General features: G+C 38.2%; 1 protein-coding gene across 1 annotated transcript; it reads right to left on the reverse strand.

Moving 5' to 3' along the window:
- Nucleotides 1-45,870: 45,870 nt before the first annotated feature.
- RNF144A (ring finger protein 144A) lies at nucleotides 45,871-112,284 on the reverse strand. The gene is made up of 7 exons (XM_036751809.1): nucleotides 112,141-112,284; nucleotides 84,277-84,381; nucleotides 84,037-84,097; nucleotides 77,783-77,990; nucleotides 72,809-72,956; nucleotides 60,786-60,875; nucleotides 45,871-52,305 (listed from the first exon to the last, which is right to left on the reverse strand). The coding sequence occupies exons 1-7, from the start codon at nucleotides 112,273-112,275 to the stop codon at nucleotides 52,174-52,176; spliced, it is 879 nt and encodes a 292-aa protein (XP_036607704.1). The 5' UTR covers nucleotides 112,276-112,284; the 3' UTR covers nucleotides 45,871-52,173.
- Nucleotides 112,285-144,179: the final 31,895 nt, after the last annotated feature.

Below are 144,179 nucleotides of genomic sequence, written 5' to 3' on the forward strand. Positions count from 1 at the left end.
TTATATATCTACCAATTTTAAGTGCTGTCAAAAGTCTCTCTCAAGAATCTTAATTATCCTCCCCATCTCACAAGTTTGCTGGGCGTTTCAATCCCATGAAACTCCTTCATCTCACATGAAGAAAGAATAAATAGTAAAAAGACAAAAGAAATGGAGGTGTCATGCATTCAGACACATTGTGGCCAAATGGGAAACAGGGACCCTTCCCCTTCCATTCCCCAACAGCTTACAGCAATCTTCTTTACTAGAAAGTCACCAGGGAAAAGAGATAGAGATTGTCTATTCAAACTTTATGTATGCATATTCAGTTCTGGCTCAAACTCTACCTAGTCGCCAGTCCTCCCAGATCTTTGGATATCATCACATGTACTAACCCTGACTCATTTTGGACAAAACTGACTTCCAAAATCCCATATGTTGGATTGGCAACAGATTATAAACATTATATATGCTCCTGCAATGAAAGACTGGTGTATGCCCAGGATGTATCAACATTCACTCTTGGTTTGTGCTCCCGCTCTCTCCAGCTTTGAAGTATACAGAGGATATTGGATTTCTATCTTCTCGTTGGTGTACTAAAAGACAAACCTGGATCAGTCTGTGGCAGTATTTGCATCATTACAAGCCAAGGACAGACTGAACTCATGACTCCATGCAGAGTCCAGCAAACAAATTACACAATGCAAGGGGACCTTCTTGAGTACCCCATGAATGGGAGAAAACTTCTAACGACCAAGGACTATGAGTTATACTTTGGCTACATTTGCTCCCTAAACATGAGCCAGATTACCCTGGACTATGTATGTTCTTATGGGTGAGCAGCTCTCACAGACTATGGGCGTAATGTTTCTATCAACTCCTCTTATAGTAATCTTAGTAAGTATTCCTTAAAATTACTTAAGACTGGTTGACTAAAATGGTTCTCAACTGATAATCCTAGGGGGAAGCACACCAGTGGAATCTCGAGTCAACAGTACCCCCTAGAAGCCTGACATGGAGATATAGGCAGCCCAGCTCTTGGAAGCTAGCTAGACAATGAGAGTGGGGGTTAGTATAAAGATACCTCGAAACTTATCAGGGTTGTGACAACATTGACAACACTTAAGCCTTTTTTGTCATAAATAATTTAGGCAGGATATTTAATACCAACTAGTCACCTGCCCATGGGAGTCTCAGCAAAAATGGCTTAGCTTTTTGCCTCATTACTTTTGATAGAAAATTAGTTTGGTTCTGGTAAGTAGAAGTGAGTGGAACGGGCAGTTCCCAGAGAGCTACTAGTTTAGTCTAGAGATAATTTTGTTGTTGTTCAGACATTTCAGTTGCGTCCAAGTTTCCATGACTCCATTTTGAGTTTTCTTGGTGAAGATACTGGAGTGGTTTACTACTTCCTTCTCCAGATCATTTTACAGATAAGGAAAATGAAGCAAACAGGCTTACGTGACTTGCCCAGGGTCACACAGCTAGTGTCTGAGGCCAGATTTGAAATCAGGTCTTCCTGACTCCAAGCTCAGCGCTCTATTCATTGTGCCACCTAGCTGCCCCAGTTATGTGCTAGACACTGTGCTAAGTGCCTTGCAATTATTATCTCATTTAATCCTTTCAAAAAATCTGAGAGGTGAGCATCATCATTATCATCCCTGTTTTACAAATGAGGTATTTTAAGTGACTTGGCCAGAGTCCCATACCTAATAAGTTGTCTGAGTCTGGATTTGAATTCAGGTCTTCTTGACTCCAGACCCAGCACTCTATCCACTGTGCTACCTAAGAATTTCAATTGAGCTTTAGGGGTTTAAAAGAGATCCAAGTATCATAGAAGAAGAATGGAGTCATTTCAACATCCCTGGGATCTCAGTTTTCTTTTCTGTAAAATTCTAGTATTTTAATAGATATTCTCTGAATTTTCTTCCAGCTTTGATATTACTATAGTAAAAAAACCCTAGATTTCTGCTTCTATCGCTGCCCTACTATGTGACATAAGGAGAAAACAATGTTTAACCAATCTGTACCTCACTTTCTGTTGAAAGAACACACTACTGACCATCCCCTTCTCACACAGGAAGATTATAACTGTCAGCAAGTTAACATGAGCTGCATTTGTTAAGTCCTAAGCCCCTCATGAAGTTGCTGAATAAACACAATACAGTATTATTATGAACAATGTTCTTGTCATATAATATACCCACCACAATTTACAAAGCTCCCATAATTTATGTTGCTATGGAAACACGACTGATTGTATTGACTTCCACTAGGTAAGCCTCAGTATAGACTCTCCTATTAACATCTACAGACTAGCAACTATTCTATATCCATACCCAAAGGAAGGTACCCTCCAATCCAACAGCATACACAGAAGGTACATTAACAGGGTATGGTACTCTCCTGGGCTTCCTCCCTCTGGAAGTCACATTCACACTGGTGTATTGAGTCCCCAGGCGAATTATAGCTCACTAGCCCTCTTGGTAAACTTTAATAGTCTACCAACAGACGTGATTGGTTCAAAGAAAAAAAAAAGTTTACTAACTTGACGTGGCAAAAACAAAAGCCAAAAAAAAAACCTGTCTCATAAAGCTGAAGCTCTCCAACAGATACACAGATTCTATGGGAAGGGTTGGCCCAAAATTAGTGTACAGCGATACTGAGGCACTCATTCAGGGAACATAAGTGGCCAAAGCAACTCATGCTTCTGTTATTAGAGATAGTTGGTCTTCTTTCGGAGTCCTCACACTTTTGCCTCTTGGATGTGGCAACTCTGCTGGAAAGGTCACTCCGCAGGTCTCCTGGGGTCTTTCCCCTCCACAGTTTAATGGTCAACTGGCGGAGCTGGTTCTTTCTTAATTCCAGAATAGTCAGCTCTCTTCTCTTTTTCCAGTCTGGTCTGGCTCTGGAAAGCTGCTTCCCTACTTGAATGCTGTCTCCCTCTGCATCTGTTTCCTACATTAGGAAACTGAGGCCACAGAAAGAAAAGGACTTGTCCATGAAGTCTTACAGATAATCAGTGATAAATCTAGGACTGGATCCCTATCTTCGGAGTCCAAGTCCACTGTTATTTCCACTACACCATAATTCTTTACAAATATCAATTCAAATATCCAAGCAGTTGGTTCTCCTCAATATTTTTAAAGTTTAATTTTTACAGGCAAAGGCAGCTTAGTTTTCATCCTGTTGTCAACAGTTATCTTGACTGAACTTTTCAAGGTTTCTTTTTTCCCATCTTTTCATAAAAGTGTGAAAATAGTGACATAATCATGGCTTCAACCAAACCTGGCATATGGACCGTGAGGTCCAAGTACTCTATTCATTCAGTTCCTGCTGCTTCTCTAATAACAGGACTCTTTCAGTATTAAAAGATGGAAAACTTGTTACTATGAGACATCTGGAAAAATAAAAATCTCAAGACCCTCATTCAGCTGAGAGGGAGTCAAATGTGTGTTTGTATAGAAGAGATTACATGACATTCCTAGGTCAGGGAAGGAATTGGAGGCCACTTTGCAGGGGAAATTGAGTTTCAATTTATTGAGCACTTTGTGGGTTTGGCAGAGGGCAGAATAATTCAAGACTGTCTTCTGTTTTAGTGGAATAAAAAACCCAGGTTTCTGAAGAATCTACTTGGATCAGAAATTGTGAGTGCTGGGATAGCTCTTGGAGGTGAATGTCTTTGGAACCATTACTAGACTTCTAACAGGAGAGCATGGAAGCAGAAAGATATTTTAGGACATCAGATTGGGACACTTGAGGATGGGTTTGAATGGGGTTCTTTCTGCCACTAACTTACAATGTGAGACTAGGCAGAACATATAAGTTTTGGGCCTCATCTTCCTCTTGTTTTACACTAGATGACCTCTAGATTTCCTCCAGCTCTAACTCTAAACTTCTTTGTTGTGTAAAATGAAGTGGACTAGATGATCTCTAAGGTCTTTCCCAAATCAAAAATTCTATGAGTGAAATGAAAAAGTTTTATGGTAAAACGAATTTGCTAACTTAGCAAGAGAGTTATAACATCACTTTGGAGTGAAAACGAGGCTTTTCTTCCTTTTTCCTCATCAAATAGTTGATGAAATCACAGAAAGTAAGCAGTAGATAATAGATAGTCATTTCTTATAATACAATAGTATGCCATTACAATCATATACCACAACTTGTTCAGCTATTCCCCAATTGATGGGCATCACCTCAATTTTCAATTCTTTGCCACAAGAAAGAGAGCTGCTCTAAAGATGTACCTGTGGGTCCTTTTTCATTTTTGTGATCCTTTTGGGATACAGACCTAGTAGTGGTATTGTTGGATCAAAGGGTATGCATAGTTTTATAGCCCTCTGGGTATAGTTCCAAATAGCTCTTCAGAATGGTTGGATCAGTTGACAACTCCACCACCAATGCATTAGTGTTCTAATTTTCCCACATCTTCTCCAATATTTATCATTTTCATTTTTCATCATATTAGTCAATCAGGTGGTAAGTGGTACCTCAGAGTTGTTTTAATTTTCATTTATCTAATCAATAGTGATTTAGAGAATTTTCATATAACTATAGATAGTTTTAATTTCTTCATCTGAAAACTGCCTGTTCATATCCTTTGACCATTTATCAATTGGGGAATGACTTGTATTCTTATAAATTTGACTTATAAATTTGACATTTTAGAAATGAAACGTTTATCAGAAACACTGTATTGCCTACTCCCTGCTAGTTGTAGGATTATGCAGGGTTGATAGAATTTAAGCCATTTGAGGGTATGGTCGATTTAAATTTTTTCTTTGTACTCTCAGTATCTAGAACAGTCCTTGTCCTGTTAGAACTTAAGAAATGTTTATTCATTTGGTTGACTGATTAATTGATTGGAGTTAGTGCTAATTTCTTAAATACTAGCATAAGCATGGACTATTCTTCTCATACTCCTAGAGCTCCCAAAGAGAACATTAGAAGTCAATCAGACAATTTAGTAGATAATAATAATACTTAATATTATTAAGTGTCAGGTACAGTGCTAAACATTGTAGATACAAACATAAGCAACATAGTTCTTACTCTCAAGAAGCTTACATCTTAAGGTGGGAAGACAATATAAAATAGAGATGAAAGCGGTTGGGGCAATTGTAACTTGGAAGGGAATCAACAGTCAAAATAATAGGGCTATGGGGTGAAGATTTCTCCAGGGTAGCATGGCATTCACCAAGGAGAAAGAAAAGAAGTGTAAGGGGCAGCTAGGCAGTACAGTGAATAGAGCACCAGGCCTGGAGTCAGGAGGACCTGAGTTCAAATCCAGTTTCAGGCACTCAATGCTTTCTACCTGTTTGACCTTGGGCAAGTCACTTAACCTGGATTGCCTCACTGCTCCCCTCCAAAAAAAAGAAAGATTGTGAGTCTAGGAATGAAATGAGGTAAAGCACAGTTTGCTTCCTTCCCCAAGTCATGGCTCTGAGGAGGGCCATGGCCAATCAGAATAATAGGGCCACAGGTTGGAATTTTTCCATCTCGGAAGGCCAGCTGATGTAGTTATATCATCCATGACTTACATTTTGGTTGTGCTTAAATTTCTGTTTCTTAGGAGTTAACTTCTCAGCTCCTTCAGTTCCCAAACACACATACGGAGCTATACGTTTTCCCTAGCCTTTGCTTTCCCGTGGTGTTCCTTGCACAAGACCCAGGAGATTTCACGAGGCACAGCCAGTATTTTTTTTAAAAGTCAAGACTTCCTTTAAGGTATAAAATAGCTTTCCTCTGAGGGGCCCTACAGAACAAGTATTAAAGAAAGATGCTACTTATCGCCATGGAGTTTTGATTAGTGAGGCACAAAGCATTCCCCAGATCGCAGAACAGCTGTAAAAATAAGGGTGGGATTTTCAGTGCTTGTGAAATTGGACTGAAGGATTTTACCTGATCCTATGTATCACCAGGACATCTTCAAGCATTCATAAGCTGGTCCATCAGAGAAGATAACTGATACCAGAAGCAGGATCCTGGAACTAAACTCATAAGTCAGAGTGGTGGCAGAGAGAGTGTGACACAGGAAAAAACAGGAAGAAGGAGGTATCCTCATCCTGGATCAAAAGATTGATGTGAAGTAACACAAGGATCATGGAGCAGACTTGATTCCTGTGTATAAGGAGAAGGTGAAGAAGCTACAGATCTACTGTGAAAAACTAGTCGGTAGAGTATGGAGGGTTTTCCATGAACAGAAATAGTGAATAGAAGAGGAACTGAAGAGAGTCACAGAGAGAAAAACACGAAGCAGAAAATATGAGTTTTCATAACACTGCTTTTTCTTGGTCCATCTCATACCTATCCCACCATGCTAAGTCTCTTTCATGGAATCATCATCCCTATCACACCTAATAACTGTGGACACTCACTAGGTCCTCTCTTTTCTTCCTTTACACTCCCCCCCCCATTAGATCCCATATGTTCAACTCTCATAGAATATAAAAACTGGTAGGGTTTAATAAGCTGGAAAGGCCTCAAAATATGATCTGCTTGACAACACACATCAAATATCTAAGTGTAGCATTAGTGGGTGTGGCATCGATGCCTCCACACCTCTCTCCTTCTAGACTCTCATTTTCTGGATTGGCTTTCTCACCTGATCTTCACTCACAGTGGTAATTGGAGTGGGGAGGTCTCAGAGAGACTACAAATAAAATTTAAATGCAAGATGTGATAGAAAAAAACAACTGCTCTAGAAAATTGTTCAAGGAGGGGTAATTTAAGAATGAGATCACCAAGTAAAACCATAGAGAGAAGAGGGCTCAGGACATAAGTTGACCACATAGTACAGCATGAAATCCTCATAAATAAATGCAGAAAAGCAGAATTATCAATGACAATGTAATGTCATATCATATATACATTTATACTCAATGAAAGACTAGTGAAGACAATACTGAGTCAATTCGGGACTAAATAATTTAATTATAAATTGTTGAATCAAAGAACAAATCAAAGAAATATCATTTCATCAAAGATCATGATACAACATGATAAAATTCAGGGAATAAAACCAACAAAGTTCTTGGGGAAAATTTATATTTCTAAACATGTTCACCAAAGATCTAAACATGTTCATCATCAAAGATCAAATCAGTGAATTGGGTATGCAAATTTAAAACAAAAAATGGCCAAAGTATTTTAAAAATCAAGCCAAAAGAGTAATTGTGAAAATTAAAAAAAATAACTGGAATCAGAAAAATGAACTAATGATAAAAAGGAGCTTTTGGGGAAGGGGAACAACAGAATACATAAACCACTGGCTAAGCTGGTTTTTAAAGAAAAAAAGAAAACCAAACTACCAGTATCAAAAATGGAAATAAAACTGTTAATTTAAATACAATGCATGAATAAAACAGAATAAGAAATAGACAAATTAAATAATTCTATCTAAGAAAAAGACATTTCAAAAGGTGCAAATAAGGTCCAAAAGTGAAACAAGGGAGAGCTGAGACCAGATTGAATTAAAAAGTGTCTCTCAAACATCTAAGGAGCAATTTATTACAGTATTACAAAGCGTATTTGCAAAAATATGAAAAGAATGAATTCTACCAAATTCTATGACATGAATATGGTCTTGATACCTAAACAAGGGGAAGTCAAAACAAAGAAAACCATAGGCAAATATCCCTAATGAATATCAATGCAAAAGTTTTAAATAAGATATTAGTAAAGAGACTACAGAGAAAAATATTACATACTATGACTGGCTTGGTTTTATACCAGAAATGCTAGATTAGTTCATTGCTAAGTAAACTTCAAACATAATCCATAATAATGTCACCTTTGCCTCAGTCTAATCATGTTTTCTCATATTTTATCACTTTAGGTCTCTATCCACTAAATGGTAGATAGAATGATTTTAGCATTTAATCTCTATAAGACTCCTTATCAGGTGATTAGGTATCTGACCTATACATCCCATGTTTCTTCCCCAGGGGGACACGGGTTCTTCCTCAAAAAAGTTCTAACCTCAATCTGTGGTTCTGTTGTATTACACATTATATGCTATGGAATGAAGAGGCCTATTAGCAGTGGTAACCACTTTTGGCATTTTGAGCTGCTTTTTCTAAGTGAATTCTCATAATTTGCCTCCACATCTTCCCTCATTAATTAACATCATTTTGACTCTATGCAACATTCCCTTGTCTTCTGTGAAAGACTTTGTAATGATGTTCCAGTTTCCATTTGAAACCATTATTTCACTGGGAATTTTAGAAGGGTTTTCACTCTCAGGTATATTATAAAAAAGTACAGTTTTATTTTTCTTTTCATCATGTTTAATGATGACTACACATTTCTCAAATTATCAAAACCATCTTATATATTAACTCTGATATCTTTATATGCTGTCACATGGTATTTTTAAAAGAATAGTCTCCTGTGTGGCTCTATCTTCATTGTTAATCACCAATGCTTTAGCGATACGGTACCTATGTTATTCCTATCAGCCTCTATATTTAGTAATAGGTTCAGGGACCTATAACATAAATATTCAAAGAATATAAATTATATAAAAATGAAACACCAGAAAACACACTATTTTGAAAATAAAACCACTTTTTTTCTTCTACAGTGGATCCCTGTGAAACTAGAGTATCCAATGAAATCCTAGATGGTGAATCCCTCTGGTTGATCCCTGACAAATGCAGCAGTCACCTCTATTAATCCTGCACCAGCCCCAATAGCATAGCATGGGTAGTGGGATGTAGCATTAGTTTTCTTCTCCCCAATTTTTCTCCATTCTCCCCCTTTCATGTGTTTCACTTACTAAAACTACATTCATGTTACTAGTTCAGAGTTTTCCTAGCTAAGTCCAAAGAGGCTAATTACCAGTACAGAGAATGGATTCATGGACCACAAAGGAATGAAAGGGTTCAAAGACCCTTGAGATGTCACATGACTTTATATCATAAAAACTTTCTTCAACAAGAATTTGAAGACATTTTTCAGGGTAAGAACAAAATGATGCATAAATAATGTCCATTTTTTGTATTTTCCCCAACTAAATGTAAAAACAATTTTCAACAGTCATTTAAAAAATTGAGTTCCAAATTCTCTCCCTCCTTCCTCATCCCCCTCATTGAGAAGGTTATCAATTTGATATATGTTATACATGTGGTCATTTAAAACTTATTCCCATATGAGTCACATTATAAAAGAAAACATAGACCAAAATAAAAAAAACCCAAGAAAAATAAAATAAAAAACAAAACAAAACAAAAAACTATTCTTCAGTCTGTATTCAAACTCCAGAATGTCCACATCTTAACAGATAGGAAATGACTGATACACAAGCAGGAGTCACTTCAGAATCAGCTACCTCTTTGCAGTCATATTAGACCAAAGGTCAGAATCAACATCATATTAGAAGAAAGGAGAGATAGAATGGGGTGGATTATCTCACATAAAGGTGGCAAGAGGAAGCAGTTCTGTAGGAGGAGGGGAGAAGGCAGGTGAGGGGGAAATGAGTGAACCTTACTCTCATCAGATTTGGCCTGAGGAGGGAATACCATACATACCCAATTGGGTATCTTACCCTACAGGAAAGAAGAGGGAAGAAGATAAAAAAAGGGGGGGGATGATGGAGGGGAGGGCAGATGAGGGTGGAGGTAATCAAAAACAAACACTATCGAAAGGGGACAGGGTCAAGGGAGAAAATTCAATAAATGGGGATGGGTCAGGAAGGAGCAAAATATAGTTAGTCTTTCAGAACATGAGTATTGTGGAAGGGTTATACATAATGATACACATGTGGCCTATGTTGAATTGCTTGACTTCTTAGGGAGGGTGGGTGGGAAGGGAAGAGGGGAGAGAATTTGGAACTCAAAGTTTTAAAAACAGATGTTCAAAAACAAAAAAAAAAAAAGTTTTCGCATGCAACTAGAAAATAAGATACACAGGCAATGGGGTGTAGAAATTTATCTTGCCCTACAAGAAAGGAAGGGAAAGGGGGAGGGGAAGGGAGTGGGGTGACAGAGGGGAAGGCTGACTGGGGAACAGGAAAACCATACTATACGCCATCTTGGAGTGGGGGGGAGGGTAGAAACGGGGAGAAAATTTGTAATTCAAACTCTTGCGAAAATCAATGCCGAAAACTAAATATGTTAAACAAATAAATTTAAATTTAAATCAAAAAAAATATTAGAAGAAAGGATAGGGGTAAGACATTGCATAAAATTAAAACAGCTTCAATTCAAACTAAACAAAGTATGACTGAAGAACAGTAAAGCCATTGATTCTGATCATCAATCCATAGAGATTAATAAATATAAAGTAATCTTCCATCTTTAAATCCTATAAGTCTATCATACTGTGACATTCTAAGCAATCCTGGCATGTTACATTTGTATTATGATTATAAATTTTCATATCTACAAATAACTTTTGAGATCATTTCCTTCAGAGCTTTCTTGCAGTTCTTTGTCCAAGTCAAATTGCAATCTGATTAGTATGTTTCAGGGCAAGGAAAGAATTAGTAGTAGCATATATTTAAGTACTTAAATACTTAAAAGCACTTAAATACTTAAGTGCTATAAACATCAAATAAATAGGTAATTTGAGGTTAGTACTACAGGTCTAGCCCAGCCATCTCAATTGACAAAGGAGGAAGACAGGACTCAGAGTAGGGACGACTAGCCCACTGTTACAATAGTCAATCACTGTTATAGCATGGAAAGTGTATTTGCTAAGAATGCAAAATTGATTCATTTGGGTACAACATTGTTACTCCCGCTTTTGCCATGGTGGCATGGCAGTCAGAAATATGTATCAAGTCTAAGGAGTGAGGCACTCCTCGTCGGCTGGCCTTTTGTACTTAGGAAACCCCCAAGTTATGTCGGTGGCCAAAGCTTTAGACCAAATAAGGCCTAAGAATAGTTTCATTACCTATTAGGAAAAAAAATTAGCCCTGCCTGAATGTGGGGGAAGTGTTGATCTCACAACATAGACTTGCTCTTGGTGGTAGAGTCCTAAAGTCTTATATAGGAAATTCTACCACTTAAATGGCCTTAGTTGTCCAGTTATTGGACAACCCTGACCTCAGGAACTGAATAAGTTTGGCACAGGCAGCACCAAAGGAGGAAAGTAAATACAAAAACATAGCAAAGAGACAACAAGCAACTAATGGTCCTATGAAAAAATGATCAAAAATGAAGGAGAGAAAAATCAGAAATCCCTGACTTGTCCCCCCAACACCTTGTGAAGGACCAATTCCTAGATACTAACAATCTAGTCCATATGGTGGGTCATTCCAAATCTTTTCAGATCATGATGGGCCACCCAGTGTCCGGTGGTGATCATAATCAAGAGCAGTACCAGAAACATCAAGGCCGCAGTACAGATGATGACATTTCTATAAGAGTCACTGATCCTAGTCATGTTTCAAGATTATCATTACCTCCCTGTGTGCGGTCCATCTCATTTTTAGGGTCAATATAGAAACTCACTGGTCAGGACTTTCCTCTCTACCTGGGAGACCCACGGCTACGAGCAGAGTGAAAAAAGAATATCAGATTCTTGAACATTTAGAGGCTCCCTTTGGCTGAGGGACTACCCCTTTCTTTTAATGGGAATAAGTCATTATCCGGAGATGGCTTTACCCTGTCATTATCAGGCAAGGTATCTTCCCTCAAATGAGGCAGCTAGGTGACTCAGCGGACAGAGTCCCGGGCCTAGTACTGCTGCCCTGTGCCAAGCCTATGTTATTTGTTGCTAGTTCCTCCATTGCTAAGCTAAGTCTAACTGGTCCACTTAATTTATAAGTTCAGGATTGGCCATGTGACATAGCTGAGAAAACTACAAAGGTTTCTATATAATCAAGCCAAGGTTTGGATTTCTCCTCCTATGATGCTTTTTAATGCAGAAGAATATTGGAATTAATACCCAAATTACTTAAAATGCAAAATTGTTCTCATTATCTTGCTAATCAATTATCCTGAGATGTCACTCCACCCCCTACCCAGATGAGAATTGGGATAATCTCTTCTTTCACACATTATCTCTCCTTTCTCACTCTCTGTTACTGGTGATACAGTCTATTGGAAGTAACCAATAAAGCAGACATACAGAAAAACAGTATTTAAACTTTTTAATGGCCGATAGTGGTTACCCCTAAAGTCACTTTGGTGCTCTGAGAAAGCAGTTGCTGACAAGAATCCCTCTCACCCATCATCAGCTTACTGACAATTTCTCCTAAACACTAGATTTATAGAGCAACAAGTCAGTTCTCTTTAGAAAGCATCAACTCAGGTTCTCTCAGAAAAACATTTTACTAAATTCTCATCAGAAATGTCAATTAACTGTTTTTCTCTACAACATAAGATGTGTCTAAAATTCAGTTCTCAACAGGAATTAAAGATAGTTAAAGTCACTCAGTATTCCTCAGGAATTTTCCTCACAATGTATTCACAGAATGTCTTCATAGACAGTTAGCTGTCATTCTTTCACAGACTCCTTCCAAATATCATTGTCAATCTTCTCAGCAATGATAGTTCTGTTTACCTTATTTCATTGCTACACACAGACTCTCTCAGTCATGTTAACTCTTGGTATCCAAAATTCTCTTCCTCACATACAGTAACTTTTTGCTACCCCACACACAGCAATCCCAAGGATGAGACAGGCCTCCCCCCATACAGAAATTACTTTCAAGTGTGTGGGTGTGTTGTAAGGTATGAGCAATAGCTTGCAGGTGCTCAAGTAACATACCAGACCTTACCCTTTTCTGTGTACTACAGACTTTTTTTCTTTTTTTGTTCTTTTTTAACTTTTTTTTTCCCTTTCACTAGGTTGAAAAACAATCTAGTAGATATGATGTGAAACTACCTCAGATATCACTTAAAATGCCAAAATGTATCTCATCATCTAATTATTTAGCTCCAAATCCCTATTCCAATAACACTGGTAAATCAGAGTTAACTCTGAAGTCTGGAAAAGCAGGGGAAGAAATTGTTAACTACAATTTTCTCATTAATGATCACCACTAATAACTCCTCACAAAAAACTGAAATTAGAATGTTTTAATTCAGTTCTCTTCTCATGTAATTAAAACTCAGAATGATGTTTTATTTGATCCTTCTCATAAATGCCAGCTGACCATCTCTTCTCACAGTATAAGTTAATTGAGTTCACCTGAGAATTATAGCTAACATCACACTTCCACTCAGGAATTCTCAGAATATCTTTTTGACAGGATGTCTTCTCCACTGAATAAGATAGTGCCGCTCAGTTCTTATCAGAAGTGAAAAACAGTTAAATTCATTCAATTTTTGTCAGAATGTCAGTTAAAACTCTGTTTCCATTCGGTTCTCCAGAATGACAGCTTTTACACTCTGTTCTCTTGAAGTTCCTCATTCAGACTCTTTCTCTCAGGACACTTAACTTCATTCCTGAGGAGATTTGGACAGCTATGTTAGTTCTCCCTCCACACCTCACACAGACTCCTCCAATGCCAGATAACTATCAACATTAAGACACTCTCTGTTTTCTTAAAAGTAAAGTCTGTATCAGTGAATACATATGAACTGGGGTTATTTTATGATATATTGTTTATTTTTTTAAAACAAGAAGTTTATTTAAACAACAAAATATTCGACTTGAAGTGAAAACTATCTAGGATCAATTTCTTTATTGTAATTTATCCCTACTGAGAGACAGAGATTGCCCTACATGTAACAGCTACATACAAAAAAGTTGTAAAATCGTCCTTGGTTTTACAATGTATATTGTTTATTTTTCTGATCAGTTAAAGTGCTCCTCCTCAATATCTGATCTCACACGCACATACTCACACACACACACATACATGCACACACACACACATACACACATATTCTTTGAATATTTACATTATAGGCCCCTGACCCCTGAATACAAAGGCTGATAGGAATAAAATAGTACTATATCCCTAAAGCATTGGTGATTAGCAATGAAAATAGAGCCACACGAGGGACTATTCTTTAAAATATACCTTGTGACAGCATATAAAGTTATCAAAGATAATATACACGATTTAATATACAATTCCACTGTGTAAGTGGAAAGAGCTCAATTTCAGACCCAGTTCTTGTTGGACTGTGAGCCTTCTGTTTGAGGACCACCACTGAAAGGTAGGTCACCTGACAGTGAGTTATTTAAATGGAGAAATTCATGACAGTAATCTATTGGAGCATGAAGGGGTGGCAATCTGCGTCAATAGAGGACCAACATGGATGAAATCACAGATCTTTAAGTTATTGATTAATGTACATTTTTCCATGATATTTGAAAATTATTCCTTTCCAGAATGCCAAATGTCTTATTTTTATATACACTCACTACTGCCAATAACAAACAGCTGTTTGGATATATCCATATCAGTCTCCAAATGTGCCCCCTTGGAAGTCCCTCATATACTGGCATTTTAGTTGTAAGAAATATTTGATAAATGTGTTGTTATTTTGAACAAGCCACTATGTACTGATTCTTACTAGGACTAGGAATGTAAATAAAGGTAGATTTGCTCAGTAATTATAGACTTGTATACAAATTTAAATACCAGGAAGTGGGCATGTTGAGCCTGGAGAAAAGAAGACTTGGGGAGACATGATAACTGTTTTCAAGTATTAGAAGGGCTATCACATGGAGCAGGTATTAACCTTGTCCCATTTAGACCTAAAGGGCAGAACAGGAAGCAATGGCTATAGGTTGCAAAAAATATGAGTTTAAGCGTAATGTCAAGAAAAACTTCCTAACAATTAAAACTTTCCAAAAGTCAAATTGCTTGTCCTGAGGGGTTGTGGGCTCCCCTTTCTTGGACGTCTTTGATCAGAATCTGGATATGGGTATATTACAACGGGGATATCTTTTGTTTATGGGTTGGACTAGATGGATGTTAAGGTACCTTCTACCAACTCTCAAATTCTGTGATTTGGTGGTATTGTATTTAATAAGAAATTTTACTGCTGCTATGAAAGATCACTGAGGGCCATCAAAAGCAACTGATTGACCTCAATCTGCCAATCTCTAAAAGAAGAAATACTAGAAATAATGTTGGGTTGTTTAAAATTAGCAGTATGAGATGATTAGGCAGTGGATTAGGCAGTGTTCAGTGGATTTGTACCCTTGCTGTTTCAAGAGGGACAGACCACACGATAGTTAAAGTCACCTTGTATGAGGGTACTTAAGATATTTCATTTTCATTTTTCATTTACAACCTTGCCAAGGGACCATGGCCAGAGCAGTGGACTTAGAAGATCAGGGGACAGAAAAGCATGCTGCAGAAGCAGTGGAGACTAATAATAGAAAAAGCACTAGACTAAGAGATCCTTGGCAAATCCCTTCTATTCTCAGGACCTTATCCTTTTCTTCAAGATTAAGAGAGAGATCCACAAAAGCAAAGTGACTTGCCCAAGGACATACAGTTAGTAATTAAAGGAATAGTTTAGAGTTAGAGAGATAAAATTTCAAACTCATCTCTTTTGTAGAAGGAGCAATATTCTAACCACTTCCTCCCTCCAGGTTAGGCTGATTTGTTTTCTTTTGTTTTGTTTTCCTCAAAAGATACCATTTCTTGAAATGTGGTTGCCTCAGGAGATTAAGGGATCACACTACTGATATCACTTCTTCACCATGTGAGTACAAAACAGATACAAGGACCTGGAATGCTTAGCTCTCAGATGCTTAGCTGGTGAATCTAGATGGGAGCTTCACTCAGCTGAATTAACTCATGATGTCCTCAATATGTACTTGGTAACTATCCTTCTCCTATTATGGCTGCTAAATGGAACAATGAATAGATTTCTAGGCTTGGAGTTAGGAAGATCTGAGTTCAAAGCTGGATTCAAACATTTACTAGTTGTATGACTTTAATCAAGTCACTTAACCCTGTTTGCCTCACTTCCCTCATCTGTAAAATAAGCTAGAGAAAGAAAGCAAAGCAAGCCAATATTTTTGCCAAGAAAACCCCAAATGGGGTCACAAAGGGTTTGGCATATTATGCCTAAGTGCTTTTGTTAACTGTTAAGCGACCTACAAGTGTTTCATTTTGTTCCAATATCCAAGGGGATGGAAAACACCCAAAACACCTTTCAAACAAAAGATAGTCAATGGAACAAAATTTATAATGAGTAAATGTGGTTTTTTTAATTGTTCTTTAATTAAAAGTCTTGGTCACCGAAATGTGAAAACACTATAGAAGATTTTTTATAAATTCTCTGAATTGTAATAGACAAAGGAAGAGGTACTTTTTCCTCTCATAAGGAGGTCCATGAGGACTGATCTTGATAGTATATGCATCAACCATATTTGTGAGGGGAAAAGAAAGCTTTCAAGAAAAACAAGCCCTAGGACTACATTAAGTCAAAAAGCAAGCATTGAATATCTGCTAATAATATCAACCAATAATTACTGGCTCTTTAGTACTTTTAGCTGCAGAATATTCCTGCCAATGGAAGCCTTCTCCTCCAAGAAGTTACTGCAAAAAGTACCTCCTGCCAAACAACAAGCTCCCTACCTTTCAAACCCATCAGGTTACAAACAGGACTGGAATCTTCCATTCATCAGAATCACTGTTTGGTCACCTAGACTAGGGGAGAGTAAGATAAATGAAGCAGCCAGGAAATTTATGAGGCTCCTCAGTATTCCAGGGCTTGATGAGATCAGCACAATGTCATCCTCAAAAACGAACATTTATAGAGATTCACTTTTTGACTTGGATTCTGTCCTCAAACTCTTCTGTGATAGTGGTGAATACTTTTGGCCTTCATATACCTTGCTGTTTTAAACTTTGCTTTATATTAATGATCAGAGGTTCATTGAAAATGGTTATCTCTGTTATATGTCCTGAGGAATTTTGTATAATTTTGGCATGCCTACAGGAGATATACTATTGAAAGAGAATCATTAGGGTGGAATTTTGCCCTACTGAGGCATTTATTTTTATATTGAACAGGAAAAAATACAATGTAATCCTCTATATCTTTAAGTCCATTTTGTGATGTAAAAATGTGACCTATTGTGAAATATTACTTGTGAAAGTCTACCTGTTACCTTCTAATGCCCTCATCAAAGAGTCCTTCTATGAATATATATGATATATATATATATAGAGAGAGAGAGATCATCTTAATAAAATTTTCATATTGATGGGAAAGTAGATATATGGATTCATAGTTATTGATATCTTTAAGTTGCCCTTGTTGGTAATTAAATTCAATATTTTCCCCATGCCTTCAGATACTTTAAAAACTGATCCCTCATTGGACTCAAAACTATGTTGCTCCTAGTAGAGATTTCTTTTGTGTACACTGTCTAAATCAGTTACTCTTCCCATCCTTGTTTTCTTCAATAAAATTTCCACTTTCCATAGAGTAATTCCATATTATTCCATAACACCTGGCATTATGATGTTAGAGTTGAAATATGGTGATCTGAACCATCCTCGATGGTGAAAGAACTTTATTATAACAGTTTTTGAAGATTTTTCCCATATTTCTTTTCTACTTATTGTCCTCTTTCTAGCATCATCTACAAATGCCATTGGGTCAACTATTTAGCTGGGTCCTTTGCCAGACTTTCTTTAAAACGACCCTTTTCTGCTACTGTTTTATGGGGGTGACATCGCTCATAAACTTCCACTACATAAATCCAAGTTACCTTTGGCCACCGTATCTCTCTAGTAAGTCAAGTGTTGTTGATTAAGGTGGTTTTTCAGATCTTTTAGTCTCATTATGGAAACTGATCTACATTGATTAAACTTCTTGTTATCATAAACTTCTTATTGACTTATTGAAATCGCCGTTGATGCGCTTTCCTCTGTTTTCCTTTTTTAGTATCAATACCTTGTTTACATAGGTAAGGAAAGCATGTTGGACTTGGAGACAGAATGCCCTGGAATCAATTCCTATCTATAGCAGTGAGACTGTGGGGAAGTCACTGTCTTACTTTCCTCATCTGTAAAATGGCTATAACAATATGATCCATTTCCAAGGGTTGTTGAGAGAATCAAATGGGATATTTGTAAAGTACTTTACAAACCTTAAATTATTATATATACTCCAGCTATTGTTATCATTGAGTGTATGCTAGATCTTTTCCTCATTTTTGCCATTCTAGATTTGAATTCTTTTTTTATCTTTAACAAGATGTCATTCTGACTGCACAGACTATCAATTCAGGAATGACATGCACGTTAATAAAATCATTTTCAGCTATTCATTTCCTGAAGTTATATAGTACGCACTGTGTCCAATTCCTTCTGATTCTTTTCTCAAAGCATGTATTCATGATAGATAAGCATAGAGCTTCTGTGTAGCCTACATGACCTTGACCTCTCTCATTCTTTACTCCTGCTCCATATTTCCCAACATATTTTTGCCCCCCTCTTATTCCTACATTTGCATGGAATTCACTGATTATCAAAGAATGCTGATTTAATTTGGAAGAGCTTATGAAATTGTTCATAGATTTACTCTATGCTTCTATTCTCTGAAACAAATTTTGGTGTCTGATCTACAGTTGTTTTCAAGGATGTCCTTTGCCAATGTTTATAATGAACACTGTCATACAAAATGACCAAATGTCATGCTTTACAGTCATAAATCTTGAAACACCAAAATTTCTCCAAGGAATAAAGGTTTTAATTACTCAACACCCCCCCACCCCACAAAATTACCAAATTCACCTATGAAATAGTGTTTCTTGTAATTTTGAAATGCGTAGTAATATGAACTTTATCAGCTTCTTTGTTTGCCTCTTCGAGGAGACCCTGTGAACCAGTCTCCATTTAGTTCTAATTGTATTCTATCTTTTTTACTTCAAAGTGAAGACATCAAGATCGATGTAATTCTACTATTCCAGTACTTTGTCCATTTATTGATCAGTGAACAAGGATCTCACATATAGAGTACCAATATCAGAGTTAAACACTTACAGATGGTCTAAGAGCTATGTGATTATTAGCAACCTCAGATCACTTTTCCACCATTCTACTCCTGTTGCTACATGGCCAGTCTATTAGTAATGAAATTCTTTTTACTTAGCTAGGCTTTTCTTCAAAAATAGTCATAGTTTGTATGTTGAGACTATATTCAACTATACTATAATAATAATAATAGCTAACATTTATATAGTGCCTACTATGTGCCAAGCACTGGACTAAGTGCTTTGCAAATATTATTTCATTTGATCTTCTCAAGAGGCTATAATGGTAATTAGGGTGCAACTTTTTTGTTGTCTTCTTTTTTGGAATGCTAAAGCAGTCAAGTACCTTTGATGAGCCTTGCCTTTCAAATGTAACGGCAAGCAAAGCGGACCTTTTGTTGTCTTTATTTTGGAGTGCTTCTCAGCACTAAGCAATCTTTGATTAAATTGGGAGTCTCTGATGACCTGCCACCAAAGGAAAGTCTAATTCATATGGGTTTGAGTCTCATGGTTGTGATGCCCTCTGATCCTGAAGAAGTGTATGTATATACTCAGAGGTTAGCATTTTGCCTTTGGGAGCACACTCATTGGAAGAGTGTTGGTGACAAAACTCTGAGTAGCTGAATTAGTACCCCCCTGGCTTTGAAGACCCAGATGTTAGACAGATAGCTAGAAGCCTGTCTACTGATTTGTGTTATTTGCTCTGTTTATATAATTTCTGTTTGTATTTGCTCTGAAGTTCAGGGTGCTGCCTTTTCCCCCTGAACTAAGTGAATGATACATGTATGTTCATAAACCCTTTAAGTTGCTTTCCTTAGAAAAGCAGATCAAAGAACGTGTGCTAGCAGCCCTCCTGTGTGCTCTTGTTCGTTTTGTGTTGGTATTTTGCCTCCATAGCAGCTGCTAGCAACACTGTTGTTACAGAGGCCTGGGAGGTATGTGCCATAATTTTTCCCATTTTATAGTTGAGAAAACTTAGGCAGAGAGTGGTTAAGTGACTTGCCTAGGGTCACACAGTTATTAAGTATCTGGGGTAAATTTAAACTCATGTTTTCTGACTCCAAGCTGTGAACTTGACTGTCCCCATAATAAAATAGAACCTGATAGATTTTGGGGTATAATACTATGACCTTTGAGAACCCAGAGTTACTTCCATGACTTTGTAATAAAATGTTATGGGTGTATTCTGTGGATGAAACTCCTCAAAAGTCTCAGGCAATCATGCCCCTTTTTATGGAGTGTATCAAGGTAAACACAGCACGATTCTATATCACAGAATAAGTTCACCAAAAATCATAGGCTAAGGATGATTTGAAAATTTAGAACTAGAAAGTAGTGAGGGCAGAGCCAAGATGATGGAGTAAAAGCAGGGACTCGCCTGAGCTCTCCCCCAAACTGCTCCAAATACTTGTAAAAATGACTCTAAACAAATTCTAGAGCAGCAGAACCCACAAAAAGACAACGTGAAATAGATTTCCAGCCCAAGAGAACCTGGAAGGTCAACGGGAAAGGTCTGTTGCATCAGGCTGATAGAGGAGCACAGTCCAGTGCAGGCCACACCAGCATAAAAAACCTAGCAAACTCAGAGCAGTCCTCAGGGGACTGAATCACTGGCAGCTGTGGCAGTTTCCAGACTTCTTAACCCACAAACACCAAAGACAACATAGAAGGTCAGTAGGAAAGGGCTGTCAGACCTGGGTGAGAAAGGACAGCCCAGCCTTGGCCCCAACAAACCAGGAGCACGCCTGTGGAGGGACTGAATCAGCAGCAGTGACAGCAGCAGCAGGGGTGGCAGCAGCAGCTGCTTCTGGAGTTCCCATTCCACAGACAATAAGGCGATCAAACAACTGGTCAGCAAGAGATTAAAGGGGTCTCTTTGCTGGCACTGAGGCAGGACTCTGCTGCTTTGCCCATAGTTAGATCTGGTTCACAGTTCTGGGTGTCAGTACAAGAGTGAGGAGCACTAGCATAGCAGAGCTTGAAGGAGCAGTGGAGAGGGAGTCCTCCTCACAGTTACAGGGCAGAAAAGAGTGCATGTGGTCACTTACAGACCAGAGCACAGGCCAGGAAAGAAGTAAACAGTTTTCCTTAGATCCTACCACCTGGAAAGAAGTGAAAACTTAAGTTTAAGTGAAAACTCTAGAAGTATCTCTGAAAACAGTTGCACAACACCCCTGAGGCTTAGGACAGTACTACCTCCACACTGGAAGGAGAGCCCTATCTTAATAAAGAGTTTAAAAGTCAAGTAATTGGCTGGGAAAATGAACACACAATGGAAAAAAAAAAACTCAGACTATAGAAATTTACTTTGGTGACAAGGAAGACCAAAACATATATTCAGAAGAAGACAACAAAGTCAAAGATCCTACATCAAAAGCCTCCAAGAAAAATATGAATTGGTTTCAGGCCATGAAAGAGCTCAAAAAGGATTTGGAAAATCAAGTAAGAGTAATAGAAGGAAAATTGGGATGAGAAATGAGAGTGATGCAAGAAAATCATGAAAAATGAATCAACAGCTTGGTAAAGGAGACATCCAAAATACTGAAGAAAGCAACACCTCAAAAAATAGACTAGACCAAATGGCAAAAGAAGTTCAAAAAGCCAATGAGGAGAAGAATGCCTTAAAAAGCAGAATTGTCCAAATGGAAAAGGAGGTCCAAAAGTTCATTTTAAGGAAATAATTCCTTAAAAATTAGAATGGAAAAAGTGGAAGCTAATAACTCTATGAGAAATCAAGAAACACAAGATTTAGCAGCTTCTATGTTAAGGGATTGGAGGGCATGGAATATGATACTCCAGAGCTCAGAGGAGCTAGGACTAAAACCAAGAATCACCTACCCAGAAAAACTGAGTGTAATCCATGAAGGGAAAAAATTTGATATTCAATGACAGAGGGAATTTAATGCATTCTTGAGAAAAGACCAGAGCTAAATAAAAAAAAATAGTTTCAAATATAAGACTCAAGAGAAGCATGAAAAGGTAAACAGGAAAGAGAGATCATAAGGAACTTTTTGCAGTTGAACTGTTTACATTCCTACATGGAAAGATGATTTTTGAAACTCATGATAACTTTCTCATCATTAGGTAGTAGAGGGAATATTATATATAGACAGAGGGCATAGGGTAAGTTGAATATGAACGGATGGTATCTACAAAATAAAATTAAGGGGTGAGAGAGGAATGTACTTGGAGAAGGAGACAGAGGTCGAATGGGGTAAATTATCTCACATAAAAGAGGCAAGATGAAGCTTTTACAGTGGAGGGGAAGAGGGGGGAGATGAGAAAGAGTGAACCTTACTCTCGTTGGAATTGGCTAAAGGAGGGAATAACATGAATACTCAATTGGTTATGGAAATCTATCTTACCCTACAGGAAAGTAGAAGGAAAGGGGATGGGGGGTGATAGAAGGGAGGGGAGACTGAGAGAAGGGGTAATCAGAGGCAAACACTTTTGAGGATCAACAGGGTGAAAGGAGAGAATAGAATAAATGGGGGTGGAATAGGATGGAGGGAAATATAATTAGTCTTTCACAATATGACTATAATGGAAGTGTTTTGCATGACTGCACATGTATAACCTATACAGAATTGCTTGTCTTCTCAATGAGGGTGAGTGAGGAGGGAGGAAGGGAGAAATTTGGAACTCAAAATTTTAGCAATGAATGTTAAAAATTATTTTTACATGTAACTGGGAACAAAGATACACAGGCAAAGGGGTATAGAAATCTATCTTATCCCACAGGAAAATAGAAGAGGAAGGGGATAAGAGAAGAGGAGGGGTTATAGAAGGGAGGTCAGATTGAGGGAAGGGGTAATCAGAAGAAAAACACTTTTGAGGAGGGACAGGGTGAAAGGAGAGAGAGAATAGAATAAATGAGAATAGGGGAAATAGGATGGAGGGGAATACAGTCAGCAATAGTAACTGTGAAAAAAATTGAAGTAAGTTTCTCTGGTAAAGGCCTCAGTTCTCTAACATATAGAGAACTGTGTCAAATTTATAAAAATAAGAGCCATTTCCCAATTGATAAATGATCAAAAGATATAATCAGTTTTCAGATGAAAGTAATTAAAGCTATCTATATCCATAAGAAAAAATATTCTAACTCATTATTAATTGGAGAAACAATTCTGAGGTACTACCTCATACCCATTAGATTAGATAATAAGACATAAAAGGTAAATGACAAATGTCAGAGGGGATGTGGAAGAAATGAAACTGTAATGAACTGTTGTTGGAATTGTGAATTGATTAAACCATTCTATAGAATAATTTGGAACTATGCCCAAGGAGCTGCGGAACCATGCATACCCTTTGATATAGCAATACCATTGCTAGGTCTATATCCCAAAAGAGATATAAAACAAAAAGGGAAAGGACTTATATGTACAAAAATATTTATGGCAGCTCTTTTCTGGTGGTAAAGAATTAGAAATTGAGAGGATGCACATCAATTGGGGAATGGCTGAATAGGTTATGGTATGTAGTTATGATGGAATACTGTTGTACTATAAGAAATGATGAACAGGAGACTTTCAGGAAAACCTAGACAGATTTACATGGGTTGATGAAAAGTGAAATGTACTGGGTACAAAGTAATAGCAATATTGTAAAATGATCAGTTGTGAATGACAGCTGTTCTCAGTAGTACAACAATCCATAACTACTCTGAAAGAGTTAGGATGAAAAATGCTATCCATCCCCAGAGAAAGAACTGATGGTGTCTGAATACAGATTGAAGCAACTTTTTTTTTGTTGTTGTTGTTTTTATTTACTTTCTTTATTTTTCTTGAGTTTTTGGTCCATGTTTTCTTTCATGACATGACTATTATGGATATGTTTTGCATGAAAAAAGAATTAGAAAATACCATTGAAATTACTTGGTTTTTATTTACTTTTATATATGAGGAAAACTGGGGTATCAGAGAGAGAAAGCAAGTAGTCCAAAAAGCAAGCAAGGTGGTGTAATGAATAGAATAATAGGCATAGAATCAGGAAGAGCTGAGCTCAAATCAAATTTTAGACACTGACCAGCTGTGTAACCCAGGATAAGTCACTTAACCTCTGTCTGGCTCTGTTCCCTCAACTGTAAAAGGTGAATGATAATAGCACTTACCTCCCAGGACTATCATGAGGATCAAATAAGATAATATTTGTAAAACTCTTAGCCAGGGCCTGGCATATAGGTGTTTAACAAACACTTGTTTCCCTTTACAACCCCTCCACAAACATGCCATTTTATTTTTGTTTATATGGTCTTCTGTAGTCCATTATTAATGTAAGTTAGAGCAGAGGGATGACTGAACATAAATTACAAAATCATGAATGATGTAACAGTTATTTCTTGGGTATCATCCCTGGGTATTCTCTAATAACATCATTTATCATCATAAGTCATTCTCAAGAAAAGAAATATTGGCTTGCTTTACTTGGGATCAAAGATATAAAGCCAGAAGGGACCATAGAGGCCAAGTAGTCCAACTCCTATGTTTTACATAAACAAGACCTCTGTAATAGGAAATTAAGTGACTTTTTTCCAGGTCACACAGGTGGTAATCATCGGAGATAGGATTTGGACCTAGGTCCAATGATTTCAGAGCCAGTACTCTCCTCACTGTACCGATGCTATGAAGACCTTGATGCATCCCCTACCTAACTAGAGTCGATCCATTCCTAAAAGGTACAGGTGCAGTCCCATCTCATCCAAGAAGCCTTCTCAAGATAATCCAAGTTCACTTCTCAACAGCAATGACACTTCTAGGTTGTACCGAGAGATTAGCCCTTAATTACATGTTGCCATGAATCGTCCTCTATTTCATATGAATAATTCTTATATCTCTAGCTAGACCATAAATTCCTTTATATCAGAGACTGGCTTCAATTCCATCGAGTCCTTCATGACTTCAAGCACAATGCCAAGCACACAGAAATCTTTAAATAAATACTGGTCGATTGAGCTTTAGGAAGTCACTGCCCTGAGAGAAAAGGTAATTAGCAGACTGGACTTGATAATCTCTCAGACCAATTCTAGCTGTTCTCCTCTGCTTTTATGAGTCAAAGACATGGTGCCCAAGGGGAGAGAGCTAGGAGGGAAGAGGAAGTGAATGAAAGGTTGGCCCTTCCCCTTCCCCCAAGTTCCTTCCCCTAGTAGAGGCACTTAACTACTAGAAATCATTTCAGTCCTTGTGAGTTGGGCACTTTTAACTATCAGTTCTCAAACCAGAGAATGAACTGAGATGTAAGTATGAGGCTCAGCTACTAGCTGACATATTACTAAAAGAGCAGTTGCCAACAATCTGTGAATGCTGACAGCGTGTGGATTTTGCCCAAAATGTGCTCTATAGTTCCCTTCTTTGTAATAAAACACCATCTTGTCCTCTAGAAATGTGGACCCACAGATACCCGAGATAAGCAGTTCTTACAGAAAACCACCCCAGTAAAGGTTATTATTTGAGTCCATTTTAAAATAAAAATGCTATGAAAAGCATTTGTTGAGCAGTGAGATGTTGGAAACCAATACATCTTTCGCCTCTGAAAATGATGAATTGCTCGCTAAATAATAAAGATCAGCCAGGAATAATAGAAGCAGGCTACCATAGACCCCTTATAAATATTCACAAAGCAGTCATGTGGGGATCTTAAACTGTTCATCAGCGTTTTCTTTATATTGGAAATCAGACACTAAATTAGAGGTATAAAACTTTACAGGAAAATATTTACATAGAATGATACTGGTGTTGGCTGCCACAGGGATGGAGGGGGAGCCATTATATGGATTTGTGGCCAGAACATTTGGTTTTAATCTGGGATCTTCAACAAGCAAAAGTCCAAAAGGCAATGAATCCCATAGATCTAGACCAATAAGCACATAAACACAGAATTAGGTGGCTGGGTATGAGATTCAGAGAATGTCAGCATTGGAAAAGGACCTCAGAGGTCAATTTGTCCAGTCTACACTTGAATCAGAATCCCCTACAAAATATTATTTGTGAGTTGCTATCCAAATACTGCTTAATGACCTTCAGTGAGAGGTCATTAATTTGAATGATAAATGCAGAGTTCTGCACTTGAATTCCAAAAAAATCAACCTTACAAACACATATAGGCATGGCTTCCTAGGGAAGTCCATTCTACAGTCAGACAGTTTTAAGTATTGAGGATTCTTTTCTTAAATTGAGAGTAAGCCTACCTCTCTTCACCTTCTACTCATTGCTTCTGGTTTGGGCGTTTGTGGCCAAACAGAAAAAGCCTAGGTTCTTTTATACTTCAAATACTTTGCTTACTATCATGCCCTCCAACTAAGTCTACTGTTCTCAATCCAGGCTAACCATAACCTTTGCCTTAAATCGATTTTTCAAGTGTCTGATAGCCATGTTATTCAATCGATCAACAAATATCTACATCCCTACTTGTAAGAAATTGACAAGCGCCTACGCCTACTATGTTGTCAGGCAGAGTGCTAGGTACTGCAAAAGAAAAAAAATAAATGCTTTTGAGGAGTTTATATTTTATCAGGGCATGAAGTTATCTGATTATAAATCTATATCCCTATCTGAATACACACATATCCACGTTTTGTGGAAATCTATTTGTACACAGAAAACACATAAAGGATAAATAAAACATCGTCTTAATGGTGGGGAAGTGCTATGAGAATCCAAGGAAAAAGAAATCACTTTTGGTGGGAGCAGTCAGGAAGATCTTCTTGGATGGGATAGCATTTGAATTGGATTTTTAAGGACAAATAAGATCTTATATATGCACGCACAAGTATAGATGCATAGTTTCATGTATATAATTATATAGATAGATACATATATATGTACATACATGTAGGTATGTCAACATTTCTCAAGCTATCTTGTGACAAAAATGAAATATGTCAGCCAGATGATAGCATAATTAGGTGGATTTGTATACATACACATCTACATCTATATACATATGTATTGGCAACCAAAAATGGGCTCCTTAGCACTTAGTCAACAAGTGCCCTTGACTAGTTTGGCTTTTTCCCCTGAACTGAATGCTGTTTGTATGTTGGACTGGAGTAAGCTTGTCGGCCCCTTCACCTTGCTTCCCTTGCTTAAGCTGATGGAAAGAACCTGTGCTTTCCCGGTCAACCCCTTCACCTTGCTTAAGCAGATTGAAAGAACCTGTGCTTTCCCCGGCGTACCTTACCCCCCCCCCCCCCCCCCCCCCCCCCCCCCCCCCCCCCCCCCCCCGCAGAAGCTGGATGGTTAAAAGCAGCTCCCGTTGGAGCCAGAGGCTGCTACAGTCACAGCCACAGCTGAAGCAGGAGCTGCCAGTAGCAGAGCTGACCTACGGGAGGAAGCTGAACAAAGACTTCAGGCCAGTGGGTAATCTTTTTACCATAGAGGGGGAAGCATGATTTTGCTTTATGCAATCATGCTTCTCTGTAGCCTCCTGGTTACTCTTTCAAGGCGTACTTATTGGGCCTGGAAGCTTTTGATCAATATATCAAAATGGGGTTGCTGGTTCATGGGTTGGTTACTGTGGAGCCTAAATATATGTTTTGATTCTTCTGCCTTCTACTTTGAGAGTTTCTTATATCCGGCGGTTCCGAACCTTTCAGACATGTTTATGATCCTCTTTGAGATTATAAACTCTGCCCTCCTAGTACAACATACATATATATATATATATAACATATATAATATATGTGTGTGTTTATACATATATGTGTGTGAATAACTATGGTTTGTGGCTGGGGTCACAGATGTAGCATTTTAGACAAAGAAAATATAGTTTTCACTGGATACTCTCCAGATTGTTAAGGTCTATCCTAAAATATGTATTCTAGAAGTGAGCATGGTCCATCATTCTGAATACCATAAATCTCAATGAAACCTTATTTTCCATTTCTCATTTCTCATTAACATTTTTGGTTATCATGTGACACTACTACTCATATTAAGTAGTCACTGCACCAAACCCCCCAAGATCTTTCCCCATAGGAACTATGACCTAGCCATGCTTATTCCATTATGCATTTACAAGGCTGCTTTTGGGTGGGTGGAGGGAGGAGAATTCAAGTGTAGCACTTCACATTTACCACTCAGATATTATGTTATTAGATTCAATTCACCATTGTAACCTGTAAAGATCTTTTTGGAAGTGAATCTGCCATTTATCACATATGCTATGCCTCCTAGCTTTGTGATGTCTACACATTTAACAGGCATACTCTCTATGTCTTTATCCTCTCTCTCCTTTACGCCTTTATCCTTGTGGTCAAAGAGATTCTTGAGGCACTTCATTTTCTCTCTTAGTTGACACTGGCACATTAACGAGGCCTCTTTTGTATCTGATCATTCAATAAGTTTTGAATCCACCTAATTATTCTATCATCTGGCCCACATACTTTCTTTTTGCACAAGGATAACATGAAAGACTTTGATACATTTTGGTGAAATCTAAATATACCTTGGCTACATTTCCCTGATCTTACCATTCTATTTGACTTTTCACAGAGAAAATGAAGTTTGTCTGAATACCTTATTTTTGATGAAGCCATGCCTACTCTTTTCAACAACTGCTTCCCTTTCTAAATGATCACAGATCATCTCTTTAATAATACAGCTGAGAAATTTTTTCCCAGGAATTTAAACCAAGTTCTTTGGCCTTTAGTTTACAGACTGCATTTTTCCCTTTGTGTAAATCAAGATGTTTCCCTTCTTCTGTCCTGAAACACCTCTTCCACTGATGGGAGTTCAAAGCAAAATGATCCGGTTCACTTTATTCTGACAGCCACATCAATCTGAGCTTACAATTCACCATAGACTTTAGATTTTTTCCAATATCTACTTATGCAGTTGATCTTTTCACACCCAAATATGGGAGCTTTGCCTTTATTGCAATTAAATTTCATGCTGTTAGATTCAGATCATCATTTTGGCCTACTGAGATCCTTTTGGGATAACAATCTGTCCCAGGTTTGTGACTTTTACATATATAAGTATTTATCTGTGTATTCATCTAAATAATTATATGTACATGTATATGTATGTATATCTTGTTCCTTTCTTGCTTTTAAGTTATTTTTAAAATTATTTTTAAATATGTTAGTTCTTTTCTCCAAACTCCAGGAAAACTTTTTTAGGACAGTGAGCTGTACACCGGTCTTGGCCATGTGAACAACAGGTTCTCTCTCTCTCTAGATTCCTGGGCCACCACAAGTTGTTGTTCACCATGACCTCATAGCAATGAACATTCCAAGATAAGGGTGGGAGATTTACTGTTCTTTCAGGTGCTCAGTGGAATGAAACCTCTCTCCTCACTCCCCCACTAAACGGCCTCAGGAGCAGATGAATGTTTTACAAAAAGCAAGTTAATACTCAGACATTTGAAAAGATGCGTGGTTTCGTCTCTGTGGAACTCCACTAATGAAAGTCAGGACCCCTATGAAGAGAGTCTTCATGTGCTACTATCACCAAAAAATTGCATCCCTTGGTGGTCATCTCTCCAATAATAACCCCACCTTGAACACAATTGGGCTCATTCTTAAACAACAGACTGCCTGTCTGACTCTCACCATTTTCCTTGCCTGGTAGGATCTTCTAGAGTTTGTATTCTATTGGCATAGATTTAAAGAACGCAGGACTCCCTCCACAACACAATGAGGTATCAGAGGAAGACTTTAGTGGAGGAAGAAGGTTTTCAATAGGGTTAATACTTTCAAAATAGAGTAAGTATAAAGAGAGTATGGGTCAGTGCTACATTTAGGCTGGTATTTTTTAGAGGGTGTTCCCTTATGACAGAAACAATTCAGTGCCCTTTTGAATGTAACATATGCTTTTGGCTGTGGTCAATGTAGGAATTTGCTTTGTTGGACTATGTATATCCATTATGAAAGTTTTCTCTTTCTTTTTTTGTAATTTTTCAATTTGGGGATAGGCAATGGGAGAGAGAAGGATGATACTTGCTTGTAAAAATAAATAATCTATTTTTAAAAAATCACACCTGGGAAGAAACAAAAGAACCACATAGCCAGTGTCAGAGACTCTTGTCTTTCTGTTAACTATAGGAGGAAGATCTTCAGTGTCGTACAGTGGCAAATATTTTGATTTTGGTGCTGGGTTTGATTCCTGTCTCTGCCTCTTACCATCTTAGGCAAATCGCTTAACCCCTCTGGGTCTCAGTTTCTGTATCTGTAAAGAGAGAGTTGGACTAAATGCTTTCCAATATTTCTTCTAGCTCTAATTCTATGATTGTTTTGTTATTGTGTTAGCAACATCCCTCTTTGCTATTGAGTAGGACTAGTTCTCATGATTTAATTCCTTTTCCACTTCGATTTTAATAATAATATTATGACGCAGACTCTAAAGTTGCACAAATCTAGAGTGAATACTGAAATTGAATAGAATCTGCCCCCTACCACTTTGACCTCAGTGCAGAGGTCAAAGAACTGAAAAAAATGGGCCATGTATCTCATGCATCTTCAAAAATATAAAACAAAACAGTGTGCTGAGACAGAACAAGAGCAGTTACAGAAGTTGGAGGGGGGAGGACATAAATCCTTTTTGAATTAAGCCAAATTGAATACTGAACCGGAAAATCTATTGGGCTTGGGATAAAAAGCCCTGTATTCAAATCCTGCTCTTCTACTTATGTCTTGGGTGACCCTGAGCAAGGCATTTATCTTTCTCAAACCCACTGTAAAATGGGGATAATATTATTTTTCCTACCTGTGAAAATATTATATTTGTATAGTGAGGAATCCCTATATACACTATACATAATCACAATTGTATGGTGAGGAAAGTCTTTAATCCTTCAAATCCTATGGGAATGTGAATAATAATTGTCATCATTCAGTTCATGAGAATATTATTTACATAAAATTTGGGTGCATTCTCATATTATAGTCTGCTACCTTCAAGAAGAATTTTTGGAGGTGGAGTTCAGCATCCTCGGTGTTCTTACAATATATAACAATGAGTACATCTATAATCATCTCTCAACTTATTAGACATTTTAGATAAATGTGCAGGTTGTGTGTTCCCATTTTTACATCTTGGGCCTATTTTGGAGTCCCTATAAGCATAAGTTTCTTTTTATGTCCTGAAATAAGTTTATCTATGGTCTTTTGGTTGGTTCATTTCCCTTGGGGAAATCTCATTCATTAGTAATTTGTGCTATATGCATGTCCATTAATAAATCATGCTATAAGCATGTCTTTGATTTAAGGATTTGGGTTAATTATACCAAGAATAAGTTGTATTTTCTTGGAGACTGTCAAAATGCCTTCTGCTTTCTAACAAAGTGTCTGTACTGATAGGCCATGATAGGTTAGGGACCCTAGGGCCTATCTGATGTAGTGGGGCAAATAACTACTATCTCCACTGCTATTTTAATTTCCCCTAGTCTACATCCATCACTAGACAGGTGGCTGCCAATAAAGTTCCACTGAATGATTCCCTTTCCCACTCCTGGCAAGGCACATATAAGATGGCAACTTTCATAAGACAGCCACCACTTGGCCCTTGCAAAATATAGACTGCTAGGGTCAATCTGGAAATTAAACCTGGAGCCAGAAAGTATTTTTTAAATGAAGATTCAGAGTTAGGAAATTTGGGTTCTAGTTTTGACTCTGACATTAATCGATTATGGGACCTTGTCTAATCTCATAGCTTCTGTCATTCTCATTTTAGACATCCTACAGTAAGTGGGTTGGTCTATTCTATATGACCTCTAAAGTCCCTTTGAGTACTGACATTTTATGTTCTAACATCGCTGTCCCTTCCGGCTCTGACATATGCTCTATATTCCTTTTCAGCACTTAAAATTATTTTATTTTATCATTTTACTAAACCATAGTAAGGACTTTGGACTTATTATGCTTGATATCATTTAGTCCCTGGACCAGGCTAGAGAGTAAAACACGCAGGAATGGATATCATAGAGGGTGTCCAATGGTAAGTGAAATATATTTCCATTTGGCTAAGAATAGGGATTCATGTTTGTCATCCCTGTAATATATGTCCCCCTATATATTTATCATGGTAGCCTTTTCAAGACCACACCAGAAACCCACCCTTGCTTCAGTTTACTTGAGCAAACTGCCTTCTGGGTTTCCCCACAATGTGGATTTATTTGCAGGTGCATTTGCTTGTATTTTGCAAAGCTGAGGCTTGCTTTGTCATAACTTTCTCTCTTTTCTGTCCTTTTTCATTGTCTGCTTCCCCTAATTGGTGTTTGTAATAACTCCCAATTTAGTATCATCTGCAAGTTTCATTAACATACTGATTGCTCCTTTGTCATTAATAAAAACATTAAATTATTATTTAACATTCATTGTGCACTAACAATGTATTAGGAGCTGCGCAGAATAGAAATAGATTCAGTCCAGAGAACAATCTTCTTTTCTTCCCATTAAAAACTTCTCAAGTTGCTGTATTGTAGTAAGTGTTATGTCTCCAATTCATAACCTTGTGGACAGAGGTTGAGTGAGTTCCTGGACTTCTGATATATGCAGTCTGGCAAGCAAAATTTTCAGGTCCTCTTTTTTCATGGAAGGAAGGAGAAGGTATTTGTTTAAATTAGAGAAGTAGCATTCATTTTAAGTGAACACTTACAAAGTGCCTCTTACTATACAGTATGGTACAATGTTAGGGGCTGGGAATACAAGAATAAAATTAGCAAAAGCCCTTGTCCTCAGAAAGCTTAGAATCAATCTATCAGGGAAATATGGCCTATACACAAAAAAAAACTTTAGTACAGATTAAATACAGATTTATACAAATTTAGTACAGATCTGTCCTAGGAAACCAAATTGTTGAAGAATTTATACTGTTCTGTCAGTCAATAGTCAATAAGTATTAAGTGCTTACTATGAGTCAGGCACTGTGCTAGACCTTTTTGCACTTATGTGGGCAGCCTATTTAGTTTACCTATAACTTGGTGAGAAACTGCAAATGGACAATTAGCTGGGTCCAAAATTGATCAAGAGGAGAAGAGAGGATTTAATGACATTTGAAAAACTGCAGTGTTTTCAGTGACCTTAAGCTGCTCCTTACCACAAAAGCCCATGGGACATATTCATCAGGCCAGTGGAAATGTGGAACTGGAGCTCAAGGGAGAGACTCAGACGGAAAATATAGATCTCAGCAATTTTTAATAGAAGTGATGATGGAAGTAATTAGAGTGGATAAAAACTTGAAGGAAGAAGGAAAAGGGCATGAGCAACTTATGGGATGACTGCCTTGAGTGGATAAAAAGTTAAAGATATGCCAACAACAAAAGAAGGAGAAAAGGAGGGCAGTCATAGAAATCAAAATATTAGGGAATATCAAGGAGAAGACAAGACCCACAAGGTTGCATTCAAGGGGAACCTCACATTCCTCTTAGTAATTTGTGTATCGCCTATTCTGGAACTATACTCTGTTGTGTCAATAATTTCTTATTTATCTCTTAGCTCTGCCTCTCCCTATGGAGTGTCACCAACTCCTTGAAAAGAGGTGGGTAGATTTGTAGATCTGTCAAAATTAGCTCTGAGCCCCCATACGTTGGCTAACTCTATATCTTTTGAATTTGCTATATTCCACAGAGGACTACTCATGTAGCTGTGGCATATGGTGTCAGTTGTACATAGAAGCAGATAAGCAGACTTCAATGAGGCATGTAGCATTTGTTCTTTGCATATAATGAAAAAGCAAATAAACAGTGTATTATAACCATAGAACAATGCACAAGATTAAATAAAATGTCCACCAAGCAGCAATCAGGTCATCTCCTAGGTCTGTATGGACTCATGAATTCTAAGATAAACAGTTTGAGCGTGTTTGGTTCCCCACTAATGAGTACTTTTGCAGAGGACTATAAACTCAACTTCCATAGGATGTTCAATTCACTAGATGGAAAGTTAGAAATTTTGCGTTTGGAGTTTTAGTTCACGCTAGACCAGGAAACTTGGAATACAGAGTAAACAGGAACTCAGAGAGGTTAATGTTTCTTCCTCCTTCTCAACTATCTAATCACAGAAAAGGACCCTTGCCTGCTCTAAGCCACCAAAAGCCAATTGAGGAGCAGAATAAGTGGCCCAGCAGCCATTCTCAGAAAGGAACAGAGGTGCCAATGGCCCCTGGCTTTCTCTCTGGGTGAATGCTATGGGTCCTCTCTGGCACAGCTCCATTTCCCTCCTCACTTCCTGTCACAATCTCTAGCAAAATCCCCAAAGCTCCAAGAAGCAAGGTGGGGCAGTGGCAGATGGAAAGAAAAAAAAAGACATGATAAAGGAGTATGAAATTCTGCAGAGTGGCAAAGAATGAGCCCTGATAAAATGCCACTGAAGTTTTCAAATATGGAAGTTGCTAATGAGAGAGAGAGAGAGAAAGAGGGAGAGAGAGAGAGAGAGAGAAGAGAGGAGAGAGAGAGAGAGAGAGAGAGAAGAGAGAGAGAAAGAAGGAGAGAGAGAGAGAGAGAGAGAGAGAGAGAGAGGAGAGAGAGCAGTCTCACTAGAGGGGTGAGGATGAAAGTCAGATTATAACATACAGGAATGAGTAAAGAAGTAATCACCAAGGTTTCAATAAATGTGTACGTATTTCAGAGGTGCCTGTGGACAATGAAAGACCTTTCTAAAATGTTTTTTATAAACATATATTTTTAATACCAGAATAGTCCCTCCTTGATATCTAAGGATTTGTAAATCAATGTCAAAGCACTTTATGTTACAGTGACAGTACAGAAGCTTAGCTGTATAGTAATATAAAAAAGGCGCAATTCTCAAACCTAACCCAGTGTGCATAGGAAGGAGGGGTAATTCCTGCTACAGTGCTCTGCAGCACTGGCTATGCTTTCTCTCATAGTCCCTGACACACTGATCCACGAGGGGAAGGCCGAATACCCTTTACCCCACATTCTAGACTGACATTTAACCTTTCTTACTTAGCAAACTTTCCTTCTTTGATGAGCACTCAACCAAAATGTTTTTACCTGGTCAAAAATATGGTAAATGTAGTGCACCAATGCCCAGACCATTCTCCCACTTTTCTCAAGGGGTTCAACATTTGGCTCATCATCTTTCTCTCCTCCCCAAATGCTGTCTCTGCCCTAGAGGCTGCATTATACTCAGACAGGCTCACTCAAATTCCCTAATCTCCCAATTCCTCAGCCTCCTTATATCCTATGACCAGCCCTTCACTCCACCTGAGCGGGATGGTGATACCCTAGACCTTGCCATTCATTGCCCACAAGTGCTCTATTTCTCTAATTAAAATGTTTAACATTTCTCTATCTGATTACAACCTCCTATCACTCTACTCCCTAGGCCTTACTCCTCTTAAACCTGTGTTTCACCCTCATCAAGACCCCAACCCACCTACCCCTTAGTACTGTCTCAGGCTATTACTTCTGTTCTGATTTCATTTTTTTTTTCCTCTGCTATCTCAACCCCATAGGTACCTATTTCAACTCCGCCCTATGCTCTGTTCTTTCCCCATCTTGTCATATCACTGTTCTTGCCAACCCTCAGCCCTAAATAATTCCCACCCATCCACATCCTCATCTCCTACTTACTAGTCAGTCACTGAATTCCCCTGGAACATGTCTCACAATTGTGCTGCCTGGATATGATGCAAATTTATGTTATCGTTGGTCAGTGGTTTCTTTTTTTTTAATTGCATCCATCTTTTTGTGATCCCATTTGGGGTTTTCTTGATAAAGATACTGGAGAGGTTTGCCATTTCTTTCTCCAACTCATTTTACCAATGAGGAAAGTGAGGCAAATGGGGTTAAGTGACTCACCCAGGGTCACAAAGCTAGTAAATGTCTGAGGTCAGATTTGAACTCAAGAAGATGAGTCTTTCTACCTCCATGTCTAGCACTTTGCCCAGTGTGCCACCTAACTGCCTGTGCCACCTAACTACCCAAAATTTATGCTATCCAACTTCAATTGGGCCTCTACTGCAGAAGGCAGTCTTTTTTATTTATTCTTAAATGATTCTCCATCTCAGTTCCCACAGGAGCTATTCCAAACTTTCTTTTCCTTTCTCAAACCTTCCACAACTCTCTCTCACACTCCCCCGCCCAAGTCCTTCATCTAAAGACCTTGACCTATTACTTTATCAAAAAAATGCCATCAACATAAGTTCCTTCTTTTCCCATTATCTCCATCTCTTTATCCCTTATCATGTTTCCTCTTCCAAAACAGCACTATTTATTCATAGTTAAAATAGTGAGATCCAAACTTCCTCCCCTCCTCTTCAACCATTGCTTTAAATCCCAGAGTCTCCCCGCCCCCAACCATTTTTTTTTAAATCGGCCCTCCATAAGTTTGTTTTGGTTGACCAGTGTTTCTTCAATTTTATCTTCTCTTAAATCACTCCTCAACTTCTGTCTTCCTACCCCAGCTTATTTCCCTATTTACTTTCTTTTATCTTTCTACAATAGCCTCTCCCAAACCCCAGACTTTTTTTTCTTAACTCAGACAGAATGAGGGTCATATGACTATCCTCCTCTTATGTCCCAACTCCATGATTGTATAATTTCCTGTGGTGGCAACAAATATGACTAACAGTCAATAGTCCATCCTCTTTCATGTGAAGTGTATGATTTTCCTTTCCTTTCATTTTTTTCTTTTCTTTCTTTATTCTTCTATGTTTTTTCTTTTTTCTTTTCCTTTCCCTCCTTTTCTTTTCTCTTTTTTTTTCCTTTTCTCTTCTCTTCTTTTCCTTAAAAAATGAACACCTATGACTTGATTATGTTTTATTCTTCATTACCTTAGAAATGTTGTGTTTCCGAAGGGATAATTGTCTCTTCTCCTTTCAGGATAAAAAAAAAAAAAACATTTAACCTTTTCAAGTTGCTCAAATTTGATTACTTTTAAAAATTTCTCATCTTCTGAATTTGCCAGATTTTGCCCCGTACATGCTGTTTTGTTGCTCTCTTTTGTAGTGTTTCTAATTCTGTGGGTTTTATTCATTTTTTTAGAATCCCTATTTCTCCCAATACCTTGTAAAAAATGTGGCTCCTAAAGAGCACACTTCAATGACTATTTGAGCTATTGTAGCAGCAGTTGGAGCATGGAGGTCAAGCATTTAAAGGATTATTTAAACCCACAATGAAACAGGATCAATCCCAGCAAAGGTCAAAGGTGGTACGATTAAAAATAAAATAATATAAAATATAAAAAGAATACCAAGAATCAACCAATAATTGCTGTGAAATAGCCTATTTAAATTTAAGAAATGAAGCAGATACCTTCATTCATACCTGGCAGCTGATGGGATAATTATTGATTCTTCTATAGTAGGGAGTAGTCTTTTTAAAATTACCAACATGAAGAAGAACACGAAAAAACTGAGGACCATTGATTCTTTTTATGGAGACAGGCATGATCAAAAACTTACAGAGTATTATCAAGTCTTCACCTGTGTAATTTGATTTCCTTAAAGGTTCACTTAATATCCAATTTGACCAAAGTGTGGTCTCATGATAAAAATTGAAGAATAACTGTCAAACTCTTATGAATACAATGCTAGAGAGTATAACAAGTGAATATAGCAAAAAAGGAAATACTGGATATTAAAAATAAATTAGATATAAAAGTGCAAGTTTTATTGTACAAGTTGCATCATTTTACTTTCTCCTAGATATTTTTTACATCACCATAGAGTCCTTTTTTTGTTTGATTTTCCCTTTAGGATGATATTCTTTTTGGGATAAGTTACCTTTAGATGAAGATCTTTCCCTTTTGCCTTTTTTGTATATCGTATTCCAATCTTTCATCTCCATTGTACTGAAAACTTGGATTCTACCCCTTGTCTCCCAGTTCTGATAGATGAGCTTTCACCTAGTCTTGATGAGGAATGGGAATCCCTTCCATTTCCCAACCCTCCCTTCATGCTGGCCCTATTCTCTGACTATCTCCAATACAATGGAATTTGCATTCCATCTCTAGTCACACAACTTTGATAAATGAATTTTTGTCTTGTTTTGTTGGGGCCCAAGCCTCCATAATATTTCCTGGCTTCCTTTTAACTTATGCCACTGTGCAGTGGTGATTATGGCCAAACAGCAATATTCCTTGACCAGGTGAGTGTCAAGCAAGGTGCTCATGGTTTCTAAGGACTTATAGGTGTTTAGCCGGGTGACCAAAAAGAATTGTTTCAATTGGACAGGTTCTAGGGAAGCTCTGATTTTGTTATCAATATGCTAGCTTTCTTTCCTAGTTTTCTTTCATCTGCAAACTCATTAAGTATACTACATATTCCTCTATCCAAATCATTGATTTAAAAAAATGCAGAACCAAGGTCAGATCCTTGGTGTACCCTACTAGAGGTCTCTTTCCAAGGAAAGCTTATCTAATTGAATGGATGGGGTATGTTCTACCTAGAGAATAGAAGACAATCTCATAATAGCTGTTTTCAAGTATTTGAAGAGCTGTAGAAGAGGGAGTAGGTGTTTTCAGCTTGTCCTCTGAGAGCTGGACTAGGAGCAAGGGTAAAAATTGACACTAGTACAATTTTGACCTGATGAAAGGAAACACTTACTAACAAAGCTATCCAAAAAATAGAATAAGTGCCTAGAAGATATGAGGCCTTGCCTTCCTGGAGGTTTTCAGGACAAAGTTAGAAGACCATTTTCCAATGATCTTTTAAAGAAAAGTTTCTTGGTCATATGTGGGTAATATTAGTGGGTCTCTGAAATCCTTTACCATTGGGAGATACAAAAGTTCTACATTAAGCCCTGAGGGAAAAGTATTATGTTTTGTTTATCTCTATCAATTTTACCCCCACTATTGTAAGTTGTTTGCTTTAATATTCTGTTCTTTTTCCTAATTATTTTTGCATTGGGACAGACCCTTTCAAGTACCAAAGCAGACAAAAACCTATAGGAATTCTGCAAAACTTATATTCCTCACTGAGTATATATGAGTCTAAATTCTAGTTTCAAAGAGATAAATTCATTTGATTTTGGAAGTGCTTAATAGACATGGCTGAGACTCTGTGTTCAAAGCACTAGACAAGGCAATCAGGAAAAAGTCAATTGATGGTACTTCCCCAGGTCTCAAGAAAACTCTACAGAATTGAAATCATGGAGAATTGTAACCAAAGGCACCCTCGCTTGATTTTCTGGGGCATAATAATTTAACCAAAGGGAGAGTATAAAGGTTAATTAATCTGGTCCATCCTCTGATCAGTTTTTGTGAAGTTAAGCATGAGTCTTTGAGTGAGGATAGAAGCTCCCTAAAGAGAATGTTGGCATGTCCAGTGTCATCTAGAGGACAAAATCAAGTACTGATTGAGCTTCTGGGACTAAGTCTTTCTTTGCCCAAGATACATGGATGGATGGCACTTAGGAGGAAGATTCTTATTGGAGAAGACACTCACTCCTCTTGATATTTTAGAGAAGCAAGCTGATAGGCCAACTCATTCTTTTTTGTGTCCTTTATGCTTTTTACTTGGTCTTCTGGAGTGGGGCTGTCTTTTGTGACCTGAATCTAGGTGGGAGAGAACTTTTACAAGCAAGTCCTTCTTCCCCGTCAGGAACGGGCAATCGCCACCTTGAGCCAGAAGCACATATTCCTGGGCCAAGGTTTATACATTAATTAAATTAAAAAAAAAATATTCACTGTGTGTATTGTACTCAAGACACTGCATTAGGCACTAGAGATATAAAGATACAAAGTGTTACAGTACTTGGCTTCAGAGTTGCAATATAACAAGGAGGAGAGTGATAATGCAAACAGCTATGATAAGTAAGACTTGATGGTATAAAGGAGAGTTTCTGAAAAAGTGGTTTAGTATGAGTTGAAAAAAAGGCCGCTTTCACCAGAGAGATTAAAGGAGGCATCCTGAAGGAGGTAGAATCAGAAGCAGGCCTTGAAAGAAAATTATTTATTTAGGTGATGAGAAGGGTCTGCTCACCAGGTATGATGCCCAGCTTATACATACACAAAGATAAGATTAAATAGCTATTCTTCCAGAGTCATCTCAACCTCCTTCTGTAGTGATTGTTCAAGAGGAGTTTTGTAAAAAGAGTAGCAAAACCTTGCAATCTGGCTTATGTCACCCACTGGAAGATTTTACAGAGCATTCTTTACTTAAATTTATTATTGTTATTTTGGGGCTTTCATTGAAAATAAAGGATTTATCAAGTCTTAAAGCTGTAGTGGTATGTGGGGAGACTGCACCCTGCTGGCTGTTTTGGGGCACTGATTAAAAAGGCACTCACTTGGTGAATCTAATTCATGGAATATCCTTTATACGCCTGACTTTCCTAAGTCAAGCATTATGATCCATTCCTATAGCAGGTCTTAGAGGAGTGAAAGATTTGGTATTTGTTCTTCCTTTTAAAAATTGCTTATCTGGTTATTACTTGAGAAGGAAACTCAATGGATTTTATTACTATAAACCAATATAACTTTGGAAATTCTGTTTTTAATTTCTCAAGTCTACAACCTCCCTCTATTCAACCAACCTTATTTAATTAAAACACATTTATTAAATATTTACAGCATGCAGAATACTGTAGTAGGCAGAAATTAAGATAAAAAGAATCCATGTAACAGGGTCCCTGCCCACCTGAATGTTATGCTTTAGTAAACTATAAGCAGTAAATATTCTATTAGGACTCACAAAAATCTAGAAGGGGGGAAAAGTCCACCTTTTTTTACTTAGAATGATATTCATTCAACACATTTTTTATTGAGTCTTGTTCTAGACTCTCTTTTCAATTTTGTTCACATCAGAGGTAGACTAGGTGATCTCCAAGGTCCCTCCCAGGATTCAGTCTATTATTCTCCAATCTTATTAGCACTAAAGAAAATACAGTGATAAAAAAAGAGAAGGCTCAGTCTTACCCTTGTGGGATTTATAGCCTAGACAATCACAGAATGCTAGAATTGAAAGGGACCTTTTGAGATAAAATTAATCTAAGACCCTTATTTAATAGAAGAGGAAATGAAGACCTGGATGGGGAAGGTGATTTATCCATTGACATATACGCATATACTCTCTATGTTGGATAGTCAAAGGGATTAGCCTGCCATTTATGGATACTCTAACCAGGTTCCAGAGCGTGGCTGCACGGATTGGTGAGAACACATTCACTCGGAGGGGCAGGATCATGACTTGGGGATGGGGGGACACCATTCTGTGAGGCTCAGGCTTGGATGGAGCCAGAGGCAGCTGCAAGTGGTAGCGAGGTGGCAGGGAAAAGTAGCAAAGCTGCTTTCATTCATTGTGTAGATGCAACAGCACTTACTATAGGCATGGAAGAGAGTCTGATCATTGGCTTTTCTTCCTTAGAAGATGAATACACACACACACACACACACACACACATATATATAATCCAGCGTTTTCAGTTCTTTAAAGTTATTTATTGTTTTAAGCAATACTTTAGAAAGCCTATTCCTATTGTCTGATCTATTTTAATTACTTTTAATTCACGTATGTTAGTAATTGAGCATAGGGGAATTGCAATGGAAGAAGCAAACAAGTAGCTTGGAATACAACAAACTAAACCAGAACAGACATCTAAACTTTGTTCCAAATGTTAGGGTTTTTACCTAACTGAGGGATCTAAATAAAACAGAGAGCCACAAAGTTTTTGATTTGCATTTTTAACAACACTCTAAAAAGCAAAGCTAAATTGTGTCCAGGTATTTTCCCCCTTTATACTAGGGTAAATGAGTGCCATGTTTACATGTCAGTCTGTCTGTCTGTCTATCTCTCTATCTAATTTATCTAGACAGCCATCTATATATCTATCTTGATATCTATACTGCTGGTGTGCAGTTGTTTTTCAGCTGAGTCTGACTTTTTGTGACCCGCAATTGGGGATTTCTTGGGCAAAGATACTGGAGTGGTTTGCCATTTCCTCCTTCAGGTTATTTTACAAGTGAGGAAAGTGAGGCAAACAGGCTTAAGCGATTTGCCCAGGGTCACACAGCTAGTAAGTGTCTGAGGCCAAATTTGAACTCAGGAAGATAAGTCTTTCTGATTCCAGGCCCAACCCTGTATCCATTGTGCCACCTAGCTGCCCCTAAATCTAGCTAGTAATACCAGCCAAATGCCTGTGAGTCAAGACACATGGAGTAAGTATATTTTATTTTGGGGCTTTTTAAAATATAAAGCCCACCAGATACCTTAGAGTGACAATGCAAATACTCTATTTTCTTCTGTTTCTAAAGTTATATGACCCTCCCTGATTTTTTTCAGTTGTTTCATAAACGACTCATTAGTAAGTTTCCATTTCAAATATTCAGTTGTACGTCTCATTGCATGACTATCCCCCCTCCATGCTGGAAGCAAACTCTTGTTTCAAAAATTCTGCTAGCAGCTACTGTGGCTGTGTAAAACCAACAACAACCAGCACACAGAATGCTGCAAGCCCAAGTTCTTTTGATCTACTTTACTAAGGAAAGCAATGTTAAGGGGTTAACAATCTTACTTTAATCCAACATACAAATATCATTCACTCAGCTCAGGGTGGAAAAGCCAGAACCCTGAGCTTCAGAGCAAATATAAACAAATTACAAACATCAACAGACAGACCTTGTCTGATTCAAATCTCAATGCATAGTTACCAGAGTTTAACAAAGTCAGAACATTCAGGTTTACAAGCTGGAGGGCTCTTAACTACAGCTGCCCAGAGTCTCCATATCAGCACACCACCAAGAGTGAGAGCCCTAAGCAGATAGCTCTGTCTTCTCTTTTTATGCACTTTTTAGTCATCATCAAATGTCATCTGAGCGACCCAAACTTAAGCTCTTACTATTGGCTCTGGTCTTAGCAACTCCCCTTAGGACCCTGGGGGCTTCATGGGCTTAGCACCTAGTAGCTAGGGGTTTTGGGCCTACTTGGGAGCAAAGATATAATCAGACCTTCTTTCATTGGCCCCACCGGGAGCCCCACCTTAGTTACAAATGCAACTCTCCCTACATCTCTCAGTGAAATCCTCCTCTTTCAAGGTCTATCTTTTCAAGGTGCTATCTTCTTCATGAAGAGAACCCTGGTTCTCTTAGCTAAACCATACTCTTCCCCCTCAAATGTCTAATGGCACTTTGGATGTCCCCTTGCTCTCTTAACACTCTATCTTACACCACACCCATTTGCTTCCACATCACATTTGCCTCCTTTATAATGTAAGATGTTTGAGGACAAACTTTTTTTTAATATTTGTATCCCTAGCACATAGCAAGGAGCCACGTACATACTGCATGCTTAGGAATACTTCAATACTATTAGCCAGACTAGCAATCATTCAAAAGGGCCTGGGCTCACTTAGAAAGCTTGGTACTCCAGAGTAGCCCCACACCCAGATATTGGAGGAAAAAGTGGATAATAAGATCAGAAATCTCATGCCAATAAAGAAATTTAGTAAACCCATTGTCAATAACAACTCAGGGGGTACTACCAGTAGAAGGTAGTAAGAGAGGGAGAAACTTATAGGACTGGAGATTAGAAAGGAACTCAGAGGTCACTTAGGGTACCCCCACACCTATCTTATAGAAGAGGAAATTAAAAACCCAAGAAGTCGAGCAGCATCAGCAAACCTACTAGCACCAGAGACTTAAGTGACCTCGGCCACATGCATTCTTGCTATGTGTGACTCTCTACTAAAAACTCCATGAATATCTACTCTTCCCACTGATGCGATGTACATCTGTGGAGAGTGTGGCCCAGGTTTGTGGGAGAGGAGTGTGTTGCTACTTTTCTTACAATGCCATTTAAGCAAACAGCTTTGCTTTGAGTTACTTGTGTCCTTTGTCAGATTATCAAAAAGAGCAAGGTAGAAGATCACGAGACAGAGATTTAGCAGTGTGGTTGCACACAGTGTCTTGAACCTGGGTTCAAATCTTGGCACTGCTACTTACTACTTTTATAACCTTGAACAGTTTTAATATTTTGTTCCTTAACTATAAGATGAGATGGTTGGACCCAGTAGCCTCTAGAACTGTGATCTCATGACTTTCTTAAAGTAACATTGATGATAAATGGCAAATCTGGGATTTAAACCTAGGTGTTCTGACTGGAATGATACTCTAATTCCTAGAACCAACTGAATTTAATTTTTTGGACCCCTTTAAGTTACTTGGTGGTGGTGGTGGTGGAGGCAGGGGCAAGGTTAGGGCAAGAAGAACATCCTCCATGACTGAGGAGTTGAAGCTAGTAGTATAGCTCAGTTTTTAACATTATGAGAAATATCTACACTAAACCTTAATAAAGATCTGAAGTATAAAAAAGTTCCTTAATAAATATTTATTGAATTAAATTTCAGGAGGTATGAACAAAAACTTTTCAGAAAAATGTTCATTCACTTAGTATCCCCCCCACCCATAACCTATTTGGAAATCACACAATGACAAGTTATCCCAACTCAAAAACTCTGACTCATTAAGTTAGAGATTTTCATAGCCCTACAGGGCAAGTGACTTAAAGTTACTAATGCCAGGCTTAGCTGAGATATATTTCATGAAAATCCTGATCACTTCCTAATCTAAATAGGAATAAAGAACATATAACATTGCCTCAACACTAGCAAGTAATGCTACTGCCAAAGACTTTTGTAAAGATAACATTTTTTTCTGCCTTCAGGAAAAACTTTCACAGTTCTATTTATGAATAGTTACAGATATTAGCACCATGATTGTTGCTTTGCTTTTTGGGGTAGGTTAAGGTCTTCTAGACCTAGGAATTCCTAAGCATAGAGAAATCCCCTTGTTGAAAATCCCCTGGTTCCCCATCAATGCAGATCCATAACCTGCCTAAAGCTTAGATAATTACTTGAAAACTTGTGGGCACTGAGAGGTTAAGAAGTTATTTGCCTGTGGTCACACAATTATGTGTCAGTGGCAGATCTGATCCAAGAATCCTTAACTTCAAGGAAGGTGTCTTTTCACATTGTAGTACCTTTCTTTATCCTAGTGCCACAGATTTAGAGCTGGGAAGAACCTTAGAGGTCTTCTAATCTACATCCCTTACATTATAGATGAGAAAATTGAAACCATGTAACATTAGTCATTTGCTTAAGAGCACACAATGAATAAATGACAAAGATTGGATTTGAATTAGAAACTCTGATTCCAAATCCATTGCTATTTAATCATGGAAAGAAAGGAAGGAAGAGAGGGAGGGAGGGGGGAGAGAGAGAGAGAGAGAGAGAGAGAGAGAGAGAGAGAGAGAGAGAGAGAGACAGAGAGAGAGAGAGAGAGAGAGAGAGAGAGAGAGAGAGAGAGAGAAACTATTTTCTGGATTAAGTAACTTCTTCCCAAAGCTACTGGAGTTGGTTAAGAGAGACCTGGGTTTGAGTCCCACCTCCCACACATAGAAGACTCTCAGTGAAGTCATTCTTCATTAACTTCTCTGTACCTTAATTTCTTTGTCTATAAAGATATCAGTGAATTAAAAGATAATGGAATATTCTAAAAAGGATGAAACTTTGGAATACCAACACTTCATTCCCTGGAATGTAGAAGGTGGATGCATTTTAATCAGCCATCTGTTTTCCATCAGTGAGGCCCATTTTCCCTTTAGTATCTACAAAAACAACATTAATAATGGAGCCTCTGCAAATAGACCATTTTCCTGAGCTTAGTACTACTCTGGGCACACAACACGTACTCAGTAAGTGATTGATTGATGGAAATAGTCTTTGCATGTTTCTTTTTTTTTCTTTTTCTTTTCTTCTTTCCCTTTTTTTTTGGACTGGACATTTGATTGTGTCAATGTAGGGAATTCTGGGCAAGAGAATTCCCATAGCCAAAGCATAACAACAACTTGCACTGTGCAACTTCCTTCCTCAGAGAGGTGCCTAAGAGCTTAAGTGACTTGCCTAGGACCCCATAGCTGGTATTTATTAGAGGCAAAATTTGAACCCAGATCTTCTTGACTCTGAGCCTACTCTCAATCTATTATGTACATGTTCCTTTTGAGAATAGATTTTCAAAATTTTACATCAGAGAAAGAGAACCTGGACAAAGACTTCCCCTTTAAAACTCAAAAAATAAATCACAGAAGACACAATCATTTAAAATATGTATTGAAATTACAAATTAAACTTTTCAATATGATTCCAAGTACAAAACACAACATTAAAAGGCATTCAAACAGCTCATTTTATACATCACAGTGTTAGTGGCACAAAATGTACTTACATTTCAAATACACAAACCAAACTTTTTTTCCTTTTTTAAACCATCACTGGTGCAATACATAATTTATACAACTGCATGACTCATTCATGCATATCTCTATATAGGGTTAAAATACGTCCACGGTAAATAAGCAAGAAAAAAAAAAGGTTCAGTCATATAGCACATACTTGCACCTAATGTTCCTGGAAATATGGAAGAAGGAGTTTCACAAACCAAACCCAGAATAAAATCCATGAGGGCTTAAGACACAAACAAGGCATGCTCTATTTAAGCACTTTAGCAATTCTGTATTAATGCTGGTCTTGCCTCCCTTGGACATTTCTCATAATGTTTATAGCAAACTCATTGTTTTGTCCATTTTCATAAGGGCTTAGGTTAGTTGTAAGAAGTACACAAGCTTTGGTTTTCACACATGCTATATGTATTCTCTTGATATTTTAATTGTCATGTTTTCAGTAAAAAAAGAATGACAAACATACACAAATCCCACCCACAAATATGTTGCTGTGTGAGACTTTAATTTTTAAGTAGACCAAGGGCAGTATTCCTTTGTGATACAGGAAGCAATTTCACTGTAATGCTAGTGAAAAATATTATCTCAGTTCTAGATAACTAGTGCATTGCTAGGCATTGTTTTTTCCCCCAGGGGCTTAGGTTTCCAAACAGGAAATTTGACCTGTTCTAAAATCAGGTGTTCTGGAAAATGTATTCTTACCCCCATTCTTGGAGTAAGGAGAAAGATTTTTCAGTTTCGTGGTACTGGGGGAAAAAAGGAATGGGGCTGAATATCCCTCCTAAGGCCCTTTAACAGCTTGGTTCTCATTTCAAATTTTTCACCCCTCATTTCAGAGGCAAGAGCATCCCTGAGGGCAGCTGCCTTGGGCAACAGAAATTGAAGCCAAGCCAGGTGGGTTAACAGCACCTTCTGGATGAATCCAAGCAGGAGGATCTCTCAAGTATAATAAAACTGTGTGTTAAGGTGTGTTGAACTTTGGAGAGGATGTAGACAAGAGCAGCACAGGACAAGCAGACATCCTGGAGCAACAGGATGGGGCGGCTATGATTTGTATGACTGGGGGGAACTTCCAAATCCATGAGATCACAGATTTGTATGCGTTAAGGTGGCTTATTGCAGTGATTCAGATACACCAGAAATTTCATTATGTACCCCCCAGTCAAGACCAATTCATGAAAGCTGGATTGATGTAAGTAACACGGTTAGTTTGTCCCTTCTTGCCCTAGTATTATAAAGCAGTCACACTATTATCTTAGAAGGCAAATGACATGATAAAGTTAAAGGATTACGGGGATGCAAATGAAGAGAATAGTGTGGAATTGACTAACGTGAAATTAATGTTGTGCTGTCAGTTTAGGCAAGAGGCAATGCATGACTGTAGAGGTGATGTCATAGGAAAGTTGAAGGCCCTGAGTTCAAATCCCTATTCTGTCATTTAATGCCAGTGTGATTTGGGCAAGTCACTTCATCATTCTAGATCTACTTCTGCTCTAAAATGAGGAGACTGCATGACGTGGTATCTATGGTATCTTCTGGTTCTATATCCATTGTCTTATGAGAGAATAGTAGCATTTAAGGAAGGAGGCTGGGCTCAAATCCATGCTCTGACACGGATTGGCCTCGTGATCACGTGCATAAGGCCTCTCTGAGACTCAGTTTCCTTGTATGGAAAACGGGGATAGTATTACTCATACTACCTAATTGCCAAGGGGTTTGTGAGGGAAACTCACTGTAAACTGAAGCATTACAGCCACCGTTAGTGGTATCAATGAGCAAGGAGATTGCTCCCAATGCTTCTGCTGGATGTCAAGTTAAAAAAATCTCATCATGGGTTTCATCTCCAGTTTTATGTACATTATGGTTTCAGAGCTATAAATGCAGGTAACGGCATGTGATAGGCACATGCAGAAGGTGGGAGGGCTAGCCTCTACATAGCCCTCCTTCTCCACTGTTATTTTGGATGCCACAAGAAAGACCCTGGTAAAATTGGGCGGATCCTGCCCTGTGGAGCTTATGCAAGTCAGGCATCAAAGTCACACAGGCTGGGGAGGCATCTACAGCGTCGATGAAAAGAATGCCCTTATCAATGGGGTCACTGGGGTGCTGCAGGAGGGAGCGATGTTCTGACCCAGGGTGATGTGCTGATGAGAGAGTGAATAGCAGTAACCATAACAGCTAATTCTAATCCACAGCTTTAAGGTTTGCAAATCACTTTACATACCTTACCCAATTGGAGCCTCTCAGCGATCCCGTGAGGTAGATACTAGAGGTATTATTATTATTTGCATTTTACAGAAGAGGAAACTGAGCCTCAGAGAAAGTGACTTGCCCATAGTCACACAGCTAGATTGTTTTGAAGGGGGGATTTGAACCCACAACTTCTTGACTCTGTCTAGCACTTTCTACATTATACCAAGACATCTCTCCATTAGAGAACTAGAAGAAACTTTGTTTCCCACTAAAGACAAACCTGGCTCAGTGAAAACTGGTGAGGTATCAGTGAAGTCAGATGTGACATGATATATCAGCATAAATGGTTATGTCAAAGTAAGGCAGATGACATCTGTCTTAGAAATCAAACCCAGACACCAAGGAATACTCAGGGCAGAGCATAAGACCCACCAATCACTGAAACAATTACACACTTTTCTGGCTTCCAATGTATTGCCTTTTATACTTACGTCCCTGTGGTTGGTGTCTGAAATGGCTTTCTCCACAGCTAAGTGACCATGGGTGGGTCGCTTCACAACCTTAAGCCTCAGATTTTTCATCAGAAAAACATGGGGGTAACAAAGTTTATGCTAATGGATGTTGTAATGAAAATTATTTGGAAACTTCAAAGCGTTATAGAAAAAATAAGTTATTACCCACCATCAACTAAGTGCCCACTGAAAATCAGAGTGCAAGTTACAACTCTAAGTTTGGGTATAAGTGGACATCTTGGCCCAAGGGGAACTGACTCCATGCCTCAACCAATGGGGCTCATACTTGATAGAGAAAGTTGATCTTTTAGTAACGGATGGAGTTTTGGAAAAGTGGAAAGAGCACTGGACTGAAGTCAAATTCAAATTTTACTATGAGTTAATGGTGTAGACTTGGGCAAATTGGTTAATTTCTCTGAGCCTCAGTTTCCTCATTTGCCAAATGAGGCTAGTAATTCACTACCTCCCTCAGAGAGTTGTATAAATGATCAAAGTAGACAATCCGTCTGAGGCTTCATCTTTGCAGCTATAAACCATTATGAAAATGTTATGATGTAAATTATGTTACGTTATGTGAAATCTTTCAGCCTAAGGAAGAATTTTCTTACAATGGAATTGTTCCATCAACAGAATGGGTTGTTTTGTTGAGATAGTAGGTTCCCTTATGAAAAATGTTATGGTATAGATTATGTTATGTGAAATCCTTCAGCATAAGGAAGACTTTTCTTACAATGGAATTGTTCCCATCAATAGAATGGGTTGTCTTGTTGAGATAGTAGGTGTGCAAGCGAAGGCTGAACAACCAATCATTAGGAATGCAGCGGAGGAGACTTTTTGACTGGACAGGGATTAAATTAGATGACCTGAAATGTCACTGCCCTATCTCTGATTCTAAGATCCTAAAATTCCTAAGTGCTAAAACCTAAGCTTGATGAGCCAGGATCAGGGTACATGTATGCCAACACTTGGAGGATAGGAAGAGTATTAATGATTGAGACTATTGACATGAGCAGTGGCTCTTATAAGAGATAAGGAGAAGGGCACAGCCCTTGTGATCAGCCCAAATGTGATGGAAAACTGGCTCTTGGCCATACATTGTGATAGTTTGCTGATCATTTTTCCTAGGCTATTAAATTCCTGGAGTCTCTGTTGAGGGCCCTAGCATCCTTGTCATTAGTCACTTCTTATATAATGCTCTCCAAGGTGATAGAGGATTTCAATCTCCTCCCTCCAGTTAGCAAGTAACTCTATCCAGGGGCCTCCTTGACAATTACGCCCAACGCACCCACAGTTTGGGTCTCAGTCTTGGGTGGATTTATCTCAAGGGCTCTATTATTTAGTCGACGGTAAATTTTAAAATAGAGGGGAAGTAAATTGGATGTCAAGTAACTCTCAAAATGGATTTAGCTCCCCTGGTAAACTTGACATAGAAGTGAAATGGAGACAGTTTATTTCATCATTTCCTATGGGTGAAGTGTGGCAAAGTGAGCAAAGTGAGATAAATATTCAAAATGAAAAAGTGATAGAAATAACTGGGAAAGTTGCACTGCGTGGTAGAAACCACTTGGGGACATAGGACTTAGGTCCCAACCCTGGGAAAGTTGCACTGTGTGGTAGAAACCACTTGGAGACATAGGACTTAGGTCCCAACCTCGACTTTGTTATTTACTGCTCAAGTGACTTTGTTCAAGTCACAGCCCTTCTCTGAGCTCAACTCTTCCTCTAAAGAATTAAGGGATCTGTTTAAATGATCTAGAAAGCCCTTGCCAACTCTGACCCTAAGCAGGGATTTTTCTGCTTCAATCTATCTGGAAGATTGCTTCTTGTCCATTGAGTTCTATAGAAGAAAAATATCTCTAATAAAAGCCAGGGATTGATTTTTTACATGGGGACAGTAGATCATGTAAGTAACAGGGAATGTAGCATGGTACTGAGAACCAGACTAATGGTACTAGGACCTATCACATTTCTGTGACACAAGCAAAGCAGTCAGTCTGCCTTCATATAGCATTTGTAGCCATTGGCCTATTTTATCACAAATCACTTTCAGATTACACAGTTTCTCTTCTTTTCAAAGCTCATATGCAGAGGAATTTGCGCTTTATGACTGAGTTGTGTACTACTGGCCTCCAGATAGCTTCTGAATCTTGGAAACCATCACAAAGCACCAGAGCTCACGAAATAACCAAACCCCAAATGAAAATGAATTGAATGACTGTCGGGGGGAGGGGAGAATGTTGGTCATAGTGGGACTACCAAAAGCACTGGGACAAGAAAGTAATTCTTTAAAATTGCTGAATAACTTTGAAAGTGAAATACAAATTCCAGGAACTCCTCTAGTCTCACAGAGATGAGGACTTTCTTGCTTTGTAAAGGAGAAATCCCTGCTGGGATATGAGTGAGTCTGCAGGTAGCTAACGAGACAGTAATACTGCACTGTTCTTTCTCCTTATTTAATTAGACAGAAGCAAGCTGTTTCAGGTTTCCTAAACCCTAGCGATTTTGAACTATTTACACATTTGGTTTAGAGACATAAAAAGAATCCTGATACCTGGATAAGAAATCATGAGCCCTATGTGTGGAGTGCATCCTTAAACAGTCAAACAAATTTGGGAAGACCGACAGGGATGCTCTTTCGAACATGGCAGTAATTTTCACAAAGAACATCCATGGGGTAGGTTTGTATCCCTCCCCACTCCAACTAACAGCTTTTCAAAAGACATCAGAACAAGACAAAGCACGTGAGACTTTCTAAATGTCCAAAATGCAGCAAAGCTGGACGAGTCTTGAGGCAGCAAATCTCCTGTCCTCCCACATGATCTTCTTCCCCCTGCCCCCCACCTTCAAAAGGGCCTGGAATGGTTTCTAGGCAGCCGGTCGATTTCTGCTATCCACATTAAAAGAAAAAAAACCCTCCCACTGAAAAGGATTTGGCAATGCCAACTATAAAATGGAGTGTAATCAACAGAGGTCTTCTCTAAAATCTGCTCACACTAATCCTGTCTGAAGTGGCAGGTGATTCTCAAATCCTTTCTCTAAAGAGGAGGATCCCATCTTGTTGCTGATTGGTATAAAAGGTTGTGATCGAATGTCTCATAGGCTATGGATCTTCCATGTTTGGCTTCCCTCCCCATAGTCTCTGGCCATATAAAGTTATCACACATATTACCGGCTGCATCTCCCTTTGAAAATCTGCCAACATGTTTCTCCTCTGTACAACAGGCACTCCATGCCTGGCTCATCTTCCACATTCCTGCTGGACTTCTGCAAGTGAGTCTTTGCAACTGCCTTGACATCATTACCCAGAATCATGGCACCATGTGTGGCTGGGAAGCAGGATGGGGCACGTGAGGCTGTAACAATGGGGAGTGCAAGGGCGGGCGAGGGAGGGAGTGGGAGGAGGGGAGAAACATGTTTCCCCAAAGGCAGGAGTCCAGTCTTCCCTGGGTCTAGGTTGGTAGGGGATCATCATCGCCCTTATGACACTTGCATTTGCAGCAGAGGACAAAGGGTGTTGCCAGTAACAGGAAAGGAGAGGCTACTAACAGCAAAAGGCCGAAGCCAGCGAAAATGCCCACCACCTGGAACGACAGGAAAAAACAAAAGGAAGAAAATGGGATCCATGAGTTTGTGAGCAGAGCAGCTCCCATACAGGCCTAAATCACCCTTAATTACAGAGCTGTTTTTGGTCTATTAAGATTTTCATTCCAAAGTATGCATGGATAAAAAAATAGTAGTAGTAGTAGTAGTAGTAGTAGTAGTAGTAGTAGTAGTAGTAGTAATGATAATAGCAACTAACATTTATATAATGCCTACTATGTGTTTTGTGCTAAGCAATTTACAAATATTATCCCATTTGATCTTCACAAAAACCTTGGGAGATAGGTGCAATTATTATCCCCATTTTACAGATGAGGAAACTGAGGCAAAGAGAGGTTAAGTGACTTGCCCAGGGTCACAAATCTTGTGTCTGAAGCAAATCACTGAACCTCTGTGAGCCTTAGTTTCTCCACCTGTAAAATAACTTGCTCCGTTTCATAGGCTGCTATTGAGAATGAAATGTGGAGATAGGTGAAGCCCTTTGTAAAGCATAAAGTACTATATTCATGTCAAGTATTTTTGTTGCCATGAGGGTTTCAGAAACCTCAACACTGTGTTTAAAATAAGCATAAAAAACTTCTTAGATGCAGAATTAGAAGTTCAAGGTTTGAGTTGTCGCTCTTCCTCTTCATAGCTGAGTGACCTTCCGTCGATCAGTTAACGTTTCTGAACCCATACCTTCTTCTTTACAATGGGCAATTATGCTATCTTTCTCCCAAGGTTATGAGAGAACCATAAGGTGCCACATTACTGTTGCTGGTTCTTAATATCAATAACCTCCTGGTGATGGTGTATGGCTATGGATCTTGAAGTGGGAATCTTTCAGAAGAATCAGAACTGTATGGGGCCTTGAGGACATTAAAAAGGTTACATGACGAAAGTAAGCAAGCTGCATATTATTGCCAATGGCTGGCATTTGGAAAAGCAGTGTCATATGATTCAAGTTATGTATGATGGGGAAAGGAGGTGAGGCCATGGTATACCAAGAAGTAAAAAAGAAGAAGACTAAGAGATGCTCTGAAGCCCAGGAAATATTAAAGGGCTGCAAGAAGACCTCCAATCATCATCATAATAATAATAATGATGATAATCGCGATGACGGCAAACATTTACATAGTATTTTAAGGTTTACAAAGTGCTCAAAAGCATATCACCATATGCAATATTTAAGACAAGACTGTGAGGTTAAGTGCTGTTATCCCACTTTGGAGATGAGGAAAATCTAAAGCCAGGAGAAGTGAGTCATCAGCCTGAGGTCACATAACAAAGAAGTGTGTGAGGCAGAATTTAGAACTAAGGTCTTCCTCACTGCTTATTAATAAAGACCATTGTACAATCAACCCAGAAAGCCCCAAAGTATGTGTCTGAATCTGACCCAACTGCAGTAGACTTTGAGTAAACTGACTTACCGAATGGATATTTTCAATCTCAACTTGTTTTCTGAGAATTTACCTGTCTTGTCAAAGTTTCAGGATGCAAGAAAGCTTTAATTGCCATTAGGCAATATGCAATACCTTACCTCTTTTCAAGTTCTCCCCAGACAGGTACTCAGTAGCAGGTTTTACTAAGCTGGAAAGGTTTGGGAGAGATGGCCCCTAGCTTTGAGTATTACCTGAGAACTACCTTCAGTCTGGGTGGAGAGGAAGAAGTTTCTCACCAGGGTGGATATAAGGTAATTAATTCTTTTTTGATGGCAGCAGCTCTCTTTGCAGCCTCCAGATTCAGAGATTGTTAGAGTTGGAAAGGGCCTTAGAGACAATGTAGTCCACCCCTGATACTAGTCCAACTCCTCATTTTATGGATGGAGAAATTGAGAGACAGAAAGGGGAAGTTACTGGCGCTAAGACACATGTCCAGTTACTGGCAAAATTGGAACGTGATCCCTGGTATCCTGACTCATAGTCCAGAGCAAGTTCTTCTGTGCTATCAGATTATTTTACTGTGTAATGGTAGCCTCGCAATCTGTGATGGTAAAGGGAATATCAATAAAATTGAAGAAATATTATCTTCCACAGTGCCTGGCAGAAAAAGGGCTGAATACATAGTAAGCAGTCAGTCAATGCTCGTGGATTTGTGAATATATGGTCTTGGAACTCTGTAAAAAGGAGGGAGAGCACCACCTGCTGTCCAAAACGTGAGAATAAACCATCTGACATGCAAAAGAGTAATTTGGATTGCTGCTTCCTTCTCTCTGAAGAACCACTTACTGTCTCCTCCTCTGCTCACTCCCACAGGTGAGCATGCATGCAAATGCACCTGTCAAGTCTGATTTAGGTGAATAAAAGTTTGTGCATTGCCCGTGAGAATTCTCACCTACCTCTGCTTCCAGTTGCCTGACTCTGTTATTCTATCTTGACTTTAAGCTTTGTGGCATTCAAGTCGTGTTTTTATTTCAGTTTATTAAAGTATTTGAAAAACTGATGTGGAGGAAAGATCAGATTTGTTCTCCACGATAGCACTGGGCAGAACTAGGAGCAGTGAGTACAAGTTATAAAGTTTCAGATTTCAGGTTGATGTAAGGAAAAACTTCCTGAAAATGAGAGCTAGTTAAAGATGAAATTGATATTTAAGGTAGTCAAAAAGAGGCTGCATGACCACTTGTCAGAGATTTTGTGGAGGGGTTTAATGTACAAGGAGAGGGTTGGACAGAGTGACCTTCAAATGTCCCTTACAAATATAAAATTACATGAAAAGCAAATATAGTGTATTCCTGAAAAACACAAGTAATAGAAAATAAAAGGGGAAGGCCAAGAGATGCTATAAAATCTATACTTTAAACTCATTTATTATTAACATATAAATTATTAACATATATTTCTAACAAAGGCGGTAATCTGTTTTCCCAGCCCACAGCAGAGGAGGTCAGTGAAGGGTAAGAAAGGATGCTAAAGAATGGTACATTGACAGTATTAAGAGGTGATGCTGGACCGCCTGACAGTGAAGGAAGAGAAAATCTCCCCAAAAGTTAAGAACACCCAATCTATAACCCACTCATTTTATATGAAAAAAATAAGGATCAGAGAGGCTAAGTGCTTTTCCTGGGACATAAGAGGAATAAGTAACAGAGTCAGGATTTGAACTCAGGTCTCATCTTGAAATCCCTTATTTCTTAAAAAAAATAACATTTATATACATGTTAGGTTGCATTATTATCCCCATTTTCCAGATGAAGAAACTGAGGCAGATAAATATTAAGTGACTTGCTCAGGGTTCACACAGCTAGTATGTGTCTGAGGTCACATTTGAACTCATGTCCTCCTGACTGCAAACTCAGCACTCTATACATTATACCACCTAGCTGTCTTCAAGGAAAGGTAAAGTTGTATTTAGAAACATCAGTTCCTAAGATAAGACTATATTCCATTTTAGAAAGACCTCTATCAAGAAGACATATTTTTAAAATGTTTTCTATATTTAAAGGGATAAGCGTCTGGAAAAATCCAGTTTGTGGAATACTCCAATGCTGAAGATGTAGGATAAATTAGGTATTACTGTATATACTGTAGATTCTCTTCTATCTAATCTCACAGAGGCATGTTCTGGTTTGAAAGCAAATGGATGGACTACGTGATATCTCTAGGTCAGGTGGCGCAACCTGCGGCCTGCAGACCGGAAGTGGCCCACAGGCACGCCAAAGGATTTTGATTACCATCACTGAGTCTTGTTTGATTACTGTTACTGAGTAGACAGGTTCACAGTGTCAAGATCAGGAATCAAGTCTGGAGCTGATAAGTAAAAGAGCAACAAAGGATATTTTAAGGATACAAAAGCAGTTTGGGGGAGAGGCAAAGGCAATGTCTCAACCAAGTGAGTGAGATCTTCACTCACCAAAAGCTTTCAATAAAGCTTGCTTCAATGAAATTAGTCAATTATTTCACAAAAAAAAAAAAATCACAGTTTGGACTTGAAGTTAGCTTTGGAATTATCTAGTTGAACTCCCTTATTTTATAGATGGAGAAACTAAGGCTCTGAAGGAAGTAGTGCCCAGAAACAAGGTCATACATAATGCTCATAGTGGTGGGGGTGGGGGGGAATCAAGATCATCTGCTCAACACTCATTTTGCAAATGAGGAAGCTGGGGCCCAAAAGGAGCTTTGACTTGTCCAATGTCACACAGGTAGGGTCAGAGGCAGGATTAGAACCCACCTTGTCTGTCTCTATAACCAATGTTCTTTTCCTTGCTGGGAGTTTATTTTCAAGGCAAAGACAGATGGGGAAACATGATGTAGTGGAAAGAGCTTTGACCTGAAAAATCTGTTCAATTGAACCTCTGGAAGACAGACACATGTGGGGAAGGGAAGGTGGATGTTTTCAGTTCGCTTGCTATCCAACAGTGCTAATCCTGTGTATTTCACTCCGTCAAGGGATGCTGTTTTTATTTGAAGGTGTGGTGTTCTTCTCTGGATTGGGCGTGAGGATTAGGACAGCCTAAGGGTGCCAAGAAAGCCCCTTGTCAAAAAAAAAATTCTTCCATAAGCACATTCTAACATCAAGAGACTCAAGTGGGCCAACCTTGAGATTATCACCTAGTTGAAATCAACTTCTACAATTGGGTGCTCATAAGAGGGGATATAAGGAGGGCAAAGAGAAGAGAAAGAACTGAGGAAAAACTAGGTCAGGCCGTTATTCTCACTTGGTACGTCTCTCTCTTTATTAGAGATATTCACAGATTTTCCTGCCTGAGGGATCTCTATATCACCCAGAAATGCTTAGGACCTTCTCAGTTGTCCAGTAGCCCAGTATTATAAGCCATTTCCTTCCTTAGGGAAACGGCCAATTCACTCTTCCCTGGATGGTTATTTCTTCATAAATTAAATATAAGATATCTTCCTGTAGGGATAGTTCTTTCTGTCTCAGCATGGTTAGCATCTTGCTGTTTCTCAATTTTCCTTTTCTTTCTGTTTTATTAGCAGGTGGGTTTCTAGGCATGTCTGATTTAGATCCTTACCTGTGCTCTGTAGGCCTTGTAATATAAGGGATTATGAGAGTTGGTATTAAGTAAACCGAGGTGGATTTTGGTGAGTCTGTATTTTAGATGAAAGGTAGCATTGCCTAGTGAAAACTGCACTGAGCTGGGAGTCAAGGCACCTGAGTTCTAGACTTGGCTCTGCCACAATCAACTTAGGCAAGTCATCTTAGAATCACTGACACAATCACAGAATCATTTATCTCTGCGGTTAGAAAGGCCCTGATGTGACCCTGGAAAAGTCACTTAACAACCCTAAGCCTCAGTTTCCTCGTCTGTAAAAGAGGTTGAATTAGATGAGCAGTGAGGCTCTATTCAGTTCTGGATCTACGATCCTATTATAATCTAATCCTCTTATTTTGCCGATGAAGAGACTGTAGTACATGGGGTTCACAGACTGTCCAAGGTCCTAGTATTAAGGCCTTCCTGCTCAAGGTTTTCATAAGTCTGCTTGGTATATGTCTTGTCTATATCAATACGTGTACATATTGTCTCTTCCAGTAGAAGGAAACCTCTTTTGCTTACGTCTTTGTATCCCCAGAACTTAGTGCCTCACACATAAGAAGGGTTGAATAAATGTTTGTTGGCTGATTGCTTAATAAGAGATAGAGCTGCGATTAGAAAGGGTCTCTAAATAGATTTCAAGGAGTTTGCAATATTTTAAATATTTTGATAACTATATTTCAATGCAAATGGTTTCCTTTGTAATCTCATGTGTATTCTGAGGAGTCCATGGGCTTCACCAGACTGCCAACAGGGTCCATGACACAAAAAGGTGAAGAGCCCTTGTAATAGAGAGAAGTGATGCATAAACACATCAGTTAAATGGGAGTGCTGGCCTGGGAGGGGTGTTTTACGAAATCCGTAGAAGAAGAGTGGCACAACAGAGCAGTCAATTGACATACCTTTTCTAGAAGCAATGTTGTTATTGGTTTAACTGCAGGTCTCAGAGCAAAAATTAAAAGAAATTGGTGGATGTGGGGGGGGGAGGGTGCGGTGATGGCATATAAATGCACATACAGGGTGACAGGCTCAAAAAAGGCCAGGTTGCAAAAGAATAGTTGGGCCTGGGGCTGACTTGTTAAAGTGAGTTTTATAAATTGGTTTGCCAATTTCACCAATAATTTGTTTTACCAATCGGGAACAGCCCATCTGTTCTACTATCTATAGTAGCCCATCTGGCTACTATCAAATCCTGGCCACATAATCACCAATGGAGTCATTGTGAGGATTTTTTTTTTAAATCCTGCATTTCTGCGAAACATCCCCTGAGAGTCACTCACCTAGTACTGAGACTCTCAGAACTTAGCCTGACTATTCCTCAGAAGACTATATCCTCTGCCACTGGGAGTGTTCTTGAGGCCTCTCTAGCTTGGTATTATTTGCCAAAACTTATGGAAGTTGGGGAGGTATAGCTATCGAAAGCCACTGAGAAGCATCAAAAAGCTACTGGTGGAAGAAGACATTATAGAAATGTGAGTTATCTTCATCAAAGGTGAAAGTCAAATGAGATATTTGTAAAACCTTAGCGCTATGCCCAGAACATAGTAGGCACTTAATAAACGCCTGTTCCCTACCCCACCCCATATTAAAGGTGAAAATGGCTTTTTATTACAGAATCAAAAATGGCAGGTCAAAGGCCTAAGAGGATGAAGTATCAAAAGTAATTAGCCAATGAATTCTGATCGTCCACATACTGTGACCTACTGGATAGAATTCAGGGCTTGAACTCAAGAAGATCTAGCTTCAACCTGTGGCAAATTACTTAATTAATCTCTGCATGCCACAGGCAGTTTCCCTAGGACTTATCTTAAATAAGGTTGAGATCTGTATTGGTAGAAAAATTCATTCAATGCTTTCCAGTAATAGATCCTTCCCAATTTGCAAAATAAGTTACCAATATGCTGGCCTCTCAGAAGAGGAATTTTTCAGTGTTTCTAAATTATGCATGGGTTTATTATGACTACTTGCAGAAATTGCTATTTCACCAGGGGGCGCTGTAACACTAAAGAAAGATATCAAAGCCTGAACAAATACCCAGAATATGGCAACTTGAAATTTGGTTTTCCTCTAGCAGGAGAATATCTTTTTTAATGAATATTTATTTGAGAAGGAATCATGTAAAGACTATTTGATATGTGGGGTGAAAAGGTTAAGAAAAAAAAAGGAAGCAATGAAGGCCCATTATAGTGATATATCTAAATCTCTATATACATACATACATACATATATATATACACACATATGTATATATGTGCATATATATACATATATATATATATATATACAAGCGTGTGTGTGTGTGTGTGTGTATTTTCCTACCCTCTACTCTTAGGCTGTTTCCCAAATAGCTCACAGGAATCTTTGAGATTCTTAAAATGCCATAAATTTTTTTTTTAGAACTGCATAAGAAAATGTTCTAAGAAGGAACATCTTAGCAGGACCTCCTGCTTATGTTTACACTTTATTCTGAAGGTATTTTTGATATTTTGAAAAGCCAATTAATTTTCTATCACATACAGGTAGTCATTTCCAGTAACAAGTTTCAGAGGGGACAACTTTTCACAAGTGATACAATCAAAAGATTTGTAGAGCTGAAAAAGGCCTTGAAAGTCATTTTGTCCAAATCATGAATTTTACATATGAAGAGACTGAACCCCCCATCCAGTTTTATCATAATTTCCATATTTATACCTAGCGCTATCATAATTGCATAACAACAGTCCACCCCTTTCCCAACATACCTTCTTCCTTCAAGCTATGAAATACAGTGGAAAGAACCCTTGATGTGGTTTTAGAATACCTGGATCCAAATCCCACTTCTGCTACTTTGTATTTAAGTAGATAGATATGGGACAAATCATTTCTTGTCTTTGAGTTTCAGATTCTTCCTCTATAATTGGGAGTGGGAGATTAAATCACATTACCCCTAAATTCTCTTCCAGTTCTAAATAATCCTCCTTATAACCCTGTAAAATTGGTAGTGAAGGCATTCACCTTAATTTACAAATGAAGAAAGAGGCACAGGAAGATTACCCCTGAAGAGTACTTGTGTGACCTTAGACAACTCACTTTTCCTTTCTGAGACTTAGTTTCCTCATTTGTGATATTAGGGGTGGAGACATCGTGTGAATGGTCCCTTTAAAGTCCCTTTAAACCTAATGCTCTTATGTGGACTTTCCCACTTCTTTTTCAAACTGTTATCCCATTTCATTGCCAACTTAGAAATCTCATCACCAGTTAAAGCTTAAGTAATTACAAATTTTAGATGGATTTTTTTTAAAAATTCATGAAATATCTTAAGAGGGGTATCTTCACGATAGGGCTAGCTTTGGGCTCCTGAAACCAAGTCGACGACCAATAGCCAGCCTCATGAGGATAACTATAACTTCCTATCCAGTGCACCCAACTAGCCTCTTCCTATGTCCTCATGGCAACACATAACTAGAAATCACAGGACTCCACTTTGGGAAAAAAAAAAACCCTGATGCCCACCTGCGTTCTGTGCCAGATCACAGATGCCCTGGAGTGGCCAAGCTTGTTTCGACAAGGTCCTTTATCATAATGTATTAAGAGAAAGTCATCCTGTAAAACAAGAGAGGGAGAAAAACAAAACAAACAAAAAATAATAAGTGGGACAATTCTATTCATTCCGTGAAACCCCTGCTCTGGTAACTAAGCTTTTGGGTCTATGAATAAATGGATTTGGTGAAGTTGAGTTTAAGTTACCAGAGAAGGGGTTTAATCTGTGTGTGTGTGTGTGTGTGTGTGTGCGTGTGTGTGTGTGTGTGTGTGGGTGATGGCCTTTTTGTCAGTCTGGACCCCTTCTCACAATATTTGTTTTAAATGCAGAAAATAAAATTCATAGGATTACAAAAGGAAACAATTATACTGAAATATAGTTGTCATATTTTTTTTTTAATTCACAGATCCTAGGTTAAAAAGCCCTGTAGAAGGAATCCTGGAGAAGTCTTCACTGTGATTCAAAAAAGGCAAGTATCACTGGGGACAGTGGATTCTCATTTGCTTGAAAGAAAAAAACATTGTGTTACAATATTAACTTTGTACACAAAAAGACACCTTTGACATGGCACATGCTCAATTTTTATATTCCTTAGATTTCTATTTATGTACTTCTATTCATTGAGACAGTCATATCAGAGAAGACAGGCTCAGGTAGTAGGAAGACCAGTGGAACAGGAAACCTGGTTTTCTTTTATTAGCAGTGTGATCCTAGGAAAGCAATTTTACTTCACAACCTACCTCACTTGCAAAATAGAGATAATAACATTGGAATGATCCACCTCACACTAACATCATGTGGGAAGGCCTTTGTAAACTTTCAAATATTCTATCAAAGCTAATCATTATTTATCCACCCAACTGTAGTGATGTTTATCTATTCCTGAGCTGAGACCACATTCACTTCCATTTTCCTAACACTAGGAAATCAACAAAATCTTTTATGTTGCTGCATTGGCAAGAAAAAGTTATTTTTTTTTAAATAGGTTCTGGTTGGAAAAGGAAATGTCACTGCTTATTTAAATTGAGTATTCCAAAGAAAAACTGAAGAGAGTTTATTCTTCCTCTGTGACTGTAAAAGCTCAGGCCCTCCTTCTGAAATGAATGTAAATAAACCTCAGGCCAGGAAGTAGCCCTTCTAAATATAAGAACTGGTGAACCTGGATTCCTGTGCTCTCAGATGTGGTTCTTAAAGACAACTATAACAGAGCAGGAGGAGTTAGCTCTTTCTGTTGTCAGGACTCTTTTAAAAACAATTCCCTGGAAGATTAAGGACTAAATATTTTCTCTAATCCTCATAACCTCTCTGAAACTTCTCCAAAATAGAAGGTATGAGTAAGAGATAAAGCAATTTCAGCTGCCTCCACAGTGTAGGAACCCAAGAACACAAACAAGGTAAAAATCTGATAAACTAACACAATACTACCTAACCTTTAATGAACTTTCTCAGTGTCCACTCAAGTGCCGAACAAGCTAGTGAACTGGCTTGTATCACAGCTCAACAATCTCACCCCTTCCCAGAGTGTCAGAGCAAAAAGCTTCAACAGCAGCTAAGAGCACAAGAATGTTGTATGGCACAGCAGAGCCCAGCTGGAGAACTGAGGAACAGAGGGAACTGAACAGGACACATGTGTGAGCTTCTGTGGCATCCTGCTAAGAAAAGGCAAAAGTATCCAGCTGGGGTCAGTTCCATCCCCCAACACATCATTTGGGGCAAAGACCACAGTTGGAGAACTATGAATTGCCCACTGTGAGAGAAAACTGAGACAACTGTGAGATCCAGTTCTGAGAGAAACCACTATTAAAGGGGAGAGAGTTAGAAAGTGAGTAAAAGGAAAAAAAATAAAGAAAATGGCTGAAATCATCAAAGATCTTAGGAAGAAAAAAAATACTCAGTTAAAGACCATGAGCATAAAGCACATGAACCAACAGAGAAAATAATAATAAAAGAGAAAGACATATTGGGGCGGCTAGGTGGTGCCGTGAGTAGGGCACCAGCCCTGGAGTCAGGAGGACCTGAGTTCAAATCCGGCCTCAGACACTTGATACACTTACTAGCTGTGTGACCTTGGGCAAATCACTTAACCCCAACTGCCCTGCTAAAAAAAAAAAGCAAAATAAATAAATAAATAAAAGAAAGACATATGGGCTCAGAGAATATGGGAGATATATGGGATCAGAGAAAAAAGTTCAAGCATTTTTAAATAAAAATTATAAGACAAAAGAAAATGAATAAATGCTAGAGAAGGCAGAGGACCCTGTGGATTCCAAAGAAAGTATGAAACCACAGGAAGATGTTCATGAATGGTTTAAAAGAGAATACAAATCTTGAAAGCAACATTTGTGGCCTGCACAGTGGAAATAATTGCCAGAATAGAAAAACTTGAATCCACTGTGGCAAGTCCCACTAAAGAAACAAAACAGAGGATAACTGATTGGGAATGCAAATACAAGGAAGTAAAGGACAATGTGGAAGAACAGAAGAAAAAAGCAATAATATTAAAAGAAAATATGATCTCCATACAAGCAAAACATATGATTTTGAGGACGAAATGCTCAGAGACAACTTAAAGTAGGTCTCCCAGAAGAACATGACATGCCAAAACCCACAAATACCATAATGTAAAAAATAACACAAGAAAACTGCCCAGAATTTCTGAACACAGAAAATCAAGTCCCAACCTAAAAAAATGCACAGATCTTCTCCAGAAACAAACAAAAAAACTCCAAGACACTTACAAACAACAAAATTCTACAAGCTACTAGGAGAAATATTTTTAAATATAAAGGAAAGGAAATTCAAATAACAAATCTATTTTGCCCCTACTAGAAACCACAGGAGGGAATAGAATAATGTATTCTGGGAGTAAGGGGCTCCAGATGCAACCCAAAGTGACCTCTCTGCAAATCTCAGCCTACCCATTAAAGAAAAAAACATGAGTGTCCAATTAAAAAAAAAGAGGCATTCAAAACATTGCTAGAGAGAAAACCACTTACTTGGAAGCCTTTCTTTTGGGATGGTATCATAGAAAGGTGAACTGGACCTACAGTTAGAAGGTTTCAGTCTGAATCTTATCTCTGACACTTATTGGCCACCAGTAGTCTTCACACAGTAGGTAGGACTCTGCCCTGTGGTCCTCTATTCTGATTGGGTGATTGTGTGACCTGTACCAACATTTCATGATTTGCCTAGGCCATGCTCACTTCACTCCTGGCTTGACTTCTGATTCTCCAGACCTCTCTATCTCCTCACTAGCAGCCCTGCCCCAAATGTATGGTATCTCCTACCCTCTTTCCAGTCTTCATTGATGAATTTTATTTTTCTTAGTATATACGTAATACTTTATGGTTAACCTCATTTTATACTAAGAACAGTCCTGTGAGATGGGTGCTATTAATATGATCCCCATTTCTTATATATGTGTTGTCTTCCTTCATTAGAATGTGAGTTCCTTTGGGATAGGGATTATTTTTTCTCTTTGTTTTTTCATCCAACGAGGAGCAACAGATGGGGCAGCTGTGGATTGAATGCAGAGCCTGGCATAAAAAAGACCCGAGGTCAAATCCAGCCTCAGACACTTACTAGCTGTGTGACGCTGTACATACAAGTCATTTAACTGCTGTTTTCCTCAGTTTCCTTATCCATAAAATGAGAATAACAAATAGCCCCTACCTCCCAGGGTTTTCATGATTAAATGAGATACAACTTGTAAAGCTCTGAGTACCTAACATATTGTAAGTAACTATGTAAATTATATCTATATCTACATATATATGAATTTTACTATATGCTATCTATGCTATATAAATACTATATGATATATACTATATGAAGTTTAGCTATTAATATAATTGTTATATTATTAGCATTATTATTCCTCTCCCCTCCTCCCCATTTTATACAGGACCCAATGCATACATCAGTCACTCGGTAAATATTTATTGAATGAATGAAAGTGTGTAACACATATATGTTTCTACACTCATCTCACAAAGTAGGCTTTGTAAAAAGCATTTTGCCATATTAAGATCAATTATGACCTCATCCCATGTCCCACTACAGTTTAACTAATGAGGCTTTTGGCTCTAACAATGGCAGGATTTGACTGGAGCCTTGGTATATTTGTCTAGGATGCCACATTTCCTTTAGCATTGTGTTAAAGAGAGTTTCAGTAAGCTGGCAGTTAGAAGCAAAAACAATGGGGACAAGTTAAAAAAAGGGTCACAATCAACAAGACAGTCAATGTTAAAAATAAAATCCTTTGTGTTTGCCAGCCATTTCAAGTTTAAATTTGTTTATGTTCTCCTATTTTTTTCTTCAATTTTATTCCTGTCAAAAATTTATGATTTGAGGTTTGTACTTTGACACTCTTAATTTTGGTCCTGGTCAAAACCCCCAAATTTCCCAAATTTTAATAGTTACAACCCACAGAAGGTCATCATCACTAACCAGCATTTTTAGGCTATCTGCTACAAGAATGGCACCATGGGGCACAGAGAGAAATTATAGCAACAACTCCTATTTCTTTGGAACTTTTTAATTTTAAAATTCCATTCAATACACAGTCATTAAACACCTATTATGTGAAAAGCAACGTTCACAGTAGGAGATAAAAAGCTGAGAAATGACATTTGTCATCATCATTATGATAATGCTAATAAATAATAATGATGATGATGATAGTAATACATAGCATCTCCATAGGACTCTGAGGTTTGCAAGGATTTACATATTTCATCGCATTTGATCCTCACAAAATCCTCTATGACAAGTGCTATTATGTTCCCTCTTTTGCAGATAAGAAAACTGTGCCTGAGAGTGGTTAAAGGACAAGCCCCCATAGTTAGTGAGTGTCTGAGACAGGATTTGAATTCAGATCTTCCTACCTCCAAGTTCACTGTTGTATCTACTGTGACAACTAGCTACCTCTATGGAGCTTAAATTGTACCATGGCATGGAGAAGGGATAGACCATAGATAGACACAGGAAAATAAATATCATACAAAGAAGGGTATGATGAGGATATGGGAGAAATCTATATAAAATATTCTAGGAAAATGAAAATCCGAAAAGGATGAGAATACTTTAAGCTAGTGGGAGGTCAAAGCAGAGAAAAGTCAGGAAAGCTTACAAAATATTTTCTTCACAATACCCAAACAAATTTATATTGAGATTCAGGATGGTTAAGTGACAGGCTACTCAGGCTGGATTTGATCTTAGGTCTTCCTGACTCAGGCCCAGAACTCAATCTAGTGCATCACCGAACTGCCTCTATCTACTTGAATGATTTTAGTCAAGTTATTTAAGATCCGTGTGCCTCAGTTTCATCAATAAAATGAGATTAGACAAGATGATGTCTGAGGGCCTTTGCAGTTCTAAATTCTATGAAACCTATGACTCCACTGTAAGGTGAAAATGGATAAGCGGCCTTCCCAAGGAGTTTCCTTCCAGTGAGATATGTCTTTTAGCAAGATGCCAGAGAGCATGTTTGACTGGAAGGGGCCCAGCCCTGTGGGAAGGGCTCCAATATAATCACCTGATATACAATTCTTTACATTACCTCAGTAGCAAACAAAACAAAATCCTTACTTCCATTGAGTCTAGTAAAAGAGATAAGACAGCTATTACAAGATTGACTCTGATTAGAGCCAGCTATGGAAACAAAATTAAGAAGAGACAGAAATCACTTCTAATAAAGGTGGGGGCTATTAGTAGGCAAGGTTTTGTGGAGCTAGACCTTATATTTCAGCATATAGATATGGGAGAAACAGATAATCTAGGTCAGGGTTTTCCAGAATGCTCCCAGGGCCATAATATGCAGCCCACTTATAAGCATAGAAATTTACATAAATGCTTCAGTAAAGGAAGCCTCTACCACAGAGCTCTCACTAAAATGGCAAATCAAAATATATTGTCTATTGTTTCAATAAAAACCCAAGGTTGGACAGCCTTGCTGTAGGCAGATCAAACAAGGTGTAATAAGATGCTGAAGTCTGAGGGGACTATTATCCATTTGGCTAGCACAGAATGTTCGTGCAGGCAGACAGGTACCTAGCTAGAAATTTAATGGATAGAGTTCTGGATTTGGAGTCAGGAAGGCTTGACTTTGAAAATTGCCTCAGACATTTATGAGCCATGTGACCCTCCATAATCACTTAAACCTCTTGCCTCCTGTAAAATGGCAAGAATGCTAGCATTACCGCACAGCATTGTTATGAAGATCACATGAGATAATATATGTATAGTAGCCCATCTGGGCTCCCTCTTCCAACTTGGCTTCATGTTGGCAGTCTCAGTCCCTAAAGACAGGGTGACTTCTCAAGGTTCTTTAAGTCACCCTGATTATTGCTAGCATTTCTCTTATTGCTGCTCATGAGCCCCCATTTGGTGTGCTCCTTCTTGTGCTTCGGGCACATTTAATAAACATTTAGAAAGGGATGAAATACTATGAGCAGTTGGTATACAATATTTTCCCACAAAAGTCTAGGGCACTTTCTCCCACAAGAACACAAAGAGTCCAGGGTAATTGTGGGCTTAAACTTAGATTATAAAATCGCATTAAACTTGGGTAGTGAAGCATACAAGTAGAGGACAAGTGTGTCCAAAGGGTAAACTTCCTTTCTATAGCCAACATTCTTTTCTGGTTCAAGGGAGTCACATGCCTTGAAGTTGCTTCTTTCTTCAGGGTAACTTTCTCTATCTGCCTTTTGTTTCAGTATCCCTCTTTGGTTGTCAGTCTGCTCTGGGTCAAATGTGTCATCTCTCTAATTGGTCCATTCTCTTTGATGACAGTCAGTGATAGGTGGGGTAAAGAGGCAGAAACTCTTTCCCTCTCCACTCCCCCAAGAGGGCTTGGCTCATTTAGGAATCCTTAATTTCAGAATTGAAACCCTCCACTGTTAGGCTAGTCCAGTCTGGAAGGAGCTCATTTATGAACTGACCAAGTGCTATGTACACATAGATACAGCGGGCAGAACTAGAGACTCACAATTTATAAAGAGATCACAGGACATAAAACATTTAAAATTTCATTAGGTCCATTGTTTGACTGATGGATGTAGTAGCAAGTTAAGTGGTATGTGTATGTATGTCTACGCACATATGCCGAAGTGTATATATATATATATATATATATATATATATATATATATATATACACACACATATATGTATATATGTGTATATATTCATGTATATCCATCTCTTTTCAACTCTTAAAGTACTATATAAATGTTGGAGTTTATTCATGTATTTATTTTTATGGGGAAGCTGTAACAGACAGGGTGGGAGAAATAGGCTGGAGTCAAATTATGGAAAACCTTGAATGCTAAGTTAAAGTATGTGGCCAGAGAGAAACTGTATTAAATCCTATATGATTTTTCAATAAAAAAAACAATATATGTTGCACCTATTAGCAAGAGGCTGTCTCTTTCTCCACGGACTGACTATTCCAGACAAGCAAAATTCAATTGCCTAATGAAATACTCTCATATGCCTTTTTAAGAGCATTCTTGGCCTAGTGCCTCATATTTTAGTAATTAGCATTAAATCTATGTGAATGTCTCTAATAACTGAACATAAAAGTTAAATCTTTTTGCTTCAGAATCTGTCTTCTATGGCAACCAAATTAAAATAGTCTTTCCCTCCCTATATCGCCTCCACAACAGCATGTTGACTGAAAGTGTTAAATAGAATATATTCTGTCATCAAAGCTTGGTGGTTTTTGCTCCTATCTTTAACTATCATTAACTCAGGCTTAAACCAAAGTCATTGAAAGGTATTTGAATTATTTTTAAATAAATATTTGAATTCTGGTTTGCAAGGTCTGTCAGACAATATTCTTTTAGAGCAGCAGAGAAAATGTAGAGATTGTCACTGTAAAATTGGGTCATCCCAGAGGAAGAATGAAGATCTACTCTGGAATGAGTAGAGCGACCTGCCCATTTATAATCAACTGTAGAGATAGCAAACACGTGGCTCACAACACTCCCAAGCTCAGCCCCACACCAGATTAAAATGTAGCTCCTATCTGATGTTAATATATTGGTGTGTTGAAATATACACACACACGCAAACACACATACACACATGTGTTCTTTTTTCTTTTTCATTTTTTATACATATAGTTTTCTAAGTCAACATGTGGCTGGCAGGGATCCTTATATACAGTTTAGTGGCCTCCATTTCTATTTGAGTTTGATACCACTGAGCTAGAGAATTCAGGATCCTGGAAGGTGGGGAGGAAGAGGAATACATGAAATCTATAGATGTTCCAGGTGAATTTTAATCCATTTCAAACTCCTCCCCTTCGGGACCTTTGGATGAAGTGGCCAAGATAAAGCAAATCAGAATGATTTGCTTTTCGTTCATGTCCCTTTCCCTAACAACTCTGGGTGAAGTTCTAATGAGCTGATGATAGTGGAGAGCTGGTAAGAGGAGAAAAAGAAATGAAGCTATGGATAATGTAGCCATTAAACAAGTAGCACCTGCATCATCAGGGACTTACAGCTCATGGGAAGAGCCCATATACCATTAACAAAGTATAGTCAACCATTGTTTATTTTTAAGATAAGAGAGAGAGAATTGGGTAGTCTGGTCAACTCAATATCTCAATCGGGGTGGGGAACCTATGGCCTCAAGGCCACGTGTGGACCTCTAGGTCCTCAAGTGCAGCCCTTTGTCTGAATGCAAACTTCATAGAACAAATCCCCTTATTAAAAGAATTGTTTGGTAAAACTAGGACTCAGTCAAAAGGTCACACCCAAGGACCTAGAAGGCTCTAGGCTCCCCATCCCTGATCTTGATTAATGTGATTACCCTGAGGAGTACTGAGGCACAGTGGATTAAGGACCAGCATTGAGGTCAGGAAGACTTACTGTAGATCTGGATCCTTCTTCTTTCATTAGCTATGTGACAATAGGCAAGACACTTAGACTCTCAATGCCACAGATAACATAGGTCATAAGTTAACAGATGAATTGCCTTTTTATATCATATGATGAAAAAAAATCATAAAAAATAAAATAGTTACCTTAAATACTACACCAGAATTAACCTCCCATTCCTTTTTCTACCTGCCAAATCCAACCTTACATTATTATAATAATATATAACATCACATTTACATTATATTACGTTATTATATATACTATAATATAAATTATAATAATAAATATAAATAAAATCAATACATGTTATATTATATTATATTATATTATATTATATTATATTATATTATATTATATTATATTATATTATATTATATTATATTATATTTTTCCCTATTTAATACTATCACTCCTCTGCTCAAAATTCTTCAAGGATCCCTCATTTCTGACCAAATAAAGTTCCAATGTCTGGCATTCAAGGAAGTCCACAATCTAGTACTACTTTATCATGTTATTTTCATCCATGTATTTTGTCACTTCAACCAAATCAGAGTTTTCTGTTTTGTGGTCTTGCTCCTTCCTCTGTCTACATAGACTTCTCATTTCTATCCATACACATGCAATGTTGCATTAAAAATGGCTTACTCAACATCCCTCCTTTTTATAGGCTGTGCCTTTGTACAGGCTGTCCCTCTGTCCTCTTGGAATCCTTAGATTTATTTAAGGCCTGGCTCAAGTGATACCACTTATGTAATGCCTTTTCTGATCCTACCTCCTTTAATTACTTTGTATACATTATGTGCTTAACTACATACATGTCTTCATCTCCCAGCTCCCACCCCAAAGAGAATGAAAATTCATTGAGGGCAGAGAATACTTTTAATTTTGCCTTTCTTTTCTGGCACCTTGTACCTAGCATTAATTTAGAGCTTAATGATTGTCTGTTGAACTGCCTTATTATAAACCCTGACTCTAAGCCTCCACCCAGACAGGCAGCCCCCCATGACTAGAATTTCCTCTTGCATATTTTCTGCCTGCTACATTCCTTAGCATCCTTTAAGAGGATAGGAACTGGACTTGTGATTTGATTGATGAAAGGGACTCACAAATCACAAAACTGCCTGCCCCAGTAACCAAGAAAGTAGCTTATTGCACTGGAAGAATTTCCAGGGTCACAAAGTCTGTGCATGTTGTGTGAGAGGTGTGACTTCAATGCATGCAATTTTGGTTCTAAAGCTGACTCTCCACTAAGTGATATGACCTCTCACTGTAGCAGATCCTTTAAAAACTAGCTGAAATACCAGCTTTTCTATGAATCTTTCCATGACTGTACCCTGGAAATAATTTCCCTCTTTAAATTTAATAGGTCATTTGGTTTGCCCCTCTCTCTGCACTTATCAGCATGATAAATGGGAAAAGTCATGGCTTTGAAGTCAGATGATCTTGGTTCAAATCACTTCTTAATGCTTAGTAACGTGGGAAAATACCTGGGTCTCAGTTTCCTCATATGTAAAATGGGTTAGGCTCGATGACTTCAGAGATCCCTCTTGGCTCAAGAATAATAATCCTATGATTAAAGTTATTTTTATATTGGTCCTGATCTTTTAAGTGCATGTAAGTTTTATGGTGGTAGGAACTAAACATACTTGTTGATATTTAGTCATTTCAGTCATGTCTGACTGTCCATGACCCCATTTGGGTTTTTGTTTTGGCAAAGATAATGGAATAGCTTGTCATTTCCTCATTTTACAGATAAGGAAACTGAGACAAATAGGCTTCCATAACTATTAAGTATCTGAGGCCAGATTTGAACTCACAAAGATGAGTCTTCCTGATGCCATACCTGGCACTCTATCTACAGTGATACCTAGCTGCCCATCTAAACCTACTAGATCTGAAGTTAAAAGACCTGAGCTCATATCCTCCTGTACCTTATCTAAATTTTCTGTCAGTACCTAGTGCAGTACTCCTTATACGGTTAGCATTCAATACATGCTTATTGAATTGAGTTTTTAAAAATAGAATACAGTAGGACATATTTAACTAAACATTAAATATAGATCAATTTGAGGATTCAGAAGGTATTTTAATAGTCTATGGCACTGCAGAGTCATGATTTTGATTATCATTCTCACTACAAAAGATTAGTACAAATTCTGGCTAATTGGATCAAGGTTGTCATAGGCACAGAGCTTCCCCTCTTTTAATTTAATTTCTTCATGTATAATTTGAATTGAACCAGATGACATCTAAGGTCCTTTCTAGTTCTGAATTTTTTTACTTTGGATAAATGGTTTTTTATCCAGCCAAACTGTCCACCACCCCCCAAAATTAAGCTGTTTCACCTCAAAGCTCTTACCTTATCTGTGTGAGCTTGGATAAGTCACTCCTCTCTTGGTCTCAATTTCCTATCAGTTCCCATTTTAAGAGAATGGCACTAGACTATCTTTAAGGTTCTTTTGGATTTTATTCCTATTATCCTGCATTATAGCCTATCTGCTTTGAAGGGAATCCTCTGATCCTATATCATATTTCGTCTGCCTATATAAATACTTCAAAGACCTAGGGTCAAATTCCTCCTTATCCATAAAGTCTTCCCTGAACAGAGCAGCCCATATTGCTCTCTCTCTCTCTCCTTTCTTCTAAACTCCAGCACTAATTAGTCATTTGCCTTATATCTCTTCTCTTGCTTCTATGAACTGCTATTTCAAGGATGACCATTCAAAGATGAATCACTGAAGTTTGATACTTTCATGTATACTGAATGTCAGCTCCTAGAGGGCAAATGTTGTATCTTGTATTTTTTTTTGTAAGCCTGATGTCTTACGCATATTAAATCCTCAATGAAAGGAGCGGGTTAGGGGTTTTTTATTCTGTTTTTCAAAGTGAGAGAAAAAAGAGAAGAGAAAAATAAAAGAGAAAAAAAAGAGAGAAATAACTAGATATTGGTGAAGAAAATGTTACCTCCTTCCTTTCCAAACCCCGCCTCAAAATAAAAAAAAAAAAAGCTGTCCATGGTATCATTGCACCTGTCTTCATTCTGTGATAAATATGGAAACCAAGGCTAAGTAGCCAGGTCCCAAGACTGTGGGGTGGGGCATACTCACATCTAAGGATTCAAGGCAGTACCAGCAGAACGCATGCTTGCAATTTTTGCACATCATTTGGGCACAGCCTTCATCCCGTTCAATGTACACTCGGCACTTTGGGCAGCGTTTGATCGGTGCGTCTTCCTCGTCTATTTTGAAAGATGAGCTGTGGGAGACACTTTGTTAGGTTCACTCTGCATTGGCACCTCAATCTTAACCTTTACCCGCTAGCATTCTACATCTTTAGCAATGCCAATTTTTTTAAGATAAATTCCAGAATGCTTCCCCCCACCCTTTATCCTGTTTAAAGTACCGCATTTACAAGAAGCAACTCACCTTGCCAGGGCTCGTTATGCAAGACGGAATAATACCTTGGAAGCATACGAGGTATGACTATATGGTTCTTAGGCATCTCTTCTTAAGAGGGGAAAGCAACCTTAGAGATCATCTAGTCCAAACTGCTTTTTTACAGATGAGGAAACCAAGGCTCAGAGAGGTTAGGTGACTTATATGAAATTCCATGGGTTACAAAGCAGTTTCTGAATTCAGATCCTCAGACTATAAATCCCATGGTCTTTCTAATGTTAATATCAAATACATACACACAAACCCTTTGCCATCCAAAGTTCTCCAAAGTAGACACCTGCGGAGACCATCCACACTCACCTTGTAAGAAAATCCTATGGAAAAGTTAAACAGGATAAGCTCTTACTAAGGTGACTTCATATTCTCTCTAGTTCACCTATCAACACATATTTGTCAGAAATCATAATGACAACCAACACGGAGGAATGGAAAGAACACACAAGAAGCAGTTCAGGCTTCTAGCCCTGCCTCCACCTTAAACCTAGTTGTGGCAGCAAATTACTTCATTTCTCAGATTCATATCTGTAAAATGAGGATAACACCACCATAACTCTGAAGGAAAGGAACTTAAACAGGTTACTTTGGGAAGTTCCTTGAGTCTATGATTTAAGATTCTGTGAATCACAGTATTAATAGAGACATGAGTCACCTAGACTGAAAGGGAAGGAGCACAATTATACAGTCAAGTGAAAAGCATACTAGCTCTGGAGTTAAAGGATCTGAGGTCAACCCCTTCTTTACTGCTTGTACCTGTATGACCTTGAACAAGTCACCTAACTTGCCTGAGCCTCAGTTTTTAAATATATAAAATGAAGAAGTCAGACTAGATGGGCCTCTAAGGCTCCTTCCAGTTCCATAATCCTATATGATGTTCCAAGTAATGTTCTTACTTTAGAAGGGATATTTGGTCATATGGCCCAGTGTACTGGAATTCCCTCTAAAATATCACCTATAAGGTCAGTTTCAACTTCTACTTAAAGACATTCTGTGTGTGTGTGTGTGTGTGTGTGAATGAGAGAGAGAGAGAGAGAGAGAGAGAGCCAGCATCCCTGAGGAAGTCTATTGCTCTTTTGGATAGGTCTAACTTTTAGGAAACTTTCCCTCATATTTCCCTGAAATCAACCTCTGCAAATTCACAGCGCTGCTCTAAATCCATTTGCCTAGAGCCAAGGATAACAAATCTAACCCTCCTGCCCCATGAGAGGGCTATGGATGTTTGAGAACAACTATCTTCCCTTTCTGCATTCTTCTCTGCCCCCATAAGTGAACCAAGTATTCTTTTCTGCAGGCTACGCATCATTGGGTTCTCCAACTGTCCTTCACAAGATGGAGTCACCCCCCCGCCCCGGCAACAACATCTACACATACAATAGCTTATGAATACCCCTCCTAACAGGTGGTAGCCAGAACTCAGGGCCACAGTCCAGATGTCGTACAACCAGGGCAGAGAAGAGTGGTACCTATCCCTTTTCTTGTTTTAGGCATTACATTTCCCTAAATGCAGCCTAAGATCACATTAGCTCTCTTGGCTGGCACATGGTGCTTAGAGCCTGGGGATGCCCAAAGTGCAAGCCAGGCATCTGTGTGGAGAAAGCAGTACAGAATGACAGATGCCTACAGCTATTAGCTATGTCAGACAGCTAGATAGTACAGTGGACAGAACACAAGACTTCTTATCAGGAAGACTCGAGTGTGAATCCAGCTTCAGACACATACTGGCTGTGATCTTGTCCAAATCACTAAACTCCTGTCTGCCACAGTTTTCTTATCTATAAAATGAGAATAAAAATAGCATCTACTGTTATGAGGATCAAATGAGACAATATTTATGAAATCCTTCACAAATTTTAGAGTGTTACATACGTGTATTATTATGGCCACACATTCTCTGGTCCCTTTGAGGCCAGGTATGATCTGCATTCCCTGGGTGTTTCTGATGAAGTAATTCAAGAGACTGTAATATAAGGATGCAGAAAATGGGCCAGGGATAGAGCCAGAGTTAAAGTGTAGCTGGAGAAACTGAACTGATGAAGAGCAATGGCATGAGTCAGTGAATGAGAAGTAAGGTGGGCAGTGGAGAGGATAAGCATTTGTTAAGCTTGTTTCTTAAGCTATATGCCAGGCACTATTTTCAGCACTTTATAAATACTATCTCATTTGAAGGTTATGAAGAAGTACAAATGGTTTGTGGGTATATCTGGCTGTGGATTCTCAGCAGTTTGTTTGTGAGTCTGAGCATGGATCACTAGGAGGTCTGCTTTGACCCTAAGGCAAATTTTGATTGGTGGGAAAATTGAAAGTGGATCCTGGGGCTAGGAGCAGGTTGACACTGTTGGTGTTTCAAGTACAGAGGCTGTGAAGCTTGGAAGTGAGTGCCATCCCATGGAGTGATTTGGGGAGTGATGAGGAGAGAGTGCTAACAGATGCTACATCTGCATGACACAGCTCTGTATCCCTAGTAGTCTCTGAATGAGAAAAGAAAACCCAGGGAAATGTCAGTATATGCTGAGCCTGGAGAATGATTGAGATCAGTGTGTCAGGAAGCCTGTAGCAGCAATCCCCTAAATCAGGGGTGGGGAACCTGCCCAAACCCTCCACATCTTTTTCACGTGATTGGTTGCTTTCTATCCTGTACAAAAGGATAGAGAAGATTTCTTGAAGACAAATGCAAGACATGATATTTTCCCCCTATTAAATTTCACTTTAATAGATTAGGCCTATTATTCCAATGTGATGTACGATTTCTAGATCTGTCATCCGATAAATAACATTGTTCTTAGCTTCATGAGGCCTAAAAATGATAAACATAACATACCTCTGCTTTTATCTAAATTATTGATAAATCTGTCAAACAGGAAAGGGTCACAGGTACCACTCTAGAGCATGCCAAAGGGGATCCAATGAGCTAGTAATCACTACTCTTTGGATCCAGTCTTTCCACCAGTTGTATTCTACTTTATCATCATGCAGCCCAAATATCTCCATCTTGTCTGCAAAGATCTTATGGGAAACTATCAAATGTCCTGTTGACATTCTGGTAAGCCACATCTATGGCAATATCCTGATTATTGATCATTTAGTTGCACTGTCAGATCAGAAAAGAACAAGACTCCAGCACTGCCTATCCTTAATGAAGCCTGTTGTGTCTTAGTGGCGTTTACCTTTCTCTTAATGCTCATAAACCATCCCTTTAATACTCCATCCTAGAAATTTGCCAAGAATCAAGGTCAAGATTATTATTAGCCTACGGTTTGAAAAATAAACTTTATTTCCATTCTGGAAAATCTGGATATGTTCCCTTTTCCAGGACTGTTCAATCTGTTCTACCCATTCTTTCAAAGGTCACTAATGGTTTAGTGTTCCCATCTGCCAATTCTTTCAGTACTCCAGGATGTGGTTCACTTGGACCTGGTAATATGATTTCATCGAGAGCAGCTAGGTTGCTTTTTAATCATCTACTTAGTTATCTCAAGTCCCCTTATTTCCCTCTAACCTTCACAATCAATTTATGTCCCTATAGACCTGGTTATAAAAGGCTTTATCTAGTACCCTGAACTAGAGGACTGTTGATGCTTAGGGAAATGTGATGTTTGAACCTTATTCTATCAGGCCTGAGGGTACAGAAACACACATCAGTACTTACCATCAGGATTACTATTACTAATGCCTTGCAATTTTATATAGAACTTTACGTTTTATCAAGGCCTTTACTTCTACTTATTTGAATGTCACAGCAACCCTCAAAGGTACATAGTGTATTATTATCACCATCTCATAAAAGACCATAATTTTAGAGAGACAGTGTGGCTTAGTAAATAGAGTCCTGGGTTAGAATTGAAGAAGATCTAAGGTCAAATCCTGCCTGAGATAGTTAGTAGCCCTTGGCAAGGCACTTAACCCCTCTCAGCCTTAGTTTCTTCATCTACCTCACAGGATTGCTGTGAGGATCGAATCAGGACATACTGGGTATCTCAGAAGTTTCAATACAGTTTTAAGCTACTAGAGCTTAAAAACACAAAAAAAGGCTTTTTGGGATACTCTGTATAAATAAAGTATTTTACAAATGTTAGAGCAATTTAAAAATATTAACTATCATTTTCATCATTATCATTATTATTATGGAAGGGCCATAAAGATAGTAAGTGTCTGAGAACAGATTGGAACTCAGATCTTTCTGACTCCAGGCCCAGTAAACCAATGCCACTGAACAAATTCAGAGAAATGAGATAACTTTCTCCAGATCACACGGGAAATTAGTGGGTGGTAGGGCTTGAACATAGATTTTCTGATTCCAAGGCCACGCTGTGCCAGAGTACAGTGCTTTGGCCGTGCTTTTGGCCAGCTCGATGAGACCTGGAATGGCAGTCCAGTGGGGGTGATGCAACACATTTTGATAAATAAGGTGCCCTTGTTATCTCTCTTCCCCACCTCATTACACCCTAGAAGATGGGAGTGACAACAGAATCAAATAACTAAAGGGATGTGTTGTGTAATGAGACCAATATGCCTTAGACATTCTTCACGTTCTAGAGACAGGGGAAGACAGAGGCTTTCTGACCCCCACCCTCCTTGCTCTAGCCTCATGTGACTGGTATAAGCCAGAAGCATCCTGTAAAAAGAGGCTACCTTGTTTCTCCAGGGAGGAAGGTGACTGGCATTGTTTCTTGGCAGCCTTGCCCAGGATGCCAGTTGGCTTTACAAGAAGAACAGAATTCCATGTTGCATGCCTTACACTGCACCAGCTGTGGCGTTTGTGGCCCCATATCTTGAAGTTGGCAAACAGCCTGGCAAGTAGAAGATGGGCACCACGTCCGGCAAGGATCCAGCAGCACTTCTAATATAGGAATGTGAAATATTCAGTTAGAATTACAGAAGGTTACTCTGCCTTAAGTCCGATGAACACTTAACAGAGCATACGTTACTCAGCGATCTATGTCCGGGTTGAAATTGATCGTTCTTTGGGTTCAAGGAACCACTGTGCTAGGTATTGGCAAAGAAGTAAATAATACAGAATTCTTGCCCTTACAGAGCTTAGCCTATTAGAGGGAGAGGATTGTGAAGCAGACAAATAATAATACCAAATATCACAGGCTAAGTCCATATGAAAAGTATTAATAGCATGCTATGGTTGAGGTGACATTTATGCTGCTCCTTAAAGAATGGGAAAGGATCTCAACAGAAGAAAGGTGGAAAGAGGAAATATTCCTTTCTGAAAATTAGTAGCACTAAGATATACCATGAATCATTCAAATGACTGGTAACTACATTACGTATCTTGTTCTGAAATTTTCATTTAAATCGTGGACTAATTTCTGGAAGAAAAAACTCTCTCTTGACTATCAATTTCATGTGACTGCAAAGATTATTAGAGCTGAGTGTTTATACTTAATTTAAAACAATGACCCAAGTCTACAAAGTGGTATTCAGAGGCTGCTCCATTCCACTCCCAAGTTTCATTTCCAAACTACACTTTTTAAGATAAATACAACCTTCCCACTTCTGGGCCCTGTTATCAACTTGATTAAAGTCTTATAAATATCAGGGGTAACAGAAGAGGCTCCTTCCCTCTCCTTCCCCTTTTATTTCCTTAAAAACTGAGGGGGAGGGGTCTGGATCTTAAATTCAGAGACTGAGTCCTTCATCTAAAGATAATTTTTCAAGCACTAATTTAATATTTCTCAAGTCATGACAGCCTGGTTAAGAGCAAGACACAAGAAAAAATAAGACACAACAAAGGCAATAGTAGTGGAGGCTGGGAAGTGATTGAGAAAAAGAAGTACTCTTATAAGGTCATAGGATGTAAAGTGAAGTGAATATCAGAGATAACTTTCATTCTACACAGAAGGAAACCAAGGCCCAGAAGTGACTTGCCCATGGTCACACAAGTAGTTAGTGGGGATTTAACTTGGGGCTTCAGACTTCCAATGTCCTTTCTGCTACCATGATCTCTCCAGAGGTTGGAAATGCATACGCTAAAAATGACTGCCTCCTTGAAGGGCCCTAAATGACTATTCATCAGCATGAAGTAATTGGAAATTATGTTGGAAACAGTAGTGGGTTTTAGAGTCTGAATCCTAATTCTGTTCTTTCTCACCTTGGCCAAACCCTCACTTGTCTAAGGATTAATTTCATCATGCGTAATATCATGGGGTTGGCCTGGGTATCCTCTGAATGCCTTCTTGGCTCTTTGATAAACTGACTCTAGGTTGGCATTGGAAAGTCAGATCAAAGAAGAACAACAGAGAAACTTTAAATAAGATTCGACAGTTCTGTCTAAAAGTGACCCTGTATCGCTTTGTGGACACAACTGCTGGATCCCAAAGAAACAGAATGAATGGCCTGAACTAAAAGCAACTGAAAAGCTATGTTTACTTCTATCCCCCACCAGTTCTTGATAGCCGCAAATCTCAAACACCCTACAGAGTAGTGCCGGGAGAAACAGGGTCATTCTTGGAAGGCAGAGTGGCATAAAAGCAAGTGCACAGAATCAGAAGACTTGAGTTCAAATCCTGGCTCTGCTACTTAGGACTTGGGTGACCTTGGCTGAGTCTGTCACTTTCCCTTTCTAAACCTCTATTTTCTTATCTGCAAAATAAAATGGTAGGACTAGCTAACTTCTAAAGCCCCTTCTAGATCTGACAACCTATCATTCAGCTTTCCCTTTCCATGAATTCTCTTACTCCCCTATTGCTGTCCCTATGTTTGCTTCAGAATCATATCTTTAAAGGGCAAAAGTCCACCATCAGGAGTCAGAATCAAGGGGGTAAGAAATAGGATAGCACTACACCATTTCCCATGACTAGACTACCCACTTTAGCTTTTAGAAAATCACTAGAAACAACCTAGAAATATTATCGCGAAGGGCCTTAGAAGATAACTAAACTGACTTCCTCATCTTACACATCAGGACACTGAGGTCTAATTTGGTAAAGTGATTTGCCCGGGATCACAGCAGTAAAAAGCAGCAGAACTATGATTTGGACCTAGGGCTGCTCATTTCAAATCCATCCTACTTTCATTCAATCTCCAATTCCCCAGAGAACATGAGTTTATCCTCTATTTTTTTCAGCCCAGCTTGTATTTCCTCGAGTGTGTGCATTACGCAGGGATGCGTTAGTCCAGGTCTTTCATCAGGAACAAAGAAATAGCCCAGATAGATAGCATTGTCCATTATGTTATCACATAATGACAGACCCTGTTATCAATGGCGTTGTAAAGGAAAGGAGGCATAGTTGAAGTTCCCATGGAAACTAATTTAATTTTCTGACTTTTTCTGTTTCTACAATGGTAACACTGTGTTTGTTGCCTTATTGTTTTGTGCCTGGTGGGCCAGATTCTCACTGGGAGACATAGAGAGTGAATGGGATTCTGGTCCAGTTCACCTGCCACACTGGCTGCATCTATAGGAGGCATTTAACACCATGAACATATTGCCCATGGCCTCCAGGCTATGAATTACACTAACATTTTTACTCATGCCCCAGGCTTCAGTGGGTCAGAGTGCATATACAATGCAGAACTGAATCAATAAGAAAGCGCTAGGCAAAATTCACTAATTGCATGTTGGTGATATTGGAAGCTCTGACCCAGTTCTTTATAACTAAGCAAGACTTATCACTATCTATAAATGTCTGACTAAATCTTCTTATATCCAAAGAAGAGATTTTTTAAAATTCCATTTTATCTTATTTTCACAAAGGTCCACATTCTCTCTCTTTCTCTCATCCTCCAGTGAGACAAGAAAAAAGAAAACCCATTAGAAACATGTATAATCAAGCAAAACAAATTGTCACATAGACCATGTCCAAAGAGATAAAAAGTCTCTATCTGTGCTCTGAATCAATCACTTCTCTATCAGGATTCAGTAATCAGATTTTATGATGTAACTCCTGGATTCTCAACTTATAAAAAAAAAACAGTCAGGCCTTATTAGATAAGATAATTTTCTAAGCAAACCGACAGTTGTAAAATAAGATTTCAGGGGGTAGGCCTAAACTTGGACAGAAAATAACAGTTAAGAAAGAGAAGAGAGCAGAGGAGAGGAAAAAAAAAAAAACAAAAGAAATTACTAATAAGGTAATTATAAATAACACTCATTCATTTATTAAAACAAAGTTCCTAGAGATCTTTACCTTCTAAAACTTTGGTGGCCTAATGAGAGCTTTTCACCTGATTTAAAAAGTAACCAAACTGAATTTCTTTTAAATATTCCTAGGAATTCAGGGTTTTTGCCTGGTTAGACTGCCTGCCTTTTGGTCTATTGAATTCTGAATTTAAGAGCTTTTAATAAAATGACATTTAGCCAGCTAGAAATAGTTTTAATATTTTAAAAAGAATAAAAAAAACCAGTCCTGTATTCTTATTTTCTCAAGGAGCTCATAGACTAATGGAGTAGGCAACATGCAAACTATTATGTAAAAATGAGATATACAAAAGCTAAATTGAGATAATCGCTGCCAATATTTGGTATTTATTTATGGTGTGCTGTCCCCTCTGCACTCCCACCCCCCACCTCAGGATTTAAACTTGTAGAGGGCAGGAACCGCAGTTTTTTTTTTAATCTTTGTAACCTCAGGTATTTGTAGCATAGGCTCAGACACAGTAAGTCCTTAATAAATACTTGGGGCATTGTTTAAAAATAAAAAACAGTTATTTTGTATTAGGTGTTGAGAAGGAAAGCTCTTTGTTTTCTTTTAGGTTAAAGTGAATGACTTCATATTTTATTTTTAAATAAGTCCAAAAGACTTTTCGATAGGAAAAATTATCCAGCCCCCTTGTCTAACGAAAGAATGACCTGAGGAGTTTATTTACTTGTAACCCCCAAATCTGCCAGTTTGGGTGAGAAATTCTCCTTCAGGAATGATTGCACGAAGTTTTCAAAAGTTTTAGAATCTAGGTTAACTAGTTTTATACTTAAACATATTTGCTTTTTATAGTGTGTGCCACTTTATAAAAGTGTTGGGTATAATAAACTTCAAAAAAACAGATGTCATCTAAATGTATAGCCTCCTAAAAGCACATTCTAACACCGTTTTTTAAAAAGAAAACAAAAATGCAAAATACGTTGTTTTTGGAAGAAAGCTGTGACAGGCAATGATGTTCTCTTCAGCGTTTAAAAAAAAATTCACAAGATTCTGATCCATGTCTTCTAACCAGGCAAAAGAACCAGTTGAGATTTACTTCCAATCTAATTGTGTATTCCATTTACATTTGAAAGTGTTTTTTGATTTAAAAACATCATTCAGTGTTGAATATTAATAAGACATGGATAAAATGGGTAAGGCTCTGAGGATGTGAAAAAGAATCAAATATGCACATCTTATATCACGCACAACTAAATAGAACTTCTGAAACATCAAGTGACTTTGGAGAATTTTGTACAGACAAGTTTGGGGTAAATAAGTAACTGTGGATGATTGGTTCATTGTCCTAAATCATGGATGGGTTTAAAATCCAAGATATAACAAATTTGTTTTGTTTTTTAAAAAGAGAATTTAATTTTTTTAAATTCAAGAAGGTGTCCTATAATAGAGTAAAAAAAAAAAAGAATAGTCTTTCAGGAAACAAAGAAAAAACTTGTCCTTTAGAGGATAACCCTGTTATGTTTCAATTCTTAGTGCACTAAAGTTATCAGGTCATTGATTTTAAAACTCACCATCTAAGGTCCTGCATTGGTGATATATGGTGGCTAGTAGTACAGAACAAATGATTATGGGACCTTTTTTCTGACAGATCACACAAATTAAAGCAGGAAAGGCACTTGGGGATAATCTAGGCCAACTACATAATTTTATATATGAGGCCCCTGAACCCCAAAGAGAGGGAATAATTTACCCAAGATAAGCAAGAGTGTCAGAACTAAAATCCATGTCTTCTGATTCCAATTCCAGTGCTGTTTTTTGTTGATGTTTGGACAGTGTAGAAACAAGGCCATCAGAGACATTCTACTTCAAACGCTTTTACAGCACGATCTCAAGCAAATCACTTACTTTCTGTGGACCTCATTTTACCTTTCTATGGAGGACTGGACTAGATGTTCTCTAAGATTGCTTTCTTCCCTAAATTTATCCTCTTTTGGCTGGAGAATCTACTTTCTGAGGGGCAGATAATTCCAGGTAAATTTCACTTTAGCAAAATTCAACACATCAAAATTTCAATTTAGGGATCATAGAACCTTGGGGTTGATAGAAGGCTAAGAATCATAGAATAGTAAATGTGGATGAGAACTCACTTCAAAGGCATTATGGAATCACACACTATACAATGTAGTCCCCTCATCCCTCATGTGAGTTTTCTAACCCGTACAAAACAAACTGTAGGGTGATCACAAGAGATAATATAGATATAAATCACTTAGCAAGTATTAATGTGCTATATAAATGTTAGGTATTATGATGATGGTAATGATAATGATTTGTTTTTACAAAAATAATTTTTACTCTTGAAAAGGTATTTACAATAGCATTCGTTTAGATCGTGGGCTCACTGCAGATGATCTAAAATATGATTTGATTTACAAAGGCTCATTTTATAGCAAAAGTGCTATAATCCAAAAAGCCCTGGATTTGGAAAAGGCCTGGATTATAATCCTGGCTCTGAAATTAATGGCTATGGACAGGCACTTTACCTTTCTAAGCCTCAGTTTCCTCATCCATAAAATAATACTTGTATCTATTGGATTGAGTTGTTGTATGGAAAGGGATTTGAAAACATTAAATTATTATATAAATTTAAGATGTTATTATTATTACCTAGCTTTTCCAGAAAAATAGCATTTTTATTTCAGAAGATGAAATATCACAGAGCTACTCCCCTCTGCACCCTCCCCACTAGCAGCAAATCAGCAAATGGAGCAGACAAGTACAAGGACTATTACATACCTCTTTCAAACTGCAGCTTTTTATATCTTTGCATAATTTCAGATGCAACCATACATTCAATCTAATTAAAAATACAAAGAAAAACAGAAATAAGCTTAAGGCTAGAAGAAAACCAAAGGCATATTTAAATGTGTATGACTTCTAAGAGCTGCTAATATACAGGCCAGTGCAAACCAACCAGGTAATCTAATAGGAATGAATTTTCATGCATTAAGAGACTCATTTGTATTATTAACATGCCTCATTCTCTTGTAGATGACCTCGTTTTGGGCAAGCTGCATCTGGGCAGCTAATTGCAGTTTCTAGTCCTTCTTTGATCAACAGCTCAACATACTGTTTCAGGCACTGTAAGAAAAGCAGAGAAAACACATGTAAACATTCTTCCATTTTGTTAATAACATAATAGTCATTAGTGAAAAAAAGAAAAGCAGAACCGTAGGTGTTCAAGATGGTGACCACAAGTTGTCAAGAAATCGATAAATTAAGTTTATTAAGCCCTTATTTAAGAAGGCAAGGGCAAATATCATCCATCACAGAAAAAAAAATCTACGTAAAATAATCCAAGTTTTGTTTGTTTCAAGAGTTCTGTTATATAATCAATCAACAACTATTTATTAAGTGCTGACTAAGTTCCAGGTACTAACGATACAAAGGGAAAAAAACAAAGTAATTTCAGAAATAAGTTCCATGTTGAACATGTTGAGATACCTCAGATATATTTTTTTTAAAAAAGCCCTATCAAGTATGACTCATTCCTATTGGCTCCAGAATCACTCCAAACTTCCAAACACTTGTTCTCAAATATAATAAATAAGATATCAGATTCATATAGCTTTGGATTTATCCTTGGACTTCTTTGGGCCAGAACTGTGAAAGGAGGAAACTGGACTAGATAATCTCTAAGAACAGTGTATAGAGCACTGCACCTGGAGTCAGGAAGACCTGAGTTCAAATCTAACCTCAGATGTTTACTAGTTGCATGGACATGGGCAAGTCACTTAACCTTTGTTTGCCTCAGTTTCTTCATTTGTGAGATGGGGATAATAATAGCACCTACCTTTCTGAGTTGTTTTGAGGATCAAATGAGATGATAATATAAAGTACTGAGCGTGGTACCCATAGAATAAGCACTTATAGATGATGATGGTGGTGATATGTCAAAATTAAAATGCGTCTAACAGAACAGAAGTAGCATAGTACAGTAGCTAAGGGCTAGACTCAGAATCAGAAGGGCCTGGGTTCAAGTCTCTCCAATGACATGTACTCGCTGAATGATCTTGGACAAGCCCCCATAGAGGGAAAGTAATTTTACGTCTAATTTGGCCGAAGTGGTTTCCCCATTAGGAGTTCCCCATGCCACGGAAATCGGAGGTTCAAACAAAAAATGATTTTTTAGAATAAATAAATAAGCAAATAATGATGTCAGCCCCAATGAATCATAGGTGGCACCTTTTCTTTCTTTTTTATTTTTTTTTAAATCAGCATTCATTTCAGTGTTGTAACTAGAGGCTGGCTTGGAACATATGTGATTAAATAGCCTCAAAGGCTTGACATCCTGAGGCACAGTGGATAAAGCTCTGTGCTTAGAGTTAGGAAGACTTGAGTTCCAGTCCTCTTTCAAACACTTGCTGGCTGCTTAACTTATGTTAGCTTCAGTTTGCCGATCTGTACAGTGAGAGGATTGGACATGATGGCCTCCAAGGACCCTCCCAGCTCTAATTCAATGATGCTATGATCTTCACGGGTCACTGGTGTCCTCTGCTACCCCACAGTTTATGGAACTAGGTACTAGATACCTTTGTGTCTGAGATGAACTGTGAGGCCTGTACAAGGTACTCAACGTCACAGCCTTGAGAAATATCTTCCTCTGTGCTTATTCACAGTGAGCAAGAAAGCAGCTTGAGAGGAAGAGGAAATGAAGTGAAAATGGAGGTGTAACGGAAAGAACGTAGAATTCAGGGACAAGAGATCTCAGTTTCGAAACTTGTTCTGCCACTAACTTGTTGTATGATCTTGGACAAATGATTTCCCATCACTGGACCTCAATCCCAACCTCATCTGTAAATGAAGGGTTTGGATTAGATGGCCACTACGGTGATGGCTTAGCACTTACACATTCTATAAAGTGCGCTTCAGAAGGGCTAAACCCCACAACTTCCTGTTCTCGGCAACAATCTAATAGCTTTTTTCAGATCCATTTCCCCAACGTTAATGAAAGGTGTTCAAGTGCTACGGCAGGACCATTGTTGATAACTCTCCCTGTAAGTAGCATGCATCCTATTAGCTGCCCCAAATAAGAGGTTAAAACACAAGGAAATGGGAATGAAAATGCTTATAAATGAGGTTAGTTTTTGGTTTTCATGAAAGTTAAATTCCAAGTAAATGGAACTACATCGATAAACAATAAAATATACATAATCAAATTCGACATTTCCTGGACATATACTAAGAGTCAGTCTCATATTTTTTTTAATCCAAAACTATCAAGCTTTAAAAGCATGCAGTAAGAGGCCTTTGTTCAAGTTTACACAATTTAAGGACACTGATAAAGTGGCAAAGTCAGTAAGCATTTACTAAACCCCTACTGTGATAGGCACTGTGCAATAGAGCTACAAAAAAAGTAAAAAACAAAAAAAAGTCCCTGTTCTTAAAGAGCTCACAGTCTCATGAGGGAACCAACATGTAAACAACTATGAATGAACAACAGATACAGTAAATTGGAGATAATTCTAAAGGAGAAAGCACTATCATTAAGGGAGGGTGGGGATCAAGAAAAGGTGAAAGGAGTCACCTTTGGCTAAAAACGGATTTGAAAACTCCCATTAGAGTCCCTTTGCACCATTAACTAGATGATTAGGTTGGGTAAGAGAAAGATGTACCCATTTTTTTTTGTTACTGTGCAAAGGCTGACGAGAATTTAAGTGACTGACCTCAGCATCCATTAAAAATAAGAACTTGAACTCCAGACGTAATATAGATCATGATTCAGATGTTATGCTTAAAAATCTAAAAGCAGAAACTTATTTTTAAAGGATCGAATAAAATTAGTCAAATTCATACATATTCTATGCAAACCCACATAGACTCTACAATGGAATAGGAGTCTATAAACTTACAAAGATAAATTTTACTGCTTTCAGTAGAATGTATATTCTCCCTATCCATAATGCCAAAACATTAAAAATACCCTAGCTGCCTATGTATACATATATACACATAAATATATGTGTGTGCATATATATGTATATATACACATGTATATATACATATATATAGTCACTTTAAGTGGGAAAGGAAAAAAAAGAAAGTGGGTACCTACCAATTGAGAAATGAATGAATAAACTGTGGTATATGACTATTAAATAGTATTACTATGCCATAAGAAATTATGAATATAAGGAAGTTAGAGGAAAGACCTGGATAAATAAAGCAAACAGAACATGGGGAAAAATAAAATGATCATAATGTAAAGGGAAAGCATATTAAAATTTAGATCAACACAATGATGAATAAATGAGGTCATTAAATAAATGAGGTCCATTTCCATGGACTGATACCAACATTTATTTCATTCTTCCCAACAGAGAGGTGGTAGACTATGGATATAGAAGCTATATATACTTTCAGATGTTAAAATGTTAGATTGTTTTATGTAAATTATATCTCTTTGTTATAAGGGACAGTTCAGAAAAGGATATTGGGAAGTAACAGGGATTTAAAAAAAAAATCTCTGCTACATGGAAAATTGTTGTTTTATTTTCTCTCTCCCCACTAAAGTGAAACACTGAGATACTAATGAATTGGGTTTCTAAATAAATCTTCTCGCCACTACATGATTTGCTCATTGTGATCTCTATGCCTTTGTGTCGTTTTTCACAGTTTCTTACCGATATCTGATTCATCCTTCAAAGCTCATTTCATCTCTTACTTCTTCTATGAAGCCTTCCCTGATGATACCACCCCCAATGACTCTTACTTCTATTGAATCCTTCTGTACTTGTCTGAATTTCATAATTTAGCACAACGTGATCCTTAAAAAAAATACTGTCTTGTTCACAAAATTAATTCACACATCTCTATCATGTTTAACTAGATGATAAACTCCTCATGGGTGCCTTTCCATTGCTACCCCACAGCATCTCGCATGGCATTAAGTACACAGTGGGGAATCAATAGATCTTGTTCTCCACATCCATCGGTATTGGGGCTTGACTCACAACTTTATCAGCTCTGGGTACCACTATGTCCCAGAGCAGCCAGACTCATAGGAGTGTTACTGCTGAGTTGGGGACTGATGATGGAGGAGAAAATATCTCCACAATAGAGGAGAGGCAGCCCAAGGTGTGACAAGATTGTCTGTTGAAGACAATCTTGGGGAAGATGTGCTATTGGAAATTAAACTATAGAGGAACTATGGCTTGCTTTATTGTCCTCTTCCACATTATCAAGCCAACCTGCTCCAGTGTTTGCAACACAGAACAATGTCAGCTTGTAGCCCAGGAGGCTCATTAATTATTCTTTTTGCTGTTTCTCAGCCAGAAGTTGCTCTGCCCTTCATATCTCCCAACAAGGAGGAGGCTGCCTTACTATCCACGGGGAGTGTGGGGAGGCTAGGCCAGTGCAGCAAGGCTGGAAAGTGCTGACCAACCTCAGACTGAAATGGGTAGATCACAGATCACCATGGTCTATCGCCCTCAGGGGAGCCAGCCAAATGCTAGACTGTGCTGGGTGCCTTCTAGCCAAGAACAGGGCACTTTTTGATGCCAATCAAGTCCTTTCCAAGTTTAGAGTGGTGCAGGCCCTTGACAATGTTCTGCCTTACTTGAACCCAGGTTCCCAAAGGCTGTGCTGAGAATTCCAGTTCTCCACCCAATCTCTAGCTGGAGCCAGCTCCCTGATTCAGCACTTGATTCTAATGTACAATTATTCGAGAGAGACAGCCTTGGGGTTAGAACATGCTAGATACAGTGAACAGGGCTTTAAGAAGCTTGCTATCTCAGGGGATAAGCCAGGTTGTGCTGGAGAAAGATTGGGTAGGAGAAAGAGCATTGGCGTGTCCCTGGTCAATTCAAATCTCTACCCGGGGCCTGATTTTAATCATCTGTACAATGAAAATTCATCTAACCTTACCTCTCAAAGTCCTTTCCAACTCTGAATAAGATTCTGTGATGATTCTAATACAAAACAGAAGATAACTAAGTATGTGAAAAAAGAGAACCCAAAACCCAGAGACAGAAAACTGGGATAAAGGAAATATTTTTGACCACATAAATCCTCTTGTTCTGCTTCCCCACTTCCTTGGACATCATTGTAGGCATCTGTGCACCATTGTTAAAAGACCATTTAACTACCCAGTTGGCAGTTTGGCAATTGATTTAACAGCTTTGCTCTTTATAAACTCTACACTAATTTGGTGTAGTGGAAAGAGAGTCAAATTTGAAGTAAAAAAAAAATATTCAAATCGTGTCTATCCTGCTTTCTAGCGCCTTTGGACAGGCTACTTCTCTCATCTGTGTCTTAGGGTCTCCATCTGAAAAATGCAGGGGTTGGGGTCAGTTAGTCAATAAGTATTTATTAAGTAAGCTTATACTATTTGTCAGATACTGTTAAGCTCTAGAGAAATAAAGAAAGATGACTAAAAACAGTCTGCTTTCAAGGAGCATATTCTAATGGGAGAGAGAATATATAAATGTCTCAGTATAGATAAGGCATACATAGCATTTACTCTGTGCCAGATACTGTTAAATTCTAATAATATAAAGAAAGGCAATTAAAAACAGTTTCTGCTCTCAAGGAGCATATTCTGATGGGAGAGAGAACGTATAAATATCTCTGTACACATAAAGCTTAGACGGGCTAAGTGAAAGTAATCTCAAAAGGGAAAGCTTTAGCGGCTGTGAGGCCCAAGAAAGGCCTCCCCCAGAAGGTGGAATTTGGAGCTGAGTCCTGAAGACAGACATGAGAGGACAGAGCATTCTAGACATGGAGGACAGCCAGTGAGAGGTTGCAAGGTGGGAGATCAACTGTTTAAGGAATTGCAAATAGGCCAAGGTAGCTGGATCAGAGAGCGTGGGAAGAGAAGCAAGGCTAGAAAAGCAGAAAGGGGGCAAGTTACAAAGAGCTTTAAATGCCAAAGGATTTTACATTTGATGCTGGATGAAGCAAGGTTCCACTGGAGCTCCTTGATCAAGGTGATGACACGAGCAGCTAAGTGGTGCAGAGGATAAAGTTCTGGCCCCAGAGTCAGGAGAACCTGAGTTCAAGTACAGCCTCAGACATTTAGTAGTCAGTCCTGTGTCCGTGAACCAGTCCCTTAACCTCTGTTTGCCACAGTTTCCTGAACTGTAAAATGGAGATAATGATGGCACCTACCCATTTGATCATGTTTTGAAAAGCAAATGAAATAATATTTGTAAAGTGCTTAGTGCACAGTAGGTACTCAAATTCTTCCTTCTTCCCCCTTCCCTTTCATTATGATTATTAGTAATAGTGTCATATTTTAATAAAATGGGCCCAATTTTCACAAACATCTCAGAAAAATTGCCTTGGCAGCTGGACTGGAATGGAGAGGGGTTGCAGCTCGGAGAACAGTTAGAAAGCTATTGCAATAGTAAAACCGCGAAGTGATGGTCCAAACCAGGATTTCAGTGACATTAGCCGAGAGAAGGGGATATACCCTAATGACCTCATTAAGACAGTAAGATTTGTCAATGGATTGGATGCCCGAGGAGTTAAGGAGCGAAGGTGGTGAGCCAAGGTGGCTAGGGTTATATAAGAACATTTCAAACCTCTTCCAACTCTAAATTCTGTGATGCTACTTCCCTCTGTGAAATTTATGACAGCCAGTATCCCAAAGAACACCTCAAGTTGGAAAACTGGACAAGATGACAAAACCAGAGCTTCAGAGCAAACAGAACTGTGTCCTCATAGTAAGTACCATATTAGTTAGTTGTTATTAATTGGCTACTATTATTATTCTTTTTTTTGACAACTTGAGGGTCAGTCTAAATAAAACAAGGCTTCTGCTGTCTTCCTCCAGGCTCCCAGAACTTGTGATCTCATGATTTGCTCCTTGTTTAGTTCTGATAGAAGGTTGAGGTCATTCATAAGGTCTTAGATTTAGTCCTGGGTCCAACCCTCTCATTTTGCAGAGGAGGAAACTGAGGCTCAGAGAGGTTAAGTAATTTGTCCAGGGCCACACAAATAATGAGGCAGGATTTGAACTCGGGTCTTTCTGACTCTTACCTAGTGCTCCATTTAGTGTGGCAGAGACACGAGAGACAAGAGAGAGACACATATGTTAATTTATATGAGAAAAATGATCACAATAATAATAAAAAAGATTTATTTATAAAACACAGTAAATAATATGAAGAAATGGAAAAAAAGATAAAGTATAAAAATCTATTACTATCTTTTCTTGACTTGACTGTGATTATTAAATTTTGGTTCTCTCAGCTTATTCTCAATATGCCATTGTTTATTGCATGCCAACATAATTTTGCTATTCACTAGGTTACTAACAGCCACAATGCCTTGAATTCATTTGATCTGATACTTTCTCCTTTCCCAGAATAGCTAGTCTTCAAGAACAGCCTGAAGCACCCTTCTTCTCCCCATGGCACTCTGCTACCTTTTATAATTAAGGCACATACTTTTTATCCCAGCAAGCTCTAATTAAGCTCCTAGCAGGCTCTGACTGAATTAATCAGAACGATTCAAAACCTGATGTTGTAAAGAATTTGAATATTTTGAAGAGCAATAAAAGGTCACAGTAAAGCCTTGTAATACAATTATAGATGCATTTCTTTACAAGTATAATAAAGCGCAATCACTTTTTGGCTTTGCTTTTTCCATTCCTTCCAAAAAAGAGAAGGGGGGATATTGGGAAGATATATGCTTTTCTAAATTTATATACTGCTATGATGCATAGTTCTCATACTGCCAATCAAATGAAATGTCTAGTTTATGGTTCTATACCTTCAAGCTTGTCACCATGTTTCCTAAAAGAATCATAAGTGGACAGTCCAATCCACCCAGGACTTAGTGCCTCAGTACTGCTACTATTTATTTCCATCCATAAAAATCTCATTAAATTCACTCTATTTTTCATACCCCTGAGAGATTAATCCTCTCAGAGCATCCATTCAAAAAATGTCAATGACTCCTCAACCATTGGATAAAGTCCAAATTCATAAACCTGGCACTCAAGGACCTATGTAATTTGTCCCACTCTAACTTTCCAAATTTTAACTATTCTTTCATACAGACCATTTGTCCATATGTTTGCTGAATTGAATCAACATCAGTTGAATTAATGGATAATTAAACTAATAATACAAAATAATAATTATGGATAATTAATTCACAGAGACTCTCAGCACTGAAAAACAGGTTGTAAATAGGTCTAATTCTCTTGTTATTGATATGTTTCATCTGCATTCACACTTTTCCATGAGTTAAAATGTATGAAAAATAAAGCCTTCTTACCTTTAACATGATGATAAAGTATAAAGATATTAATCAATCAATAAAATGTGCCAGGCACTTTGCTAAGCACTCGGGTTACGAAAAGGGGCAAAAGGCCATACTTCTCCCTAAGGAGCTTACAATGTAATGGGGAAGACCACAAGCAAGCTATATACAGGATAAATATTAAATAATTAAAAGAGAAAAACAACTGGAATTAAGAGAGTTTAGGGAAGGTTTCCTGTAGAAGGTACAATTTTAGCTGGGACTTAAAGAAAGCCAGACAGGTCAGTGGTTGGATCAAAAATGCCATGAAAACTTTCCTGTCCTAACTTTCAGAGGAGAAAATGAGACTGGAGTTAGAATCAGAAGGCATGGCTCAAAGTTTCATAAATTTAGAGTCAGGTTGGACTTCAAAAACCATCTAGTAAAAACTTTTGATTTTACAGATGAGGAACCTGAAGCCCACTGAGGTGCTAGGATTTGTCTGAGGTCACACAGTAAAAAAAAACTATCTGGGATTCATACCAATATTTTCTGATTTCACAATCTAGCACTCTTTCCTACATTGGTTCATCACTTAACTGTGTAACTATGAACCAGTCACTTAACCTACATTTTCCTCATCTGTAAAATGGAAATAATGCTGTTTCCTCATATAGATTTTGTGAGCAACAAGCTGTGAAAATGGGTATATGAACTTCTGTTATTAGTCTGTACAGTTTTAAGCAAGATGGGTGCCCATGTTCTCTGTACATCCCAGCACATCTTTGGTCCAATGAAATGGCTTCCTCTAGAATTAACAGAAACACAGTTCAAGTAACTAATAAAGGTGCCCTTCTAAAAAGAGATAGAGGTACCCAGTCAGAAGGTCATCATTTGCAAAAGTGGTGTATTTCTAACTTCATCTTCCAAGAGATTCACAAGAAAGTCTATACTTAAAATATTGTTTTAGCAATTGCAGATGGCAATTTGCTACAACTGTAAAAAGAAGGACATCAAATCAGGCAGAAATTCCTATAAATTGTCTTGTTTCCTTTAGTTATCACTAATAACATACCCAAAAAAGCTTGTGGTACATGCTAGTTGTTGCACTAACACAATTGGGTTAAGGATCCCAGCATCAATGATAAGTCCTGATCTGCCAACACCTAAGGCAGGGAGGGAATGCTGTTCATGTCTGTGTTTTACTGAGGACACGGTCAACAAGATCCATTAGGCTTTGAGGTGAGGGGGTGGGGAAAAATATGAAGAGTTTCTTCATCTGAACACCTCTGATAGCCCTAATAAACCGTTTTTTTTAAAGAACTCTTACCCTTCCACATGAGAGAATAACTATTTTCATTGTAATATTTCCTAGTACATATTTTGCACATAGTAGGAACATAACATTATGGGCTAGAAGGGACTTTAGAGATCACCCAGTCTGATTCCTTCACTTTATAGATGAAAATACCCCGAAATGGAAAGTGAATTGCCCTGGGTAACACAGGTAGTAAGTGGTAGAGCTGAGATTCAAATAAAAATCTTCTAACTACAACTTATGTATTGCTTATCTAACACCATGGTGCCTCCCTTCTCAATCAATCAACAAACATTTAAATACCCACCATGAATCACACATTTACTTGGCACTGAGGATACAAACACAAAAGTGTAACCATATCTGCTGCCACAAAGCTCAGATTCTATTAAGGGATATAACTCATATCAGGAAGTGGTGGCCAGGAAAGGAAGCTTTGTTCTAGCCACTCATGGGTGGTGAGTGGAACAGTAGATTGTAATGATATTTCCAGTAGCCAGGGTAAAATTCAAATATTAATTTGATTATTCCTCCCCACGGAAAAGGTGGAAAGCAGGGAGGGTACCTGGGAGGTAGCAGGGCAAATGACAAAACGACCTTGCTATTTAGGGCCCCAGCGTCTGGTGGATAGTTGGATAGGATGAAATATGTTCTGAAACTGACCAAATAGAGAAGACTGAAATGAGACTTGACTGACTCACCCTCAAATCCCAGTAAGTTCTACTTCACAAAGCATCCCAAAGCTAAGGAGGCTGTCTACTATAGGGTGGGAGTCAGGGATGAGAGTCTCTGGAGGTCCAGATGTAAGATTCCCTATTCTTGGTAAGGAGAGGTGGCCTATGGCAGAGCAAATGACAGACTTATCTGGCTAAGCCTTGATATGGCTGACTTAATGGATGCTTAAGAAATTAATTAATTGACAAATTAATTCAGAAGAAACCACCATCCTTTTAACTAATATTTATTCAATAGGATATGCATGAGTCTTTTAGCTAAGGTAATACTATTATGTGCATATGTTGTCCAAATAAGATGGAAAATAAAGAAGTTCCTGAAACAAAGAGGTTCTAAAGAAACAAGATTAAAATCTACTTACAACATTGAAATCCTTTATCATAATCTTCATTGGATCTGCCACGATAGGGGTGAACTATCTACGTTAAAGGTACTCTGAAGATGGGATGATAAACAAGATAGGGTAGATGGGGGTACATTTTCCTACTGAAACCATTCAGAGAAGAATAACTAAAGCAAAAAGCAATGTAATAGTCAATATTAATGAGATTTTAAGAAGCAATATCAGTCCCAGTCCCTCTCGTCATATAACGATTTTTTCCTGGGATTGTTTGAGAAGTCAAAACATATATTAAGCACCTACTATGTGCCAAGCACTGTTTTAAGTACTAGGGTTACAGAGTAATGCAAAAGTAGTCAAGGAGCTCATAATCTAAATTCAACTCTGATCCTTCCTTCTAAAAGTGATATGTCCATTAATCAAAATAATGTTATGTCATTGAAATATGAAAATCTCGTACAACTCCTTCAATCAAGTTCTACGCTGTTGCCTTGTGATCACCTTGGGTTCTTTGGAAAATGCTATCTATCATGCTAGGAAGGCTTGAGGTACAGGCTTGGTGACAGACTGGATGTACTATGTGAGGACCAGAGTTCAGAGAGATTCATTACCAGGTTTACCACTCAATAATTAATTTCTTTGGCTATGGAAACTCATGACTGTGATCTATGGAGACTTAGAAGTGCTGCAGTATACATTAATGGAGGAAGTGTCTATGTTGATAAACTCACAAGTCCCTAAAGGATAGAAGTAAATGCCCTCCATGAGATAATTGATGGAATCCTAGAATGGATGGAAAATTGGAGGATCAATGGGATAGAGGCTAACAGACCTTGTTTTTTGGACAAGCAGTGTGGCATAATAGAAAAATAAAAAAATTCAGTCAGAGACTTTGGATTCAAATCCCAGCTAAGCATCTGGGTCCCTGGATAAGTCATATCTTCTCCATGGGTCAATTTCCTTGCCTATAAAAGTCAGAAGTCAAGCCCCTTCCAGCTTTAAATCTTATCATCCATATATCCATGAAAGGCAGAGGATATTAACTGAATATTAACTAAAGGCTTACTCAAATCTGGGCTAGGAAAATGATGACAAGATAACAACATGTCAAAGCATGAAATAATATGTAGACCAGAAAGTGATCAACATACCTGGATCTTTGTATATGGACTTCAACCAACCAGCATAAATTTCCACAGAAGATATTTAAGAACCACCCTCAGGCGACTTACGTTTGGATCTTAGTTCTACTATCTCCTTCTAGCTATGTGACCGTGGGTCAAGCATTTCTTTATGGGACCCAGTTTCCTCATCTGTAAAATGGAAGTGGATGAAGGTAGGCAGTGAGGTAGACTAGATGATCTCTAAAGTGCCTTCTAGCTCTAGAACCTATGAACTGAGTAGTCTAACTTATCTAACACTTGGATTTAGGCTTGTCCCCCATGGATTTTGAAATGTTTATCTGCTAAGTACTCTGGGGAAGACAGCAAGAGGCAGAAGTGGTAAAATAGACCCAACATTTCATTAAAATATTACTAGACAGTTTAGGGCATCATCTGCTTGAAGGTGCTAACAGCCAGCATTTATAAGTTATTTAGAGTTTGCAGCGTCTTACACATCTATTATCTCACTAGATCTTCACAACAGCTGTCCAGATGAGTAAACAGGCTCAAATAAACTTAAGGGTCTTACTCAGGGTCAAACAACTTGAAAGCATCTGAATCAGGATTCACACCACATTTTGTGTTTTTGTTTCTTTCCCTTGACTCTGGCCCTACCACTTTAGCACTGCATACACTTCATAGCATATTGAATGGATATACTGCCTAAGATATGTAGTGAAAAAGCATGTATCTGAAAAAAAATCCATTTCAACTGGAGTGAGGAGTATGAAATAATGAGAAGAACCATGATGATAGAGTCAGAAAACCTGGGTTCAAATCCTGACTTTGCTACTTTTTATTTCTTACTGATTTTGTAAAATGAATGAGTTCAAGGAGATGATCTCCAAGGTGTTATCTCCACCTTTGATTATCTTGGAAACAAAACTGAAATTCACTGTTTAACACATAGCATTAAGCTATGACAACCAGCAATCCTGGATTGTAACCATATGGTGATATTCTGAGCACTTCCTAAAGCAGCTGTTTTCAAAAGGACTGAGGGAACCTGTAACACTCAGCAATGCTGCATTACACCAAGCTTCCTACTAGTGCCCTAGGGAAAGGCTTGCTTAGCAGCCATGAGAATGTGTAATAAACCTTGCCAACACACAGGAACCTCTGCAGTGCCTTTCACTAAAGCCATTACACTTTTTCCATATTGTAGGGACTCCATTTTGCTAACAGGTCACAGCATGAATTATGCAAAGATGTTTGCTTCGAAAAAAATGAGAAGATAAAAAAAATGAGAAGATATAAACATTTTTCTCCCCAGAGAAAATTTGGTCTTTCCAATATCATCATTACCATTTATGTTTTTATAGCTCTTTAGAATATCCAAAGCATTTTCTTCACAACTCCATATAGTAAGTAGTGCAAGTAAGGGTTACTATTTCTTGGTGGTCCCACTGTGCTCTTACATCTCTGTTTTAGCAAGCTCTCTCTGCTACTCTGCTACTACATCTCTGTTTTAGCAAGCTCTCAGGCTACTCTGCTCACAAAAGTCCTATTCCCTTAGGCCCTGGTCATTGCCTTAGATGCCTGTCCAACATCCTAACTGGAAAAGATGCTATTTTATACCAGTCTCTTGATCTCATCCTACCCTATCCTGCGTCTTTTCTTGTTCTCATTACTTTCCATCTTTGGAATAGATTGTTCTGCAGCTTTCTTTGCCCCCTTCACCCAACCACACCACCAACTTTGAAAGTATTTTCCTTCCTTCAATGCCTAAATCAGGTGCCACCTCCTCCATGAGGCCTTCCTTGACACTCTTCCCCTTCCCCACAAGTAAAAGTGCTCCGTCCCTTCTCACATTTCTTATTTTATTCTATTTCTTAGCACTTAAACTACTAAAGGGAAGAAGGGTGTTTGCCCTCTCCCTGTCCCCCATCCCTATTTGATTATAACCTCCTTTTGAACAGGATTTGTGTAATATCTTAACATCTATGTTTACTTAGCAACTGATTATATTATGAAGCTGGGTCATCCCCCCATTTTAGAGATGTTGATACTGAGTTGGCCCAAAGAGGGGAAGTATCTTCCTAAAGTTACATATTTAGCAAGTGGCAGAACTTAGATTCAAATTCGACTATGATTTTTAATCTATGGCTTTCCCCACTTAAATGAAACACAGTACCTATGAAATGCCTCAGACAAAGTCAATATTTCATAATTACGAAGTAAACTGTTGATTAAATAGCGCCATTCAACATAAAAGATTTGGGGTTTCTCTTCCAAGCTTAGGAAGTTACCGTAGTATAGTGGAAAGAGGGCTGGGTTTGGAATCAGATGATGAGAGTTAGAATCCTAGCTCTGCTATTTGTTACTGATTTCCACTCGGGCAAGTTGCTAAGCCTCTCTGTGCTTCAGTTTTTTCATCCGTAAAATGATGTGTTTGGATTCAATGGTGTCTAAGGGCTCTTCCAATTGTAAATCTATGCTCGTCACCAGTAGCAGACTTTATGCAAGTATTTGGAACGAAATTGGTTCTTGTGCTACTGTCGTGTACCACTTTCCTATGGGTTCCTGGCTGCCACTGCTAGAGCTGGTTGAGGGGAAATGGTAAGAGGACTTAGGACGAGCAGAAAAATCCCAGATCACATGTTTTCTCCATATCTGCCTCTATCCTCCCTACCACAGGAAAGTTTGGTAATGTTTCAGACCCTGAGTTAAAGGAGGCTACAATTCAAGCTTAAATCAACCAAACCTTGGAAAATAAATGGCCTCAGAATGGGGTGCAGGCTGGTTATGTTAACTGCATGAAAGCAACATGAGAAATCAAATCAAAGAATTGAGTCTGTGGTAGAAAAGAATGGGGGGGCAGGAAGCAGAAAAAGCATTAGATTTAGAGCTGAAGGAGTCCCATAGGTAAGCTAGTTTGAGCCCTTCATTTTATAGATGGAGGAACTAAAAACCAGGAAGTTTAAAAAGGTCAAATTGGCAAGAAGTAGCAGAGCTAGGATTCAAAGCCAACTCTCTCCTACTCTGTCTTATTCCAAATGCCAAGGAAGTTTCACTGAATGATGCTGTCTACAGACTTAAGACCTGATATTGAAACCTTGTTCCACTATTTCTGACTATTGTGACCAATTAGATTCCTCCGGGTCTTTGATTTCCTCCTCTGTCAGCTAAAGGGACTGGACTGTTATCTCTAACATTCCTTCTAAACTCTAAATGCTACAATCTCTACCACATAAGCAAAAGGACAACCCCAAAAGTAGGTAGTGGTAGGAAAGACCACACACAATGGGAGAGAGATATGAAGGAGGAGGAGGGCGGGAAGGAGGAGGGAAGAAAAAGGCATGGACCTACAGGTGCCTTAACATAGAGAGTTTCCTCATCTATAAAATAGGGATATTGCTTTTTGCAGTACTGATCCTTAAAGTGCTACATAAATATGAGCTAATATTACAGTGTATGTATACATGGTACATATATGTATATGCCATTCATGCCATATATACATATATAAAATTCACATGTAAAATACTACAGGTTGTGAAATTACAAAGGATAGTACATGTAAACATGTATCAATTTTTTAAAGGAACATGGACATCTTTTATAAAATTGAAAGTTTAAGTTTTATTTTGAAAAATAATACCAGTAGAATTTATAGAATAAGTGTAGAATAGTGGATAAAGACTGGGTCTTAGACACACAGAGGCAGTGTAGACAAGATACTTAACCTCTCACTTCTTCTAAGGCAACATTTCCTCTAAGACTTCAATTTGCAGAACAATTGTTGATTACAGGGCAACAGGAGCTTTCTTAACTTAAGGAGTTTGCTATATCAATGTAATCCTAGGACTGGACCTTCCCTCCCTTCCCATTCCACATCCTGTATCACCACCACCACAACCACCCCCAAACCATCACACACATATACACAATACATATACATAACCCTTGAAGGTTTATAAAGCATCTTCCTCTCAACCCTCTTGCAAAATAGGTAGGACAAGTATTATTTTCATTTCACCACTAAGGAAACAGAATCTCAGAGATGTTAAATGACTCATGCAAAGTCACAAAGCTAGTAAATGTCAGAGCTGGAAGCTGAAGTCAGGTCTCCAGTCCAGTTCTTTCTAAAACACTGCCCTTTTTCTAAAATGAAAAAAAGGAAAGAGATTTGCTTTCCTAGTCATGACTGACAACAAACTAGGCTGGTTGTGGTCATTGCCTGCAAAGAACTGACGCTAACTCTTAGGAATTCATGGTGTCTCGGGGATGGATGTCTTAAGACAACATATCTGGAGATGGTTTTGTATACAGAATGCATGGGAAACAATTGGAAGGGGCTGAGTATTTATATTGTGGCTACTGTAAAGAACTAAAAAATCACTACTATGGTCTTCTTAGCTCTGGAACTCTGGGCTCTAAAAGCAACCTAGTTTAACAGGAGATTTTGTTTTTCTACTGTCTGAAAAAGGAACACATGAATAATGCAATGAACTCATTAGGCTACAAATTAGCTAAATGGGATAATATTTCTATGACTCTCAAAAGGGATAGAAGGTTGGAAGGCAGGCATGCACTTTTAAATTGCTATCTACCAAGCTTCATTAGGGCTAGGTCATTAGTTGGTAGATCATTAAAATGTCATTTATTACAACTGTTGAGCATGATGGCTTTTAGCGCAGACTTCCACACAGCATTAGACACATTTGAGATACTCTATATATTTATGTGTAGGATTGAACAGAATTCATCTGATATTTAACACTGCTAAAAACAAGAAAGCCTCATTACATCTCTCTAACACCACTCTTCCCTCTCACATTGAATGTTTTTTTTGAAGTTTTATTACTGGATTTTGCTATTACATGAAAAACATTTACAGATCACTCCTATTTTGTGAGGTCTATTTTAACAAAATATAACAATGAAGTTAAATTAATAATAATAAGATGACCTCATCTTAAAGTACATGTAACATTCCAGATATGTAGGACCCTTGCCACTTCTTTTTTAATTACTAGAAATCTGTTTTCTCTCCCTTGCATTCCAATGGGGGAAAAAAGAAAAGAAATTATTTTAAAAACATGTACAGTAAAGCACAATTGTCTTAATGAATATACAAAATATCTGTCTCTCTCTCTCTCCCTCTCTCTCTCTCTCACACACGCACATATGTCACAATCTGCACCCTATTATCTTTCACCTCTCAGTTATAGAAAGCATTTTTTATGATTCATCCTCTGGAATCAAGAAGATCATTTTAATGATCATAGTTCTTGGAGCTTTCACAGCATTGTTATTGTATAAACTGTTCTCCGAGTTCATTTTTATAATATTGATATTATGGTATGAATTCCTCTTTGGGTTCTGCTCACTTCATGCACTCTGTACCAATTCACATGAGTCTTTCCATATCTCTGAAATAATTTACCCCTTCATTTCTTATAGCACAAAAGTTCATCAAATTCATATACTACAACATTTTAAGCCATTCTTCAATTGATAGACAATTCAGTTTTTAGTTCCCAGTTTTTTTGCCACCACAAAAAGAATTGATATAAATGTCTTTGCATATATAGAACCTTTTCCTCTTTCTTCGACCAATTTTGGGCAGAGGCCTAGCAGTATTATAGCTGGGTCAAAGGGCACATACACTTTAATAACTTTTTGTGTATAATGCTAAATTGCTTTCCTGAATGACTGAACCCATTAATAGGTTCACCAACAGTCAGTGCACGAACACGCCCATTTTTTCCACAGACACTTTCACATTTATCATTTTCCTTTTTTTTTTTCTTTTTGACGCTGATAGTATAAAGTGAAATCTCAGAATTGTTTTAACTTGCATTTCAATTTTGGCTTAATAGTTGCTTAACCACTTGCTACCTCAGTTTCCTCATCTATAAAATTATTGATAATAAAGGCACCTCCCTACCGCATAGGGTTGTCATGAGGATCACATGAAATAACATATAACAAAGTTCTTAAATCTTAAAGCACTATAATATCAGCTATCACTATCATCGTCATCATCATCATCATCATCATCATCATCATCATCATCATCCCTGGTGAGTTTCAGTCAGTAGAACAGCAAAAGTTATGACCTATCACTTTTCCTCATGTATTCATCTGGTCCTAAAGAGTTTCTTTGAAATGCATGCTGTTCTCTGGGCCAGAAACAAGATAATTTCATAGAATCATATTACCTCTGGGATACCACATCATACCTATCAGATTGGCTAACATAATAAAACAGGAAAATGATAAATGTTGGAGAAGATATGGGAACATCAGAAGACTAATGCATTGTTGGTGGAGTTGTGAACTGATATAGCCATTCTGGAGAGCAATTTGGAACTATGCCCAAAGAGCTATAAAACTGTGGATACCCTTTCACCCACCGGTACTTGCTGTGTATACCAAAGAGATCATAAAAACGAGAAAAGGACCCACATGTACAAAAATATTTATAGCAGCTCTTTTTGTGGTGGCCAAGAATTGGAAATTGAGAGGATGCCTATCAACTGGGGAGTACCTGAACAAGTTGTGGTATGTGAATGTAACAGAATACTATTGTTCCATAAGAAATGATGAGCAGGCAGACTTCAGAAAAATCTGGAAGGACTTACATGAACTGATGTTGAGTGAAGTGAGCAGAACCAGGAGAACCTTGTATACAGTGACAGGAACATTGTATGTTGACCAACTTTGATAAACTTAACTCGTCTCAGCAATACAGGGATCTAAGACAAGTCCAAAAGACTCATGATGGAAAATACAGAAAAAGAAATACGGAGTCTGAATGCAGATCAAAACATACTATTTTCTTTTTTTTTTCTTCTTTCTCATGGTTTTCCCCTTTGGTTCTAATTCTTCTTTACAACATGACTAATGTGGAAATGTATTTAATATGATTGTACATGTATAGCCTATATCAGATTGTATGCCATCCTGGGGAGGAGGTAGTGAGAGAAAACTTAGAACTCAAAATCTTATAGAAGTGAATCTTGAAACCTAAAAACAAATACATAAATTATTTTTTAAAAGGAAAATCTAAAGTAGGAAAGCTAGCTGATCCTTATATTATCTAAATTTTAGATTAAAAAAATTGCTTCTACCAAAAAAAAAGAAAGGAGCTTACATAGGGGTCTTCTAGACCAACCTTCTACCTCACATAGGAATGGCTTCCTCAGAATCTCTCATTAGTGGTATTATCTCCTCTGCATGAACACCTAAAGTGACAAGCAATTCATCGTCAATACAGAAGGCAGCCTACATCATTTTTAAATAGATAAAATTATTCAATAAAAATGAACTTTTAAACTGTTTATGATGAAAAAGCTACTATGAATTATGTATTTAGTCTGATACTGTTGCCATCATCATTTGGTGAGCTAAAAAAAATTTTGACTTTAAATAGGGGTCCCCCTACTCAGAAAGATTTAGAACTAGTGCAATATGCTATAACTATAAACAGCACAGAAAATCAGAACAAGGACATGTACACAGTCTTCATGTGAAGATAATAACTTCCTATCACTCCCTGACTTTAGCCCCATCCTGGTGCCCTGGGCACTGTGCTGAGTAAATATCCTCTTCCTACCACAAGATAGACCTTCCAATAGAGAAAACACGCTCCAATCGGCACCAGAAGATTTGGATTTAAATTTTTGCTTTATTATATACTAGCTGGGGAAAAAAGTCACTTTGACTCTCTTTCCCTATTTAATCATTTGCAAAAATGCAGAGGTTAGATTAGGTGATTAAGACTATATCATATCCTCTACATCTCCCCTAGGTCTTCTCTCCTCTTTGCTAAATATTCCCAGTTCTAAATGCTCTTTGCATTTGAATGTCTCCAGGTCTTCTGCCATCTATCCTTCTCTTGAGGTCTTCTAACTTGTCACTATACCTCTTAAAGGGCTGGTGTCCAAATCTGTATACAAGATTTATGGTGTGGTCTAGCCTTGGGCCCAAGGAGCAGCAGGGATGTTATTGTCTGTTCTAAACACAGTGCTCCTATTGCTATAGTCTAAAAATCAGTTTGGTTTTCTGTGCATCTAAAACAGTTCATTGCAGCCTCAGACACTTTAAATATGTACTAGCTGTGTGACCTTGGGCAAGTCACTTAACCCCAATTGCCCTGCCAAAAAACCAAAAAAAAATAAAAATAAACCGGTTCATTGGCTAACACTGCATTTACAGTCAATAAAATCCTAGAGGTCTTTTTCCTTTCCTAAGCACTGAGATGAATTCATTTGAACACCTGCCTGTGTGTCCTTTGCATTTATGTGCTTAGTCCTGGAACTTGTACCACTTTTTCTCCTTCCTTTATTGCTTCTTCCCCTACCCCTGGAATCCTGACTAACCCTCTTTGTCAAAAACTCATCATCAGGTTCTCTCACAGGAACCTAGGAATTCGAGTTGGAAAGGACCCCATAGACCACCTAGTTCAACCCTCTCATTCTACAGATGAGAGAACTAAGACACAGAGGGATTAAAGGATGTTGTTTAAGGTAACTTTCTGCAAGATATCTTACAAATGATGTCGTAAACTGAATTGGAACTTGAATCCTCTGGATTCCAAATCCGTTGCTATTTATATGATGTTTAACCTGTGGTCCTCACACTCTGAGATAACCACAGAACCATAAAACTTTCTGCAAAAGGCTCACAAAACCACAAGACTTTTTTTAAACTAGCTTCTGAGAACTGAATTAATAATATCATACACATTTTTTTGTTTTTAGCAACTATGGCTTCACCAGAAATTCTTTTTTTTTAACAAGTGAATTTGACCAAATATTCTTTTTTTAATTAGATTTTTTATTTTTAGTTTACAACATTTATTTCTTCATGTTCTTGAGTTTCGAATTTTCTTCCCTTCCCTTCCCTCCCCCTCCCCCCAAAACAGCATGCAGTCTGATATAGATTCTACATAAACCTTCACATTAAACTTATTTACACAATAGTTAAGTTGTAAAGAAGAATTATGACCAACGGAATGAATCATGAGAGAGAAGAAACAAAACCAAAAGAGAAGAGGAAAAAAAGAGAGAGCAAATAGTTTGCCTCAGTCTGCATTCAGACTCCACAGTTCTTTCTCTGGATGTAGCTAGCCCTCTCCATCATGAGTTCTTTGGAGCTGTCTTTGAGCTTTGTATTGCTGAGGAGAGCCAAGTTTATCAAAGTTAGTCACCGCTGAATCACTATGTCTATGGTTGTATACAATGTTCTCCTGTTCACCAGAAATTCTTATATGGAAACAAAATAATATAAATTTGTAGCTGATCGCTTTAGAAGGATTCTTGGTTCACTGAGAGGATAACTGACCTGCCCTTGGTCACAGAACCTTAGTTTCAAGGGCATGCCTTGAACCCATGTCTTCTACATTCCTTTATCCGCTCTGACACAAATCTCACTCTCCGTCACTATACCACCTGTCTCACCCTATCTAACATAAATACAACTATAGGGTGTCTGAAAAGTCTTAGTGAAATTTCAAGTTTTTTTATTTGTTTGTTTTGGAGGGGGGAAGGCAGGGCAATTTGGGTTAAGTGATTTGCCCAAGGTCACACAGCTAGTAATTGTGTCAAGTGTCTGAGGCCATTTTTGAACTCAGGTCCTCTTGATCTACTCATTGCATCACCTAGCTGCCCTGAAATCTCAAGTTTTAATAACATAAAAATCTATCATTTAAGCTTTAATAATTTAGGACTGCACTAAGAGTTTTGAGAAAGCTATATGTATTACTATTAAACATATATTATGACAACTACAATACAGAAGAACTTTTAAAGTATTTATGATGAAAAACTGCTATTGATTCTGCATTTTTGGTCTGATGGTGCTTCCCTCATAATTTGGCAAGTCATAAATTTTTTTTGACATTAAAGAAGGGTCCCCCTACTCATAAAGATTGGAAACTAATGTAATAAGGCATAACAAAAGCAGCGTAGACTCTCAGGGCAAGGACATGAATATGTGCCCCCTCCACCTTATTTGCCAACACTCAGATACTTCCTCTTCTCCACACTCCACTGACTCACAAACCGATGTTCAAATACTTTTGGCCAACATTTTGCATTTACCAAAAATGTTCTGAAGAATCAACCTCACTATAGACTGTTCAGTGGTAAGCTTAAGAAAACCTCTTGCTGTAAGAGGGATAATTTTGATGCCTTCATATTAACGACTTTACCTATTCTGTTGGTCTGACTTAGAGCTTATTTTTAATAAGTAATCTCTAGAAATAGAAGGAGTGAAAAATCCAAAAGTTTTGCTAAGAGATCTGGAGAGTAAAGTGAGGAATGTATTGAAGGGCAGTTCTCCCTCTACTCCCCACCACAACCACACAACTTCCCATATTTAATTCCCAGAGTACGATTTGCTAGTTACAGGGAGATAAAACAAACATTCAGCAAATAGAACCATGTACCAGTAGTTTCAAATGTAGAAAGTGCATTTTGGACAAAAATATAATTTTACATGAAACTAAGTATTTAGTCCATGTCAACATTTTTGACCATGATGGTACATTTCTCCAGAAATGTATGAATTCATTCTGATTTTCTAATTGAATGATGGAGTGTTTCTTCCCTCTAGTTTCTTCCAGGACTTCTGTCCTACTCCTAAACTTCCCTCCCAACTCAGGAGAATGTCACAAGCAATTTCCTTTCCTCTGGGTTGAAGGTTTTTAACTGTGGCTTTAATGTTGTTGTAAAGATATTTCTTTCATATAGGTAAGCAACATAGAATTATAGAATCTCAGATTTGGAAGGAACAGCCAAGATCACTTAATTTAGCCCACAAATGAACAGGAACTCACTATATAACACCTCCTAGAAACATTCATGAAATCTCTGCTTGAAGCTCTCTAAGTTATGGGAACCTCACTATCCTCCACCGACAGCATTTCACTTTTATATAGCTCTAACTGCTAGAAAATCTTTGCTTTTGTTCAAATAGTCAAATGAACCTGAGATCTCACCAAGGTGACACTTTCCTCCAAGATGGAAGTCATAACCCACCCATGCCTATCACATAAGATTTTTGCCCATATCCATAGTCTATAAGTATTATGACAAGGAATCCATCCAATAAGCAAGAAATACTTCCTTATTTTCTGTTGACGTCGCAAAAGGGATCATAGATGAGTACATTGGCTATATGTCTATTATTCCTCAATCTTGCCATCATAGTGTACCTTCAAAGTGCTACAACTTTTGCATATTTCCTTGGAGTTATATCTAGTCTTCAAAACCATAAAATGAGAGGGGGAGGGAGGGAGAGAGGGAGCAAAAGAGAAGGAAAGAGAAAGGGGGATAGAGGGGGGAAGGAGAGAAAGAGAGAAAAAGAGGGAGAGAAAGGGGGGGAGGTAGAGAAAGAGAGAGAGAGAGAGAGAGAGAGAAAGAATGAGAACAATGGAATATGAGCTTATACCATGAAATTTAGAACACAATGGAGAGAACTAAGTAAAGGTGGAGAAACTAACTCAATATGACTTCACATAACAAATATAATAATAATAATAATTAATACTAATAATAATAGCTAGAGGGGTGAAACAAGGAGGTCCATTATCACCCCTGTTATTCAATTTGATATTAGAAATGCTAGCTTTAGCAATAAGAGAAGAAAAAGAAATTGAAGGAATTAGAATAGGCAAAGAAGAAACTAAATTATCACTCTTTACAGTTGATATGATGATTTACTTAGAGAATCCTAGAGAATCAAGTAAAAAAACTACTTGAAATAATAAAAAAAAACTTTGGCAAAGTTGCAGGATACAAAAGAAAGCTACATAAATCCTCGGCATTCCTATATAGTACTAACAAAGCTCAACACCAAAAGACAGAAAGAGAAATTCTATTTAAAGTTACTGTAGACCCTATAAAATATTTGGGAATCTACCTGGCAAGACAAACTCAGGGGCTACATGAACACAATTACCAAACACTTTTCACACAAATAAAGTCAGGTCTAAATAAATGGAAAAACATCAGTAGTTAGGCCAAGATAATATAATAAAAATGACAATCTTACCTAAATTATTTTACTTATTAAGTGCCATACTGATCAAACTACCAAAAAATTATTTTACAGAGCTGGATAAAATAATAGCAAAATTTATCTGGAAGAACAAAAGGTCCAGAATATCAAGGGAATTAATGAAAAGAAATGCTAGGGAAGGTGGCCTAGCCATACCAGATATTAAACTGTATTGTAAACCAGCAGTCATCAAAAGTACTTGGTACTGGCTTAGAAACAGTGGTGGATCAGTGGAATAGGTTAGGTACACAAGACGTAGCAGTCAACAACTATAGCATTCTACTCTTTGATAAACCCAAAGAATCCAGCTTCTGGGTTAAGAATTCACTATTTCACAAAAACTGCTGGGAAAACTGGAAAACTAGTATGGCAAAAACTGGGCATAGACTAATATCTTACACCATATACCAAAATAAAGTCAAAATGGGTTCATGACTTAGGAATAAAGGCCGATACTATAAGCAATTTGGGAGAGCAAGGAATAGTTTACCTGTCAGATCTATGGAGGAGGGAAGAATTCATGACCAAATAAGAGATAGAGAGCATTACAAAATGCAAAATGGATAATTTTGATTATGTTAAATTGAAAAGTTTTTGTACAAACAAAGCCAATGCAACAAAGATTAGGAGGGAAGCAGAAAACTGGGAAACAATCTTTATAACCAGTGTCTCTGATAAAGGCCTCATCTCTAAAATATACAGGGAACTGAGTCAAATCATTCCCCAACAGAGAAATGGTCAAAGGATATGAACAGGCAGTTTTCAGAGGAAGAAATTAAAGTATCTATAGTCATATGAAAAAATGCTCTAAATCACTATTCATTAGAGAAATGCAAATCAAAACAATTCTTAGGTACCACATCTCTCCTGTCAGATTGGCTAACATGACAAAACAGGAAAATGATAAATGCTGGAGAGGATGTGAGAAAATTGGAACACTGTTACATTGCTGGTGGAGTTGTGAACTGATCCAATCTTTCTGGAATGCAATTTGGAACTATGTCCAAGGGGGCTCTAAAAATGTGCATACTCTTTGACCCAGCAACACCACTTCTAAGGCTGTATCCCAAAGAGATCACACAAGTGGGAAATGGACCAGTATGTACAAAAATATTTATAGCAGTTCTTTTTGTGGTGGCAAAGAACTGGAAACCAAGGGGATGCCCATCAATTGGGGAATGGCTAAACAAATTGTGGTATATGAATGTAATGGAATACTATTGTGCTATAAGAAATGAGGAGCAGAAGGACTTCATTATAACCTGGAAAGACTTACATGAACTGATGCTGAATGAGGCAAACAGAACCAGAAGAACATTATACACAATTACAGACACACAGTATCTGTAAGGACTAACTTTGATAGACTTGGCTCCTCTCATCAATGCAACATTCAAAGACAGCTCCAAAAGACTCATGATGGAAAAAGCTACACACATCCCGAGAAAGAATTACGGGGTCTGAATGCAGATTGAGGAAAATTATTTGCTTTTTTTTTCTTCTTTTTTGGTTTTGTTTCTCCTTTCTCATGATTCATTCCATGGGTTATAATTATTCTTTACAACTGGACTATTATGTAAATAAGTTCAATGCAAAGGTGTATGGAGAACCTACATTGCATTACATGCTGTCTTGGGGGGCAGGGAGGTGAAGAGGGAGGGAGAAAAAATTTGGAACCCAAAAGTTGTGGAACTGAGTGTTGTAAACTAAAAATGAAAAATAAACTTAAAAGAAAAAAATAATAATAGTTAGCATTTCTGTAGCACTTACTATGTCCCAGACACTATGCTAGCACTTTATGATTATTATATCATCTGATCCTCATAGCAATCCTCAGATGTAGTTGCTATTAATATCCCCATTTTACAGATGATGAAACTGAGGCAAACAGAGATTAAGTGACTTGTTCGTGGTCACTCAGCTAGAAAATGTATGGTTGGATTTGAACTCAAGTCTTCTTGATTCCAGACATGATGCTCTATCCACTGCATGATTCAGCTGCCCCTAATGTAGCCAAGATAAAATATTCTGAATCATCTTGGTAGTATCAGTAGAAGTATATAAGCATGACCACTGTAATCACAATATGAAATTAAATCAAAATTACTGCTTGTTCCAAGTAATTCATATACCACTGTAATAATAACAATAGAAGTAATAACATGATATTTATATAGTGTTCTATGAATATTCCCTCATTTGCAACAGACAGCTGACTTTAGGATTAGGAGAACATGGGTACAAATCCTGACTATATTACATATTGGTTACACAAACGTCAAAAAGTAACTTGACCACTATACCAGATAATTCTCTAATAAGTTACAGAAGGATTGCCAACTTGCCTCAATAGATGGGAGTTTACATACTAAGAGTTCTATATACTATGAAACTATAAATATGAACTAAAACTTGTATATCTACAAACAAATATACAGCAGATGATTCACAATCTATAAGGAATCACGTAACTGAATAACATATTATTATGAAGACTGGTTAAAGTAAATGAATAGATGATCTTTTCAAGGTTTAAATACACTGCACTGAAAAGGATGCTCAAAACTCTCAAAATCATAGACATAAAAAAACCTTTAAGATACCATTTTACACCCACTAGAATTGTAAACATAGCAAAAAATAATAAAATTCATTGTTAGCAGGGCTAAGGAAAAACAAGCACTCACACATTGGGACTGTGAAATTGTGCAAACCTTTTGGAGAGTAATATGACATACAATGAATGAGTCAGACAATCAAGCATATCTTTTCACCTAGTTATTCCATTGCCAGGCCCCTATCCCAAAAACATCTTAAAAAGAAAAAAGAGAACTATTTGAACAAATGTGTGTGTGTGTATTGTTATACAGATATCTGCTCTATTTACAACTGCAAAAGAAGTAGAATCAGATAATTACATATTAAGTTAATAAATTGTGGTACCTTAAAGCAAAAGAACGTGATAGTGCCATTAAATAAGTAGGAAACCTTTAATGAATATGACAAGATGTTTAAGAAATAATGCAGAGCAAAAATCAGAAGAACCAGATCTACAGATATACTGACAAAAACTAATTCGAAAGGAGGGGGAAAAAAAAGAAAAGGAAAAATAAGGCCAAAGGTACAAAATGGACTTGGAAGACAGAAAGAAAAATTGTTTTATGTTTGTTATTTCATTTGGTTCTGTCTTCTTAAAGGGCTTGTTGTATCATGCAACAAAAATATGATTAAAATAATTTCCAAGAAACAAGGAGGGAATGAGAAATGCACTTAGAAAAGGTTAGCTAAATAAATAGTTTTTGTTTTCTTCTAGAGAAAAACAAAAAAGAGCTCTTTAGGTTTGGGAATCAATGAAAGAACTGCAGACTCTTAGAAACATCAGGGACCTCAGAAGACAGTTAATACCTGAACAAGTGTGCCCTCTCCAACATCCCCATGTGATCCTCTGTCCTTCACTTGAAGGCCTTCCATAAGACCCACTGCCTCCCAAGGCAGACCATTCTACTTCTGGATACCTCTAATTGTTAGGCAATTCTCTTTATATCATTAAAGTAAGAGAAAATTGATCCAGTGAGCGAATCCTTTATAAATGCAAAATTTTGATTGATTCTATGGAAGCTTCACTACGATGTCGTGATAAAATCATTTTGATCTGGCACTGAGACTACGACAACTTCAGCGACTGAATGTGCATTCTTGTTTTTACAGAGATACCATCCTGAAGCTAGATTTAGAAATAAGCCAGTAATTGTCAAATTGAGTTATCAATTAGTGTCATGAAGTTTATTTTTTAATAGATGAACCCATGTCTGGCTGAGGTTTTATAAACTGTGCTTGAATTTTTTTTTCTATGTGATGTACTTGGCATCATAAGAAGTAATGAATTAAAAAGTTTGAACTTAGGAACTCCTGTGTCTTGAGAGAAAAATTCCTAAGAGATGACTGTAGAATTAAATGAGCAAACAGGAATCCCATACGTGTGTGTGTGTGTGTGTGTGTGTGTGTGTGTGTGTGTGTGTGTGAAGGGCAGGTGGGCCATCTACTTGAAATAATTTAAAAACATATGTTTCAAAAGAACCAACCAGGGTACAGAAGATGCATTGGCACTGGGCTATTGTTGTCATCTGCTCCAAAGGATATTCCCCGAGACAGAGTTTACAAGACACCAAGGGATCGAGCGCCAAGTCCCACGTAGGCCTGTATCTTGCCATAGTCATCGCTGAGCAACCTAAAATGAGTGAAATGAAAGATCAGCACCACAAATGGCCTTCAAACCAAAGCTCAACCACCACCACTAAGCAAATATTTATCAGCAATGGCAGTTTTATGTGTAATCTAAGTGACTGTGGCCTTTACACAAGTCCTCCTCCAATGCCTCAGTGGGTCATAGAGGCAAGTGAGAAGGCACCAATTCATATGACTCCTTTCTTAGCCCTATAAAGTCTTTATGAGAAAGTTCTAAACATCTGTGGAGGAGATTCTTAATAAAAATATGAAAAAAGGGATAGATGGACCTTTAAAATTTCTTCCAGCAGACATAGTAACAGAAGTGAAAGGTCTATAGAATATAAGAATCCTCTAGTGTTTATTAATTTTTTTGAAGCCTTAGACTCTGGAAAGCAGAATGCAGGCTTAAAGGTTATTCTCAACAAGGTCTCCCATGCAAAGGTACCACTTTATTGAAATATATTGAAAGATACCACTTTATTCAGTGATACTCAGATTAGGGTAGGGGATAAGGATTGGACCTATAGTTTCTTTGGTAATAGGAAACTCTCAGATGAGGAAACTCCCTCTAACAATGTAGGTCATCAACTTTCTTGCAACTTACAGAGATTTGTCTAGAGCACTAAAAGGCTAAGTGACTCACCTAGGGTCACACAGCCAGTATGTATCAAAGTCCAAGTATTCCAGCTCTCTATCCACTAGGCTATGCTTCCTGTAATTAGCATTATCAATTGAGGAATAAAACAGGGACATGCAAACTCCCCAAAAGTGTTTGGCACCATCATGGAGGAAGTTCCACTGAGCACGCTCTGTGCAGTCCTATTCATCACTGTGGCATGGAGGTGACCTTGGCTTCTTGACTTCTATGGAAGAAGAGCAAACTCTGGCAGATTCTACTAAACTCAAAAGGTTTTGAGCACAATTCCAAAGATGGACAGTATCTGCTGCCTGAAGACCAATCTAACTAAGCATGGAAAAGGCTCATCACCAGTTGGCTGGCCACTAAATGATGAATTCTCTAGCCATGGAAATGCAGGAAACCAATGAAGAAATACAAAATGGCCTTCAGGACCATGCAGCAGCCATCTGCATTCAGCAGAGGCAATAGCAGATTATTAGGAAAGGAGGTAAGAATGGGAGAGGCTCATCACCAGTTGGCTGGCCGCTAGGTGATGAATTCTTTGACTGTGGCAATATAAGAAACACAAGAAGAAAATACAAAATGACTTTCAATCATTCAGACATTAAGGCAGCAGCCATCTGCTTCTGTAAGGTCAGCAGCAGAGTGGCAGGAAAGGAGGCAGAGAGTTCAAAGACCCACACAAGTATTTCCGTAGTACACTTAAATTGTTAACAATAGCAATTGTCATCATCAACAACATCGTCATCATCCCCATAATCCTGGCTGCTACTAGAGTTGTCCCCAAGACACTTTTAACAAGCCTACAGAAGATGAACTTACATACCAATACATTTTTTAAATTCAATTATAAAAATGCAGGTATTTTATATGCCTTTGCAATAGTTTGCAGAACATTAAATATAAAAGAATAATAGCATGATAGTAACTCGTCCCAGGACTGTTTCTATCTGACCTCCACAGAAAAAAAAGATGAGAATAAGACTGATAATAAGAGAAGAATCAGATGGCAATAATTAATAATAATAATATCTTATTTCCATATGTATGCAGTGCTTTAAAGTCTTAGAGTGCTTCACACACATTATCTCATTTGAACCTCACAACAACCCTGGGAGGCAAGTACTACAGGTATTATCATACCCATTTTATAGGTGAGGATACTGAGATGCAAGAGAGGTTAAGTGACTTACCCATGGTCACACAGCTAGGAAGTGTCAGAGGCAAGGTTCGAACCCAGGCCTTCCTGACTCCAAGTCCAGCACTGTCCACCAAGCCAATTCTATTTAGGTACAATGTTTCAGAGTTGTATCTATTGCATAAAGTGAGATTCACTTGTACAGTTAATCAAAGTGCCATAATTGAAAGCTTATATTAAGGGCAATTATAATTCAATGTGAGTAACAACAACTTAAATCTGTTAGACACATCAAAAGTTATATTTATAACCAAATTATCTTCTGAACTGCATATTGGTTGATGCTCAAATAAATAATTTATTCCTTGTGCCTAGGACTGCACTTGAAATTTGAGAAAAAAAAATCATTCATTCCTTCATTCCATGAATCTTTGAGTGCATGTTAAATGCAAAACATTGTTTCTAGGATCTTAAGACCATGGATATAGAGCTGGAAGGGAATTGAGAAGCCATGTAGGCCTCTACAATCCAACCCCCTTATTTTACCATTAAGGGAAACTGAGGCCCAGAGTGGTGATTAAAGTGGCAGAGCTAGGTTTCATTCAATTCAGTGTTCCTTCTACTGTACCACATTTTTATTCTCTCTTCATAGGTAAAGGGGTAGGTCACAAAGAAGATCAAGACATGGGACCTGCCTTCTTCACACAGGGCTTATAATCTCATTGGGAAGAGAGAACTGACTCATTGAAGGGTCATGGGTATGTCAGGTCAAGGTAAATCATGTAGTATGAGATCAAGTGGCAAGGCAGCTCTGAGGAGGAAATGTACTGTGGGCTAAGAGAAGGAAGGATGGAAGCTGAGCCTCGAAAGAGGGATAATAATTAGGTAATGGGGAAGGGGGGAAGACAGTCCAGAAGGATGGAAACCATGAGCAATGAGCACAGTTTTCTGAGAGAAATAAGGAACATTCTAAGTAGAATGTTCCAGGCAGTGGGAGTGACGGTTGCCTCAGCTGAAGTACTGTTAGATCCATTTCTAAAGAACATCCTTGTTCTCAAGCATGTTCTGCACCACCAGCTGCCCGCCTCTACCCATCGATCAATTCAATGAAGTTTCAAAAAGACATCGGATTTCCGGGGGAGTGACTTGAAGTTGGGAAGTATATGAAGTATAGGACTCATAGGATCATAGGCTTAGAGTTTGAAAGGAACTTAGAAGTCATCTTTATTTTATGGAGGAAACCGAGGCACATGAAAGATTAAGAAACTTGCCCAAGGTCACATGCCATATGTTCCTAGCACTTTACCATCTCAATCTTTTAGTATAAAAATACTTCTCTAGAAAGTAAATATAGTCATTTGGGGGCAGAGAAAGGACTCCCTACATAAAGGTCTTAAAAGGTTACTCTGGGAATGATCAAAAGAGGGAACTGAGAACATCTGGCCCAGGTATAGTACTTCCCAGGCCTAAATGTGATGTATGGAAGTCCTAGTAACACCCAGTACCCCTCCACCCCACCCCACCCCACCCCACCCCACCCCAATCCTTCCGTCAATGTTGCCAATCCCAGGAACTACGTCATGATTCTCAACTCAAACAGATGGAAAAATAACAGTTTTTGCAAAGAGTACCACACCAAACCTATGAAGCAGGTACTAGAGATATTTTTAGTGTTGTTGCAGAGAAGGAAACTGAGATGTGAAAGTGGCAACAGCAAGGATTAGAACCTTTATTTCATTAGACTCCAAGCTTGGAACTCTATCTCACTCCTCAACCACACTGTTTCTGTTAACAGCTCTTTCCTACTTCTTTCCACCCCTCCCCCATCCCTATCCATCCCTCACCTGAGCAGTCACTGGTTCTTGTTCTTATACCTATTGTAGTAAGAGTTTCCCGTCCCCTCTCTCCTTCTCCTACTCGTATTCTGAGTCCACTACCACCATTCTCCCTCTCTTCCTCTGATTTTCTTTTAGAGGTCAAAATATTTTGGTTGATCCAAATCACTGAACTTCATCTTCACGATAGCTAAATTCTGTTTCCTAAAGAAGGTCTTTTAAACAAAGTATATAGTAAAAATTGATGGCTCATAGTGGTGACTATGGGCATAGTGGTGACCCACAACTTCTGGCAGGATTTAGAAAGCTGGAACGGTTTTGAGTTAGCTTTTCTGGTACCAGCCTAGCTAAGGAGTGGAAGCCTGATGAATTCTTTGGCCATGGCAACCCATAAAACAAAACAAAAGCATAATGCAAAATGGTCCTTAGTCCTGTGGTACTCCTTTCTATTTCTCCAATGACAGTGGCAAGGTAAGAGAAAGGGAAGCAAAAGGTACTGAGAACTATACAGTTTTTTAGACCATCTATAAAATTTCCCTATCTATAAACTACAGGTACTGTGTGAGATCCTTGTCCAGTGCCAACAAGCAAAAATTCTACTTGGGAGAAATGAGCCATGTCATCTTAACATTTTGCTACACATTAAACCAGAAGATAGAAGGAATTTACAGTTATATGGAAGGATGAGTCACAGGTTCTCTTGAAGAGGCAGACGAATGGACTGGCAAAGCCCATCTAACAATATGTCCAAAGGCTGCAAGAAGCATAATTTCATGGGAAAATCTGGTTCTCTGCTATTGTAGTCCCCATGATTAAGTCTTGGTAAAAAGACCACCCACCAGGAAAATAATCAGAGCTTAGGCACCACCATCTGTTGCTGTTGAAGAGAGAAATTTTCTCTCTATGCTCTAAAGAGCATTAGGCTTTGAAGTCAGAGGAGCATGTTTCAAATTCTGGCTCTTGTACTTACTAGCAGTATGACTTTGGGCAAGTCACATATTACCTCTGGGCCCCACTTTCCTCATCGGTAAAATGTGAGGATTGGACTAGATGACCTCTGAGGCCTCTCCCTTCCAGCTCTTAGTTTACAATCCTATGAAATTGTACAAAGCACGTAATAACAACTTTTCAAATAAAATCAATATATCTATAATAACTGGTAAGTTCAAAGCAAAGAAGGAAAGAGGTAAAGAAAGGAAAAAAAGAAAAATGTTTTGGAAAATGTGGATCAGGAAGAAGGAATGAAAGAAGCCAAAGATTTATAGCTTATACAGCACCCGTAAACTAACACATCATAAATACCTTCTTCAAGAAAAGAATCAGAAGGCATTAGGCCTGGTGAGGACAGAATAACAACATAACTTAAATGACATTAAACATATTTCAACATGCAGAAAAAAAAGATTCATTAGTAACATAAGAGTCTTTCCTGATTCAATTGTCTGTAAATTTAGGCCTACTGTCCATAAGAGGGGTGATGAGAGTCCCATTGCACTCTGAAAGAGTCAGACCACATCTGTAGTGCCTTCTAAGCAGCATTTTTCAGAAATAATATTGACATGCTAAACCAAAGAGGGTGAAGAAGAGAGTGAAGAGATAGTGAGGATACTTGAGAACATATGATACAAGAATCATAGAAAGAATTCATATCTAATTGGCCTGGAGAAAGGATAGTTTATTTAATAAATGATTCAAATAGTCTGGCTATTTGAATGTTGGTTTTTAAGTTAAACAGTCCAATTATTTGAGGGCTAGTCATGTATAAGTGGGACAAGATTTGTTCTACTTGACCCCAGGTGGAGAAACTGGGAGAAATATGTAGAAATGAAAGGGAAGCAGATTTCAGTTGCCTAAAAGGGGAAAGGGGAAAAAGAAAAAAATAATAGGCTGCCTCAGGAATAATGAATTTGAATTTGCCATCCCTAAAGATCAATAAATGGTAGATGGAGGTAAAATTTATTTTTATTTTTTGTAAATACTATACACGACTCCAGTTCCAGCATGAGATGGATTAAATGGCATGCAAAATCTCTACCAACTCTCAGATTCTTTGACTACTCAAAACAGAATCTGAAAAGAAGGGTCCCTAGAGATTCTCTCTCCTAACATTAGGTTTTCAATAGGGATATGCCAATCTCTTCACAGCTCACTGAATTATTCCCACCTGTTGTCTCCTTCCTGAATTCCCACCTCTAATTGTTCTTGTTCCTCTCTAAATACCTAATTTTTATCCATTTTTGAAATCTCCCAGCCCTCGAAGCCTTCCCTACATTCCCAACCCCCCCAGCCCCCCCGCAACACACACACACATTCTACTCCCTAGAACTTCAAATGGTACAAAAGCCAGACTTGAAATATCCCCTGAATGTTACTGGAGAAGGAAATGGCCAAACACACCAGTATCTGTGACACCCAAATGGTGTCACAGAGGGCCAGACATTACTGAAACAACTGAACAATAACAAAAACCCCTGAAAGTTAAGGGGAATGCATGTGGAAGATGTTTGGGATGACATGAGCAAGAGTCGCTCAGGATGAAAAAATGTGGTCAGGTTGCTATCTCTACACCCCAGAGGACTTGCTGACAACCATTAAGGTTACCAACTCATCGAAGTATTAAATAACTGAACATCGATTCTTTCTCCACAAATAGGCTAAGTTCATGGAGGGCAGAGGCTACAACTGCATCTACATTTGCACAGCATCTAACACATGGCAAGATACATGATGATTGACTAAGCATGCATAGTTCTAGGACTGAGAAGACCCAAGAAGACCTAGTTCTACCTCTGGCTTCAAACCTCACTGAACTGATAAATCACCCAATTAAAACACTCTGAGGTTGACAGAAGTTTTAGATTGTGCCATTTTCCTAATGTTCAACAATTAGAAAAATGACGATGATTTTGGCTCTGCCGTATCCCTGCAGTATAGCCTTGAGCAAGCTCCTTCCCTTTTCTCAGCCTTCTTTTCTTCTTTCATTAAAAACAAATGGTTAAGACTAAATACATAGCTCAAATGTCACTTCCTATGAGACCTTTCCTGATGGCCCCCTCTTCTCTCCCAAACTGTTTTTTATTTACATTGCATATATAATGCATATACTTTATCTGTATAGGTTGTCTCCTTCAATAGAATGTAAGCTCCTGGAGGACAGGGACTATTTTATTTTTCTGTTTTTATCCCCAACACTTAGCACCGCGCCTGTCATATAGTAGGCATTTAATAAATGTTTGTTGATTGCTGATAAATAATACATGATCTTTATATTTTCTTTTGCCCCTAATACGCCATGCTTTCATCACAGGATTACTCATTAGATGGCCACCTCCAGTCATCCTGATCTATGTCTTGCTACTGAGCTGGAGGAGAAAGAGGCTGGTGACTTTGCACAGCCCTCCCTCATTTAAATCTAACTCACTTGAAGGTCATGTCAACATCTTCCTGATATCATGGTCCTCTCCAAGAATGAAGGACAAACAATGACCTGTGAGTAGCATGAGTTGCCCCAGTGGGGACCCAATTGGCAAATTCCAGTTGGGCAGCCCAGCTCCTTCCTTCACTCCTTTTTCCTCTCCTCTCCTCCTTCCTCTCCCTCTATCCACCTAGGGTTATCATACCTTTCACTGTGGGTGCTCAGCCCAAAGGAATGTAAACTTTGATCACTGAAACCTCACAATACATCTTGGGGTTTAAGGGCCAGACTTCTTTCTTAAGGACCATGTCTTAAACTCAAATCATTCTGGCTCTTAGTGATTGGCCTACAGTAGGTCCCAGCACAAGCCCACAGAATCATTGTTTGGGCCCTGCTGGTTCAGAGTGAATGTAAATAGAAATTGTTTCTGTTTTGGCTAGAAACCCTGAGGGTCTTCTCCCCCCAGATTAATTTTCTTTTATACCAAGTAAAAGAGGCCATTCTTTGTCTCTTTTCTTACCTAGCCTTAACCACAGAATGGACATTGCCTCAGACAAACTGAGATCCGGGAAATACCTTAACTTAAAAAGGCCATCGACTCCCACTGCATCTGAGGCCATCTCCAGTTGTCCTGATCTATATCTTGCCACTGGACCAAGATGGCTCTGGAGGAAAAAGTGAGGCTGGTGACTTTGCACAGCCCTCCCTCACCTAAATCCAATTCACTTGTAAGTATGGCATCACATTCCTGATGGCATGGTCCTCTTCCAGAATGAAGGACAAACAACAATGGTCTTATTAACAGGGTTAGATCAGGTGATCACCTATATAGTATGGCTTTAGGGACACTGAACTCAAAAACACAACCTCATCTATTCCCTCCTTTTTGAGTATACTTTGATGAAGGCTGGTGCCACGTTTACATAGGCTTCATGCTAAAGATTGATGAATGAATTTCAGTCATTGGAATTGGAGTGTCATAATGTCTAAGGAGCCCAGAGCCAGGATTTGAGGAAGGTATAGACCAATTGGGTTTGTACCAAATAATGACCGTTTCACATACTCACTACCACTACAGGAGTATCTAACATAGTTTGCAAAGGCTGTGGACTTTCATTTTCTGTTTTTAGAAAATGTATGAGGCACTTGATGGGGGCATAGTCTCTGGGAACCCCCTTGAACCTGATGGAGTACAGTCTCTGGGAACCCCCTTGAATTCTCCTTGAACCTTCCCACTAGATCTGGCCTTTGCCTGAGGCCATAAGCTTTTCATTATATAAGCCAAAATCTCTACCTAGCCTAGCCTTCTATTGTCCAGCTGCTTCCCACCCTTGATCCCATCAATCCCATTCTCTTGTTTCCTGGAGTCTTGACCAGTCCCATCAAGATCCTCCTTAGACTCCTCCTCAAGACCCTCTCTAAACCCCTTCTCTAGTCATCCCAGACTATTTGACCAACCCTCAGTCCCTCCCACAATCTTTCTGTATATAATCTCCATCTTGCCTCCATGAAGGTGTTCAGATTCAATCTAGCTCAGTAGATTGTATCTGGCCCACTTGTGAAAACAAGCATCACAAATGGTAAGATTTCTTAAGATTACCCATTATGGCAAATCTTTAATAAACTTTGTCTTTTTCTTTGGCTGAGAAGGCTTGAGTCAAATCCATTCAGCAGGACCCAGCTGTTGGTATTTTGGGGTCTCAAGCATTCCTAAAAACCTATGGTTCCCTACCCTCATCATTTTTTTAACCTCATCAGTACTCATTTGGCTTGAAGCTATAGTCCCTATTAAAAGGTAAGACATCTTTGGAAAAAGGTATGTACTTCTTATATCTCACTATAATTTTTAGGTATTTTCCTAAATAATGTTTTTTTTTTAATTTTAGGGAAGATTAGGAAGAAACTGAATAGCTGGAAATTAGGATGGAAATATATGGTACTTCCTGCCATGGGCCACTAAAAGTAAGGAAGGGCTATACATGAATTCCTAAACCACTGAGGAATCTTAATAGGAAAGATGTAGGTATAAAAGAAGCTCTCTTAGGCTCTGGCTCTCTCTCTCTCCCCAAAACAATTGGATGAAAATAGACTTCAATAAAATTCCAAAATCTAATTCTGATGCTGACATGAGAGGCTATGAAAGAGGATAACTGAATCTCCAAGTTGGAAGGTACTTCAAGGGCCATCTAGTCCTCGTCAAAGCTGACTAAGAATCCTTGCCAGTTACAACATTTCTTGACAGGTTGCCATCCAGTCTTTGCTCCAAAACCTCCAGCCAAAGGTTAACGACTGCATTCTGTGGTAGCTCATTTCATTCTGGGATGGTTCTTATCGTCAGGAAATTGTTCCTTAGCATTAGGAAGTTTTTCTATGAGAATTTGCCTCTCTGTAATTTTTACACTAATCTCCTAGCTCTGCCTTCTTGGACCAAATAGAGTAAATCTAATACCTCTTCGACACAATTAAGTTCTTCAAATTCTAGAAGACAGCTATCATGTCCCCCTTAAGTCTTCTTTTCTCTAGACTAGATATCTTCAGATTCTCATGTGGCATTGTCTCCTGGCTCTTCAGCATCCTAAGGCAGCTACTGCTGGAATAGTGGATAGAGAGCGTTGGGCCTGGGGTCAGGAAGACCTAAATGAAAATCCAGCCTCAGACATTTAGTATTTTTGTGAGGCTAGACAAGTCACTTAACCTCTGCTTGCCTCAGTTTCCTCATTTGTAAAATGGGGATAAAATAGTATCTGCCTCCCAGGTTTGTTATGAGGACCAAAGGAGGTACAATATTTGTAAAGCACTTAGCACCAGTGCCTGTCACATAGCAGCAGATGCTATATAAATTCTTCTTCCCTTCCCTTCCTTCCTACTGGCAACTGAACTAGAAATCAAGTCAAGACTTGGATTCTTTTTTCCGAGAATTGAAACTGTTCTGGCCAGCCTGCACCTGGATCAAGATACAATGTTAACTTTGAAACACTTTGGAGTTGAAAGCTACAATTCAGTTGCAACATTAAATTCCTCTCACAAGGTTTATCAATGTTTTGTAGCCATGCTTTAGGAAGCAAATACAAAGTAAGACACAAAGTCATTCACTCCCCCTCCATTTGTAACGCATACATAACCCATGCACTTGATTCTGCCAGACTGCCAAATTCTCCCATGCACAACAAAAGTCCAGATCAGAAATATTTCCTTCATTCCCTCTGACTTTAAGTGTAATGAATGAAAGCCCAGCTTCCTGGGCTATTCTTTCCCTCATACACTTATCCAGTTATGCTGCATTGTTCGAAATGTATATACTCTGCTATTTCTCACTCAGAGAGGTAGTGTGTTTAGGTGGAAGTGAAATAAAAGACCTGGATTCAAAAACTGGTTCTGATATTTAGTAGGCATGTGATCTGAGGTCCTTCCCCGCTCTCAGTCCTTGTTCCTCATATATACAAGGATATTGGACTAGATGGTCTGTCCAAGATATCAAATCTGTGACACTGGATAAGCCACAATAATTCTGAAAATCTGGAGGGCAACAGGAGTGCCAGCCTAATTCTATCAAAGAACCAATTTTTATCAAAGTGTGTTTTAACAAAGAACAATTTCATAATTTGGAGAGAGATGGGGTTTTAGGGCCTCATCTGCTTTCACTTTGCTTCCTTAGCTAATATCCTGGGGAATGGCCAAAGAGGCTGAGGAGCTCATCTTTCAATACCTTAGCCCTGTGTGGCAACAAAAACATTTTTCTCACCACCGCTACTGGGGAGAAAATTATAGCCATGTTGCCAGGACAACCAGCTTGGAAAGAAATGCTTTTTGGTCTAGCATCCTTCTTATCAGTCTCTTTCACTGATGGGAGAGGATACAATAGGGCAAACAAAGGGTGGGAAGAGCCAGGAAGCCTGAATTCTAATCCTCATTATCAGAAGTTAGCTAGATGACCTTGTGGAAACCACCTAAATTCTCTAGGCCTTAGCTTTCTCCTTTGGAAAATCAGAATAATAATACTTGTAATTGCTGCCTGAAGGAAACATACAATGGAATATAGTGAAGAAGATATTTATTTCCTGGTCCTAGAGTCAGGACACCCCAGCTAGTTGAATGATGGTTCTGCCCTACCTGGTATAACTGGATGTAAATCACTTCCCCTCTCTTGATCTCAAGTTTCTTTTCTTTCTTTCTTTTTTTAAATGAAAAGAATTAAAGCAAATAACCTCTAAGGCTCCTTCCTTCTAGCTCTAAAGCCTGTGATTTAACATATCCCAGTCCTACCATTTACTGACTACGTGACCCAAGTCACTAAAACATCTGTAAGCCTCAGTTTCCTCATCTGTACAACAGGAATAACACCTGAAACAATTGTCACAAAGTTATTACAAGGAGAGGGATTAGTAAGTTAATAAAAGCATTGTTAACATAAGCTATTTTTCTTATTACTGACTCTCAACAAAAATTTCACCCCTTTACATGATCTTCCCAAAATTGAATGCTATAATGCTGCAAGTGTTTAAGTGTTCATTCTGCTGTTGTGAAACTGCTCTGGAAGAAAGAGAAATCTTACAAGTAGAGAAATTAATAACAAGATGGCAGAACAGTTAGGTTCATGGGTCACTGTGCCTTCTCACTTCTTCCTTGAACTAACCAAACCTGTTTTCACTGCTGGGTCATCATCAATGGCATGGGTATACTCTATGTTTCTGTCTTAGGGTCCTCTTCTCTCTTAATACTCTCTTCTCCTCTCGATGGTCTCAGTTCTTACAACTATGTGCAGATTACTCCAAAATCTTCCTAACTAGCTCTCATCTCTCTCCAGAGTTCAAGTAGCCCCATCTCCAACTTACTGTAGGAGACCTCTACCTGGACGTGCTAGAGGCATTTCCAATTCAATAAATCCAAAACAAAACACATTCACTCTCCCTCTTCCCAATTTTCCTATTTCTGTCCAGGGTACCCCCACGCTTCCAGTCATCCAGGCTCACTGACAGAACTATCCTCTAGTCTACCTCACTCCCCCGCCCCCACCCTCCATATACAATCAGGTGCTAGTTCCTCTAGATTATATCTCTACAATTCTCAAATCGCTCTCTTTTCTACTCATGGGGCTCAAACTTAGGTAATCACCTCTCCCCCACAATACTTCAACAGCCTCTTTCTTGACCTCTCTCCATCCAGTCTCTCCCAGCTCCAAACCAGGTCTAAACAAGTTGTCAAACTGATGTTCCTAAAGCACAAATCTAAACTTAAACTGTTGCTCAAGACTGAGCTCCCGATGGCCACAAAATAAAACGCAAACTCCTCTCTTTTGCATTAAAAACCTTTTACAAAGTAGCTCTAGACAATCTTTCAAGGCTAATTATACACTCTTCCTCTGGCTCACTACATCTTAGTGAAGTCCCCCAATGGTAGTTCTCTCAAACACAGAATGGTCTCTCCAGCCTCATACTTTTTGTCCATAGGTTGTCCCTCATGTGTGGAATGTTTTCCCTTCTCAACTTTACCTCTAGGTATCCTTCCACCACCACCACCCCCAGGTGGCTGACTCTCTCCCATACCTAGAATGTTCCCCCTCCTCAACCTCACCTACTGATCTTCCTGTCTGCCTTTAACCTTATCCAGTTAAGTCTCATCTTTTAAGTATCAACTAAAATCCCATCTTTATAGGAAGCCTTTCCCAACCCCTCTTAATTCTAGTGCCTTCCCTCTGTTAATTATTTCCTATATATGTATGTCTATATATAGTCATTTCAGAAGAAGCCACCCTCAGCCTAAAAAGTATTTCCTTCTCTGAGTAAACTCAGAGAATGCCTCTTCTTGTGTCAACAAGGCCAGAGGTAGCTGACCAGAGCATTCTTCTGCTAATGACTACCAAGGGCAGGGACTTTTTCGTATCTTAATATTTTATGGATATATACTATGTTATGCTATGTTAATGGTAAAGAAAACACAGATGTCCTGAGTCATAATTTCAGTCGACACTTTGTCAACTCTCTTATTGAATTTACAACATATTCAATTAAGAAAATTCTATTTCTCGTGCTATGGTTAAACATACTGGGAGATCATAAATTTGAGTGTCATAGAGACCCTGAGTTGGGATTGTTCTAAAATGTATTTAAGCCTTCCCATTCCTTTTGTCAGGCAGTCAGATTTCACCTGGCTCCATACATGTACGTATTCTGCTAGCTTTAAGGGAATAAATAATATAAATATATATCACGTAGCCTTTTTGCCTCTTTTAACCAAACTTTCAGGTTGATTAAACATATACAAAGATACACACACACATGCACATATATACACATATATATATAGATCCACATATATGTATATGTAATACATATATGTATACACACATACATAATAGATTTGTTTGCATATTGCCTCCCTTATTAAACTGTGAACTCTTTGAAAGCAATAACTGTCCTTTGTCCACAGTGACTAGAACAAAGGACGCACTTAATCAATGTTTATTGATTGACTGATTAAAGCAGTAGAGCTGCTGTTTGAACTCAGGTCATCAAATTCCAAATCTAATAATCTCCTATACCATACTTTTGACAAATATTTACTGAATGACTACTATTCCCCAGGTAATACCATGCTAGACCCTAGGGGAAGATAAACTAGTCTCTGCTCTCACGGGATTCAAGATGACACATTCATAGAAAGCACACACATACTGCAAAATAATTACAACAAAAAGATCACCTATATAAGAAAGGAATAAACTAAGTACTATGTAAATGATGATGGAGAAGAAAAGGATTTTTATTCACTGTCATGTTTGGGAGTATCAGGGAATGATATGAGCCTTTGTATGGATAGGATTTCATCATATGAGGATGGAGGAATAAGAAATTTACTTCTGACCCTCGGACTGGAGGGCAAAGCAAAAAATAAAAATAATTATTAATTTTTTAAAAAATCCCTCCTCCAAAAGCCTCCCGTTGTAGAGGACTCAGAATCCATTTCTTCATTTACAGCTTAGTTTTGACTCCATCATCATCATCATTATGTTCCTTGGCATCATCCCACACTTTTCATATTTCTTTTTTGTATTTTCTTCCCCATTGGATGGTAAGTTCCTTGAGAGCAAGACTGTCCTTCACGTTCTTATTTGTATCCCTAATGCTTAGCACAGTGCCTGGAACAAAGTAATTACTTAATAAACTTGTATTGCATTGTGTTGTGTTGCATGAAATCAGGATCTATATAGGCAGTCCAATCTAACTAAGAGCATAAGGCTAAAAAGGCAAAGTGCTAATGCCAGACTGTGGAAGATTTTGAATGCAATGATATAAAGAATGGACTTTATCCTATAGGCAAAAGGTAGGCACTTAAGGTTTTTGAGATCGACAAAACAACTCTGTAATCTCTATGAAGGACAGGTTGCATGGAAGGAAACTGAAGGCAGGAAAAGCTCTTCAAAGCCTATTGTGACATTCTATATGTGCAGTAATAAGGGTCTCTACTAGATGCCTATGAGAATAGAGAGGAGGAGATAGAACAGGTAAGAAATATTGTGGTTGAAAGACACAACTTGGAAATTGGTAGCATGAAGGAGAAGAGGGATAATAATCAAATGAAATCAAGGATTGAGGGTGACTGTTGGTACTACTCACTCACAAGGAAAGGGAAGCAGGTTTGGGGGAAAGAGATCATAAGCTTCCTTTCTGTCATGAGGAATTTAAGCTACTACTGGGATTTTCAGGTGCTGCTGTCCAGCAAGTGCTCTGAGCTGAAGGTACAAAGCTTTCAAGAGAAGTTAGGGCTACAGATACAGATTTGGGCAATGTTGATTTCAGCTCAATAAATATTTTTAAAACACTTCAGTGTAATGGAAATATGTATCTTTGTATCCCTAGCACCTAGGCTAAAACCATGTTAGTAAATGAGATTTACTGTTGTCCTTCATGATCAAAGAAGACCAAAATGTAATCACTATGTCTGGGTCGAGGTACATCATGTCTGACTGGCTGATCAGACCAATATGAGCTCAGAAGACTCTACCACAAGTAGGCGCTGATAGTCCAAATGAACATTTGGAGTGGAGATTACAAGGGATAATAAAGAGAGGGGAAAAAAAGGACAGCCAAACTTTGAGGAACACTAGCATTCAGGGATTAGAAGGGGGAGCCACTAATCGCTCAACTAATCTATAAATTAGGTATTATGAACAGTATTTTTTTTTAACAAATCAAACTCAGAAGCTTAGAAAGGTTAAATGACTTGTGTCTGGTTAATATATGTATCAGAAGCAAATTTTAAATGCAGTTTTCCTTTGTCCCAAAGTCAATGTTCTTTTTCTTATTCCATGCTGCCTCTTCCCCCTCAAAGACTTTGGGGAAAAATGGGAAAAGGTAACTAAGTGGAGAAGGCTAAGGCTAGAAGTTTAGTCTTCAACATCTTAAGGGTCAGGTATTAGTAGGCTTTACAAGAAGAGAGAATAAGATACCTGCTGGGTGGACATCACAGCAGGGTAGAAGATAATCCCCCAAATGGAGGAGAAGTCATACATAGGCTCCTAGATTTAAATCTGAAAGAGTACAGAGAGGACATCTTAGCCAACCTCCTTATTTTAGATAAGGAATCAGAGGCCCAGGAATGTTAGGTAAATTGTCCAAGATCACACAGGTTGTAGAGATCAGAGATGGAATTTGTACTAAGACAATGATCTTTCCAGTAGAAAACACTTTTTTTAAGTTTAGTTGGGCTAGCTAATTCCCAAGATCTTTTCCAACCCCAAACCATCTTTCCACTAGAATGAGAAATGTCTTTTCAATTTATTCTCTACTCTGCTACTGTTGTTGGTGCACTCTTCAAATGACCACCAGAAACCACTCCTAGGAGGAAGACAAGAGTTCTGCATTTTAAGGACTGTGTATACTCATCTTCACTCTGACTTTTTTTCAGTCCTACACATGTTCACTAGCTCACCCTCACTTTCCGCTTCTTACATTGGGAACTGGTACCAAATAAGTACTACTATTGCCCCTGGAAGGAGTGTGGCAATGGATAGCCTCATTGTTCCACTTTCCAAATCAAATCATTCTACCCTGGCCACCACTTCCCATCTAGGTGCTATCTCCCTCCTTAGAAAGTAAACTCTTTAAGAACAAAGACTGTCTCATTTCAGTAGTTTGTATCCTCAATTCTTAGTATGGTGCTTAGCACAGTGAAAATAATTTGTAGGCCCTTTTTAAAATTCATTTATGTTTCCAAATCTGGGAAAGCTGCTCTAATACACAAAAACAAATAGGTATAATATACCATCCAAATATAACTCCCCTTTGCTTTGGAACTTGATTATTGCTACTCTATTCCTTTCCAGATATCTTTTCATTTAGTTTGCTTGAAAGACAAAAGACATGAACAAACAGTTCTCAAAAGAAGAAATCCAAACTATTAATAACCATATGAAATAATGCTCCGAATTGCTAATAATAAGAGAAGTGGGAACAAAAATAATTCCAAGATGTCATCTGAAACACAACAAATTTGCAAAAATGATAAAAATGAAGAATAATCTGTAATAGAGGTCTTACTTAAAGATAGGCAAAAATAATACATTTTTGGTAGAGCTGTGAAATCATCTAACTTTTTTTAAAGCAATTTGGAATTATTCCAAGAAAATGACTAAAATATCCTTTGAGGGACATCAACGATAGAAAGAAATGTCCAATATACACACATGTACAGCAGCACTTTTTGGAGTGGCAAATAACTAGAAATAAAGTAGATAGCAGTTTTATTAGGGAATGTCTAAACAAACTGAACTATATAAATGCAATGACACTTTACTATGCTATAAGAAATGAAGTAGAATAAAGGAGCATAGGGAGCCATATGAAATGATGCAAAATAAACAGAACAAAGAAAATAATATAAAAATGACTACAATGATGTAAATGGAAACAGTAACAGCAGCAAAATCTTTCAAATAATATGTCTGATTACAATGACCAAGCTTGGCCCCAAAGAAGAGGTTTAAAAAAAACAGACTTTCCTCATTTTGTTTCCTCTACAAAGAGGTGGGAGACTGTGTATACAGAACAATGCATGTATATTGTTGAAATTCAGCTGGTGTGTTATCATGATGGAGCTAACTTTACTCCCTCCCCCTTTACTCCCTTCTTTCCTGTTAGGTCTTTGTTATAAGGGTTCACTGGCTGGATGGGAAGGAGGATGGACAAATTTGAAAATGAAGGTTATATATTAAATAAAGTCTTAAAAGATGATCTTATTAATTTAGGAATAACATATTTGGACAAAGGAGATCTATGTTTTTGCAACTCCCCAATTCCCTACTGACCAGCTATATATAACTTTGGGAAAGTCACTAATTGCTCTGGCTCTCAGTTATCTCCACATCTATAAAATGGAGATGAAAATTCTTTATCCACTTCAGAAGATAGCAAAAGGTCTCTGTAGTATATGATCTTAAGGATTGTAAGGAAAAGTCTCTTTTCTGACGAAAGTTACTGAGACATGACAGAGGAGCAAATAGACTTTCTGAATAAAAGAGGATTTGTCATTAAAGGGAAGGCAATGACCCGAATGCCTATGCAGTATTCAAAGATGATAGCCTCTATCCTAGAAATTGAATTTTTACTATAATTCAGATATTTTCTTTTTTTTTAAGAATAAGCCCTTCAATTATCTTCTTAAAGAGTAGCAAGAGCCAGGAGAAGTAAATGGAGATTTTGCAGTGATCTCTAACTACCTCCCCACAACTTAAGAAGTATGATTTATCAAAGCAGAAACCTTACTTTGACAAAAGAAGATAATTTTACATAGCCCCAGCCTTAGAATACCAATGTTCTTGAGAGTCATAAGTTTTAATTCTATAATCAGTAACCATTACAGAGTGAATTGTCATACAGGCTTAGAAAAATATATTTCAGCTTCTCAGAAAATGCTTTGTGAGAAGGCAGGAGATCTTTACTTCAAGTACTCTATTTGGGGAATGCAAAGCAGCTAACATTTGGAACAGAGACATGAAAAGCCTGAAATCCACCTAGCAATTTAGACCAAATAAAGAGTCTCCGATTTTAAATTTAGAAGCAGGAACATCTGACATTGCTATATTCATCGGGTAGGGCCTGAATCAAGGAAAAAAGCAAGACAAATCTGAACAAGAAATGACTTTCACTGATCTGCAAAATATATACCTTCCTTACTCAGTCCTGTGTTCTTTCCAGTGTTATGTTTTTAGACCTCTGTAGTCATATCCTGATTTCTCATTGCTAAAGATTCTGAATCATTTAGACTCAGGGATAGCAACAGTAGTTGAAGTCTCCCAAATGTTCACTCATCGTAGTCTCAATTACTGTTAAATGCTTAATACAGGCCTACTATTTGGGGTTAGCAACTGAGAAAGCCTTAAATAATCATACAATTGACCAGAACTGTATTTTTATCCAAGGAAGATAATCATCTGGGTGTCCAGCTGTGCAATAACAATTCCATTTTTCAAATCCACCTTTGCTTACAATATGTGGAGGCAAGAAAGTGCCTACCTTTTCTTTGAAATCAAAAGAAAGGAACTATAGTAAAAAAAAAAACAATTAGTGAGGCAACAGACCATCCTCCCCCACTCTCCCCCCATCCCTCATACCGCATACCACACAAGATCACCAAAATGATCCTAGCAACCACCACTGGTCCTGTCAATGTAGATGAGCAGTCCAAAGTACTGGAACTGATTTTATAAAATAATGAAGGACACCAGAGACCTGGTATAGTGGAAAGAATGCTGGAGTGACCAGTCACAGCTTCAGAGGACTCGATGAAGTACAGCTCCCTACCCATAAGCAAAGAGGAGGTAGACAATAGGTATGGAATGAGGCATGCAGTTTTAAAAAAATATGGCCAATACTTTTATTTGTTTTCCTTGTCTATTTATGTTATAGAGGAACACAGTTCAAATAGGCTAGGGCAGTCACTGGTAAGTGATAGTGGGAAGAAAGAAAAAGAAAGGAAAAGAGAGAAAAGGTGGGGGAGGGAGTGAAAGAACATTAGATTTAGAATTACCACATAAGCTCTCATAGGATTTATTAAGAGGTAGAAGGTAGGTTAGAGGCATACCTACTCTGATACCATAGTTTAACAAAGGAGGACACTGAGGGACAGAGAGGTCAAATGACTTGCCAGAAGTCACACAGCTAATAAGTAGTAGCAACAGCTAGGACTCTACCATGTATCTTCACACTAGCACCAGTGATCTTTCTGATATTAGCTGTGTGAGCTTGGAAAAGTCACTATACTTCTCTGTGTGTTACCTTCCTTAGCTTTAAAAAAATGAGGATAATACTTGGATAACAACCTCACAAGGTTGGCATAAAAAAGAAAACAATATAAAACACAAAGCACTTTATAATTTGGAGTTACAAATTACAATATCACAAACTGTGAACTTGGAAAACCCAATTTTACTGTATCTCAGTTGCCTCCTCTGTAAAATAGAAATAATTACTTCTGACCTCCATGACTTTAAGGGCATGCACAAGGCAATCTCTTAAGGAACTTTTCCCTTGTATGGTCTCTAGTTCTAAAGGTCGGCTAAGTAATCTTTGCACCAGCAGCTGGGTGGCTCAGTGGAAAGTCTTAGAGTAAGGAGGACCTGTGTTTGAATCTTGCCTCAGACAGTGGATGTATGAGCCTAGGCAAATCATTTAATCTTTGTGCCTCAGTTTCCTTATCTGTAAAATAGGATGATGATAATAGTGCTATCCTCAGAGGTCTGTTGTGAGGATCAAATGAGTTAATATACACAAAGTAAAGTACTATATAACTGCTATTATTGTTAGTTTTATTAATAAGAATTGAGCAGATGGTAGACCTCACATCCCTCCTCTAGGAAGAAGACTGTTAAAACTACTAATAACTGACATTCATAAAAAGCTTTCAGATACATTTTTCTCTCTAAGCCTGACCACTCTGTAAGATTGGGTGGCACATATATTATCCTCATTTTATTGACAAGGAAACTAAGGAACAGAACCATTTAATTCAATAAGCACTGATTAAGTCCCTACTACTTTTGAGGCAATGCACATTAAAAGACTTAAAAATAAGGTGGATACTACCCTCATTGAGCTTCATTTTGCTGAGGGTAGGATATAACATGCTGTGGTTGTTCACTCAATTTTCAGTCATGTCCGATTCTTTGTGACCCCATTTGGGGTTTTCTTGGCAGAGATACTCTACTGGTTTGCCAATTCCTTCTCCAGCTCATTTTACAGATGAGGGATTGAGGCAAACAGGATTAAGTGACTTGCCCAGGGTCACACAGCTGATAAGTGTCTGAGGCCAAATTTGAACTCAGGAAAATGTCTCTCTGACCCCAGGTCTGGCCCTCTATCCACTGTGCCACCTAGCTACCTTGATATAATATGTACACAGAAATAAATATAAGTGGTCAAAGGATTTGACCAGGTGGTTTTCAACAGAAGAAACACAAGCTACCAACAACATACAAAAACTGCGCCAAATCATTAATAGTAAGAGAAATACAAATCAGAACAACTCTGAAGTTCTCTGCTTCATACCTGTCAGACTTACAAATGACAAAAGAGAAAAACGGAAATTGCTGGAAGGGATCGTGGGAAAAGAGGCAGTGGAGATGAGTTGTGAATTAATTTAACCATTCTGGAAAGCAATTTGAAACTCTATCCAAAAACAACTGTTACGAACCTTTTTACCACTGATAAACACTATGAGACACATACCCTAAAGAATTCAGAGAGATCAAAGGGACCTATACATAAAAAAAAAATCAATAGTACCACTTTTTATTAAAGCAAAGAACTTGAAACAAAGAAGGTGCTCACAATATGGGAGATGACTAAATAAACTATACTGTATAGATATAAAAGTATGTGATTGCACCATTAAAACAGATTCAAAGAAACCTAAGGAAAATTAGATAAAATGATGCAAAGTGAAGTATATAAAGTAGAAAACAATTTTCACAAGGACCACAACAATTTAAAGTAACATAATTTTGAAAGATTTCAGAATTGTGATCAGTGTGGTAACTAATAACTCCTGCAGGAGACTGATGATGAAACATGCTTCCCACCTCTTGGCAGACAGGTGATGAACCATAGTTGCAGAATGAGACACAGACAATGTGCTGACATGCTTTGCTTAATCATAATGATTGATGCCAAGGAAGTGTGGAAGGGAGAGTAAAATAAAGAAGAAAATATGGAAAAGAGTCAATGAAACATTTTTTTAACACACACCAAAGAAAACAGAAAGAAGTTCAGAATGGTACAAAGATAAGCATGGTAGTTTTATTACTACTATGTTACACTTAACACACATGTAAAAGCAAAGTATATAACATAAATTCAGTTTCATATACAATCCTCTTTTCTGTTCTTTTATATTGAAATATACATATTTATTAAGTTCCTCATAAAATATAAACAAGGAAATGAAAAATGCATAAATTAATTTCAGGGAGGTCCATACTAACAACTGGGAGAATTAGCGAAAATCAAGTGATTTACCAAACATCATAGATTGTCCATGGTCTTAAAGTCCAGTGTATGTTCAGAAATTGCCCATTATAGAGTAGGAATGTCTCTCTTCCAACCATCAATTTAACAACAACAACAACAACAAAAATCACTGAGCACTCATCATGCAGAAGACACCGGACAAAGGGTGGGGGGTGGGTGTGGGTCATGACTCAGAAGAAATGGAACATCAAAAAACCCAACTAAGTAGAGTCCAAACCCTCCAAAATATTGACATGTAACTTGGCATGATGAAAGTCCTCACTGAGAGAGCCCATCATTATAAGGCTGGAAACTAGGTCTTTTACTCCCCCAGATAACTCACTCCCCAGAACTCTTCACTACACAACTAGGCCATTCCTTTATGTGGTTATAACAAGCAAGCTTTCTTGCCATAACCAAAACCATTTAGACTAATAAGAAGCATTAAAACAAGCAAAGAAACTGCACAATGCTTAACAAAATGACTTACTCAAAATAAGTTCTGACATGGTGATCACAATTTCCCAAAACTTAGAAAAGTAACTCTGAGGCAAAAACACGAGACAAAAGAAAAAACAAACCAAGAAACTAACTTCACACGGAGGACAGAGCTGTTATCCAAGCTGGAGTGGGTTTTCTTCTTCAGCACTGAGAATAAAGCTCAGTCATGTGGGAATTGGATGCAATCAAATATGGTGATGCAATATTTCCTGAAGGGAAAATAAGATTTAAATAAGCACCTCCAAATATTCCCAAGAAAGCTTCCCAGGATGCTGGGAACAGTCTATGAAAATAAGCACTTGATTGAGCTCACATTCTAAATACATAATAGACCTCATAACTTAGAACTGAGATTCTTTCTCACATAGAGCTATTCTATGTTTATCCAGCCAATGAGTTACTACCTACATAGGACACTTGGAATAAATTTTTGTTGTTCTGATGAAGGGTATACAGTGGTTGGTATATAATGAGTCCAGTTGGGGAAAACTGCTTCAAAGAGCGAAAAACTTTTTTTAAGCCACTAGAGTACCATTAGCTTTTTATATCACTTTATTAAGCCTAACTTCGCCTCTTCACAACTTCCATCCATTGTTTTTGAGACCAAACCAAACAATCCTCATCCTTTTTTTCCATAGGATAGCCCTTCAAACACTTGAACACAGATATATTGTCCTTCCAAACTCCTCTCTCTTTTCCAGACTAATAATTTTTATCAATGCTTAAATGGAATGAGCTAGAGGTCCTTCACCATCTCATTTCCCAAATCTGGACACTTCCCCGTTTATTAACGTCCTTCCTAAAACATGTTGCTTAGAGATGAACACAACATTCTAGATATGGCCTAGCAGGTCCATCTATCAGAATGATCAACTCCTTGATCTTGAATAGTCTTGCTTCTCTTAATATGTGACTTCTCATCTGCCATATCACACTATTAATTTATATTGAGTGTACCAGATCTTAACTTATACTGAGTGTACCAGATCTTTATAACAATGCCTTCTAAGTGCAGACCATCTATATGGAAAAATCAGATTCTCCCTACATTGCCTTCTCATCATCTCATGAGGTCTGTATTGACAGATGCAGGAACTAAATCGCCTCCACCTTATAAAAAGGGAACAGAAGCATAAACATTGGCTCACTGTTGTCACAGGTTACATGTGACCCTAAGTATAAGGCTTTCAGGTACTTGCTTCCCTAGCTATTACTACTTCCAGGAAAAAATTCCCAAGGGCAGTTATGATCATATAACCTTCCTCCTTGCTCTCAACACAAAAGCATTCAATGACTCCCTATTACTCTCTACTTACTAAAGTCCAAATTCATAAGGCTTGAGTGCAAACTCCTCCATGATGTTCCCCAGCCTACTTTACTTTACGTTTGTTCTAATACTCCCTCTGCATTAGAAAGGCTCATCAGCTCACTCTCCTCTAAGCACAGATCCATTCCCAACTTTACATCCAACCTTGCATCCTCGGTCCACTAAGAATGTCCTTCCCTTCCTTTAATGTTGGCCTATCCACAGCCTATCTATACTTCATAGTTCAGTTCTACTCCTACTCTTCCAGTGACCATTTTACATTAGTGATGCCCTACATCTGTCAGTCACTGACTATACTATTTAGCACACAAGAAAAGGTAGGGCATTTGGGAAATTTTGTATTCTATTCACCTATTCCAAAACATAGGAATATTGTACTTAAAATAACATACAGTATACATATAAAGACAAAAGCAGTCCTTTATCAGGGGTAAAACAAGATGTCCATTATCATCCCTTCTATCTGACATAGTACTCGAAATATTGCTAAAAGCAGTAAGAGAAAAAAGAAAGAATGAAGAAATAAGCATAAAGAAAGAAAGAAAAAGAACACTTTTATAAATGATATGATGGTATACTGTATTGCCGAGGCAATATTCACAGTGGTTGCTATTACTATGAATATGCCTGCGTAGTTCTGAATCGAAAATATAACAGACTCTCCATATAGAAGACAGAAGCAAAACATTTATTCAGCCAAATCCCAGCACAAACACTCACAGCACTACTAGTTGCCTGCCTCCTCTCTCTCCCTCAGCTCTAACTGCTCTGACCAATTTCCTTCCTGCTCTACCCTTTCCTGTTCCACCTTTTAAGCAAGCTCCTCCCACCATGTGTGACTTAGGCTTCCATGTGATTTTAGCAGGTCACACGGGCCCACTAACGGATGGGGAAGATCTTCAAATTAAGCAAAAATACATTATCAATACATGGACTTAAAGAACCACAGAGAATCCACCAAAAAATTAAATGAAACAATTGATAACATGAGCAACATGGCAGGATTTAAGATAAGTCAACACAATATCAATAAAAGCCAGGAGGAAAAGAAAGAAAAATTCTAATTAAAATAACTACAGACTCCATAAAATACTAAGGAGTCTGCCTACCAAGATACAACCAAGAACTGTATAAATAGAATTAAAAAATACTGTTTACAGGACAGAGAAACCTAAATGACTGGAGAAATATGAATTGCTCACCAATAGGCCAAGCCACTATAATAAAAATGACAATGCTACCTAATTTACTTTTCCAGCGAGATACCAAAGTACCAAAGATTACTTTAGAGAACTAGAAAAAATAATGAAAAACCCTTCACATGATAGTGTCATCTTCCCAATGAAGTGAGTGAACAGCTTGTCGTCACAGGGCTGCTTTATACGAACACAGTAGGACCTCAATAAACATCTACTGCCTTGCCTCATTCTTACTCTGACTATTGCACTGTTGGGCATGGGTTGAATATCTAAGTGCTTAGTATGTGTTCAGCCTTGTGTCTGGTACTCTGTTCTCAAGAAGCTCAAGGTCTAGTGAAGGAGAAGGCAAGTACTTAAATAACTATGACCTATCAGAGAATAAGTTAAGGAAAAAGAAAAGATGTGGCCAAAATGATTATGTAAGTGAGACAAAGTAAAAATTTATTGGAAAAATGAAAGTGGCAGCAATCAACTTTCAATCAATGGATCAACAGACATTCAAGTGTTTAATATATCTCAAACTCTGTGCTAAATGCTGGTGATGAGTTCGGGGTACACCCCAAGAATACTGGGGTGCTACCTGAAATGAGGAGGAATAGATGTGGGTTCTATTGTCCTGAATGAAATTCACTCAAGCAGTCTCCAAGTTAAAGACTGGTATTTATTGGGGTGATGCACCCAAGCAGGCCTGCTCCCATGTGGGAAAAACAGAGCATAGGCAGCAGGCCCTGCTCTCTTTAAAGGAGCAGAGTGACTCCTGCTTCCCCGTAGGAGGCAAAGTGGATTGGCCAGATTAAAGATCTGGTTTAAATACAATTTTACAGAAGGGGGGTTGGGGGGGGGTGGGAAGGAAACAAGAGAATGGGAGGAGCAAGCAGGGCTCTGAAATGCTTGGGATGTCAGGTAATCCAGAGGTGCCTCAATCATACAGATAAGCAAAGAGAACAGCAAAGGAGAGGGTAAGAGTTGTTCTGGACCTGGGGGTGCTTTGTGAAAGCACACAGGTAAGTAAAAAGTAGGGGGCTTCAATGTATAATCTTCTTTGATCACTTCTTTGGCTGGTCACACCCTGCATCTTTTCACATATCTCACATCCTGTATCCTGCTAGCTCTGTCTTCCTGGAGCACTCTTTTCTACCTCATCATTAGGACACAAGGATAAACAACAGCTCCTGCCCTCAAGGACATTACATTCTAACCGAAGAAAACATGCACATATATATGTGCATGCATAACATACAAATTAGTCAATCAATCATTAAGCCTTTATTAAATGCCAATTATGGGCAAGGCACTGAGCTAGGAACTTGGGATCCAAAGACAAAAATGAGAAAGTCTGTACTCTAAAGAGCCTTACCTTTTATGGAAGAGATAATATGTATATAAATCAGTATTGCAAACTATAAACAAAAAAAATGACACGTATGGTAAATTATAGAGAAGTGCTCTCAAATGGGGTGGGGGAGTATCAAGAAAGTCTCATTTAGAAGGTAGCATTAAAGCAAGTTTGAAGAAATCAAGGGAAGTAGGAAAATGAGTTGGGAGTGCATTATTGCATTATAGGCATGAAGAACAGACAGTGGAAACATGTAAATATGAAAGATAGAAGTATTTACTGTGTGTGAGGAACTGTAAGAAGGTCAGTTTTATCAGACCATAGAGGGCAGAGAGGTATGTATGCTATGCAAAATAAAATAATTCCTCTAACAAAGGAAATTATGTCCAGAAACAAGTACTATCTTTATTTCTATGAGACAGACAGAAATAGAGGGAGAGAAGGAGAGGGAGAGAGGGAGGGAGGGAAAGCGAGAGAGAGAAAGAGAAAGAGAGAGAGAGAGAGAGAGAGAGAGAGAGAGAGAGAGAGAGAGAGAGCAGAAGAAGAAGAAGAAGAAGAAGAAGAAGAAGAAGAAGAAGAAGAAGAAGAAGAAGAAAACTAAGCCAGTTTTCAGATACTGACTTGTCTCCTCAAGGATTTAAGTTACATACAAAGGCTCTTACACATTACAAAGAGAAAAAAAATGGTATTAAGGTAATTTACAGCTTGTGAGAAAAAAATATACATGCTATCATTAAAGCAAAGGAATATCGAAGAAAGGGCAGGTGTCCCATCTTTGAATTATTTCTTTGTTTACCCTTCATGCTTCCCAAAAGCAGTTAGAACCAGGGAAACCTTTTCAACTTAGGCTTTTGAATTTCTGGAGTCATATGTTGCATCTTCAAAATAAAGTTTCTTGCTCAGTTAAGATTTAGTGAATTTATATTTTTATATCAGAAGAGGGCTGGTTTGAAGGGTAAAGAAAACGAGTTCAGTTTTGGAAATGTTGAGTTTGAGATGCCAATGAAACAATCAGTTTAAGTTATCTCATAGGTATGTAGATATATATGTAAATGGAACTCAGGAGATAAAGTAGGGGTAGATATGTAAATTTGGGAGTCACCAGCATAAAGGAGATAGTTAATTCCACTGGAGCAATGGATCAATTAGTAAGCAGTTGTTAGGTGTTTACTAAGTGATAGGTATTGCCCAAAGTTCTAAAGGTTACTGGGTAAGACGGAATACAGAGAGGACAGAAAAGGGCCCAGGACAGAGATCTAACACTCACAGTTAGGTGGTATGATAGGATGGAGCTTAGATATAAGGTAATATTGCTACAAAAAAAGATCTAATAAAACCTTGAAGTTGAAGTCATTGGCAGCTAAGGGAGGGAGCAGGACGGCCTCATGTAGAAAGCGCCCCTCGTTTGTAACTCAAAATCTTGTGGAAATCAATGTTGAAAATTAAAAAAAAATATTAAATGAAGAAATAAAGATAAGGAAAAAAAAAGTGACCCTTGACTTGTGTCTTGAGGGAAACCTAAGAATTCCAGAAGATGGACGTAAAGATGGAGAAAGCATTCCATGGATGGAGGATGGTCCATTCAAAGGTACAGAAATGGGAGATGGAAGATTGGATGGGGGAGAGGAATCTCACTTCTCACTTCCCAGGTCTTTTTATCCATGTGAATCCATGATAAAGCTGACTGTGAGTCATATTTCCACTGGGGCAGTAAGCAGTTTCACAAACATAGAATAACAAAAACAATGACTGACCTGGAGTAAGGAAACCTGGATTATCACAGCCTTGCCTCTGCTACTAATTAGCTAAGTGATCTTGAGCCATTTGCGGGCTCTTTATGGGCAGCAGGTGTTTGTTTGTTTTTTTTTAATTGTAAAATGAAAAGTCTCACATTAGCTAATAAAATAGTCTCCCATTTTAATAATGCTGTAAGGTTTCAGGACACTGTTTGCCCCTACCAGCCCTGTGAGATAATTAGTGCTAGTATCACACACATGCATATTTAAAGGTCTTTTCCTATGCTACTGTTCCAGGACTCTATCCAAGAATAGTAATGAGTCATACTGCGTATGTCATTTTAGTATCCAAAAATGAAAAATAAAAATCAGGGAATGAATTCCAAGTGGCATTTAAAACTTTTTTTCTGGTCTCATTTTTTTTTGGTACCAAGAGCTGTGTCCAAGAGCACACCCCAAATTGTTTATGTCAGTAGCTCTCTCCCCAAGGATTTTCATTTTGGTTCAGGGTGCCACTTCAGCTATCTGCCTGAACCCTGACATCAGTTAAACAAGGTGTCAATATGACGGAGGACAGAACACTTTCACATGGGCACTTCTTCAGGACACTTTCCTTTATGGGGGAAAAAAATTGTCAAAAAAACTGAAGAAAATCTTTAATTACACTCCCAAAATGAGCTTAGAAAGCGTGTGTCCTTTAGAGGCAAACAGGAGCTGTTACCATGATTAGTATTTTTAGAGCTGAAAAATGGGTAAAACAGTACATATTTATAACACAACTGCCTCTCTGTCATCTGAAGATTTAAATATTTTCACCCATTAAAGCATATTGGATAGATGACACATGTGACTGGGAAAATAACTTAACCTCTGTGACCTCAAACAACTCTCAAGGATTATAAATTTAGGATGCATTGCCCACCTGCATCAGTGTTAGGAGTTCCCATAACCAAAAAATCATAGGTCTGCACCTCCCCCAAAAGATCACAGTATTATAGACTTATAGCTCACAAGGCCCCTCAGACAACATCTAATCGAGTCTCCCCTTTTACAGGTGAAGAAGCTGCAATCCAGAGAGGTTACATGAATTGTTTGCTCAAGTTCTCAAAGGTAATGGATCAGTGAGGGCTTTGAACCTCTATATTCAGCATTCTTTCTACCATGCCATTGCTCAAATGATTTATAGCTATAGGGGATGGATCTTAATGACCATCAAACACCACCCTTTCATTTTTGACAGGTGAGGAAATTGAGGGCCAGGGAAGCAAAGTGACTTACCCAAAGATATAGAGCTAATAAACAGCAGAGCTAGTATTTTAATCCACTTCCTCTGAATCCACATCTAGCAGGTCTTTCTACCAAAACACTATCATGACAAGAATTCAACTAGGGTCAAATATTATCATTCCATTTTTGAGATCAGGAACTAAGGCAGAGAGGTCTCAAGTGAAGAGGTGAAGATCTGACAATTATTTAGACACATGGGACCAAGACAGAGTGAACATAAACACCCACTACAAATAGTAACTCTTTCTCTTTTGACCAGGAACCCTGGGAGTCTAAGCCTTCCCAGTTTGATTTTTTTGTTTTGTTTTAATTAAAGGGGGCCATCCCTTGATTAACTTCTTAAAGACATCTATTCACTGAATGGGCATTACCTCACTCAAAGTGAGAACCTGAAAAAAACCTTAGCCTGAAAGGACCAGGGTCTTACAACGCATCCTGGGCCATCTCCAGTTGTCCTGGTGAATATTCGGCCACTGGACTCAGATGGCTCTGGAGAAGAAAGTGAGGCTGATGGACCTGCTCAGCCCTCCCTCACTCAAATCAAAGTCAACTGCAAGTCATTTCATCATTTCCTTGATGTCATGGTCCTCTTCGAGAATGAAGAACAAACACAACAACCAGGACCTGAGCCTTTAGATATCCCAATTAAACTATTGAACTCTGATAAATTGAGGTCCTCTGATGAATAATTTATCATCCATTTGAAACTGGACCAAACTACTATCAGTATGGCATATGTTTGCATTTCTGTATCCATTCATAGTTGTTAAAGCAGTAAGGGGAATTAGAGAACATTTGATTTCAACCTAATCAGGGGAATAGATTTGAACTGATTTGTTCATACTTTCATCTGATTGATTCAATCTTAAATGCTATTATCTGATTAAACTTCCTAAACATCGTTTAGCATTTGCCACTCTGTCATACCAAAAAACATTTAATACCACCGCAATGACTACAAGACAAATTCAAATTCCTTAGCCTAGAATTCAAAAATTTCTACAAGATGGTGTCATACTACCTATTTAACCAACTACAACTTCCTGAAACCAAAGTCCCTACCCCCACCAATCTGGCCTACTTAGAATTCTCCAAATACACAGTACATATCTACCTGCCTTGACTCATGTTGTTCCATACCTTCCTGAGATGCCAAATGATTTAAATTCTGCCCTTCCTCTAAAACCTAGGTCATTTCCTACATTCTCAGATAATATGCTTTAGATCTAGAAGGGAATTTGGAAATCACCTACTTCAACAACTTCATTTTACTGATTGCCTGGACTAGCATGAACTCTCTATCTCTCTGTCTCCTTCTCTTTCTCCCTCTCTCCCCTGCTCCCTCTCCTTCCCTCACCTTTTTCTTTCTTTTTTTCTCTCTCACTCTTCTTTCTCTCTCCTTTCTCTCTCTTTCTCCTCTCTTCTCTATTTTTCTCTGTCTCTGTCCTGTCTCTTTTTCTTTCTTCCTCTCTCCTTCTCTCTCCCTTTCTCTCCTCAGAACTCCTAGTAAAGCTTTCTCCACTTCTCATTTAGTACTCAGTATATGTTAGTTTGAATAGTACACATGATCTCTACTATTGGGATTGTAAGATCCAGATTTTATCTAAGTACAGCTTTATGCTCCCAGCATCTACTACCATGCTGTATACAGAGAAAGCTCTATATTAATGTGTGCTGATAATCAGAATCTTAAGAGTTCAAAAGTCACTTTATCCAATCCTTACATGAAGCATGTGTCCTCTCTGTAATGTTCCCTCCATTCTGGAAGGGGTGGGGCTGGATCTTAAATTACCCTGGTCCCTGGAGATACAGGATCTCCAACCTTCAAGCTTCTGTAATTTGTGAGTGACTGATGAGCTTCTGGGGACATCACAGAAAAACTCAACAGGATTTAACAGTCCATAAAACGTATTATATCACTTAGGTTATTAAAGCAACATCCAGAAACAATTTTTTGGTCACTGCCCAAAGAATTCATCTCTTAAGGGCTAATGAGCTGCTGAAGAGTCTGTCTATCTGTGACTAGGTGATTCCTCAGACAGTATGCACAGCCTGTTGTCAGGAGCATGTTCAAAGACTTTGCAGATCAGAACTTGCCAGAGTCTACATGCTACTGGCTTGGTCTCACAGGATCCTGAGTTACTTCAAAAGAACACAGAAGAATCAGAAAAGAACTTCATAAACATTAAAAACAGTTGTAACAATAACAGCAACAGCAATAATAACAATAACCAATGAAAGCTAATGATAATAAGTAGTAATAATAAATCAATAACTCCTTAAAAGTCAAACCCATTATCCATGTGGTGGGAGAACAGAAGTTGGAACTGCTAAGCTAACTCTGAAGATGCTGGAAGAAACGTTTAGAATTGGTCAATGGGACTCTAGCAAGATTGCCAAGTGGCATAGCACCCCAGCCACCAGCGGGATGTGACTGCTCCTATGAACATAAGAAAGAGATCAACCAGCCCAGCATTATATATAGGCCCTATTTGAAACCACTATGCTAATCATCTTGGCAGAGACAACAGCAGAAGGAGGGGCATCCCTTCATGTTCTGGTACAAGATACATGGGAACATACCAGAAATACCCATACCCAACCTGCGTGAGATGCTTTGGTACCGAAGGTGTGGAAAACCCACCAATGTGCATGAAGCTGATTGAAGGTAGGAATATTTCAGTTATGTGCCAACATCTTATCATGAAATTAGAAAAAAAAATCTCAACAGTTGAGGGCAAGGACTTCATATTTTTTTGTTTGTTGTTGTTTGTCAATGTAATCTTCAGCTCTAGATTATACAATAACCCATTGCATGCAGATCCATATAAGACAATCATAAGAAATAACTTCATTCTTAACACAGATTAGATCATATATAAACAGAAATTAAGTAACCTAATGCAACTTAAACATGAAGGAGGCCCAATACTAGTAGTCAAATGCAAAAAGCAGTCATCTTGTTCACTTGCACAATAG

Source organism: Trichosurus vulpecula, chromosome 3, assembly GCF_011100635.1.
Source record: "Trichosurus vulpecula isolate mTriVul1 chromosome 3, mTriVul1.pri, whole genome shotgun sequence".
NCBI classification, from domain to species: Eukaryota; Metazoa; Chordata; class Mammalia; order Diprotodontia; family Phalangeridae; genus Trichosurus; species Trichosurus vulpecula.

Excerpts from the sequence above, each read along its gene's own strand:
- RNF144A (XM_036751809.1), bottom strand. The coding sequence starts at position 112,275 with ATGACTATGGCAAGATACAGGCCTACGTGGGACTTGGCGCTCGATCCC. Across the intron at positions 77,991-84,036 it reads AAAGCTGCAGTTTGAAAGAG|AAGTGCTGCTGGATCCTTGC; the intron begins GTATGTAATAGT and ends TTCCTATATTAG. Across the intron at positions 72,957-77,782 it reads TTCCTCCCTGGAGAAACAAG|CTCATCTTTCAAAATAGACG; the intron begins GTAGCCTCTTTT and ends TGTCTCCCACAG.